This window comes from Hemitrygon akajei, chromosome 12 (genome assembly GCF_048418815.1).
Source record: "Hemitrygon akajei chromosome 12, sHemAka1.3, whole genome shotgun sequence".
Classification (NCBI taxonomy): Eukaryota; Metazoa; Chordata; class Chondrichthyes; order Myliobatiformes; family Dasyatidae; genus Hemitrygon; species Hemitrygon akajei.
Window position 1 is genome coordinate 32,206,235 of NC_133135.1, and position 144,179 is coordinate 32,350,413.

Consider the following 144,179-nt stretch of genomic DNA (forward strand, 5'->3'; position numbering starts at 1 on the left):
AATCCAAAAGTGATTGAGCTACACTGGCAAAAAAATGATCAGGGAAGAATTGATCAAACTGTGCTCTGCTGTGGTTATACCACACTTCTGAACGCTCAGAAGTAAAGAAGACATTGAAGGACACGAGACAGTTCAAAGAAGAATCCCATATTTAAGTCCTATCTAATTAGTTGTAATTCTAAAGAACATTGTATTTGACTCTGGGCTTGAGACCATCCATAATGAGTAATGTAAACTGTGACTTTTCTGTCTACATCAGAATGCTTTGGGTTTAACTAACATTCCAGCACAAAAAGTTAAATTTGCACATCAGGGCAGTATTAATGAGTGCTACATTGTAAGTGGTGTTATTTCCTGGTTGAGATATTAAATGAAGTTCCTGTTTGCCTATTATGGTGTTTGTAAAATATCCTGTGGTTCTTTATCAAAGTACAGTTATCCAAGGTGTCCTGGGACTAATGTTTATTTCTCAATAATTTTATTTCTAAAAACCAGATTATTTGATGATTATGATGTTGCCCTTTATGGGAGCACTCCATGCTCAAGTGACCATGAAATTACTCAAAATGATCTCATTGGCTTTAATGCACTTGCTGTATTAGTAGAGAAGCATGTAAGGTGAAGAAATGCATGCCCTTATTTTGCTACAGGAACAACTATACAATTATGTTGGAGTGCTGTAAATCAAGACTGGGAGGGCCACAGTAGCGTAGTGGTTGGGACAATGCTTTACAATAGAGGTAACCAGGGTTCAAATCCTGCTGCTGTCCTTAAGGAGTTTGTATGTTCTCCCCAGGACCGCGTGGGTTTCCTCAGGGTGCTCCAGTTTCCTCCCGCAGTGCAAAGACATACCGGTTGGTAGGTTAATTATTCATTGTAAATTGTCCCATGATTAGGCTAGGATTAAATTGGGGGATTGGTGAGTGGTATGGCTCGAAGGGCCTACTTTGCGCTGTATCTCAATAAATGCACAGATTTACTATGATTTCTTCGTATATTTGTGTTATGTTGTTCGTGACTCTTTAAAAAAAGTAAGGCCACTTTATAATTCAAATTTCGTTTGCTAACATCTGTGTCATCAAAATTGGCAAAGCAGAAGAGTGTAAGCAAAGGTCAAAGCATAGATTAACTTGCACAGTTCATCACATTGTGCAACAGCTGGCTATGGAAAGATGCTGATCTTTTGACACCAGAGTCATTGAATTTTGTAGTGTAGAGATTGGCTCTATGCCCTCCTACACCCACACTTTGTGGGAGCAGGCCAAAAACTAATCTTATTGTCAAAATATCAGTTTGGCCACTGTTCCTTGGTCAAGTAACTCACTGTGGTCACTTCCACACTCCAAACCAACCCCCCCCCCCCCCCCCCCAGATCTAAAGATGAATGTTAATCTCCAAAAAGCTGGTGGGTTGGAGTCAGAAGGAAAATGGCTAAAATTGTAAACACACCTTGCCTCTACAGTGTGGCAACCAATTGTATACCACTGTACCCCAATTTGTAAATATTACATTGGGGCCAGACAGACATTCTCTTTTATGTTTAACTGGCTGCAGTTCACTTAGAAAATCTGGCAGCTCAGTTGCACTAACGCCTGATTTGGATGTGTCCCAACACTACTAATGTGTAAGTAGTCCTTCATCACAGTGCTCCTTTCAGAAATCTCCTATGCCTCCATCGTTAAAGCTTACTTCCTTGAAAAATACTTATCAGGCACTTACCCTACCTCCCTCAAAATAACAATTCCCTCCATCTATTGTCCCTCTTGTGCTGAGACCTCCACCATTCCATCACTCAAGAATGAAGACTCCTTACTCACAATTGTATTGTACACCAGAATGCTCCCGCCAGGCTGGCGGCTGAGCTTATTCTGCTCAGGGACCTTGTTTTAAAAAATTGTGTCCTGTGGGATTAAAACGTAACCTTGGAAATCAGAATCTGCCCCTTCCTGTGTCCAGGTTCTCCATGATTCCCCTTATTGACAATTAATTAATGAACTCTTGCCATCATGTTCCCAGCAAGAAGACAGAAACCTTTTTAATCTTCTACAATGACGTAAAAAAATTCCCAATATCCAATGTCTCACTTTATAGCCTTGGGATTCTGTCCTAGCATTATTTTTTTTATGACCATCATGTTATTCTGGTAATGAAGGGAGATAATGCAGACCAAGGGAACCAGAAACACAATATTATCTTGCAAACTGAGATACCTCTACAGAATGCAGTTCAGTTGGAGAATAAATCAGCCATGATGGAATGGCAGAGTGGGCTTGATGGACCAAACAGCTTACGCTCTTATGCCAGAATATTTAAGTGCCTCTCAATGGACAGGCATAGAATGAGGAGGGAGGGAGAGGGAGAGAGAGAGAGAGAGAGATATGCTACCCCAGCTTGGTATATAAATGATACCTAAACTATTGTACATTGATGAAGTTGTAATGAGTTTACCTCTAGCATGTGTAACAATGCTAAACTCTAACCATTGCGGAGCATGTAAGGACAGTATCATAAGAAGACCAGGTTCTCTCCCTTGGATGTGAAATATTGATCAAATAAATGCAATTCTGTTTTAGCTGAGAATATATCTCTGCAAGTAAATCTTTGCTTCAGCATTGGTAATGGACAATAGTTTCACATCCTTGATATTTCATCAAAAAAAACTCAATGCTAAATCAATGATGACTGGGAAGAAGTTGTTTTAACACTTTATCTCTTGGCTTCTATTGCTCCTGATAAAATTATATTTCTGTTTAGCATTTACTTTGTTTTTATACACCCATGCTAGTGTGAAAAGGGTTAAAGTTCTGCAACTGAAAAATATAAAATAATGCGAACTTTGGATATAACTGTTTCGTCATCAATGGAAGCATTAATTAATTTCCTACTTTGGTCCTTGCTATTGATAGAGAATGAACAGAGAGGGATTATTATATCTAAGGGCAAAGTTGAGAGGAAAATTGCTAAATGAAAATTGAGACTTCATTTTTCCCGAGTCCCTGTAAAACATGTATTATCAATAATTCTTTCTGTGCTAATCAGGCTGAAGATTTTCAATTTTATGAAACTGGTTAGAATTTTCATTTTCACCTTCTTCAAAGGCAGTTCCTTGGGGTTGAGGAAGATTTGATTCATTCCAGTTCTATGGATCCTGAGGTGGCTGATGGGTTAATGTAGGACCGGCAGACTCTTGTCATAGGTGGTTCAGGAGGTGCTTTGACAGACCAGTGTATGGGTAGTTCAGGAGGTGATGTGTTTCTTCTGCCATTTATGAAGCGGATTTGTGTGTGTTCCTGACTAATCCTCAGCAGAGTCAATATTAGACACTCTTTGGGTTGTTAGCTTAGGTTAGGTGAAGATTGCCTAGGATGTAGTCCATCTGGTCCAGGTGACTTATCCACCTTAAGACCTTTGAGTTTGCCTAGCACTTTTCCCTTTGTAATAGCAATGGCACTCTCTCCTGCTCCCTGGCACCCACGAAACTCTGGCATACAGCTAATGTCTTCTACAGTAAAGACTGAAGCAAAGTACTTAGTAAGTTCATCTGCTATTTCTTTGTCCCCCATTACTATCTCACCAGCATCATTTTCCAGTGGTTAAATCTCAGCTCTCACCTTTTTACTCTTTATATAACTGAAAGACATTTGGTATTGTGCTTTATATAATCGGCTGGATTTCCTTCATATTTCATCTTTCCCTTTCTTTTTGCTTTTTAGTTGCCTTTTGTTGGATTTTAAAAGCTCCCCAATCATCCCACTCAACTTCCCACTCACTTTTGCTACCTTATATGCCCTTTCCTTGGCTTTTATGCAGTCCTTAACTTCTCTTGTCAGCCAGTTGCCTCGCCCTGCCATTTGAGAACTTGTTCTTCAGAGGGACATATCTATCCTGCGCCTTGTGAACTATTCCTAGAAACTTCAGCCACCTCTGCTCTGCCGTCATCCCCACCAGTAATCCATCTGGGCAAGCTCCTCTCTCATGCCTCTGTAATTTCCTTTATTCCATTGTGATACTGATACATGTGATTCATGTTACTCCCTCTCAAATTGCAGTATGAATTCAATCATATTATGATATCTGCCTCTTAAGGGTTCCTTTACATAAAGCTTCCCAATAAAATCTGGGTTATTACACAACACTCAATCTAAGGTAGCCTTTCCCTGAGTAGGCTCAAGCACAAGCTGCTCTAAAAAACTATCTCATAGGCATTCAACAAATTCCCTCTCTTACAATCTGACACCAACCTGATTTTCCCATTGCCCTTGCATATTGAAGTCCTCCATTACAATTGTGACATTACCCTTATTACATGCCCTTTCCTGCTCCCTTTCTAATCTCAACCCTACATCTTGGCTAATATTTGGAGGCCTATATATGATTCCCATAATGTTTTTTTTTACCCTTACAGTTTCTTAACTCCACCGACAAAGATTTGGCATTCTCTGACCCTACGTCACCTCTTTCTAAAGATGTAATTCCATCTCTTACCAGTAAAGTCACACCACCACCTTTTCTCGGCTTTTATGCAGCCCTTAACTTACCTTGTCAGCCACAGTTGCCTAGCCCTGCCATCCTGCCTGTCTTTTTGATACGAAGTATATCCTTTGATGTTAAAAGCTCAACTACGACCTTTTTTTCAACCATGACTCAGTGATGCCCACAATGCAGATATCCCATCCTGCAAAAACTCATTTCAGGGAGGTAGCACCACCATTTCAGGGAGGTAGCACCCCCGCCCTCCACAACCCCATATTTTGCCACCCCCCAGTCAACCTCCCAAGGGTGTATATAATCGTTTGTTTATAGATTTTCTCTAATCTGTAAACCAAGTTGGGTATATGCAGAAAATGTAACATTAAAATTTGTACTTATATTATCATGGAGTCTTTTTTTTATTCTATTACAACTTTAAGCAAGTCTACAGGGAGTTTGGCCTCATCACGTAGGACATCAATAGAGTAGCTCCTTAGCAGCTAGCCAGCTAGTTTAAATAACGTCAGCTATGCTAATGAACGAATAACACCTGTTAAACTCACCTCAATACGTCTTTTACAGTCATATAACCCATCATGGGCAATAGAAAAGTCACTGTTGCAAACAGTGCAGCGAGCAACACTGTCATTATTTTCAACCCCTATTAGGCAGGGGTACACTTTAGTGTAGTCCGGGGTGAAGTACATTTTATATTTTCTTTTTTTGGAACACTCTGCCATGGCGCAGCAGGACTCTAAACTGAACTAATGGACAATGAAAGAGAGAGAGAGGTCGACTGTGAAGCCTGCCCACAGAGAAAACTGATAGGTCTACCTAGCATGAAGAGAGACCAATCAGGGTGCTCCCTCTCACTCTTGCTCACCCTCTCAAAAAAATTGATTTCCTGGATATTGTATATAATTTGTGGACATCAGGGAGCCGCTATCAATATGAGACTCCCGGAACTTCTGGGAAAGGTGGGATGTCTGACAATGTCATACTGACCAATCTCTAATTGCACTATGAGTTTGTCCATCTTATTCCAGATACAATGTGTATTTAAATAAAACACCCTCAATTTGCATTCTTCACCCTTTTGAATTTTGCCTCTGTGCTACTACTTACATCTTTGTTCTGCAGCAGTTGTACCCAATCATTGGCTGGTTCTTCTTTATATTCATGTCACATATTACATCCCCCCCCCCCCGCCCCCAGGTCACTGAGTCCTGGGGTTGGAGGTCTGTATTTGCCTGGAGTTTGAAGCCTTGAGTTCAAAGTCTGGGGTTGGCGAGTCCTGGGGTCAATGCTGGAGACTGAAGACCGAAGTTGGTGAGTCTGGAAACCGAGGCCCAAAGATTGAAGTCTTAAGTCAATCAGTCTGGAAGACAAGGTTTTATATCTGCAAGTCTAGGCCATCATCTACGAGTATGAGAATCTGCAGTCGAGGACTTGTGGTGGTCTGTCTCTAAGTGTGCGTGGGTGGGATGGAGGAAAGGAGCTTGTTTTGGTGCTGTTTTGCCAAACACCAGCATTCAGTCCTCCAGCAGTGGCGGGATCTCCCTGTGGCCACACACTTCAATTCCACAGACCACTCCCACTCCGATATGTCTGTCCATGGCCTCCTCTACCGTCAAGATGAGGCCACACGCAGGTTGATGGAGCAATACCTTATCTCCCGCCTAGGTAGCCTCCTACCTGCCGGCATGAACATCCAACTCACAGACCTCCGCTGATACCCCTGCCCCCCCCCCCGCCCTTACCCCATCCCTACCTATAATTTTAGTCTGGTTCTCTTTCTCTCCCCTCAGTATAATCTCCCCCCAGCCCTACCTTTCTTTCTCTTTTATTTCCCATAATTCTCCACCTTCTCCCTAGCCCATTTCCTTTCAGCTTATCACTTCCCAGCTCTCTACTTCATCCCTCCCCCCACTTCCTATCCCCCCTCGACCATCCCATGTTACTTCACTCCTGATGAAGGGTTTCAGCCCGAAACATCATCACTACCTCCTTCCATAGATGCTGTCTGGCTTGCTGAGTTCTGCCAGCATTTTGTGTTTTTATTTATTTCCAGCATCTGCAGATTCACTCGTGTTGCCGTTGTTTTGGTGTTGTTGCTTTTGTTGTTCTGTTGAACATAATGGGCATGCTTTGTTGGCGCTCGAATCTGTGGTGACACTTGTGGGTTGCCCCAGCACCTTCATAGGTTGTTTTGGTCATTAACACAAATGACACATTTCACTGTACGTTTTGATATACATGTGATAAATACATGAATCTGAATCTGAACTGTCAGCTTTCTAAAGCAGCCAAGCACATTCCTATGTAAAGTAATTATTGGAAGACTGTTGTACAAATCAGATCGCACTAGGCAAAGTAAGTTTTCTTTTGCAGTTGAGAAAAAAAGTATCAGGAAAAAATAGTAGTGGAACTATTACATAGGCATTGCTGACCTAAAGCAATGTTTCAGTGTATTACTCATTTCATCAATGAGAATGATTTACAGCTGCACAAGCAAGTGCCTAGAGGGTTCTATTTGAATGTCATAAATATTATTCCTTGAAGATCACATTTTAGAATTGAGACCTTCTAGCTGAAGAAATACCAATTAAAGACAGCAAATTGCTACTTGAGTAAGCCACGACCAATTTAAAACAGTGCTTCAGGGTTTAGTTTAATTCCTTCAGAGGCTAAAGTAGAGCTAATTCCTGTACTGTCTCGGTTTCTGTTACTTGGATTGTAGACTTAGTTAAATAAGTGAAACTGGCCACTTTTTAAAAACAGCTGACTTTGACCTTAACAACGTGGCGCCGGCGGCGGAGGGGCCACTTGACCTTTCCGGTATGGCGACGCTGTGATGGCTTGTGGGTGTCGTCGGTACCGCAGTGCTGTGGGACATAGAAGATGGCGGAACTTCTAGCAGTCGGAGTTTTCAGGTAAGTGACAAGTCGATCTTCTTGTCGAGTCCGGGCTGAGTTTGTGTGCGAGCGTCTGCCGTGGGGCAAGGGGGAGCGAGGGAGTCGATGTGTCCCCAGCGGCCGGCTCCATGACAACCGCTCGCCGGCTCATCTCGGCTCTGAAAAATGGTTGTGCATTTTCCGCCGGCTGTTAACTTGGCGCTTCTTCCCCGGGACCAGGTTTTTGGAAGGACGCGATGTTTGCAGACAGCTCTCTTATGGTGATTGTGCTGAGTCAGTGTCCAATTCTTAAGGCTGTACGAGTCATGAGAGTGTGTACAGAGGCAGTGGGGGCATTCACTGCAGCCCAGACCTCATTAATTTGCAATTGATTTATTGTTTTGTAGGAAGGAGGGAGAAAAACTATATTCCTCCCTTTACTGACTGACGTGGCAAGAGCCCCTGTGTTCTCTCATACTATTTATACTCTGATGCCAACGGTCAATTCAGTTATAGGACGTAGTTAATTCGTATCAGTGCTCTCAGTAGGAAAATGCATGCGTAAGTCTCTTGCATCAGTGTGACCAATTGCATAATTAGTGCTTTAACATCCGGTTCGTTTGATCATGGTTGAAGCAGTGTCCCTAAAATAAAGTTATCATCAATTAAAGCCTGCTGCAGTCAGTTACTCAGAATGCTGCATTTCAGACTTTAGAGACCGTTCACCTGGTAGTAAAGCTGCCAGTTATTATAATCTACTTCTGCAATTTAAATTATAAGTATATAATTCTCACACCTTTGGAATCATTTAAGTTTTATTACTGATACAAGCTCCAAGGTGCCTGAAGCATCTTATCAGACCTTGAGAGGAAAGGGGAAGGTGGCTTGAAGAAGATGCTTTGCAGATATATTTCTGCTGTCTGGTATGATTTTTAAAAAAACAAAAATAAAATTTGAACTTTGCTGTTTGTATTGAAACAGAATATCAGAGAATCTATCAAAAATACTTCTGAATGAATCTAAATTATTATTTTAAAAGTAACTTATACAAGAGACCCTCATGCAAGATGTGGGAGATCTGGGAGACCTCTAGTCATCCTGATTGCTACATCTGTGAGAAGTCAATCTGGGTGCAGCACCTTACAGACTCTGTTAGGGAACTGGAGCTTCAGCTCATTTGGGAAAACGAGATGATAGATCAGAGCTATGGCGAGGTAGTCGTATCATATTGCAGGAGGTAGGTAGTTTTATGACTGTCTGGAGAGGGAAAGAGTAAGTGGATAGTGCACTGTACCCATCTGGCTGTTCCCTTCCATGATAGTTACAGCTCTTTGAATACTGTTGGGAGGGGAGGGGTTGTGGAATTACCTTCCATGGGAAAGCCACGGTGTTCAGGTCTCTGGTACTGAGTCTGGCTCCGTGGCTTTGAAGAAAAGGCATGAGAAGAGGGGGGAGCAGTGGTAATAGAGGATTTAATAGTTGAGGAACAGACAGGAGATTCTCTGGATGTGAAAGAGATTACTGGAAGGCATGTTGCCTCCCAGGTGCCAGGGTAAGGGATGTTTCAGACTGGGTTCCCAGCATTCCTAAGGAGGAGAGGAAGCAGGCTGGAGTTGTGGTACTTATTGGTACCAGCGACATGGGTAGGAAAAGGCATGAAGTCCTGAAGAGTGAATATAAAGGGGGGCTAGGTAAGCTGAAAAGCAGGATCTCAAGGGTAGTAATTTGTGGATCTCTAGATTCCCACACACCAGTGAGGGTAAGAGTAGGATAATTTATCAGGTGAATGTGTGTCCGAGGAATTGGTGTAGACACCAAGTTTCAGATTTGTCTATCACTGGGAGCTCTACCGGGGCAGGTTTGACCTATACAAAAGGGATGGGTTACACTTGAACTCGAGGAGGACTAATCAAATTTCACAATACATTTGTTATCAAAAGTACATACAGTCCTGATCAAATGTCTTGGGCACATATGGAAAAATTCTGTAAAGGGAAGATGCTTTCAAAAATAATGAAATGAAAGCTTTGTAAATATCAAAAATACTATAAAGAGCAATAAACAGTAAAAAAAAAACTAAATAGATCAATATTTGGTGTGACCACCCTCTGCCTTTTAAATCGTCAATTTTCTTAAGTTCTCTGTTGTGCAGTTTTGTAAGAAAATCAGCTGGTAGGTTGTTCCAAGCTTCTTCTGCAGACTTGGCTGTCTCTCTTGTTTCTGTCTCCAGGTAATCCCAGACAGCATCTAATGTTGAGATTAGGGCATCTGAAACCATATAAAAAACCTGTACCCAAGACCTTTGCACAGTACTGTCTGTCACCATATACAGCCCTAAGATTCATTTTATTGTGGGCATACACAGTAAAATGAGCACAATTGAATTAATGAAAGGCCACACCTAACAAGATGAACAAACAACAAATGTGCAAAAGATAACATTGTGTAAATATGAGAAGTTGAGATGAAGAGTCCTTGAAAGTGAAGTAGAATGAGTGAAGTTATCCCCTTTGGTTCAAGAGCTAATGGTTGAGGGGTAATAACTGTTCCAGAGCCTGGTGGCGTGGCTCCTGAGTCTCCTGTACCTTTTTTTTCCTGATAGCAGCCATGATAAGAGAGCATGACCTGCATGTCCTTGATGATGGATACGTCTTTCCTGTGACAGTGCTCTGAGTAGATGTGCTCAATGGTGTCTCTTTGAGGCAGGGAAAGGATGGTAGGTTGAATGAACCATGGTGGGCAACAGATGTGGAACATCTTGTCAAGAGGAAGTTAGAAGTAAGGATTAAACAGGGCCCTTGAGAGTTTCAAGGTAGGAGTTTAAGATGGGATTTAGGAGAGAGCTAGAAGCTCGCATGAGAAGGCCTTGGTATATGTGAAGAACAGGAGGGATGATTAGAGTGAGAGTAGGACAGATTAGGGATAGATAGATCAGAAGAGAAAATGTGTTCATGGTGTCAGAGGAGGTTGTTGGGGGGGGGGGGTCTTAATTAATACTTCAGTATTTGCCAGAGTGGGACATTAACGAATATAAGGAGTATCTGGCCTCCAAGTCCAAAGGGAAGTTACATACTTACTTGCAATGATCATTTGCCAGAAAAAGTGTAATTAAAGTATTTAGTTGCTATCCTTGTTTTATTATTCACCTGCCGGAAGTCACTTACACTGGAAATTTGCAGATGACATGAAGGTTGATGGTGTTGTGGTTGTTTAGAAGGTTGTCATAGGTTATAACAGGACATTGATGGGATGTAGAGCTGTGCTGAGAAGTGGTAGATGATATTCACTTGAAAAAGTGTGCAATTATAAATTTTGGATGGTCGAATTTGAAGACAGAATACAGGGTTAGTGGCAAGATTCTTAGCAGTGTTGAGAACAGAGGGTTCTTCCTTTCCATATCCATAGATCACTCAAGTGTGCTGTGCAAGTTGATAGGTTGGTTAAAAAGGTATATGATGTGTTGAACTTCATTAGTCAGGAGATTGAGTTCAAGTTCAAGAGTAATGTTGCAGCTCTATAAGTCTCTGGTTAGGCCATACTTGGAATATTGTGTTCATTTCTGGTCATCTCATTATAAGAAGAATGTGGAAGCTTTAGCGAGGGCACAGAGGAGATTTACCAGGATTAAAGAGCATGTCTTATGAGAATAAGTTGAGTGAGCTAGGGCTTTTCTCTTTGGAGTGAAGGATGGAGGTAACTTGATAGAAGTCTAGAAGGTGATAAAAGGCATAAATGGAGTGGACAGCCGGAGATTTTTCCCTAGAGTGGAAATGGCTAATACAAGGATGATTGAAGGAAAGTATAGGGGAGATATCAGAGGGAGAGATGGGTGGATGCGTGAAAGGTTCTGCCAGGGGTAGAGGCAGATACATTAGGGGCATTACAGAGACTTTTTAGATAAGCACATGGATGAAAGAAAGATGAAGTACTATGTGGGAGTGAAGGGTTAGGTTGATCTTCAAATAGATCATAGTCCTCCTTATCCATGGGTTCTGCATGCGCGGATTCAACCAACCGCGGATCGGGAAAACCCGGAAGTTCTCTCTCCAGCATTCGTTGTTTGAGTATATACAGACTATTTTTTTTCTTGTCATTATTCCCTAAACAATACAGTATAACAACTATTTACATAGCATTTACATTGTATTAGGTATTATAAGTAATCTAGAGATGACTTAAAAGTACAGGCAGTCCCCGGCTTATGAATGAGTTCCATTCCTGAGTCCGTCTTTAAGTTGGATTTGAAGTCGGAACAGGTACATCTGGTATTATTTAGCGTCAGTTAGTCAAATGTCTTTCTTAGTATGTATACATATTTTACCTTTCTATGCATATAAAACACTTAAGAAACATGCGTATTTCAATAATTAAACCACTGCGTTGCTCAATAATAATTGTAGCTTTCATTGGGGCAGGGCCTTTCACATGCTCCATTAAAATTGTCCCGATCATTGACCGACTGTAGCCTAATGCTTTTTCAATGACCGATGGCGTTTCACCTCTTTCCGATCGCTTTATTACTTCCACCTTATTTTCAATCATGATAGTGATTATTTTCATGAACAGAAACACTGCGGATTCAGAGCTATGTCGCCGGGTCCTAATGTCCACTGCACTGAACCACGTTAAATAAAGTCTGGGATTCCGTTGGGTCCTAAAGACCACTGCAATAAGACAGATTAAATAAGGGACTTGAGCAAACGAGATTTTTTGGTATCCACGGGGGGTCTCGGAACCAATCCCCGACTGTACAGTAAATGGTCAGTATAATGTGGTGGGCTGAAGTGTCTGTACTGTACTGTTCTATGTTCTAATGATGTTAAAGGGAGATAAAATTTCTTGCATAAAAATCCATGCAAGGGCACAGAACTAGGGAAGGCTTAATACAGTTTGGTGTTAGGCTGGGTTTTATAGGACTACAAAATGGATTACTATTTATCCAGTTTCAACCAGTCAATACTACATCGGCATGCACTCTTTCACTGTATCTGACACCATTTAATTGCCCAGAACAGTCTGAGGCTTGACATCTGATCTGAATTTTGATTGTTCATGATGCAAATTACTTTATACTGATATGAAACTCCAACTAGTTGAGAGATTAGCTTCAAAGAATCAAATTTAATTTCCTTTGGTTTTATGATTTCTATTGTTTTGGAACTTGTTGTTCAGTGTGTATAAATCTGTATTTATCATTGCTGTTTAGTAATTTAAAGAAGTTGTTATTTGTGACAGGATTATGCAAGATATGTCAAATGTAAAAAGAAAGGTGCAGAACAATGTTGAAAGTATCCTTTGTTGGATTAAAAAGTACTTAGAATTATTTTTGGTTTCCATTATTTATTGCCCAGTTCAATGCTTACAAGATTGGGTCTTTGGAATTGTGAATTTGTGAATTTACAGTATTTAAATCTTACATCTGTCCCACAACGTGAGGAAGTAAAAATCTTTGCATTATGACTTTGTTGCAATGCACAGACATGTGAATTTATAAGTCTAATGGGCTTCCAGAAAGAAGCTGTTCCGTATCCAGTTGGTCCTGGCTTTAATGCTGCAGTACCGTTTGACAGACGGAAGCAGCTGAAACAGTTTATGGTTGGGGTGATCGTCCAGGACTACTTTACAAACCTGCTGCTGAAAATATCCTCAATGGAGGGAAATTCACATCCACTGATGTGCTGGGCTGTCTGTAGCCACTCTCTGCAGTGCCCAGCGGTCAAGGTTGGTGCAGTTCCTGTACGAGGCGGTGATACAGCTAGTCAGGATGCTCTCGATGGTGCCCCTGTAGAAGGTCTTGAGGATTTGGGGGCTCATTCCGAACTTCTTCAGTCGCCTAAGGTGGAAAAGATGCTGTTGTGCTGTTTTTGCCACACAGCCAGTGTGTACAGTCCAGGTGAGATCTTCAGTGATGTGTATACTGAGGAACTTGAAACTGTCTCAGCTGCAGTCCCATTGATATTGCTTGGGTGAGCCTGTCTCCATTCCTCCTGTAATCTACGATCAGCTGTTTTGTTTTTTTTGGACATTGAGGGAGGGGTTGTTATCTTGGCACCACTGTGTCAAGGTATCAACCTCTCCTCTGCAGGCTGTCTTGTCACCGCTAAAACTAAGCGATCAATGTCATGTCATCTGCAAATTTGATCAGCAGATTGGAGCTGTGTATGGCACACAGTAGTGGGTGTAAAGGGAGTAGAGGAGAGGACTCAGGACACAACCCTGTGAGCAATACTTGAGATTTTCTGCTGGAAAATAGGGTGTTCCAGTTAGACTTGGCTTCCTTCGATGGTTGACAATCATGGGAACTGTTCAATTTGCATGAAATTTAATTGTGCTAGAATGACCTGTATTTGTATGAGCTTTAAATTACTATTTCACTGCAAATCTTCAGTTTGTCACTGATTTGAGGAATATACTGGACAAATACCTATTGACAGATTTATCTTCTTCTTAGGAAGTCCCTTGGGATCAAGGATGGTCTGGTTCTAAGATGGCTGATGATGCCACACTGGGAACCTTAATATTTTTTTTTCCCCACAGATGGGAGGGAGTAGCTAATGGGGTAGATAGATGGATAGTTTGGGAGATTGTGTGCTTCTTCTACACTTCTGCCATATTTTTGGGTATTCCCATCCAATGTTGCCAGTATCATCCCAAATGAAACTTCACCTCTTTTTTGAATGATTAAGGGTTACAAGTTCTCTGGAGTACATGGGAATGTTGTACTACTTCAAGGAAACTTTGAACATGCTTGAATCTTTCACTCTGTCCACCTGATAATTTTTTTTCATGACAGATCTCGCAATAAAATGTCTATTTTAGGAGCCTAGTGTTAAGCATGCGAATGACGCAGCCACTGCAACCACCAGCTGAGGCTAGCTAGAGTCTCTATGCTGGGATTGTCAGCCTGGGAGAGGATGCACGTGATGTTTCATTCATAACACCTGTGAATGTTGGAGGATTTTAGAGACAGTGTTAGTGGTATTTTTCCACAGTCTTAACATGCCTGCACTAGATAGTGCAGGTCTCAGAAGCAAGTATAAGGACATATTAATTTATCATGTGATTTTATTCTGAAAGCAGTTTTGATTGTTCTTTGCTGGTATGTTGTAACAGGAGGTCTAGAGCTGAAGAAAAGAGGCTGAAAACCAAGCAGGGATATAAATTGGCTGGCAAAAGTATAATACTGTCTGAACAATAGATTTGGTGTGTCTGAGTCAGAATATTTGACTGGCTTTCTCAGTATACGTTTATATAATTGTATTGTGGCCATCCTGGGAGCAGTCATTGTGTGAGTAGGCCAGTGTTAGTCCTTAGGCTTTGGCTCAGCAGTCTTCGCTGAGAGCAAATGAGGTGAATGTGAAACTCTTATTTCAGAGAGAAGGCACAAGTAAGATCAGATAAACTTTTTTTTTTACAGTCTGTAAATCCTTAGTCAGTATAGGCCGGATGGTTAAGGAGATGGAATGATCCACTCCTCAGATGTGGGATTTCAGGGTACCTGAATACATCTATAGGTATTGCACCCAACTTTAGCTCCTGACTGACAAGGTTAAGGAGCTGGAGCTGGATATATTCAGGACCACGTGGGAGGTGGAAAACCTCTTGGATGAAACATTTACTGAGGTGGTCATACACAGTGCAGTCTTCAGATAGTAGATGGGTGACCACCAAGGGGATTAAGGGAATAGGCAATTAGTGCAGGGTTCCCCTGGAGCCATTCCCCTCAGCAACAAGTATACCTCTTTGAGTACTGGTAGGGGAATGTCCTATCAGGGCATAGTAGCATCAGTCAGGCCAGTGGCACTGTGGCCAGCTCTGGGGCTAAGCAGGGAAGGGTAAAGTCAGGAAGTGCGATAATGATAGGAGACACAATAGTTAGGGGGAATGAACAGAAGATACTGTGGCCAAGAAAGAGACACCAGAATGGTGTGCGGCCTCCCAGGTGTAGGGGTCCAGAATGTCTCAGAGTGGCTGCAGAGTATTCCCAAGGCAGAGGGTGGGCAGCCGGATGTTGTGGTGCACATTGGTACTAATGACATGGGTAGAAAGTGAAAGTGGGGAAGAAATCCTGTGCAGAGAGTACAGGCAGTCTCTGGGTTACTTACGAGTTCCGTTCCTGAATCCGTCTTTAAGTCAGATTTGTACGTAAGTCGGAACAAGTACATCAAGTATTATTTAGCGTCAGTTAGTCAAACGTTTGTCTTGGTATGTAGTATATATTTTACCTTTCTATGCATATAAGACACTTAAGAAACGTATGTATTCCAATAATTAAACCATTGCATTGCTTAGTAATAATTGTAGCTTTCATCGGGGCAAGGCTTTTCACATGCTCCATTATTCTCACTTTATCCGTTATCCTTTAAAATTGTTCCCATCGTTGACCGACTGTAGCCTAACGCTTTTCCAATGACCGATGGCATTTCACCTCTTTCCCAACGCTTTATTATTTCCACTTTATTTTCAATCGTGATTGCTTCCCGTCAATGGAGCAGAAACATTGCAGGTGGCAGATCCGGACCTGCCCCGGCTCCCGAGGTCCGCTGGGTCCTAAGGACCACAGCACTGATTCCCCGTGAGACAGGTTAAATGAGACAAGTGGGGGATGTGCTGTGTTTGGGTAATTGATCCTGCACAATATTCTGCATCGGAATTTGAACTGGAGGTGGCAGTGTTTTTTTATGAGGTTGAGTTGCGAGCTCGACATCAACCCGGCATGGATGGTACAGGAGTCACTGGATCGATAATCAACCCGGCACGGGACCGGTCTGTCACTAAATCGAACTCGGGGAACCTCCGTTCTCTAGCCCGGTGTTGATCTGACTGCGCCACCAACCGACCGGAACGGGGGTGGGGCGGTGGGGGGTCAGGGTGAATCTTACTAAGAAAAATTTAAGCCAAATACAAAGTTAAACACTCAACACAGTGACAACGGCAATGACTTAAAATGGCGGACGGCATGGCGATCCGGCTTAAAATGGTGGACGGCGTTCTCCTTCCTCGGTTCGTAAGTACGAGTTGTCTGTAAGTCGGACATTCGTAACTCGGGGACTGCCTGAATAGTGTGTTGGGGAAGAGGCTGAAGAGCAGGATCTCCAAGGTAATAATCTCTGGATTACTCCCAGTACCATGTGCTAGTCAGGGGCAGAAATAGGATGAAAGTACGGATTAGTGAGTGGCTGAGGAACTGGTGCAGGACAAAAGGCTTCAGATCATTGGAACCTCTTCTAGGGCAGGGTTGACCTGTACACGAGGGACAGGTTGCACCTAAACTGGAGGGGGACCAATATCTTGGCTGAGACGTTCGCTAGTGTTACTCAGGAGGGTTTAAACCAGTTTAGCAGGGGACAGGAAGCAGACAGGATCAGGTCAGAAACTGGAGGGATGCAGGGGAAGATAGATGTCGGGACCAGTAGAAATGGGAAGGAGTAAAGTAATAGGTACAATGGGACAGATATTTTGAAGTGTGTATATTTTAATGATAGGAATATTATAAGTAAATGTGATGAACTTAGAACATGGCTCAGTTTATGGAATTTTGATGTTGTGTCCATTACAAAGGCTTGGCTGAGAGTGGGACAGGAATGGGTGCTTAATGTTCCAGGGTTTTCATGTTTTAGAAAAGATAGAGAGGGGAGGTAAAAAGGTAGTGGGGGGGCGGAGAAGAGGAAGAATTGCTTTACTAATCAGAGAAAATATAGCATCTGCACTCATAATGGAGGGCTTGTCCACTGAGTTTATATGGGTAGAAATCATAAATAGGAAGGATACAATCACGCTGATGGCTTTGTACTACAGCCCCTCCCAATAACCCTCCAGAATGCAGAACATTGAGAAGCAGATAAACAGGTAGATTAAAGAAGGGTGTTTAAAAAAAAAAATTAGGGTTGTTGTCATGGGGGAATTCAACTTCCCTAATATAACCTGGGACCTTCTTAGTGCAAATGGCTTAGATAGGGCAGAATTTGTCAGGTGCATTCTGGAGGGTCTCTTAAATCAATATGTGGGTAGTCCCAACAAGTGGAGAGGCTATACTGGATCTGGTGTTGGGTAATGATCCTGGCCAGGTGATGGACCTTTAGTGGGTGAACAGTTAGGGAGCAGTGATTGCAACTCCTTGCTTTTTAAGATAGCTATAGATTAAGTTAAGTGTGGACCTTGTGCGAGAGTATTAAACTGGAGCAGGGCAAATTGTGAGATCAAAGGGAGAGTTAACTGGGAACAGCTGTTTTTGAGCAAGTCCACATCCAATATGCGGAGGGTACTTGAAGACCGACTGCACAGGGTATAGGATGAGTATGTTTCAGTCAGAAGGGAGGACAAGGATGGCAAAAGTAAGAGAACTGTGGATGTTGAGGGAGGTGATGAATTTAGTCAAAAAGGAAAAGTATGTAAAGCTAGGGAGCTGGAATCAAACAGAGCCATGGAGGGTTATAAAGAAGCCAGAAAAGAACTCAAAGAGAAGTAGGAAAGCCAGGAGGGGGCTATGAAAAGTCCTTGGCAAGTAGGATTAAAGAGAATCCTAAAGTATTATATACATACATAAGGAACAAGAGGATATCTAGGGAGTGTGTGGGAACACTCAGGCTTAGATGGGTGGTGGGGCGGTGAAATATTTACTTGATGTAAGGGATGTGGCAAGGTCTTTACTGAGTACTTTACATCAGTACTTACTAAGTAGAAGATGTGGAGGACAGGGAGATCAGCGTTGCGAGTATTAACATACAAGAGCATTTTGAAGTAAAGGAAGAGGTTGTGTAGGGTTTCTTTAGAGCATTAAGGTAGATAAGTTCCCAGGGGATGATGGGATATACCCCAGGTTATTGAGAGAAGCAAATGAAGAGATTACTGGGCCCTTGACCAATATCTTTGTGTCCTCCCTAGCCACAGGTGAAGTCCCAGAGGACTGGCAAAGAAGGCTGTTTGAGAAGGGATAATCTTTTGACTTATGAGTCTTGTGTCAATGGCAGGGAAGTTACTGGAGAGAATTCTTAGAGATAGGATTTATGAGCATTTGGAAAACCATGGCCTAATTAGGAAGAGCCTGCATGGTTTTGTGTGGGGCAAGAATTGTCTTACTAACTTGATTGAGTGTTTTGATGAAGGTGATTGATTAAAATAGAGCTGTGGATGTTGTCCAAATGGATTTTATTGAAGTGTTTGACTAGGTCCCTCATGGAAGGCTCATCTAGAAGATTAAGCTCCATGGGATCCATGGCAAATTGGTTGTTTGAATTTAGAACTAGTTTGCCTATAGAAGTCAGAGGGTGCTGGTCGATGGGACCTTTTCCAGCAGGAGGTCTGTGATTAGTGGTGTTCCACAGGGATCTGTACTGGAGCCTCTACTGTTTGTGATGTATCTAATTGACTTGGGTTAAAATGCACATGGTAGGTTAGCAGGTTTGCAGATGATATGAAGATTGGTGTTGTGAATAGTGTAGAAGACTGACAAAGAGTACAGTGGGATATAGATCAGGTTCAGATATGGGTAGAGAAATGGCAGATGGACGTTAACCCGGCCAAATGTGAAGTGTTGCACCCTAGGAGGTTAAATCTAAACAGACAGTATGCTGGCTCCTTAAGTGTTGATGTGCAGGGGGATCTTGGGTCCCCAAGTCAAGAATGCCATACGCCTTCTTAACCACCCTATCAACCTGTTTAAAACTCTAGTTAGCCCGCATTGCACACAGTTCTGGTCACCCTATTATAGGAAGGATGTCGAGCCTTTGAAAAGGGTGCAGAAGAGCTTTACCAGGATGCTGCCTATATTAGAGGGCGTGTGCTATACTGAGAGTTTGAACTGACTTGAGGTGTTTTCTCTGAAGTGGCTGAAGGGAGATCTGAGGTTTACAATATTATGAGAGGCATAGATAGAGTAGATAGACAGTATCATTTTTTTTCCAGGGTTGAAATGTCTAATACCTGAGGGAGGAATTTGAAGTGAAAGGGGGTAATTTTAAAGGAGCTGTGCAAGGCAATTTTTTTTTACACAGAGAGTGGTGGGTACCTGGAATCTGCTGCCTGGGGATGGTGGTAAAGCAGATATGTTAGGGATTTTAAAGAAATGTTTAGATAAGCACATGAATGCGAGAGAAATGGATATTGTGTAGGCACAAGAGATTAGTTGGCCATTTGATTACTAATTTATTTGATTCGATACAACATTGTGGGCTGAAGAGCCTGTTCCTGGGCTGTACTGTTCTACATGAATGTTCTATATTGCATGTATCCCACTATTAGCTATATAATGTATCACTACTGATGTATTGCAGCAGTACTGCTGAGATGCGTTTCTTGTAAAATATGTTTTGCTCTGAATATTGAGTCTTGCAACAACAATGTTATAATTTTGCACAGTCAGTGCAGAGGAAATTAAAACGTGGATAAATCTTATTAACCTGGTTCTGTGTTCAAGCTTGCCTGGAATATATTATTTTTCAGATATATTGGCAGTTCATTTGACAGTGGGATGCCACAATTGAATCATACACTGCCTTGCTTGATGGGGCAGGTCTTTATTGGACACTGACCATGAAAGAGAATACTGACTATTTACTTATCTCCTCTCCCCTGTGATATTTTAGCTAACTCAGTGTATACATGCATCACGTAAATGCGTTCAACTAATGCTTTTTAATCCTTAAGCTCCTGTTTAGAGGAGCTGAGGAAACATTTCTGTAAATGAATGTTCCTGAGGGACAATATTGTATGAGGGTATATTATTTTTTTTTTGAATTGTTTGTAATTTTCAGTAAAATTAATTATAGATGTGCTTGAGTCATTTTCACTATAGTGATGGTGCAGTATGTACCTGACTGGATGGGTGAGTAGTTTGTGGAGATGTGCACTCCTTCCACCACTTGGGCAGGACTTTCTTTGTGTTCCCAACATATAATTTTGAGGTTGTCATTATCAACTTGAAAGCTCCTTCTCCACTTTAAGTGCAGGCAAATCAGAAGTTCCCAAGGACAATTGCACTTCAAGGAAACTTAGATCATTGTTTTGTAACTTTCTCTATTTGCTTGATTATCTCTTCCCATGATAGAGCTTGGAATAGTGTCCATTTTGGGAGTCTGGAGTCTGTTTTGTGAACATTGTGGCCTGTCTAATGTAGCCAACCAAGAGTAAATAGGTTAGAGATGTTAGTCCATGAAGGGTCAGAGCCGTCTCTATTTCCTGAGGAGACTGAGGTCCTTTAACATCTGCCGGACGATGCTGAGGATATTCTACGAGTCTGTGGTGGCCTGTGCTATCATGTTTGCTGTTGTGTGCTGGGGCAGCAGGCTGAGGGTAGCAGACACCAACAGAATCAACAAACTCATTTGTAAGGCCAGTGATGTTGTGGGGGTGGAACTGGACTCTCTGATGGTGGTGTCTGAAAAGAGGATGCTGTCCAAGTTGCATGTCATCTTGGACAATGACTCCCATCCACTCCATAATGTACTGGTTAGGCACAGGAGTACATTCAGCCGGAGACTCATTCCACCGAGATGTAACACTGAGCGTCATAGGAAGTCATTCCTACCTGTGGCCATCAAACTTTACAACTCCTCCCTCGGAGTGTCAGACACCCTGAGCCAATAGGCTGGTCCTGGACTTATTTCCACTGCATGATTAACTTATTATTTAATTATTTATGGTTTTATATTGCTATATTTCTTCACTATTCTTGGTTGGTGCGGCTGTAACAAAACCCAATTTCCCTCGGGATCAATAAAGTATGTCTGTCTGTCTGAATGCTGATATTGGTTTCATTAACCTTCAAGAGAATTTGGAAGATTTCTTTTCAGACAGCAGTGATATTTTTATACTGCCTTGAGATGCTTGTTCTTTGTAGATCAGCTCTGAGTAGCATATAGATAGATAGATAGATAGATACTTTATTCATCCCCATGGGGAAATTCAACTTTTTTTTCCAATGTCCCATACACTTGTTGTAGCAAAACTAATTACATACAATACTTAACTCAGTAAAAAATATGATATGCATCTAAATCACTATCTCAAAAAGCATTAATAATAGCTTTTAAAAAGTTCTTAAGTCCTGGCGGTAGAATTGTAAAGCCTAATGGCATTGGGGAGTATTGACCTCTTCATCCTGTCTGAGGAGCATTGCATCGATAGAAGGGTAGAGATCACTGCTGCCTGGTCTACCGTGAGCTTGAGCCATGTCTGAGACCTTGATCTTAAACTGGCCTCTTCCTGAATCTGATCAAGAATCATAAAGTTCTAAAACTTGTGATTTATCCTATTTGTATATATTTGCAGAGGAAATTGCATCATTTTGATATTGCAGAAAAAGCTGGAAATAAGATAGTTGCCCTTAGTGCAGGATATATTAAGTATTCTCTGTGATTATGCAATATGAAAGGAAAAACTAGTGAGAAACATGGAGAAATAATTGTTTGATGCATGTACAATGCTGAATTCCTAATCAAGTATGAATATTCACCTATTGGATAATGAAAATTGCTCTTGCCAATCATAGAGAGTACCTGGCTATTTGAAAGTTAATGTAGGTGATCTATGGTTCTGTTGCTTTTTTATGGCTCAGGCAATTATGACAGAGACTTGAAGCCATTAGTTGTCATGGTGGCTCAAGATCAATATCAATAAGATTGAATGTTTCATGTAAGCTTGCTTTGAAAATTATTATTTTTAACAATGCTTCATAACTTTTTTTAGGGAACCAACTTGTTTTTAGCTAAAAAAAATTACTATATAACTTTCAAAGGCAAATTGTACTAGAAAAGTACATGAAATCTAAATGTCCGATCAATGGGGGAAAAACACAGATACAATCTTATTGTGATTAAATCTACCTTTTTAAAATTAAATTGTGGTGACCCACTTTACAGCGCACTCGAACCGGGTGCTCACAAAATGGTGCGCGCCAGCAGAGAGGCCGGTCCCAAAAAGGGCGCCAAGCCTTCTTCACCAGCAAGGGGAAAAGCCCGCGCGCGGGAAGGTACTGTGAATACAGCATTCCCGCCCGGGGAGGGCGGAAACGGGAAGGCTTAAAAGCAAGGCCGCGAAGTTTGAATAAATCTTTTACGCAACTGCAACTCACCATCTGCATGTCGTTATTCCAGCGCTGTGTGTAGCACACCGCTACAAAATCTACTTTTTTTAAAAAAAGACATCAATTTTATTGTTACCTTTTGGTTCTCTTAATATTATTTCTGCTTGGAGAAAGTTCATTTTTGAAAAGAAAATTAGTGTAAATTCAAGTAAACCTGAAAGATTTCATAAATGGAATTAGTAATTAAAAATAATAATCAGCTGAATTCATTGTGTTTCCTGTAATACAGGCAGTCTTTGGGTTACGTACGAGTTCCGTTCCTGAGTCCATCTTTAAGTCGGATTTGTACGGAAGTCGGAACAAGTACATCCGGTATTATTTAATGTCAGTTAGTGAAACATTTGTCTTGGTATATAGTATATATTTTACCTTTCTATACATATAAAATACTTAAGAAATGTATGTATTCCAATAATTAAACCATTGAGTTGCTTAGTAATAATTGTAGCTTTCATTGGGGCAGCACCTTTCAAATGCTCCATTATTCTCACTTTATCCGTTATCCTTTAAAATTGTTCCGATCGCTGACAGACTGTAGCTTAACGCTTTTCCAATGACCGATGGCGTTTCACCTCTTTCCCAACGCTTTATTATTTCCACTTTATTTTCAATCGCGATCGCTTCCTGGCAATGGAACAAACAGAAACACTGTGGGCGGCGGCTCCCGAGCTTTGCTGGTTCCCGAGGTCTGCTGGGTCTTGAGGACCACTGCATTGAGACAGGCTAAATGGGACAAGTGGGGGCTGTGCTGGGTTTGGGTATTTGATCATCCACAATATTCCCCGTGGGGAATTTAAACTGGGGGTGGCAGTGTTTTTTTTTACGAGGTCGAGTTGCGAGTTTGACATCAACCCAGCAGGGATGGTACGGAGTCACTGGATCGACATCAACCAAGCACAGGAACAGTCTATCACTGGATTGAACTCGGGGGGAAACTCCGTTCTCCAGCCCGGCGCTGATCTCACTGCGCCACCAGCTGACCGGAATGGTTGGGGGGGGGGGGGGGGGGGGTCAGGGTGAATCTTACTAAGAAAAATTTAAACCAAATACAAAGTTAAACACTCAACACAGTGTCAATGGCAATGATTTAAAATGGCGGACGGCGTCGCGATCCAACTTAAAATGATGGACGGCATTCTCCTTCCTCGGTTCGTAAGTACGAGTTGTTCGTAACTCAAGGACTACCTGTTTCTGTTCTGTAATGGATTTATATAGTAGGAGTTCAGTGAAACTCTCTCACTACTCTCCCACTGTGATCCCTGCTGTGATCCACTCCAACTCGTCAACTACATCTTATCCAGACCCATTACTACAGCCATGTATCCTGAGTCCTGCTGAAGGGTTTCTGTCTGAAATGTCGATTGTACTTTTTTCCATAGATGCTGCCTGCCCTGCAGAGTTCCTCCAGCATTTTACTTGTGTTGCTCAGATTTCTAGTATCTGCAGATTTTCTCTTGTTTGTCTTTTGATTACATGACATTGTCACTTCTGTAAACTAACCTTTGTAAAATAGAACTGGTTAGTAAACAGGAATTATACATGCGGATTGGTATCAACTGATATTGTCTTATTTGTCCCAAAAATAGATATACAGTGCTGTACTTGAGCAGGTTAGATCAATAGTTCTCAGTCTTTTTCTACTCGTGGTCTACTTGTGACTTCCATTTATCTCTGTGGCCCCCATCCCCATAGTCTCCATTAATTGCTAAAGTTTTTATTTGGTTAACTGTACTAATTATTCTAGTATAATCAATATTTATGTTTTAACAGATTATAGATGTATGTTAAATATAATGTTACAGGTATGTAAAAAAAAGTTTAACTATTTCAAAACTCTGAATATGTTGCTTTATTAATAATATATACAGTGGCACGCAAAAGTTTGGGCACCCCAAGAGATTTGAGCTCTCATAACTTTTACCAAGGTCTCAGACTTTAATTAGCTTGTTTGGGCTATGGCTTGTTCACACTCATTGTTGGGAAAGGCCAGGTGATGCAAATGTCAAAGCTTTGTAAATACCCTGACTCCTCAAACCTTGTCCCAACAATCAGCAGCCATGGGCTCCTCTAAGCAGCTGCCTAGCACTCTGAAAATTAAAATAAATGATGCCCACAAAGCAGGAGAAGGCTATAAGAAGATAGCAAAGCGTTTTCAGGTAGCCGTTTCCTCAGTTCGTAATGTAATTAAGAAATGGTAGTTAACATGAACGGTGGAAGTCTAAGTTGAGGTCTGGAAGACCAAGAAAACTTTCTGAGAGAACTGCTCATAGGATTGCTAGAAAGGCAAATCAAAACCCCTGTTTGACTGCAAAAGACCTTCAAGAAGATTTAGCAGACTCTGAAGTGGTGGTGCACTGTTCTACTGTGCAGCGACACCTGCACAAATCTGACCTTCATGGAAGAGTCATCAGAAGAAAACCTTTCCTGCATCCTCACCACAAAATTCAGCGTCAGAAGTTTTCAAAGGAACATCTAAACAAGCCTGATGCATTTTGGAAACAAGTCCTGTGGACTGATGAAGTTAAAATAGAACTTTTTGGCTGCAATGAGCAAAGGTATGTTTGGAGGAAAAAGGGTGCAGAATTTCATGAAAAGAACACCTCTCCAACTGTTAAGCACAGGGGTGGATTGATCATGCTTTGGGCTTGTGTTGCAGCCAGTGGCATAGGGAACATTTCACTGCTAGAGGGAAGAATGAATTCAATTAAATACCAGCAAATTCTGGAAGCAAACATCACACCGTCTGTAAAGAAAGCTGAAGATGAAAAGAGGATGGCTTCTACAACAGGATAATGATCCTAAACACACCTCAAAATCCAGAATGGACTACCTTAAGAGGCGCAAGCTGAAGGTTTTGCCATGGCTTTCACAGTCCCCTGACCTAAGCATCTTCGAAAATCTGTGAATAGACCTCAAAAGAGCAATGCATTCAAGACGGCCCAAGAATCTCACAAAACTGGAAACCTTTTGCAAGGAAGAATGGGCAAAAATTCCCCAAACAAGAATTGAAAGACTCTTAGCTGGCTACAGAAAGCTTTTACAAGCTGTAATACTTGCCAAAGGGGTTGTTACTAAGTACTGATCATGCAGGCTGCCCAAACTTTTGCTTTGGGCCCTTTTCCTTTTTTGTTATTTTGGAACTGTAAAAGATGGGAATGAAAAAAAGTCATCTTGCTTAAAATATTAAAGAAATGTCTCATCTTTAACTTTATGCCTGTTGGAAATCAGGTCATCTTTTATTCAGCTATTCATGGTAACAGAAATTTTGACCGGGGTGCCCAAACTTTTGCATGCCACTGTATAATCTTCCAACTAGCAACAAAAAGCACAATATTATTGCTATGGCTTTGCAGCAGTCTTCACTGTGGAAGACACTAGCTGTGTGCCAGAGGTCCATGAGTGTTGGGGAGCAGCAGTGAGTGCCATTGCTATTCCAAAGTAGAAAGTTCTAGGCAGACTGAAAGGTCTTAAGGTGGCTAAGTCACCTGGACCAGATGGACTACATCCCAGAGTTCTGAGAGAGGTTGCTGAAGAGATAACATATGTATTGTCATGATCTTTCAAGAATCATTTGATTCTGGCATTGTCCTTGAGGACTGGAAGATTGCAAATGTCACTTCGCTCTTTAAGAAGGGAGGAAGGCAAAGAAGGTAAATTATAAGCCAGTTAGCTTAACTTCAGTTGTTGGGAGAGTGTTGGAGTCTATTATTAAGGATGAGGTTTCAGGGTACAGTCGACCCTCCTTATCCGCGGGGGATTGTTTCCGGGACCCCTCGCAGATACCAAAATTCGCGGATGCTCAAGTCCCTTATTTAACCTGTCTCAATGCAGATGACCTTAGGACCCAGCAGAACCCCAGACCTTATTTAACCTGTTTCAGTGCGGTGGATATTAGGGCCCAGCGGCAGAGATCTGAATGCACAGTGTTTCTGTTCACGAAAATAAACACAATCACAATTGAAAATAAAGTGGAAATAATAAAGCGATTGGAAAGAGGTGAAACACCATCGGTCATTGGAAAAGCGTTAGGCTACAGTCGGTCAACGATCGGACCAATTTTAAAGGATAAAGTGAGAAAGGCTCTGCCCCGATGAAAGCTACAATTATTACTAAGCAACGTAGTGGTTTAATTATTGGGTTTTGGGTTTTTGATCCTCCACATCAGCCCGGCACGGTGGAGAGCGCACTCGAAACCGGTCTGTCACTAGATCGCACTCCGGAACGGTTCCTGAACCCGGTGCTGAAAATGCGTTAATAAGTGTTTTATATGCATAGAAAGGTAAAATATATACTACATACTGAGACAAACGTTTGACTAGCTGACGCTAAATAATACTGGATATACCTGTTCCGACTTATAGTAAGAGAACTTATGATTTTTTTCAATCCCGATGCACGATATCCCACGCACATCCTCCCATATACTTTAAGTCATCTCTAGATTACTTATAATGCCTAATACAATGTAAATGCTATGTAAAATGGTTGTTATTCTGCATTGTTTAGGGAATAATGACAAGAAAAAAGTGTACATGCTCGAACAATAAGTGCTGGAAGAGCACTTCCGGGTTTTCGCGATTCGGGGTTGGTTGAATTCGCGCATGCGGAATCTGCGGATAAGGAGGGCTGATTGTACTTGGAGACTAATGAGAAAATTAGCCAAAGTCAGCATGGTTTCTGTGAAGGGAAGTCTTGCCTGACAATACTGTTAGAGTTGTTCAAGGAAGTAACAAGCAGGGTAGACAAAGGAGAGGCAGTGGAAGTCATTTACTTGGATTTTCAGAAGGCATTTGATAAGGTGCCACACTTGAGGCTGTTTAATAAGATAAAACCCTATAGTGTTACAGGAAAGATCTTGGCATAGGTAGAGCAATGGCTGACGGGCAGGAGGCAGCAACTGGGAATAAAGGGAGCCTTTTCTGATTGGCTGCCAGTGACTAGTGGTGTTCCTCAGGGGTCAGTATGGGGGCTGCTACTTTTCACATTGTTTGACAATGATTGGGATAATAGTCCTGATGTCTTTGTGGCAAAGTTTGCGGATAAAATGAAGATAGGTGGCGAGGTAGGTAGTGCTGAGGAAACCATGCGATTGTAGCAGGACTTAGACAAATTTGAAGAATGGGCAAAAAGTGCCAAATGGAATAGTGTTGAGAAATGTACGATTATGCATTTTGGTAAAAGGAACAGTAGTGTGGACTATTATCTAAATGGAAAGATGGTTCAACCATCAGAGGTTCAGAGGGACTTAGGAGTCCTTTTGCAAGACCCCCAGGAGGTTAATTTACAGGTCGAGTCTGTGGTAAAGAAGGCAAATGTGATGTTGGCATTTATTTCAAGAGGAATAGAATATAAAAGCAAGGAGATAATGCTGAGGCTCTATAAGACACCAATCAGGGTGCATTTGGAGTACTGTCAACAGTTTTGGGCCCAATGTCTCAGAAGGGAAGTGTTGCCATTGGAGAGTGTCTGGAGGAGGTTCACAAGGATGATTCTGGGAATGAAGGTGTTAACAAATGAGTAGAATTTAAAAGAATGTGTGAGGATCTCATTGAAACCTACTGAATGTTGAAAGGACCAGATAGGGTAGATGTGGAGAGGAGAAGATGTTTCCTATGAAGGGTGTATCCTGAACTAGAGGGCACAGCCTCAGAACTGAGAGGCGACCGTTTAGAAGAGGTAAGGAGGAATTTTTTTTTAGTCAGAGTGTAGTGAATCTGTGAAATGATCTGTCACAGACTGTGGTGGAGGCCAAGTCTGTGGGTATGTTTAAGGTGGATGTTGATAGTTTCCTGATTGGTCAGGGCATCAAACATATGGTGGGAAAGCAGGCATATGGGATTGAATGGGATCTAGAATCAGCGATGATAGAATGGCAGAGCATACTTGATAGGCTGATTGGCCTAATTCAGCTGCTATATCTTGCGGTTTTATGGATATCTTTCCTGTAGGTATGTGACCAAAGCTGCACACAATTTTGTTAGATCCTTGTGACTAATGCAAGCTAGTTAGTGAGTTTTTGAATGTTTGGTTTCAACTGGGTTAAAGATAATCAAAGATCACCTCTTTTCACAATGCCAAGACAGTTAAGAGCTTTTGTTAGCAGGTGAATGAGCATAACTAAAACCACATTCAACTAGATAAGAGGTGGGAAGTCCATTTAAAAAAAAACAACTTTGTTTTTGCCCAGAGCTGTGGAGAGAGCTAAGCTGTTTTGCTGCCTCAGTTGCATCATCCACCATATTTTCCCATTGATTTCATTCAGGGTTCCAATTAACTTACATACATTCATTTATTTTTTATTTATATATTTTAGTAATATTCATTAAAACTGTAAATTATCATGGCCCATTCAGAAACTCCTGTGGTCCCCAGTTATGTCTTTTCACTTGGAGCCCTCCAAAATCTAGCATGGCCCCCTGGGTGGGGGGGGGGGTGGTATATGGTTCATATTGAGAACCACTGGATCAGATCACAAAGTGAATAAAAAAACAGAAAATGCTGGAAATACTCAGCAAGTCAGGCAATATCTGTGGAAAGAGAAACAGTAAATGCGTGATCACGAGGAAGGGTCCTGAACACGAAGTGTTAGATCTGGGTGCTACAGCAGCATAGCAGTTGGTGGGATGTTATTACAGCTCGGGGCATTGGAATTTGGAGTTCAGTTCTGGTGTCCTCTGAACGTCCTCCCCGTGGAATGTGTGGGTTTTTTCTGTGCCCTCCAGTTTCATCCCACAGGCCAAAGATGTATCGGGTAGGTTAATTGGTAACTGTATATTGTCCCATGATTAGGCTAAGGTTCAATCAGGGTTGTTGGGGGTTGCTGGGTGGTGCAGCTCACAGGGTTGGAAGGGCCTGTGATCTGTATCTGTTTTTTAAAAAAAAGTTTCTCTTTTCACGGATTCCACCTGACTTGCTGAATATTTCCATCAATTTCTGTTTTTATTTCAGACTCCCTGCATCTGCAATTTTTGAATTTTTCACATTGTCTTGACTTAGTTATTAGAAAATATCCAAACTGAAGATCTGTAAATTAATAATAATGTAACAACATTTATTAATAAAACAACATAAAAGCTTTTCCTTCTTGCAACTCAACTGTCATTTGCTTCATTTCCATAATGCGATTAGCAATGAAAGTAGTAAAGGGTTAAGTATTTGGGAAGACTGGTTGAAATTTTATATCCTGTCTATTGCTGAATAATTTAATGAATCCATGTATCTTTTTTTAAAGAAAAACCTTTGTGTTTAATATTGTTTGAAACTGACTTAATAAGAGTTATTACATTTTATTGTTCCTAAATTAGGTTTGGCTATGTTGACCTTAAACCCTATTCTTAAATTGTTTCTTCTACCCATGTGATAATAAAGCTTTATGAATTTTGGGAAACATCTAATTAACTTGGTTATGATAGTTGTGTCATCAAGTAATCCTCTGTGTAAGTTCCCACATGAAGTTACAGTGCCTTGAAATCTTGATTGCAGCATGTGTTGAAGCACTTGTGCAAGGGGAACAAGAAAAGGAGTAAGTATAGCAGGATACTGCAACATTAAAATTAAAATAGTTTGCTCTTAAATTTACCAATTGATACCAATATTCATATCGTATGGAGGGAGGCTTAAGTTTTCATTCCTGTTCAAATCTATAGTATTTAAATCCATTGGAATTACATGTGAAGATATGGCTGGGCTTAGTACAAATTAAGCTATTAAAAATGTGGCAAAGCCCAGTGAGTGTTTGCAGTGAACAGGAAGCTTTCCACTTGCTGAACTCCATTCTGGACCATTGTGTTCTGAACATTGTGTCAAGTTGCCTGTTAATGAGCGTATTTATTCCTACAACATTATTGATGCCACTTTTTGGTGGAAGGGAAGTTATAGTATAACGCATGGGAATGTTGGAACACTAGACCCAAACGTACAAAATGAAAGAGCAAGAGATTTTGCCAGATCCTCAGTAACAACATTCTTTATTTTGCTTAAAAAGCGGATAAAAAAGCGACCACAGAAAAACCAATTCAACACACTATGGGAGTGTAGTAGTGCTGGAGTAGTAGATTACCTGACTATTGGGTATTACTGCTAATACTCAAACAGATGTCTTTTTCACTTTTCTATATGTTTCACAGAAGCAGGGTCTGAGGGTATTTTAATTCATCCTTGAATAGAGACCAAATTTGTTCCTTTCCTACACCACTTTCCTTCACCATCGTTGACCTCTATCTTTGGTCTCTCTGTTCCAAGTAAGCCTTCAAAGAGCACCACCTTCTTACTGGACATGTTACAATCACGTTGAGTTCCAACAATTTCAGATAATCTATTTCCAGTTTATATACAAGGCATTTTAATGAAAGGTCATTATTCTTGCAATGTTTTTTCTTCTTGGATGCTACCTGACCTATTGGTTGTTTCTAGTACTTTCTTTTGTGTTTTCCAGCAACAGTAGTTTTTTTTATCTCTTAGTCCAGGATGGACTCTTATCTCTTTGTTTTTGAAACAAATCACCTTTTATCACCTTTAGCCAACACCAGTGGCAATATTAATGTATTTCAATGTATACCTATCACAGACTTTGCCTCCCCTTTATCATTTAAGTCATATTAATAGAAACATAGAAAACTTACAGCACAATACAGGCCTTTAGGCCCACAAAGGTGTGCCGAACATGTCCCCAGCTTAGAACTACCTAGTCTTTACCCATAGCCCCTCTATTTTTCTAAGCTCCATGTCGCCATCCAGGAGTCTCTTAAAAGACGCTATCACTTTCGCCTCCACCACCATTCCATGCACTCGCCACTCTCTGTGTTTTTAAAAAGAACAACTTACCCCAGACATCTCCTCTGTACCTACTTCCAAGCACCTTAAAACTATGCCCTCTCGTTCTAGCCATTTCAGCCCCGGGCTGGGGAAAAGCCTCTGGCTATCCAGACGATCAGTGCCTCTCATTATCTTGTACATCTCTATCAGGTCACCTCTCATCCTCCGTCGCTCCAAGGAGAAAAGGCCCAGTTCACTCAACCTATTCTCCCCAATCCAGGCAACATCCTTGTAAGTCTCCTCTGCACCCTTTCTATGGTTGCCACGTAGAAATATTAAATTTCTATCTATGTTTCTGATGAAAAAGTCGTTGATCTAAAATGTTAACATCCTTGATAGGAGTTGCTTGACCTACTGAATGTTTCCGTCATCTTTTTCTTTCGTGAGATGATTCCCGGAAAGAGGGATTGCCTGATCAAGAGAAAATTAGCAAAATAAGTTTTTCACTGGAATTTGAAGATGAGAGGTGATTGGAATAAGACATTCAGAATGCTGAGATGAATTGGCAGGTTAGGTTGTTTTCTCATGCTGTAAAATCTGGAAGTAATCTTATGTTAAAGCATTGGTTGTTTAAAGATGAGGTATTTGTTTTCACAGATGGCTATAAATTGTTGAAATTCTGATTATCATAAGTCTCAGGCTGAGCATTCTGAGCCTCATAAGAGTATAATTGAGGTTGATGTTGACAGAAATCCAGGTACAAAAGGACTGGGTAGCAAGAAGTACCTAAGAAACAGGATCAGTTACTGAAATAAATGATGAGCACCTTCAGTGGTGATATATTTTCAATTTTTACTTTCTTGTGTTGTTATAACACAATGATGTAGTAGTATTTTATGTTTAAGTAATTGATGGCTACTTTGTTTCAGAGTTCACAATCTATCCTGACCCCTGTAAATGATTTGAAGAACAGCAGATGCTCTAATCATCAGACAACCAACTGTCCTGATGTAATGATCCAGAATTGTCAGAAAAGATCAGGTATCCAAAATATAAGTTACTTATTTTCTCATTTGATAGCACTTTTTACAATTGAACTGAAAAAAAGTGTGGCACATGCTGGAAATTAGAAGTAACATCGAAACCTTCTGGAAGCATTCGTTGGGTCACGTAGCATCCATGGAAAGGATGGAGTTAATTTTAATTTTCTGTTGCAAGATGCACGTAGAAGCAGGTGTGCAGGATTAAATCTGACAGCATTATGAGAAAACAGCCTGTAATTATGTTTCTCGCAGATAAATGGGTAGGCAGCAGGAGGCTGATGTTTTATGTCTTAATAAGTCATTGTTATTTGTACAGCATGGATACAAGATGCTTAACCTATCATGTCTGTACCTGACCAATTCTTCTCACATCATCCTCCATGCTAAGGGCAGTTTTTACAGTGATCTGTTGATCAACCTATCTGCAAATCTTTGGGATCTGGGAAGAAACTGGAGCAGCGGGGAAAACTCAGGCGATCACAGGGAGAAAAAACTCCATATAAACAGCACTGGAAGTCAGGATTGAACTTAGATTGTGGGTGCTGTTAGATGGCAGCTCTTCCACCAATGTCTCTGTACCATCCCATAAGGAAGCTAATATTATGTTGAAGATGCTGTGGGCAGCCACTTTTCCCAGGCTTTGGAAAATACAGTGGTTACAGCAAAAAGAAAGTACATACCTTTGGAACACACCTGTCCAAGCTCCCCTATCATCTGTTCCCTTCATCCCTTTCTCCTGAATGAAGTTTTTTGTATATATTTGAGGTGACAATAAACACCTAAGTTTAATGTATTATCTGAAAGATTGTTTTAATGAAGCTGTTACTCAATACTGCAGTGAAATGTGTCATGGGATTTTTCTACCATTTGGGTTATTATGCCTCCAAACTGCCACCTCACTGCCAAGGTCTTGTAAGTGCTATGAACTCTAGTTCTGAACTGTGTTCCCAATATTTTTTCCCCACCATCTGATTTGCATCCTTGCCTCATCCTCTGTTGGTCCATCCTTCAATGATGCTCCACCCTGTATTTGATCCCCTAATATTTTGCCTGTCCTTGCATTGAACCTTGCTTGTCTCTTTTAAGAAGGCATACGCACCATATTTATTGTCTGTTTACAAATACTTTTCTGTATTTTGGTTTGTGATAGAAATGATGTCAAGCCAACCAGTCAATATTGTTGATAGTGGCAAACGTAACAAGAAAAAGAAAAAAGCCAGAGCACTGGACAGCTTTACTGGGAAGTTTGAAGGTTAGTGACTTTGATGGCTTATTTTTTTTCAACAGAGAATGTATCACATGCCTCGACATTTGAGCACGCAAAAATTTGGTTGAAAATTTTGATATTTATGAGGATGAGACATCATTTCTATGCAGTTATTGACATCTGTGCATCATTCTTTTGGATGCTGCTGGAGAAACTGGCTCGTGTTACATTGTGTGCCATTCATTCTGCATATTCCTAACAGCAAGATTTAACCATGGCATAAGTTAAAAATCTCCACAAATAGTTCCCTGCCCCAGGAAGCAGGAGCTTATTTATTTATCTATCTACTGCAAGAAGTATTCACAACACTGCCCACCATCCTACCGCCATGCCTCAATCCATGCCCCTCCTCTGTTTTCTAATGAGGTCCTGACTCAATGACCTTATGCCTCACCTCCCCTAGACCCAGACCCACTCATTGTGTACCCATAATAATGCAAGATTGAAAATGTCCAAGGTCTATTCAGTGGGTCCAAATTTTTGACCTCAGATGCTACTGAATCTGTAACTAACAGGTCTGTTATGGTTATTTTGTACTATGTAATGGTTGATTATCTAATTTTTGGGCCAGTATTTCTTTTTATAATTCTAGGCAGTTGACTGGTTTTATACTGGTTCACTGCACATCCCTCAGCAGTGCTCAATATTATGTTAAAGTCTGCCATCTGGAAATGTCTGGATGTTTGAAGAGTGTTCTAATGTCATGGTACTGTAATGAAAATTGCTATTTTAACTTGGATATGCTGTCAGCTCGAAGAAAGTAGGATTTGTTGTTAAATTCCAATGTTTACTCTCCAACAGCTGACTTGATAGGTCAGGGTTTCATTTTGAAGCTATTCTTACCATGCACATAGTTTAGTGATGTCCTTGATGCATTGGATATTCTGTGTTGTAAATGATTTTTAAAGGTTATAGATAAATACCCTTTTTTACCTTGTGTGGCAATACACTGGCCATTCAGTTTCAACTTGGTATGCTTTACTTCTGTACCACTTCTGGTCTGTACTGAGAACCCAAGAGCATTTTTAACAGGATGTGAAATAGTATAAAGATCTTGAAATCTCAATAGATAACTCACATTATCTCAATCTCATTCATCAGATATCTAACTTAAAGAAAACTTGGTAAATTGGCTGAACATTGATAATCCATTGTTGTAATCACCTTGTTACTCAGTTAATTTTTTTTTACAATGATTGACCCCTAGAAGGAAAACATTGGATGAAGCCCTTTGTCCATGAAATGTTACCTTTTAAATTTTCCAGAAGTCATTTACTTTTACCTAAGTACATAATTATTTGCCGATGTCTACATCGCAAAAGTAACATTATAATAGAGACATTTGAATATCCTTGATATAAATTCTTCCTGATTTCTAATTTTGAATATTGTTTAATTTTCTTGCAAGCAACTACCTGCTGCCATATGTCATTGATTTTCTTGTAGGTATTATTCCATGGTTCCAATCCAGATCAATTACATATTCCAAAAAGTTTTCAAATTTCATTCAACTTTATTTTCAGAGATTTCCACCTCATTTAATTTTAAGTAAACAATTCTGAGTCATAAGGCATATAAGGAATATTGGATCTGGTTTTCTGTTATCTCTGTCACTTTTCCAAAATTTTACTATAATTTTATTAAATACTGGTAATTTAAAAAAATTGAAACGAAGTCAAAATAAAATTACTTAAATCCCATGCAATTGTTATGAGAGTTTTGCTTAATTACATTCTTCTCACTCATTTCTCTTTGCAGCTGCCACGCTGTAGCAATGTAAAACCACAAAACCATGGCATTTCAGACTGTTGTAGATTTCAGATGTCGTGTGAGTGTCTCTGAAAGATTATAGGGTTAACAAAGTTAATGAATAAGGTAATTTTGCTGTTAGTTTCTAACATGTTTACTTAGAAAGAGCAGTCTTCCATCATCCTTTCATTGCATTACTAAAGCTGATGGTATAATTGCATGCACGAAAAAGCCAAGGATTAGTAAATGTAAATTTTTTCTTTTTTTGAGAAGTCCAGACTGGTAGTGAATGCATTATATCACTGTTTGATCTAAGCTATGCCTTAATTTCCAATTGCTTGTGTATATTCAAATTAATTATTTTTGTCCATCAAGCATTCTGAGAAACACATCGTTTATGTTAACAACCAGGACAACCCAAGGATGTGCTGAAGGCAGCCAGAAGTGTCACCACACATTTGGGTGCTAACATAGCATGTCCACAATGTTCAGCAGAGCAACACAGAAAAACAAAGCAAAACACAACAAGCAGCTAAACAAGCCCTTTCCTCCCTCCCACCTATCCATACGCTCCAACCCCAGTAAATATATGTAAATACTTCTGACATTATTTGCATTGTTTCAGCATGATTTCCTTGCTGATGAACTGAAAATATTATAACCGTTCTGAAATAATTGTTTACTTTATCTTCCAAATGTATTGGAAGACTTGTACAGGCTGACTGATGAACTATTAGGAGAAGGAACTTATGCAAAAGTCCAAGGCTGTGTTAACCTGCATAGCGGAAGAGAATGTGCTGTTAAGGTAAGTTGAATTGTTTAATGTGGTGGTGTCAATGAGGTGTTGCTTTTGAAGTATGTCATATGTTGGAATTGGACTGTACTGAGTGGTTAGTTGATTATTTTAAACACATTATTTATGAATCAATGGAAGATTTATAACCTTACATTATTGTTTGTTGGTCTTATCCTGGAGTTTTATTGTGACATTAGGCCTGATTCAAAAGGGCCATGCTGAATTAATTTCTGAGGAAATTAAGAGCAAGAAAAAAAAAATGGGAACAGAACAAAGTGGCTAATAGTGTTGAGTTCAAGGATGCAGATACTGCTTGTTTGATGAGTTATATGAAGAGAATAAGGATAAACATTTAAAGCATGTAATTGGAAAGTTGGTTTAAGTTATTTTACTGTTTACTTTTGGGAAAATAACATTATTTCTTCTCTACAATGTGCCTACTATATTTTATCTGGGATACATGTCAGACTTAGATGTGGTAGTATAGTGATTAAATTACTGCAAGATGCCATGACTTGTAATTCCGAAATTTGAATTCAAAAGCCACCATGGGAGCTGAGGGATTTACATTTTGTTAATTGTATGAATCCAAATTAAAAAAAAAGCAGTCTAAGTAATGGTGCTTAAAGATTTATTAAGGTACTTAAAGGAAGAAAATTTGCCAGGCTCACTCAGTCTGGCTTTCCGATGACATAAGTTCTTAAGTGTCCACTGAAATTCTGTTTAAATGCTAACTATCAGTGATCCCCACCACATCTAAATAAAGGTGCTTTCAAAGTTGCCAAACCCATGAGCATACTAAGAAGCTTCTTGGAATAGTGATCTCGCAAAAAAAATCTTAGGATTTTATGTGGTTTTTGGCCTTCTCTGTATGGCTTTCTCCCACAGTATTGTACTGTAGAAATTTAGAATCCTCTGTGTAAAAGATCAATTTGTCCTTTCTGATCGGCCCTGTGCAGTATGTTAATCCTCTGTCCCTCTAGCTTGTCTATATCATTTTTGCATTTGATTTTATTATTCGATTGCCATGTTGATGTAATGAGTATAGTCATTACAGACAAAATTCCATTCAGGTGAAACATGTTAACAGTTAATAACTCACAGGTTAATAATACTAACTTTATTGATCCCCAGTGGGAAGTTATTTTGTTACATCAGCAACATTTAAAAATATACTTAGGAATAATAAATATAATCATGAATAAAGTACAGAATAATAATATACACAATAATTTGCAATGTGCACTACTGTGCAATAATGTACAAAATAATAAAACAGTCTGATGGGTGCTGTCCTGTCGCACAGATGAACTGTTGTATATGCTTACTGCATTTTGTAGGTAAGATTTTCTTTCTTTTTTCTTTTTAAATCTTTTTATTAATTTTAAGAAAAACATAGATGAAATATGAATACAAAGCGTTTGAGAGTACATAATTAATAGTTTAAATAGACAATCAGATATATAATAATCAATATACAAGGCCTCCCAAACTCATAGTATTTATGTAAAAGAAACCTAAAAAGAGAAAAAAAAACTAACCAACATGGGCCATTATATAATGTTAAATACATACAGTAGTGCCAATAACTCCGAACCTCCATCCAAATAATTAAGGATAATAAAAGTAAGGTTTAGGATAAGACCATCGTATGAAAATGTTGAATAAATGGTCTCCAAGTTTCTTCAAATTTAACTGAAGAATCAAAAACCACGCTTCTAATTTTTTCTAAACTCAAACAAGAGATAGTTTGAGAAAACCACTGAAATACAGTTGGAGGGTTAATTTCTTTCCAATTCAGTAAAATAGATCTTCTAGCCATTAATGTAACAAATGCAATCATTCGTTGAGATGAAGCGGATAGACGATTATTATCTATCATTGATAAACCGAAAATTGCAGTAAAAGGATGCGGTTGGAAATTGATATTTAAAACTCTTGAAATAATATTAAAAATATCTTTCCAATAATTTTGTAAACAAGGACAAGACCAGAACATATGAGTCAATGAAGCAACATCAGAATGACATCTGTCACAGGTTGAATTAACATGAGAATAAAATCGAGCAAGTTTATCTTTATCATGTGAGCTCTATGTACAACCTTAAATTGTATTAGGGCATGTTTAGCACAAATAGAGGACGAATTTACCAATGATAAAAAATTTTCCCATTGCTCAGTGGATATAGGACAATGCAATTCTTCTTGCCATTCCTTCTTAATTTTTTCTGATACATCTGGCTGTACACTCATAATCATATTAAAGATTTTCTGTAACGATCCTTGTGACAGCGGAGCTGAATGAGTCTGTTCGAAAGGGGGCTCCACTGCTTATTCAGTCAGTCATGGAGAGGATATGCCTGATTGTCCATAAGGGATAACAGTTTGTTTAGTGATCTCCTCCCTGCCACTAACTCAAAAGAGTCCAGGTTGTAGCCAAGGGTGGATCGAAGTTTTTTGATGAGTTTATTTAGTCTTTTTTTTAGTTGGGCATCTGTTAGTACCTAGGTTTATTTGGAAGTTTAGATCTCTCACTAGTGGAACACAAAGAGTTTAGTAGCCTAAGTTACACCAGTAGCTATTGTCTATTTAGCTATTGTGATTTCTCTAAGCTTGTGTTACGAACCCCGTAACTGGGTGACTTACCAGCAAAGATAGAGACGTCTGTTGAAGTCTGATGATACTATTTTTAACAGTATTTATTAGTAAAAATACACAAAAATAATATCAATGCAAATATACAGATAATATACGTCGTCAATACTAAACCCAAAAGTGCGGGTATAATAATAATCAATAAGAAATAAGCTCTATCGTTGTCTAGGGGATAATGTATTGTCCGATGGAAATATAAAGTTCACTGCAGTTCACACAAGCTGCCGTCTTTTGGTTGTCGCTGTGTTGCAATTATTGGAGAGAGAAGGAGAATGGGAACATTTACCGCTATGGGTTTTGCCAACCTTCCTTTATGATTTCGATCCGTCAGGTGTCTCGTTGTTGTGGCCTTTCAATTGTGACCTCTTCCGTGGCTAAACCGTTCTTCCGTGGTGAGCCCGCCACCCAGGCAAGGGAGGACACACACGAGTTCCCACCGGCTTTCGCTATAAAACGCTGTCACGGGATTTCTAGCATTTCTCCTGGTGCGTCTAAAAGGGTGTTCCCCAGACCCCTCTTTTATCCTTACTCACGGGGTCTCAGATGTCAATCAGGTTGGGATGATGCAATCCCTCAACCAGACCACTCTGGTTGTTCCCTGAGGGGTTTCAATGAATAGTACAGTACTCAATACACAATTCCTTCTCCAAGAGACAATGGCAGTAATCAGTGGTTCCGTTCCGCTTATGTCAGGAGACATTCCAAACCTTGTGTATTCTGCGTCTCTCTCCCTCATGAGTGTATCTCTTGCATTTCCTAGGTCTCAGACCCGAAATAATAGCGATCTTGCGATTCTCAAAAAGGAGGGGGCGACTTTGTACCCTCCACCTTAGCTGGAGTTGCTCCACCTTCGTAACACTTGTATCTCCCGATGTCATCTAGGCATGGGAATTATGACTTTTGATGAATTCATAATATCTTAATGTAATGGGGATATTCAATATCTAGGAGGATTAATCCTGTTCCAACATGAAGCAGTCCAAAGCAGTATATTTGTTTCTTTTACAATGCTTGGAACAGTTCAAAGTACACTGTGTCTTCCTTGCAGGTCATTGAGAAGAAGTCCGATTTGAGCCGAAGCAGGGTGTTCCGTGAAGTTGAGACTTTATATCAATGTCAGGGAAACCAGTAAGTTTCAAATCCGTCTACAGGAGAACTACAAAGGGCCTGATTTACAACCTTGACAATCGTAATGACAATCTTATGAAATGTTAGCAGATAGTTTGGTTTTACATAATATTGTTAAAAGTTAAGAAAACAAATTGGGAATTAAGAACCATTTTAAATATGTGGCCTGTTAATAATGGTTTGCCATGGGAATGGATGATGGGCCTCTGCTATTTTGGTAGTGCAGGTGAGTTTGCTGATTAACGAAAGCAAGAAAATTAACATGTTGCTACAGATTGAAAAATGATTCAAGCTCACAGGTTGAAAGATGAATAACTATTAGCAAGCTGAAAACAAAGAAGAGTGTCAATAGTATTTAGAAACAAATGACAAGAAATATCATCAAAGTAAGTTTCTGAAAATGATTGGCTTATGAGCCTCTGACAGCCTGAGGCTGGAGAGTGTAGAACTCAGCAGGTGGCAGCTTTAGTTCCAGAATAAGCAGTTTTGGCTCCAGTATAAACAATTTAGGAGAAATTTCTTCACTTACTTTTGAATCTTTGTAATCTTCTACCCCTGGAGTTTCTGATTGCTTAGTCAGCGAAAGTGTATTCAAGGCTGAACTTGATGCTTTTTTGTATACTAAAGGAATATGGGTATAATAGTTATATGAACAACAGATTTAGGTTGAATACAGTACAAAGAACCATACTTAACAGCAACAGTCTGTTCCTCAAATCCTCAGAGTCTTCTGAGTAACATTGGCATATGTCTCTTTTCCTCCTGCTGTGTCCTGTTGGCAGCAATTTTTTTCCCTTGTTTTTCAATTATATTCCCATCTATCTCCCTGGTTCAGTCTTGCTCTTTGATACATGATTTATCTTTGATCTGGCAATTTATCCATAATAATCAATTTTCTGCACAATATTACCCTGGTCCATGTGGGGGGGGGGGGGGAATGTTTTATTTATTACTAAAGTTGATCCTGAAGATTGAACCATGTCTTATTATCTCTGTTCTATCTCACAGACTGTTATTCCTTCAATGCTCATGTCTCTTGCTTTAAGAACAGTGGTCCTTTGGCTATTTCAACCCATCCTTAGTTCCAACATGATCAATATTTTGGCCTTAATTTTTTCACATCCTGTCCATTGTAGGCAGGCCAGTTGACATTTTCTACAGTAATATATGTTCTGTCCCAGCATATCTGTTCTAGCTGACAACAGTCAGAAGTTAGTGGCCTGATTCTGTAAATAGCAAGTTCTAGAAAATCATTTTGTAGGACATTCTGTGTAGTGAATACTAATTTTGATTTATTTGATTATGTATAATCAAATGTGGCTGTTGACTTTATACCATTTTAATATTAGTTCATACTGTATGGTAAAAGTCCAGTAATCTAACACCATCAGGACTTTAGTGCCAAAATGGCAGATTTTCAGGATTATTAGATAATACTCAGAATCAGATTTATTATCACTGGCATGTGACGTGAAATTTGTTAACTTAGAAGCAGCAGTTCAATGCAATACATAATCTAGCAGAGATTAAAAAATTTAAAAAAAAGTAAATCAATTGTATGTTGAATAAATTTTTTAAATGTGCAAAATCAGAAATATTGTATATATTTTTTAAAAGTGAGGTAGTGTCCAAAGATTCAATGAACATTTATGAATCGGATAGCAGAGGGGAAGAAGCTGTTCCTGAATCGCTGAGTGTGTGCCTTCAGGCTTCTGTACCTCCTACCTAATGGTAACAGTGAGAAAAGGGCATGCCCTGGGTGCTGGAGGGTGCCTATTAATACACATATGATTTACTTTTTTAAAATGGACCCTATAGCATAATATGTTTTGCAGTACCAGGTGAGTTTAAACAAAATGCTAAAACCTAATCCTGGTGAACTTAAAGGACCAGGTCTCTAAGTATACAAAGCATCTGGGAGTGTGGTGGCACTGCGCTAGCTGCCAAACCATTGGGATTTCTGATCTATGGGATAGTGGATTACTGGAGTTTTACTTATTCATTACTTTAATGTTAACAATCTTTACAGCATCTTTCATTACTGCAACAGTATCACAACATTTAGATACACTGGCAACCGTAGGTGTTTAGGGTTAAATGTATTTATTTAACCTACCTTTTATAAACATACAGTTGCACTAAAGAGATGCTGAGGTGATTTGCATGAACATTGGAAAGTTTGTGGTAAATTGAGAGGCTGAGGGAAACTATGGCAGTGTATAAAGTTACTATATGTGGAGCCTAGATAGAATAAATAATAAAGGTGCATTTCTTTAAGCAAAGGGGCAAAAACCCTTTTGTACGTGAATTTAAAATTAAAGCATCAGCTGCTCAGTACTGTAACTTCAGCAACACTTTTCTGTCTCCGATAATGTTATTTTGATTTAACAATTATTGGAATGATATAATGACATTTCCCTTTTTAATTATTAGTGCACTATACTACCCTTGCAACTTGATACAGTATTGTAAAATTTATATCATTTTAAATTTTAAGTATACTATAATATGAAGTGTGGCTGTGCAACCCTTACACAGTGATAACATGACTACCTATGCCTTTCCATGTGGCCTTGCAGACCACTATCGCCAATTAGCGAATGGGTCACAGGATCAGTCTTTAGTTTGTCCTGTCTTAAGACCTTCAACTTTCCAAGTCACTCTGATATTTGAAAGCTGATATTTGAAATAGTTAAAAATGACTTCAAAATAGTTTTTAGTTGAAAGCACATGAAGCTACATGATTATTTAAAACCATAAATGGAAATGAAGGGATTAAAAAAAAGAAAATCTGACCTAAGCTGCATTTTTTTAAAAACTGAATGAGGCCTTGCTAGATTCACCTGCTGTGGCAGAGTGAAACTAGGGGCTGGGGACATGGGAGTGAATTTTTTTTCTTCTATACTAAGGTCTTTTGGAATTTAAATTTATTTCCCACTTTTTATAGGAATATTTTAGAGCTGTTCGAATTTTTTGAGGATGAAGCACATTTTTACCTGGTGTTTGAAAAAATGCGTGGAGGTAGGTCAGTTACTTTTCCAGGAAAATAGTGTACAGTGAAATGTTATTGATGGATAAATTAATAGATCTCACAGCAGGGCAAAAGCTAATGTGTACCATTTGCTCAACTTTATGTTTGTGGACCTCCTTGGAAGGAAAAGTTAAACACAAAGTAGTGTTTGATGATTTTTTCTAGAGGAATAGAGAGGGCCATTCTTTTTTGCCCTTATTTCATTTATTTGTTTGATGGATATCGAGGTTGCAAGGCAATATTGAAAAAACAGTAAGAAATGTTCTTATTGACCAATGCCTTTCCTTGGGGGGGAAAAACTATAAAACTTTTTTGTATTCTTTCCACACTGTACTTTAAAATAATTGTATTTGTAGACTTTCATAATACTTCTGTCACAACAGGGAATAGCTCACAGTGTGGAAGATGTGGTCTGACCAGCTTTTTGTATGTCTGCTGCATAACTTGTAACTTTTTGTGTTACAGTCCTTCAGATCAGAATTTCATTAGCCATTTTGATGATTTTTTTGGATCTGTCTATTTCACTTTAATAAAGGTACATTATCTTTTTAGGCTCCACCTCTATTTTTATCATTTGGAGAATATTCTGGTCTATCATTGGACTCCATTTTGCATAGTTTCGCTCTTTTTCTTAATCACTTTGTAATTTACTGTTTCTGTATTCACATTATGCTGCTGGTCTTTAATAAATCTGGTTGAATATTTTTAGCTGTGACGCTGATTCCTATAGGACACCACTAACATGATCTATTTTTTTCTAACTTGACCAGCTGAACATTTTCTGTCATTTCGTCCTCAATTAACTCTGATACTGATTTAATAATTTTTATAATAATTTTCAGGTCCACACATGAGCATGTTGCCATGAACAGTAGCAGACAGCAGATAGACAAACAGCTTACAAGAGAAGAGGGAGCTGCAAGAACTTATTCAGCTGTAGTAGTTCTAGTATGTGAGTGCTAAGGACAAGGCTGAAGTAGTTCCAACCATGCTCAGCTAGAAAGGCTGCTCCTTCTTTGCTTCAGGCTAAGATCTCCAACAATACAAAAGCCGTCTTAGCTAATTTAGTTGTCTCATTGAGACATCTGGAAATGAATGAATACAGTAAGTCTATGGGACCTGACACTTGTATAAAATCAGAATTGACTTTATCATCATATGCACAAATGCTTATATGTGCAAGTGAAACCTACAGCAATGTCATTGACACAGGGCATATAAGCAGCATTCACAAGAAAAACATAAATTAATATTTTTTGTACAAGAAAGATCACAATTGGATCTGACAAAAATTCCATAGTGCAGTCATTCAACTGGTCATAGTATTGCTGAACTCTCATGATAGGATTGTGCTGGCTGATTAAAGAACCAGATGATTCTAAGTACTAAAAATCTCCATTCAGAACCAGGCCTAGGCCAAAGAATTCCAGTACAGTTGAAACAGTAGCATCTATAATTAATTGCCCACTTGTGTTTGTGGGTGAGAAGAAAGGACAAATCCTTCCAATTTAGTTAATTATTGCCAGATCAATCTAGATTAAATATCAAAAAAGTGATGGGCGTTGCCAAGAAATATTTATTGAATCAATAATCTAGCCACCAATACCTCACTATTTAAGAGAGAAGGGAGAAAGGAAAGTGAGGACTCAGAGCAGATGGCTTAATGCCAGTAGGATAGAAAATGGCAAGCTTTATAATAAAGCATATGATAACAGGAGAGTGGGAAATCAACAGAATTTGGCAAAGTCAGCATAAATTTATGGAAGCAAAGTAGTAATTGACAAATTGACTAGAATTTTTTTGAGGATTTAACTATTAGAACAGACAAGGGAAAGCCAGAAGATCTGACAAAGTTGCATCTTTTGAAAAGGCCTTTAAAAGGTCATTCTGCAAGATTGAAGTACATGGGATTGAGGGTGGTATTTTAGCCTGTAATGAAAATTTGGTTGAAAGACTGGTATAAATAGTTCTTCATTGTGTTGCTAGACAGTAACGGGGGAATGGCAGGGATTAATGCTTTGGCTTCAGCTAGACACAATATTAGTAACTTGAAGGAACCAAATATACTTTCAAGTTCACTAATTATGCAGAACTAGTTGGGATTGTGTGTAATGAACAAGGCACAACGAGACTTTAAAGTGATACAGATGAGTTGAATGATTGGGCAAATATGTAACAGTGCGGTATAAGATAGATAAATGTTATGTGAAAAGAGAAGTGCAGAGAATATTATTTAAGTGATATTTTAGGAAATGTTGACGCACAAAGAGACAGGTACCATTATACACCTCTCATGGTAAGTAAACTTCCAGGTTATAGAAGCATTTAATAAAGCAATTGGTATGTTGGCATTTATTACAATAACATTTGAGTACAGGAAGATATTTCCCCTGGCTTGGGTATTTGAAATGGGGTCTTGTAGGGTAAGACATTGAGGAACAAATTGAAGAGAAAATTCTTCATGAAGAGAATGGTGAGTCCATAGTATTCTTTACCGTAGAGAGATGTAGAGATCAAGTTGCTTAATAAATGTAAGAAAAGGATAGATAATTAGAAATGAAAAGTATTAAGTGGTGTGGGGGAAGGGTGCAGATACTGTATGAAGATGAGAGAAACAGCTATGACCCAGTTGAATGAGAGAGCAGCATTGAATAGCCTAATCTCTCATTCAAATTCAACGAGAGAGCAGTACTACTTGGCCTACTACCACTGAATGTTCTGTTCACTGATGCCTACTTTGGGCTGTGCTAGGACTTTTAGAGAATTCCAGAAGTGAAATAAAAGTGACTTCCTTTGATAATCAAGGTAGAATTTCAGTCTGTGATATCATGAAACCCTAGTAAAATTGTAGGCAACAGGCATCATGGGGGGAAAACTGTCCAATGCTTGGGATTATACTTTGCACAAAATGAGGATAATTTAGGTTGTTGGAAGTCTGTCATCCCCGGCCTTGGACTCTTCTTCAATCACCTTTGGGAAGTCTCAGAAATGGGGTTCTTTGTTGAATGAATATTGTCCAATTTTAATTGTAAATTCTCAGCAAATGAGAAAAGCCACACTTGCAGGGAGCAAGACCAAGAGTGCATTGAGGCATGGGCATATAAGCAAAGTTAATGGCACAAAAGTGTCAGTAACCATTTCCAACAAGAACGAGTCCTTGAAATTTAGTGCTATTACCAGCACTGAGTCCTCTACCTTCAGCTTCCATGGAGAAATACTGTGGCTATAGTGAGATTCATCTTCTGACAACCCAAGGCACTTGCACTGTTATTTAAAACAACAGTTAAGATCATGATTAAATAATCTACACATACCTGGATGACTAATACTGAAAACACTGAAGAAACTCAAAATTTTCCAGGTTAAGAACAGCTCACTGAAATGGTATTTTTAAAGTTTGTTTCTTCCACCACTGACTTGCAGTGGTTGTAGTACGTATCACCTACAAGTTGACCTTGTGCTACTTCCATAAGATGATCTTGAGAGAACCAACCAACCCTGTAACCAAGAGAAAATGAAAGGAACCCAAGATGAAGGCTTCAGACAAAAGGGAATACCGCCATCTGCTGGTTCCATTCCCAGGTTGCACACAGTCCTAAGTTACAAATGTGTCCTGGTGGAAATACCTTCACCAAAAAGAGTGCAGAGGTTAAGATGGTAGCTCTTCACTGTAACCTTGGCAATAAGAGATGTACAATAAAGGCTGGTCTTGTTTTTCCACCTGTCACCCTGAAGCCTCTTTTGAAATCTCTTTAAATCTGGGCTCTCTAGTACTTGACCACTCTATTAGACCATAAGGTATAGGAGCAGATTTAGGCCATTTGATCCATGGAGTCTTCTCTGCCATTTCATCATGGCTGATCCAATTTTCCTCTCAACCTTAATCTTCTGCCTTCTCTCCATATCCCTTCATACCCTGACCAATCAAGAATCTATCAACCTGTGCCTTAAATATACATTAAGACTTGGTCTCCATAGCTGCCTGTGACAACGAATTCCACAGATTCACCACACTCTGGCTAAGGAAATTCCTCCTCATCTCTATTCTAAAAGAATGCCCCTCTATTCTGTGGCTGTGTTGTCTGGTCTTAGACTCTCCCATCATAGGAAATATCCTCTTCACACATGCTTTCTCAAGGCCTTTCACCATTCGATTGGTTTCAATGAAGTTACCCCTCATTTTTCTGAATTTTAATGAATACAGGTCCAGAGCCTTCAGGCACTCTTCATATGACAAGTCATTCAACCCTGGAATCATTTTTGTGAACCTCCTTTGAACCGTCCCCAGTTTCAGCCAATCCTTTCAAAGATAAGGGGGTCAAAACTGCTCACAGTACTCCAAGTGATGCCCTATCAGTGCTTTATAAAGTTTCAACATTATATCTTCGCTTTTAGATTTTAGTCTTCTTGAAATGAATGCTAACATTGCATTTGCCGCTTTCCCCACAGACTTAAGTTGCAAATTAACCTTCAGGGAATCCTGCACAAGGACTCCCAAGTCACTTTGCAGCTCAGTTTTTTGTATTTTCTCTCTGTTTCTTCTACCAGATGTTCATGACCATACACTTCCCAGCACTGTATTCCATCTGCCATTTCTTTGCCAGTTCTTCTAATCTGTCCAAGTCCTTCTGTAGCCTCTCTACTTCCTCAATCTTCACCAATCCACAAATCTTCATATCACCTTTAAACTTTGCAATAAAACCATCAATTCCATCATCCAAATCATTGACATGTAGTGTAAAAAGAAATGATCCCAACCCAGACCCCTGTGGGACACACTAGTCACCAGCAGCCTACTAGAAAAGGCTCAATTTATTCTCACTCTTTGCCATCAGCGACTGCTTTATCCATGCTAGAATCTTTCTTGTGATAGCATGGCTTATACTTGTTAACAGCATCATGTGTGGCACCTTGTCAAAGGCCTTCTGAAAATCCAAGTACTCAACCTCAACTGACTCTCCGTTATTTATCCTTGTTATTTATGAAAAGAATTCCAACAGATTTGTCAGGCAGGATTTTTCTAAGACCTCATTCTTAATAATTGACTCCAATATCTTACCCACCACTGAGGTCAGACTAACTGGCCTATAGTTTCCTTTCTTCTGCCACTTCCTTCTTGAAGAGTGGACTGACATTTTCAATTTTCTAGTCCTCTGGAACCATTCCAGAATCTATTAATTCTTGAAAGATCATTACTAGTGCCTCCACGATCTCTTCAGCCAGTTCTTTCAGAATGCTGGGGTGTACACAGTCTGGTCCAGGTGACTTATCTACCTTCAGACTTTTCAGTTTCTCAAGAGCTTTCTGTCTAGTTGTGGTAACTTCACACACTTCATGACCCCTGACACCTGGAATGTCCGCCATACTGCTAGTGTGTTCCACAGTAAAGACTGATGCAAAATACTCATTCAATTATCTGCCATTTCGTCGTCCCCATTATTACCCCTCTAGCATCGTTTTCCAGCTGTCCAATATCCACTCTCATCTCTCTTTTACACTTTATTTATCTGAAGAAACATTTAGTATCCTCTTTAATATTATTGGCTAGCTTACTACCGTCTTCCATCTTTACTTTTTGTAGTTGCCTTCTGTTAGTTTTTAAAAGCTTCCTGATCCTCTAACTTCCCACTAATTTTTACTCTATTATACGCCCTCTGTTTGGCTTTTATGTTGGCAGCGGTGGTGTGCTGAATAAAAAAAATGTTATTTTATAATTCAAGGACTTTTCATTAGAAAGTAATGCCTTGGGAGTTGAAATTAATTTTTCCAGCCACTTGAACTCATTTTACAATATATTTACAACATAATTAGTCAAAAGTTACATTAGGTTTAACAAAATCACTTGAAGATGGTGAATGATTTTCAGTTATGTCAATCATTCTTTCAAACTCTGGTTTAGACAGTGAGCAGTGCATCAAACCTTACATTCTATCTGGAACAAATTACTGTCTATATATGGATGATTATCAAGCAAATATTCTAATAGCAGAAATATTTGCTTAGGAACAGGTTTGACTCTTATTAATTGGCACACTTTCTTTACTCATCTAAGCACATAAATAGTAGGTACATCTCTCCTTAATATTTGTTCAACATTATGTACAACTTCAGATTCTCTAGACCAATGTTAGTCATTTGTAAAGTTTGTGGAGTATGGCTCCCAATTGTCATGCCATGGGCAGGTGTACTGATGGAGCATGACTGGAATAGAGTCAAGTGGGTGGATGAAGCATTACCTTCAACAGGGCCAGGGAGGATCTATATTGATGCAATTATTAAAAAGGCATGGCATCAGTTATACTTCATTAGGAGTTTGAGGCGCTTTGGAATGTGGAAGGAAATCAGAGCACCTGGAGGAAACACATGCAATGTGGGGACAGTGTACAGACTCCTTAAAGATGGTGCTGGTATTGAACTCCGAATTCCAATGCTCTGAGCTGTAATAGCACTGTGTTAACCACTAAGCTACTGTGGCATCCTGACGTAATGTTATAAATTAGCTTTCGCATAGTTCTCTTGTTTACATAAAATCAGATGCTTTTTTTTTGCTTATGGGCACTTATCTCCTTAGAAAATTGTACTCATTGCTTTCTCCCTCCTAATTTTATAGAAGGTTTCAGGAGATGCATAGAAAGCTCTGGTATTAAATTAGCCAACATCTACAACTTAACCACATCAAATTTAGGTTACACGTGTGTGGAGAAAAGTAATCATATAATTTCTGGGTAATTTTGGGCTTTAGGTGATGTTGCTGCAATTTGGTATTGTTGCCCATGTCATCAAGCAGATGCTTCATTACAGGAATGTTTGGTATTATTGAACATATTCAGTAGTCCTCTCATCAGATTTGTATTTTTCGTAATTACTGTAATTTATCATTTCTTCCAGTAATAGCTTGTGACAGTAACAGACCTGTTCCTAAGCAAGTATTTCTGCTATTGTATTAAAATATTTGCTTGATAAACATCTATATATAATAAATCATTTGTTCCAGGTAGAATGTAAGGTTTGATGCATGGCTCTGTCTAAACCAGAGCTTGAAAAATAATAGACATAACTGAAAGTCGTTCACCATCTTCTCGAGTGATTTTGCTAAATCTAATGTAACTTTTGACTAATCCTGTTGTAAATATATTGTGAAATGAATATACTGTGGTGCTAGAAAGTTTGTGAAGCTTGTAGAATTTTCTCTATTTCTGCGGATGTATGATCTAAAATGTGATCAGATCTTCATGCAAGTCCAAAAACTAGATAGAGAACCCAATTAAATAAATAATACAAAAACATTCTTGTTTATTTATTTATTGAGAAAAATGATCCAATATTACATGTATTTGTTAGAAAAAGTATGTGAACCTCTGGGGTAATGTCTCCTACAAAGCGATTTGGAGTTGGGTATTCAAATCAATGAAATGAGATTGGAGGTGTGGGATGTAGACACACAAAGTCAGGTTACTGACAGAACCTGCTCTTCTCAAGAAAGATCTGTTTCAGATTCAGATTATTGTCATTTAGAAACCACAAATGCAATGCAGTTTTAAAAAATGAGACAACGTTCCTCCAGAATGATATCACAAAAGCATATGACAAAATGGACTACACTAGAAAATCCACGTAACGTTTGGCAATGTCCAATCCAGAGTCCGGAGAGGCTGCTGCATATTAATATCGCGCTACCCTCTTAGCGCGTTCCCCGGAAAGGAGCTCCAAATCCACCAGCCAAACGACCAAAAACTAAAGCTACAAGACCTGCGCAAAACCACATAGTTACAACATATAGTTACAACAGTGCAAATAATAGCATAATTGATTAAAAAAAACAAACCATGGGCACAGTAAAAATAGTCCAAAGATGTTAAAAGACTATCGGTTCAAAAGAAATCACCACACAGTTTCCACAAGTCCCCAGGGTCCCGACAGACTCGCCATCCCACGCCGGCAGCAGAAGGGAATACCCCCGCTATGGACTTCCACGGCGCCGCTCGACTCAGCCTCGCAGACGCAGCACACGACGAAAGCTCCGTCGAAACCAGCCTCGCAGATGCAGCACACACCGAAAGCGACCTGACCGCAGTGGACTCCGAGTCCGTCAACCATCCCCTCTGGCACAGCTTCTCTGAGCACCATCCTCTGCCAAGCGTATTAAGATGGCCCCGCCAACAGCCATCGGCAACGCGACCCCGAGGACTGGGGGCCTGTTCTTCCCAGCAGAGTCCCGGACCTCACAGCAGCAGCAGCAACGAAGAAGGTCTTCCTGGAGATTTCCCGATGTTCCTCTGTGCTCCCACATCTGTTTTCAATCAATTATGATTGCGCACGGCACCCCACTTCACAAATAACAGATAATCAGCTCCGACCCTTGTGCACCATTCCTTGATCAAAACAGAAGAATAAGAATTGTAGAAATGCATGAAGCTGGAAAAAGCTACAAAGGCATTTCTAAAGGCCTGAGTGTTTATTAGTCCATTGTAGGAGAAATTGTGTACAAATGGGGGAAACCTGGTACTATTGCTATCTCCCTAGGAGTGGGCAGCCTACAAAGATCATACCAAGAGCACAGCATGCAATGCTGAAGGAAGTGGAAAAAGAGCGCAAGGGTAAAAGCAAAAGACTTGCAGAAATCTCTAGAACTTGCTAAATTCTCTGTTCATGTGTCCATTATAAGAAAAACACTGAACAAGAAGGGTGTTCATGAAAGGACACCATGGAAGAACCCACTGCTCTCCAAAAATAAAAACATTGCTGCACGTCTCAAATTTGCAAAAGACTACCTGGATGTTCTACAACACTTTGGAAACAATGTTCTGTAGACAGTGGAGACAAAATTTGGACTTTTTGTCAGAAATCCACACTGCTATGATTGGAGGATAAAGGGCACTGCACACCAACACCTAAGCCTCACCCCAACTGTGAAGCATGGTGGAAGGAGCATCATGGTTTGGGGCTGCTTTGCTGCCTCAGGGCCTGACAGCAATTGTTGAGGGAACAATGAATTCAGAGTTGTATTGAGACACTTTTCAGGAGAATGTCTGGGTAGCGGTCCGTCACCTGAAGCTTAATAGAAGTTGAATAATGCAACAAGACAATGATCTGAAAGACTAGAGTAGATCACGAATCAATGTTCTGATCTTAATCCTACAGAAATGTTGTGGAAGGACTTGAAGCAAGCAGTTCATGCAAGGAAGCCCACCAACATCCTGGAGTTGAAGCAGTTTTGTAAGGAGGAATGATGTAAAATTCCTCCAAGTCATTGTGCAGGACTGATCAGCAGTTACTGGAAATATTTGGTGTAAGTTATTGCTGTACAAGGGCGTCACACCAGTTACTGAAAGCAAAGGTTCACATACTTTTTCCAACAAATAATGTAACAATGAATTACTTTTCTCAATAAATAAATGAACGAGTATAATGTTTTTGTGTTATTAATTGGGTTCTCTTTATCTAGTTTTAGGACATGTGAAGATCTGATTACATTTTAGGCCATATTTCTGCAGAAATAGAGAAAATTCTAGAGAGTTCACAGACTTCCAAGCACCACTGAAAAGGAGTTCAAGTGCTGTAAAAATTTAATTTTAACTCCTAAGGCATTATTTTCTAATGAATAGCCCTTGCGTTATAAAATACATTTTTCATTCAGCACACCACCATTGCAAAGCATTTGAATGAAATCAGTTAAGTTCAGAAGCAAGAGGTGTGGTGGTAAAGTGAGAGTTGTGTAGGTGGTTTAATTATTACTGACAATCAGTAAGTGATTGACTGCCAAGAATTGGTAGTGAGTTTGGCTCTGGCAGTTGGTAAGCAATGGGTTAGTAGTGTTTGGTTGCTAGGGATCAGTGTGGAAGGATAGTGCGAATATAACGTGAGTAGGTTCTGCTCCTTGGAATTGGGGGCTGAAATTTGGACTTGAGAAGTTAGTATTCCACACAATTAAAACTAAAGTGTATCTTAGAGTAATGTAAACAAAATGCTGGGGGAACTCAGCAGGTCAGGCAACATCTATGGAGAGGAATAAAGAGCTGATGTTTTGGGCCAAGTCCCTTCATCATTTGAAAGTTCGGTTGATTGCCCGAGCTTGGCAAAACGTTTGGAGACATTTTGGCTCCAATCGAGAAGCCATCGTCAGTGCGCAGTTGAGGGTCCTGTCTGCTCAGAATGATGGTTTATATACTCCCCCCGTGGTCCAAATGGATATTGATTAGATGTTGCAATCTGCTTGGTTGGCTGGTTCGAAACACTGAACGGTTTAGCAGTAAAAGATTCTGATTAGCTAGCTTCAAGGGAAGTCAGTTGGAAGCATTTGCTTTGCTGTCCATATCCCAAGATTACTGGTGATTTGTTGATTGTTGACGTCGTCGTTTCTCTTTTTTCATTGATGAATCCTTATACAGTAAACCACGTTTCGAGAAATTCTCATTCTTTTTTGTTCTTGCTTGAGACAGGACTCTGGCTGTTGTCCAGTCGAAATGGTGTTCTCCTTCATTTTCATGTGCTGATACTAGTGAGAGTAGGTCGTGCCTTTTGCACAGACCTCCCTTGAAGCTAGCCAATCAGAATCTTTTACTGCTAAACTTCAGTGTTTTGAACCAGCCAACCAAATCAGTGTGTCTAATCAATATCCACTCGGAACCTGGAGGAGTATGTAAGCTGGCATTCTGAGGAGACAGGACCCTCAGCTGCACACTGATGATGGCTTCTCAATTGGAGCTGAAACATCTGCAAGCATCTTGCCAAGCTCGGCGATCAACCAAACTTCCAAATACCCAACCTGATCTACTAATATTCCATGATATTTCAAGCCCTCCATCATCTCAGCCCGAAACAACATCGGCTCTTTATTCCTTTCCATAAATGCTACCTGACTTGCTGAGTTCCTCCAGAACTTTGTGTGTGTTGCTCTGGATTTCCAGCATCTGTATGATCTCTTGTATTTATAAAGCGTATCCTATTTAGTTTTTTTTTGAAAAGTGGCATTCATCAAAATTAACCTTTAAAAATAATCTTTGGCTTCTAGGCTCCATCCTAACACACATTCAAAGAAGAAAGCACTTTAATGAAAGAGAAGCAAGTATTGTTGTGAAAGAGATCGCAGCTGCCTTGGATTTTCTGCATAACAAAGGTAAAGAACTGCCATTTTGTTAGGGAGATGCCAGTATTAAACTAGAGATGCACTAATTTTTGGAATCCAAGCCTTCAGAACTATAGCCATGACATTTGCTAGCCCCCAGGTCTTTACTATGTTCAGTGCTCTTTCCTGTTTCTGGATATCACAAGGATAGAATCAAATTGGCTGAAGATTAGCTTCCATGATGGCTTGACCTCATTATGAAGCTGAACCGAATGATCAGCTTGGTGTCTCTGGTTGATCATTTGTTGCAAATTCATCATCCTTGCCGTTGGCCTTAGCATAGTGTATTCTATCATTTGAGAAGAAGGGAATGTCCTTGGAGCCTCATCCTCCTTTTAGCTGTTTAACTAACCATTACCATTCACAGGTAGTTGCGTTAGGACAACAGAGCTTTGATCTGATCCATTGATTGTGGTATCTCTAGTTGCTGCTTGTCATTTTTGTTGGAGTCAGAACACACACAAGGAAAGATGGTTGTGGTTATAGTAGCTCAGTCAATACAGCCCCAGGATATCACTGCATGAGTTCTTCAGACAACTCTTCATACCTTCAGTGCCTTCATCAATCACTTAAATAAGCTCAAAGGTGTAGCTGTTCATGAATTTGTGCATGATCCAGTTCCAATTGCTCCCTCTGACCAAATGAAGTGGTTCATGGTTGCAGTGTCCCAAGATCCTTAAAGTTTCAAAGTACATTTATTATCAAAGAATGTATAAATTATATAACCTGAGATTACAGGCAGCCACAAAGCGAGAAACCCGAAAGAACCCAATTAATTAAAAAAAAGACCAACACCTGATGTGCAGAGAAATGGGAAAAAAACACAAATCATACAAGCAATAAATCCTGATAACAGTTGAGGAAAGAGAAAATGTTGTATTGAATTAGTAAACTCTCCTTTAAAATTTGATTTTGTAACTGGAATCATTTGTTTGTTAACCATAATGCTTCCATGTAACTTATCATCTTGCCAACACTTGAGTTTGAGTGTTATACCCACTTTCTGTCTGAAACAGAGTCCAATAGCTGAGGTACCATACAGCTTATTACAATCTGTGTGACGTCTGTAACAAGTTAAATTCTTTTGCTTCTGTGTTTTATGGAATATCTAGAGGCACCACATCTCCAGTATTCAATGGACATTAAAAGCTCAACATCTGAAAAGAGTCATAAAGCATTGAAACAGATCCTTCAGATAAACATTCTGGCCATCAGCACGTTTTTACATGAATCTTATGCTAATCCAGTTTTATTCTCCCCTCACCCCCAGTGTGATATTCAGGCTCATTGGTTATAAAAGGAAATCATCAGAGACAAAACAAGGTGAGCTAACTTGGCCTAAGACATGATCATAGATCTCTAAGAGAAGTGAGAGAAACTTAGAATTCTTGCAGCAGAGAAGGAAGCCATTACTTCAAGAACAAGTAACATTCACACAATGGAAGTGCCATGCAATAACTTTATGTTCTAAGAATGTTATCATTACTCAGAATATTGCTTTTGGGGTGACCAGTAAACAAACCTTATAAATACTATAGCTATGAGAGCGTTATCCTTGTAATAGATGGGTATCTGTGTGGCCAGTCGTATCTCTTGATAGCCTTTTCACTGCCTACAAGGTTACAAAGTGTGATAAAACAATCTACATTCCTGGATTAATGCAATTTCAGCAATGGACTAATCAGCCTGCTTGATTGGTACTCCATCCACAACCCTAAACATCATTCCCTCCTTTGCTCATAAGGCAGCTACAGTGTATGCCATCTAAAAGTACTCCGTAGTTACACACCTTTGCTCCTCTCACAACACCTCCTACACTACAGTCTCTAAAATCAAGAAGGAAAAATACACTAATGGTGACAAATATTTTTCCCCTGGAGAGTTATTTAAAATATATAATGCTGCAGTAAAATTCAAAATATTGATGTTTGACTGTAACAATACAGACTGATCGGTTTACTATAGTCTCACGTGCCTAAGGTACAATGAAAAGTTTGTCATGCGCACTGTTCATACAGATCAGTCCATTACAATCGTGTATTGAGTTAGTACAAGGTAAAACAACAACAGAGTGCCAGAACAAAGTGTAACAACTACAGAGAAAGTGCAGTGCAGGTAGACAATATGGTTTAAGATTACAACAAGGTAGATTACGAGGTCAAGAACCCATTTTATTTTGTATCTTCTTTCCCATGCCAGAAGAGAGCATGTCTGGAGTGGGTGGGGACTCCGATTATGCTGGCCGCTTTACTGAAGCAGCGAGAGGTGTAGACCACGTCCATGGAGGGGAGGTTGAGCTGTCTCCATCACTCTCCACAATTTCTTATGATCATGGATAGAGCAGTTACCACACCAAGCTGTGATGTATCTGGATATGATGCTTTTTTGGTGAGGGTCAAAGGGGACATGCTAGATTTCTCATCCTCTCAAGGAAGTTGAAGCACCCATGAGCTGTCTTGGCTGTGGAGTTAATGTTGTGGGACCAGGACAGGCGATTGATTGGTGATGTTCGCTCCAAAGAATTTGTGTGCTGAAGGAGAATACAACATAAGTTTGATCATAATAATGCAGATAGATTGATCATTTAAAATATCCTGCGCAGATTGGAAGGTTATGATCAGATCATTTCAGATTTCACTCTTGCAGCAGTGAAATATGTCATGCAGTGTAAAATCTAGTATTTTTAACGGGGTTCCTTAGACTGGGTTTCTCTTATGTAATTCACTTTTTACTATTCTTGTGAAGGTATAGCACACAGAGATCTGAAGCCAGAGAACATCCTTTGTGAATTTGCAGAAAAGGTAAAATGTCTGTTGTACCCTTTTTTAATCTATATGGCATTGCATTGTTCTGGCTATGTTAATTATTTTTTGCATCACTAAGAGCTTCTGGAAGTCTGAGCCAGCTGCTTACAATCTGAAATGTGTCAATAATCCCCTTGTTGTTCATTTTTACTACTGAGATCTGCTGGAGATATGGTTAGTTTTTTTAAAAATGCAATAAAAGATCAGTATAATGGGGTATATCAAATGAAGCAGATCACCTTAAAGAAAAACGAAACTAATGGCAGGAAAATTGCAGCATTGCCAGATGATGATTGACTTTATGAAAATAATTTCAAAACAAACTAAAACATTGTATCACACCCTCCTAGGGGTATTGGATTAAATGAAATGATAAAATGAACCCATTTTTAAATTATTTTGTAAAACAGTTACATTCAGCAATGGTGGGCATCAGTACAGTATTATGTTGCAATGATTTAAAACAAGCAGACCTTTGCGTGAATGGTTAGGTGAATGTCATGACATTTTGGAGTTGTGTAGCACTTTTAAATGTCATTCAAAATAAATCCAACATGATTTTTCTTATATCATTGTGTAAATAAATCATGTACAGAATTTGATACCTCAAGAGACTTCAGATCGGAATCTGAAACAGTCTTGAAGCAGGATCTCGACTCAAATATCGACCAGTATTTGTCTCCGTAAATGTTGCTTGACATAGATACATAGAAAACATTAAAAAACCTACAGCACAATACAGGCCCTTCAGCCCACAAAGTTGTGTTGAACATGCCCCTGCCTTAGAAATTACTAGGCTTGCCCATAGCCCTCTGTTTTTCTAAGCTACATCCTGAGCCCCTCCAGCAGTTTGTATTCTTATGTATATTCTGTGCCGTCTTCATTTTTGACATCCTTTTTGTTCAGAAGCCAGCGTAAATGCAGGTGGGTAAGAACATGCAAACATGAATCGATTCACAATTTTATGATGTGACTGTGACGCATCTAAAAGCCAGATTTTCTTTTTGTGTTCTAGGAGGAACCAAAATAATAATTTTTCTATTAATCATTTTCCTTAACCATTTAATAGCATCAGTGAAAGGCTAAGCTCTTAATCAAGTTTCTGGCTTAGAGTGGGAAGAGCAGGAGTTTGAGGCAGATTCCTAGCCTGACTAGAGCTCAGGACTTATTTTAGTACTGATTCTTTTAGCACCCTCATTTCTAGGTACACATCCTGAGAAATGTGAGAGATCTCCTGTCATATCTCTTTCTCGTGGGATGTCTTCTTCATCTGGAATTTTCATCTTTCAGTCATTTGGAGTCATATAGTAATACAGCATTGGCCCTTTGGTCCAATGTCCGTGTTGGCCCTGGTACCCCCAAGCTAGCCCATTTGGCTTGTTTGGCTCATATATCTCTCAACACTTCCATCCCTGTACTTAATCAAGTGTCATTAATGTTGCTATTGCACCTACCACAACTGTTTTCTCTGGCAGTTCATTCCATATATACACAACCTTTTGCATAAAGAAGTTGCCCCTCTAGTCCCTTTTAAATCTTTCATCTTTTGCCTTAAACCTACGCTCTCTAGTTTTTAATTCCCCTTCCATGACATTCACCCCTTCTCTACCTCTTACAATCTTGTGCATGTCTAATGTCACCCCTCAATCTCCTGTGTTCCAAGTAGTAACATTCCAGCCTCCTCAACCTCTCTCTGTGTCTATAACTCAGGCCCTTGAGTCCTGCACTCTCTCTAGTTCAATGATGTCTGTCCTTTATTAGTTAACTTCTGGACTGCTGTTTGAACTTAACATATTATTCTCAACTTCTGCTGAGAGCTATGCCATTTTGGGAATGTTAAATAATAAACTGTCATACTATCTCTTTTTCTTTCCACACCTACAGATAAGCCCAGTGAAAATTTGTGATTTTGATCTTGGTAGTGGAGTGAAGCTAAGCAGTGCCTGTACTCCTATAACCACTCCTGAGTTGATGACTCCGGTTCGTAACTATAATTACACTTTCTACTTTTAATCTCTACATTATTTTCCTGTAATTTTGTTTGAATTTCAGCGTAGGTATTTCATTGTTATTTCAACAGTGATAATGACTCATTCTCCGTAATCCATTCAAGGACAAGACGTGCAAGGTTTTTTTTGAATGAGACTATATAATTACACTTTATTTCAAATGCTTCCTTGCTAAAGTTCTCAAGACACAGCTTTGAAATGGTGGAAATCTGTGTTAAGTATGCACTGTTATGTTAAATGGATTGTCCAGTGACTAAGATGGATGAGTCTACCATTAAGCAGAGAATGTAACTAAGCTAGCTGTTAGAAATGAAGTGTGGGCAAAACTTTATGGTGAAAAATAATAGTGTCAGTGGCTTCAAATGAAGAGTAAATCAGACAGTAGCTTTCGGTAGGCCCGTACGTGGAAATCAAATAGTTGTTACCTGACTTCACTTCTCGGAGGGAAAATTTGCTTGCAGTTATAGTATTGAAGGTGGATATGTAGTTAATAAACAGTCTAATGTAGGTGTTTTTACTGTCTAGATGTTCCAGAGATGAATGTTGGGCCAGGGAGCTGGCACCTGTCATAGACCTATTTCGGTGGTAGGCCAATTGCAGTGGGATAAGGTTAACTGGGAAGCTGGAGTGACCAGCTCTTGAAGCACTTTATAATGGTGGATCTCACAACCACTGGGTGGTAGTTATTAAGGCACATTACTTGTTTATCTTAGGTAGCGGAATGTTAGTGGTCTTCTAAAAGCACGTGGGAACCTCAGATTCAAGCAGGGGCAAGTTACAAATGACTACAAATACTCCCGCCAGCTGATCTGCAGGGGAACTAAGGACGTGGCCAGGGACACCATCTTTGTCAGATGCTTTCCACAGATTCTCTCTCCGGAAGACATATCTTGCATCTGTAATGGTGACTGTGGGTTTAACTCTGTTGGAGGCTTGTGGTGTGGGTGGTGGAGAGGCGGGTGAGACCATAAGATATAGGTACAGAATTAGACCATTCAGCCCATTAAGCCTGCTCCACCATTCCATCATGGCTGATTTATTATCCCTCTCAACCCCATTTTTCTGCCTTATCCTTGTAACCTTTGATACCCTGAGTAGTCAGGAACCTATCAACTACTGGTTTAAATATACTCAATGACTTGGCTTCCACAGACATCTGTGGCAAACAGTTCCACAAGTTCATTACCATTTAGTTAAAGAAATTCTTCATTATCTCTATTCTAAATAGAAGTCCCTCCAGTCTGAGGCTCTGCCACCTGGTCCTAGACTCCCCTAATATGGGAGATGCCTGTTCCACATCCAAGTTATCTAGTCCTTCAATACTTACAATATTCTATAGGTTTTAATGAGGTTCTCTCCCCCACCCCATTCTTCCAAACTCCAGCAAATACAGGCTCAGAGCCATTAAATGCTCTTGTATGTTAACCCTTTTATTCCTGGAATCACTCTTGTAAGCTTCCTTTGGACCCTCTCCAATTCCAGTACTTTTTTTTTTAGATAAAAGGCCCAAAATGGCTCACAATACTTAAAGTCCAGTCTGACCCATGCCTTATAATGCATTATAAAAGATAACACAATATTAAAATATTATAAATACCCAAGATAGCTTATATACATTGACTGTATGTCCATAAAGTATTGCTAGTCTCTACATAAGGTAAGTGATGGGAAATAATAAAGTAGTGATGGAGTTAGTGGGTGGAGGTGTTGATCAGCCTTACTGCTTGAGGAAAGTGACTGTTTTTGAGTCTGGTGATCCTGGCATAGATGCTACATATCCTCCTCCCTGATGGGATTGGGACAAACAGTCCATGAGCAGGGGTTGTGGGTTGCTTCATGATGTTACTGGCCCTTTTTTTGGCACCTTTCTGAATATACAGTGCCTATAAAAAGTATTCACCCACCTCCCCCCCCCCCCCCCCCCCCACTCCCCGGACGCTCTCAAGTTTAATTGTTTTACAGCATTGAAACACAGTAGATTTATTTGACTTGTATTGATTCTGATCAACAGGAAAAAAACTATTTCATGTCAAAGAGAAAACAGATCTCTACAAAGTGATCTAAATTAATTACAAATATAAAACACAAAATAATTGATTGCATAAATGCTTCACCCCCTCCCCTTTAATATGATACACCAAATTATCACTGGTACAGCCAATTAGTTACAGAAGTCACATAATTAAATGGCGATCACCTGTGTGCAGTCATGATGTTTCAATTGATTGTAGTAAAAATACACCTGTATCTGGAAGGTCCAACTGCTGGTGAGTCAGTATCCTGGCAAAAACTACACTATGAAGACAAAAGAACACTCCAAGCAACTCCACAAAAAGGTTATTGAAAAGCACGTCAGGAGATGGTTACAAGAAAATTTCCAAGTCACTGAATATCCCTTGGAGTACAGTTAGATTAATAATCAAGAAATGGAAAGAATATGGCACAGCTGTAAATCTGCCTAGAGCAGGCCATCCTGAAAAACTGAGTGACCGTGTAAGAAGAGGACTAGTGAGGGAGGCCACCAAGAGACCTATGACAACTCTGGTGGAGTCACAAGCTTCAGTGGCTGAGGTGGGAGGGACTGCACATACAACTGTTGCCAGGGTGCTTCACCAGTTGCAGCTTTATGAGAGAGTGGCAAACAGAAAACCACTGTTAGAAAAAAAAACTCATCTGAAGTCTCAGCTAGGGTTTGCCAGAAGGCATGTGGGAGACTCTGACATCAGCTGGTAGAAGATTCCATGGTCTGATAAAACCAAAATTGAGCTTTTTAGCCATCAGACTAAACGCTGTGTTTGGTGTAAGCCAAACATCACACATCATCAAAACCATACCATCCCTACCCTGAAGCAAGGTGGTGGCTGCATTATACTGTGGGGATGCTTCACTGCAGCAGACCCTGGAAGATTTGTGAAGGTCGAGGGTAAATTGAATGCAGCAAAAAGCAGGGAAATCCTGGAGGAAAACCTGATACAATCTGCAAGAGAACCACAATTTGGGATACTATGTTTTCCAGCAAGACTTGAGCATAAAGCCAAAGCTACACAGGAATGGCTTTAAAAAAAACAAAGTTAATGTCCTGTCATGGCCAAGTCAGAGTCCAGACCTCAATCCAATTGAGAATTTGTGGCTGGACTTGAAAAGGGCTGTTCATTCACAATCCCCATGCAATCTGATAGAGCTTGCACACATTCCATTTGTAAAGAAGAACTGGGAAAAATCGGAGTGTCGAGATGTGCAAAGCTGATAGAGAGATATCCACTCAGATTCAAGGCTGTAATTGCTGCCAAAGGTGCATCTACTAAATGCTGACTTGAAGGGGGTGGATAATTAATTATGTAATCAAATATTTTGTGTTTAATGATTGTAATAAATTTAGACCAATTTGTAGAAATTTCTTTTCACTTTGACATGAAGAAGTCTTTTCTGTTGATCAGTGTCAAAAAAGCCAAATTAAATCCATTGTGATTCAATGTTGTAAACCAATAAAACATGAAAACCTCCAAGCGGGTGTCGGGGGGGGGGGGGGGGATGAATACTTTGTCCTTGATGGTGAGTAGGCTGGTGCCAGCGATGCATTGGGCAGTTGAGCCTTCCTGTCCACTGCTGTGGCTTTTCCACAGCTTGTTGTGATGCTCCCTAATTTGCATCTGTAGAATGATGGGAATCTGGATGTGCAAAATCCAGCTCTCTTCAACCTCCTCACAAAGTAGAGCCATTGGTGAGCTCTCTTGACTGTGTAGGATGTGTTCTAGGCCCATGGTATTACGAGAAAGATACTAACATGAATAGAAAATTGGCAGAATGGCAGGAGGCAAAGAGTGGGAATAAAGGGGGTCTTTCCTGATAGGCTGCCGATGATTAGTGGTGTTCTGCAGGGGTCAGTGTTGGGACTGCCACTTTTCATGTTATATGATATGAATATACTGTAGGTGGAGGGGCAGGTAGTGTTAAGGAAGTTGGGAGTCTGCAGAGGGACTTGCAGATTGGGAGTATGGGCAAAGTAGCAACAGGTGGAAAATAGTAGGGAAGTGTATAGTCAAGCACTTTGGTATAAGGAATACAAGTGTAGACCATTCTCCAAATAGGGAGAAAATTCAAAACTCAAGAGGTGTAAGGGGACTTGAGAGTCCTTGTGCATAATTCTATAAAGGATACCTTGCAGGTCGAGTCAGTGGCAAGGAAGGGCAATGGAATGTTAGCATTTATTTTGAGAAGACTAGAATGTAATGACTGCACAGCCAAACACCCAAGCAATCACATCAAGTTCACCAATGACATGCCGATGAACTCACTCCCCTGTATCCCTCCCCCGACACATCCTACACAGCTTCAAGCAGCTTCATGCACAGCAGATTGTCAAAGGGCTTCTGAAAATCCAAGTATGAGCTTAGGGCATTGATCAGCATGTGGAAGTATGCCATTATAGCCATTAGTGAGAATTGGTTGCAGGAGGGGCAAGACTGGCAGCTCATTGTTCTGGAGTTCTGTTATTTTAGATGTGATAGAGTGGGAGAGATTAAAGGAGGGCGTGGCATTACTGGTCAGGGAAGGTATCTTGCAGTGCTCTGACAGGACAGATTGGAGAGCTCATCTACTGAGGCTTTATGGGTAGAACTGAGGAATAAGAATGGGATTGCCATGTTAATGGAATTGTATAATAGATCATCAGTCCATTGGACTTAGAGCAAATTTGTAAAGCGTTTGCAGTCTGTTCCAAGAAACTTAGGGTTGTGATAATAATAAGGTTGTGATTTTAACTTTCCACATGTTGATTGAGAATCCCATACTATAAAAGGGCTAGGTGGGATAGAGTTTGTCAAATGTGTTCTAGAAAGTTTCCTTAATCAGTGCACAGAGGTCGCACTAGAGACAGTTTGATGCTACTTCTATTAGGGAATGATACAGGGCAGGTGACAGAAGTTTGTGTAGGGGAACACTTTGTATCTAGTGATCATAATGCCGTTAGTTTCAAGTTTATTATGGAGTAGGATGGATTAATATTCTAAATTGGCAAAAGGTCAATTTTGATAATATCAGAAAGGATCTGGAAAGTGTGAATTGGAACATGTTATTTTCTGGGAAAGGTTTACTTGGTAAGTGGAAAGCCTTCAAAAGTGAAATTTTGAGAGTACAAAGTTTGTATGTTCCTGTTAGAATAAAATACAAGGATAACAGGATTAAGGAACCATGGTTTTCGAGAGATATTGAGGCCCTGGTTAAGAAAAAGGAGGTGCATAAGAAGGTAGGAACAAATGAGGTGCTTGAGGAGTATAAGAAATGCAAGAGAACACTTAAAAGGAAATCAGGAGGACTAAAAGAAAGCATGAGGTTGCTCTAGCACAGAAGGTGAAGGAGAATTCCAAGGGCTTCTACAGATACATTAAGATCAAAAGGATAGCATGGGACAGAATTGGTTCCCTGGAAGATCAGAATGTTCATGGACCATATACAGATTATAGAAGAGGATATAGTGTTTGCTGTCTTGATGCAGGGTCTTTTTCTGTGCTGTGGTATTCTATGACTCTTAAGAGTCAATGTTTGCAATGCAGTGGCATTTGGTAAATAGTTATAAAGTTCATTGAAACAGGGCTGTTTTTTTCTTTCTGTAAAAAAATGCCCTATGGTGCTGAATCATGTGTGATTGAATTATAATCGCCAAACCTGGGAGAAATTATTTTCCTTTGAATTCTATACAACTCTGTTAAAATACTGTTTTTGCAAATACAGTTTACTAGATATTTTGTAAAGTATTGAACAAAATCATCTGCATGATATGTGTTGAATAAAAAAAATCCCATGCGGTCTACAGTTTAAAACACTGAAAACAGTAATATGGTTTAGAGTTAATCAAACCAAGGCTTATTTTGTGTGATAACTTAAAAATAAATGCTTAATTATTTTGGCATTTAATTTCTAATGACTATACTAATATCTCCAGTGTGGTTCTGTGGAATACATGGCTCCTGAAGTGGTAGAGATGTTTACAGAGGAAGCATCATTTTATGATAAGCGTTGTGATCTGTGGAGTCTTGGAGTAATTCTGTACATCCTGCTGAGTGGAAACCCACCCTTTGTGGGGAATTGTGGAACAGACTGTGGCTGGGACAGGGGAGAGGCCTGTAGAGCTTGTAAGGTAAGACGGATATTAAATCTGCAAGTGATAATTTGTCATATTAGTCAGGAGAATGGCATAATTGTTGAAGAGAAAATTATTGATGAATCTGAAGTATGTCATTACAAGAAAATGGGGCAGTGTCTGATATGAGTATTCTTATTTGAATTCAATGGTGCAGATATCACAGGTTTCCAGTAAGCACCTCCCAGTCAGATTGATATCACACTTTAACTGGAGTATTTTGTTTCCCTGGAGCTGACTGAATAGTCTTTCATCCCCCGAATCTCCTTACTCTGTATACACTAAGGGCTTTTCCTCTCCTACATTTTGCGTACAGGATAAGTTGCAACATTGTCTTGCTCTCTGTTTTTTGTTGATTTGCTCACAGCTGCTAAGTCTCCTTTCATCTCATAATGAGTCTTTATTTTAACAAGTTCACAATGACCTGTATCTCCCATCATGTTTTTCACTAATTTGCAACCAGTAATGCTTCCATAGAGTTCATATATAAACACAAAATATTTCTTGGTGTAAGTTCATGAGCTTACCACTTTGATTTTCACAGATTTTCCTCACCGGGATTTTAATTGTTAATTTTTTAATCCATCAGTGTTGGTATTTATTTGGAGTTTTACCATACACTGAAGCAATGAGAAAGCGGAGTATTCTAAAAAGCAGATGAGAAAATATATTAAACTAAATTCTCTAAAAGTTAAGAAAATCTGAACAATAATACCAGAAATCATAACAGTATCGGTAAAGCTAAAATACTAAAATCAATCTGAGATTGAATACTTTGATGGTAAACAGTCCTCTTGGGCATTTAAGTCTTAAGATATGACCAAGTTCTTTCTACGAAACTGGAAACTTAGTACATTTGCAAAGCATTTCTGTAACACCCAAGAGTATCTGGCTGTACATCAATTATATAGTTGTAACTTGAGTCAAAAATGTTTTATCAGGTTAAAATACATTATTAAAAAGTAATTAATAGTTAATAAATTAGTGGTCATAAAGAAATTCACAGTTTATAGTTTATCAGGATTCTGTTTTCCCAGTTACATTTATTCTCTTGCTTGCAATTTATGTGGTAAGTATACTGTAATTTAATAAATGTTATTTGCAGGGTATTACTAATATGTGGTGAAGGAATAATCAATGCAATGATGCCAGCATGATCTGCTACAGTCTGTAAATATATGCAATGAATATAATGGAGTGATGAAAGATGCAATAAAACTATGAATATTTTGCTGACCACGGAACACTGCTAATGTAAACCATGTCCTTAATTAGAAGCGATAGAGATTCTTTTCATTTCTCCATCATTCTTGGTAAAAATTTTGATTGTCGCTCCAGTCACATGTTCAACATACCTTGCTTTCTATAAATGTAACCCTCAGGTTCGGCCAGCATGCGTTTGGCCTGGTCAAACTGAGAAATCTCGTTTGTGTGGATGCTGCGTGATGCGTTGCCCAATTACAAATCCGTACTGCGAAATATCAGACAGTACACCAGATGCAATTAAATGACTTAACTTTATAAATCTTAATCTGACTATAGGGTTAGTAAAGAAAATAAAAAGAAAAAGGGCCCATTTTAATGAAACAGTCTAAGCCACACGTTGGAGCTCACGGTTCCGTCCATTCGTTCCCTGTCGACTTTCTCTGAGCGGTGCCAGCCGTGAAACTTAGTGAAACTTTACAGCACGTTCCATAAGGATGACAAGCGAGCATACTCTTATCACTTCCCTCTCCTTTCTCTTGGATGTGTTATTTAAGCAGAATGCTTATGTAGTTCATCCAATTGATCTTTTTTTTTTTGCTTATATGCTTAAATGTTGGTGGTTTGTGTCCAATTTTTAGTAGATTATGCCTTTGCTTTTACTAATGTTGCTGATGATGAAAGTCCCTGCACGGGTTGCTAGGAATTGAGCAAAGAAGGATCGATTTCCCCCCCCCCCCCCCCCACCAGCTGTTCAACCCACATCCTTTGCCACCCAACTGCAAGCTCTCACCCCACCATTTCCTCCCCCCCAGAATTTCTTCCAGACACTTCTCTAACCTGGTCTTAGAAGGAAGTTATCATAATTTGTAGTAGGAGCTGCTTATTTTCTGAAACTATCACCCAAACATTATTAATTGAGCAATTGGGAGATTGTTTGTTTGGCTGTCAGTATATGTTGCCAATATGTATTATCATGAATGCCTCTTGCCAACAGAACATGCTGTTTGAGAGTATACAGGAAGGTAAATATGACTTCCCAGAAAAGGACTGGGCACACGTTTCCAATGGTGCTAAGGATTTGATTTGTAAGTTGTTGGTACGTGATGCAAAGGACAGACTCAGTGCTGCACAAGTTCTTCAACATTCATGGGTCCAGGGGGTAAGTATGTTTGAATAAAATGGGTTATTTGATATAATTGCATACTGCCCTGAACTGAATATATTTGTTCATAAAAACGTGTCAGAGGATTTTAATTGGTTTAATTGTGAGTTTTGGTAATATCACATTTAAATATCCCAATTAAAGCCTAGTCAGTTAGTAACCATGACCCAACTTTCACATTTACAGTTTCACAATGTGCTATATCCTGCATTATTTCAATATGTAGGCCAAAATTTGCTGTTGGAATATTTCTTGTCATAGAAATTACAGTTTCAAAATTATTCCATAACTGATAACAATTAGTCAAATTGCAATCTTTTTATCCACACTTTTCAGTTTAAGGCACCTCAAATTTTCTGTTATTGATAAGATAATGCTAATAAAGATACCATTATATTATTCCAAAGCTGAGCAAATTCAAGATCCTAGTCTTTGGACGAATAGTCTCCCTCAGTCAACATTATTGGAACAGATAATTTACTATTTCCAAAAGCTTGCAGAATATTTTGGTTGCTATCTGTCCTATATCACTGATAGCTAATGGCTGTATATCACTTTGACGTGTTCTGAGGTTGTGAGAGGCACTATATAAATTCTATTTATCCCAATTTAGCCACTCCTATTGTGAAACAGGAAGGAGTTTTGCCATTTAAAAAGTGTGTGCTTTTTTTCCTTCACAGATCATAAATCATCATTTCATTAACAACTGAAGCACTTGTTGCATCAGGGAACATAAGCATCTTTTGCCTCTTAAATAGATCAGAGATCTTAAAACAATCAAATTGCTGCTCTTGATTGTAGTGATCACCAAGTTAATCACTGCAACTCTGTTTTGCTGGACTTGATCCAAAGTTTAACATAATTTGAGAAACTACTTCAGATGTATATCTCTCATTATTCTGCATAAAAATAAACCAAAACCAATATTTTGTTTTTAAAATATTCCCTTGCATTCAATTTTGCCAAAATTTTGCATTCCTTTTGTTCCAAATGTTATTTCTTCTTAAGTTATTTTAAGGAAATCTTTTTGAAATTAAAATCAATTAATTGTCATGCTGTTAATTTTCTCTTTCATTGTAGAATGCCCCAGAAAGGCGTCTGCCCACACCACAGCTTCTGCAGAGGCAAGTAGTATTCTATTCTTTCATATTAACTCAGATAGGAATTACCTCATGATTCTTTGCACACTTTCCATCACATGAATCCACATCATCTGGCATACACATTGTGAAATGTCTGTCCCAGAATGTGAATGAGACAGACATCCAAGTGTGAAATAACCAGAGCACTCATTTGGTGTAATGTTCTCTAATTTAGTTTATGAATGCCTAACTTATAGACTACATACATACGTTGGAGCATTTAGGAGACCAGCATGATATGTTTGCTGGCCCCTGTGGGGTTGCAAGTGTCTTCTGCTAGGTGGGAATAGAATAGGACATTTATGTGTTTCTTCTCTCCCCTCCACCATTCCAGACCCCAGTCCATACCATCCCCTAACCCGAGTCACACAATCAGGAACTGGGTTGAGCGGAGCTGAGACTGCTAACTCACCGAGCTAGCCAGGTCACTTTGTAACTGTTTTGCTCAGTCTCCTGTCACAGCTGGTTCTCTCCCAGGAACTATTGTTTATTTATGACTCGCAAATAGTCTGATTTATGAACAGTTCTCAGGAATGAAACCTTTTTCTAACCCAAAGTTCTATATTTTATTAAGATATAATAAGGAGTTAATCCTCACTCGTATTATTTCATGGCAAGCATTAAAGCAGCTTTCCGATCTACTTGAATGAGATAGAATTTTGACAAGGGTCGGTAAATTGGTTTATTATTGTCACATAATCCAAGTGACCGTGGAAAAAATTAGTTTTGCATGTTGTCCTTGATCACCTTAACAGTCCATTGAGGTAATACAAGGTAATAATGCAGAATAAAGTGTTTGGGTTGCATAGAAAGTGCAGTGCATGTAGACAATGAAGTTCAAAGCCATAACAACATCAATTGAGGGTTATGTAAGTCACCCAGCAGATGGAGTATCTGGGCATTTTGGGACATTTTGGTGGGCTTCAATCATTGTGAGCACTTGTTTGTGGCAGAGATGGTGAGGATTTTAAAATGAACCCAGGACTTTGTGTGACTTTTCAGTGGGCTACAATCGTAACAATCTATTAAGCACTTGGCTTAGGAGAAGAAGAGTGCAGTAGTGATTGGGATTTCATAGAAGAGCAAGCAGGAGATTATTTGGATGTGAAAGAGACACCCAGATGATATATTGCCTTGCATGTGCCAGGGTCAGGAATGTCTTGGATCAAGTCCACAGCATTATTAAGGGGGAGGGTGGTAGTCATGGCACAAATTGGTACCAAAGACATAGAAGAAAGTGAGGTGTTAGTGGAGCAGCCATTGTGTGAGTGGGTCAGTGGTAGAGTGGTCAGGCTTTGGCTCAACAGACTTGGGCATGAAGAGGCGAAGTTTCAAAGTAAATTTCTAGTAAGTTTTTTCTCTTTCTCTGACTGCTAGTACATAGCTGATGCAGTGAGATAACTTCTTTGTATGAGATGTGGGAACTCTAGGAGACTTCCTCTGGACCCGGAGAAGGCAACTAAAAAATCCATCGATAGAGAAAAGATGAAATACGATGGTAAGGTCACCAATAATATAATAGAGGATAGAAAAAGTTTTTTTAGATATGTAAAGAGTAAAAGAGAGGCGAGAGTGGATATTGGACCACTGCAGAATGATATTGGAGAGGCAGAAAAGGTGGGCGAATTTAGTAAGTATTTTGCTTCAGTCTTCACTATGGAAGACACTAGCAGTATGCTAGAAATTTGAGTGTGTCGGGGGGCATAAGTGAGTATAATTGCTATTACTAAGCAGAAGTTGCTTGGGAGGCCAAAATGTCTGAAGGTAGATAAGTCACTTGGACCAAATGGACTACACCTCATGGTTCTGAAAGGGGTAGCTGAATAGATCGTGGAGGCATTAGTAATGATCTTTAAAGAATCACTAGATTCTGTTATGGTTCCGAACGAATGGAGCATTGCAAATATCATTCCACTCTTTAAGAAGTGGGGGGGGGGGGGCAGAAGAAAATGGAATTGTTAATTAAGGATAAGGTTTCAGGGTACTTGAAGGCACGTGATAAAATAGGCCAAAGTCAATGTGGTTTCCTTAAGGACAAATCTTGCCTGACAAATCTGTGTGAATTCTTTTAAGGAAATAACAGGCAGCATTGACAAAGGAGAGTCAGAGAATGGTGTTTACTTGGATTTTCAGGAAGCCTTTGACAAGGTGTCACACGTGAGGCTGTTTAACAAGATAAGAACCCATGGTATTACAGGAAAGATAATAGCATAGGTAGAAGGTTGGCTGACTGGCGGGAGGCAACAATTGGGAATAAATGGGGCCTGTTCTGGTTGACTACCAGTGACTAATAGTGTCCCATAGGGGTTGATGTTGGGACTGTTTCTTTTCACATTATAGTTAAATGATTTGAATGACAGATTTGATGGCTTTGTGGCCATGATTGTGGATGATACAAAGGTAGATAAAGGGGCATGTAGTGTTGAGGAAGCAGGGAATCTGCAGAAGTATTTCTAATTAGGAGAATGGGCAAAGTGGCAGATGGAATATAATGTAGGGAAGTGTATGGTCATGCACTCTTGATAGAAGGAATAAAGACTCATTTAGAGAGGACTGAAATATAAAAGCAAGGAAATAATACTGAGGCTTTATAAGGCTTTGGTCAGACTGCACATTGGAGTATTGTGAGCAGCTCTCGGCCCCCATCTAAGAAGAGATGTGCTCATATTGAAGAGGGTCCAGAGGAAGTTCACAAGAACTATGAGGAACATTTGGTGGCTCTGGGACTGTACTCACTGGAGCTTAGAAGAATGAAAGGGGTGGGGGGGAAGATTTCATTGTTAATGTATTGAACATTGGAAGACCTAGATAGAGTGAACGTAGAGAGGATGTTTCCTGTCGTGGGGGAGTCTTGGACTCAGAAGAATGGGACATTCATTTAGAATAGAGCTGAGGAGGAATTTCTTTAGCCAGAGTGTGGTGAATCTGTGGATTTCATTGCCACAGATGGCTGGAGAGGCCAAATCATTGAGTATATTTAAAGCGGAGATTGACAGGTTCTTGATTAGTAAGGGTTTCAAAGGTTATGGGGAGATGGCAGGAGAGTGAGACTGAGAGGGATAATAAATCAGCCATAATGAAATGGCGGAGCAGATTCATTGTGCTGACTGGCCTAATTCTGCTTCTGTGTCTTATGGTCTTGATTATCATGTACATCATGTTTCAAGCATTTTCAACTAATTTTTTCACTATACTAATACCATATACACCCTCAGTGGCCACTTTATTAGGTACACCTGTATACCTGTTCGTTAATGCAAATGTCTAATCCTCTAGTCATGTAGTAGCAACTCAGTGCTTAAAAGCATGCAGGCATGGTCAAGAGGTTCAGTTGTTACTCAGATCAAACATCAGAATGAGAAGAAAAGTGATCTTAGTGATTTTGACTGTGGAATTATTTTAGATGTTTAACACAGTGGTTTGATTATCTCAGAAACTGCTGATCTGAGGTCTTTGTAGAGTTTACAGAGAATGGTGTGAAAAACAAAACATCCACTAAATAGCTGTTCTGTGGGTGAAAATGCCTTGCTAATGAGAGATGTCAGAGGAGAATGCCCCGACTGGTTCAAGCTAACAGGAAAGCGATAGCAAGTCAAATAACCATGTGTTACAACAGGGGTGTGTGAAAGAGAATCTCAGAATGCAGAATACGTCGAATCTTAGGCTACATCCACACTACACCGGATAATTTTGAAAACGCTGGTTTCGCATAAAAACGATAGGCGTCCACACTATGCGTTCTTGAAAATATCTCTATCCACATTGAAACGGAGATTTCGGTGAATCTCTTCTTACTGGGCATGCGCAGGACACATCTACCGAAAACAAGCGACATGTTTGGTGTCGAATCTTGCTGTAAAAGTGCGCGATTGTGTAGTTACAGACTAGAAAAACTTAAAACGACGGACAGCTGTTGGCTCTCGCGCAGGAGAACTTAAAAAGTAAAATAAAACAAATACTGGAGCGTACGGAGGCAACCGACAGGGAATTCACGGACAGATTGACCCGGCTGACGGCGAACATTGAAAAACTGACTAACTCTGTTGCATTAATAAAGCACCTTGTTAAATGTATAAAGCATGTCTGCATCAGTGTTATCTTGTATTTCCATACAATGTTACATTAGGCTGTTACACAACTATTGTCAGAAGTATTTGCATAAATAGGTAAACCACCTTCATACAAGCAAGGACAGAAAACAGGGCGAAGTGAGTATACTTATTTATTCAGTAAGTTATGGGTCAAAGTATCTGGTGACTACATTTCAAACTCTTCTGGCTTCAGTCTCATTGCCATCTGTTCTGAAATTGTTAGGTTGCGTTCAAGAAAACAATGAAATAGCACGCTGCTGCCTGACAGCGTTTTCAGAAGTCTCCAGTTACCCCGTCCACCCTGATCTGCCCGAGCAGCATTTTCAAAAATATCCAGCCTGGAAAGCGTTTCTGAAAAGCTCTGGTTTCGGGGGATGAAATGCCGTTTTAGTGTGGGCGGAGGGTAAAAATGAAGAGAAAAAGCTTCGGTTATGTATTTATCCGGTGTAGTGTGGACGTAGCCTTAAAGTGGATGGGCTACAGTTGTAGAAGACCACACTGAGTTTCACTCTTATACCTAATAAAGTGGTCACTGAGTGTATGTACTTTCTATGTTTGTCTCACATTTTCCCCTGTATGCTGTAGTTTGTACTAATTTTAATTAGTTTTGTGTTTTCTGAGCTCCCTTATCTAATTTTACATTCATATTTTGCTTAAAAGTTATATGAAATAAGTTAATAGTTAACTATTTTGTCAGCCTTAGTTAAGATGGTCATCCTGTTAGGAATGTTTTCAGTGCACTGGCATCTCCCTTATGAGAGATGCCAGTGAGTCTGGGGAGACAGATAAGTGGGTAACAGTCAGGAGAGGGAAGGGCAGGAGTCAGAGGCTAGAGAGCACCACTGTGGCTGTACCCCTTGACAATAAGTACTCCTGCTTGAGTACTGTTGGGGGCGGGGGGGGGTGCGGGTGGATGATCTACCTGGGGAAGCAACAGTGGCTGCGCCTCTGGCACAGAGTCTGACCATGTGGCTCAGAAGGGTAGGGAAAAGAAGAGGAAGGCAGTAGTGATAGGGGACTCCATAGTTAGGGGGTTGGACAAGTGATTCTGTGAGTCCTGGAAAGAAGCACAGATGGTAGTTTTCCTCCCAGGTGCCAGGGGCTGGGATGTTTCTGATCACATCCAAGATATCCTGAAATGGGAAAGAGAACAGCCAGAGGTTGTGGTACATATTGGTACCAATGACATAGACAGGAAAAGGGAGGAGGTCCTGAAAGCAAACTACAGGGAGTTAGGAAGGAAGTTGAGAAGCAGGACTGCAAAGGTAGTGATCTCAGGATTCCTGCTTGTGCCATGCGACAGTGAGTATAGAAATAGAGTGAGGTGGAGGCCAAATGCGTGGCTGAGGGATTGGAGTTGGGGGCAGGGATTCAGATTTCTGGATCATTGGGACCTCTTTTGGGGCAGGAGTGACGTACAAAAAAGGACTTGAATCCTAGGGGGACTAATATACTGGCGGGGAGGTTTGCTAAGGTATTGGGGAGAGTTTAAACTAGAATTGCTGGGGGGTGGGAACCAAACTGAAGAGACGGAGGAAGAGGCCGTTGGCTCACAAATAGAGAGAGCTTGGAGACTGAGAGGGAGGATAGACAGATGATCAAAAAGGGACGCGTTTAGACCGATGGTTTGAGATGTGTCTATTTTAATGCAAGGAGTATTAGGAACTAAGCAGATGAGCTTTAAGTGTGGAGCAGTACTTGGAGCTATGATGTTGTGGCAATTACAGAGACTTGGATAGCTCGGGGGCAGGAATGGTTACTTCAAGCGCCAGGCTTTAGATGTTTCAGAAAGGACAGGGAGGGAGCTAAAAGAGATGGGGGCGTGGCACTGCTGATCAGAGATAGTGCCATGGCTGCAGAAAAGGAGGAAGACCTGGAGGGATTGTCTACAGAGTCTCTGTGGGTGGAAGTTAGGAACAGGAAGGGGTCAATAACTCTACTGGTTTTTTTTATATAGACCACCCAATAGTAACAGGGACATTGAGGAGCAGCTAGGGAGACAGATTCTGGAAAGGTGTAATAATAACAGGGTTATCGTGGGAGATTTTAATTTCCCAAAGGTCGACTGGCATGTCCCTAGAGCGAGGGGGTTAGATGGGGTGGAGTTTGTTAGGTGTGTTCAAGAAGATTTCTCGACACAATATGTAGATAAGCCTACAAGAGGAGAGACTATACTTGATTTGGTAATGGGGCATGAACCTGGTCAGGTGTCAGATCTCTCAGTGGGAGACCATTTTGGAGATAGTGATCATAATTCTATCTCCTTTACAATAGCATTGGAGAGAGATAGCAACAGACAAGTTTGGAAAGCATTTAATTGGAGTAAAGGGAAATATGAGGCTATCAGACAGGAACTTGGAAGCATAAATTGGAAACATGTTCTCAGGGAAATGTACAGAAGAAATGTGACATATGTTCTGGGGATATTTGCGTGGAGTTCTGCACAGGTACATTCCAATGAGACTGAAACGATGGTAGGGTACAGGAACCATGGTGTGCAAAGGCTGTTGTAAATCTAGTCAAGAAGAAAAGAAGAGCTTATGAAAGGTTCAAAAAGCTAGGTAATGACAGAGCCAGAAGATTATAAGGCTTGCAGGAAGGAGCTTGGGAAAGAAATTAGGAGAGCCAGAAGAGGCCATGAGAAGGGCTTGATGGACAGGATTAAGGGAAACCCCAAGGCATTCTACAAGTATGTTGAGAGCAAGAGGATAGGATACGAAAGAATAGGGCCAATCAAGTGTGACAGTGGAAAAGTGTGTATGGAACCGGAGGAGATACCAGAGGTACGTAATGAATACCTTGCTTCAGTATTCACTACGGAAAAGGATCTTGACAATTGCAGGGATGGCACAGTGGACTGAAAAGCTTGAGCATGTAGATATTAAGAAAGAGGATGTGCAGGAGCTATTGGAAAGCATCAAGTTGGATAAGTCACTGGGACCAGACGAGATCTACCCCAGGCTACTGTGGGAGGCACGGGAGGAGATTGCTGAGCCTCTGGCGATGATCTTTGCATCATCAATAGGGATGGGAGAGGTTCCGGAGGATTGGAGGGTTGCGGATGTTGTTCCATTATTCAAGAAAGGAAGTAGAGATAGCCCAGGAAATTATAGGCCAGTGAGTCTTACTTCAATGGTTGGTAAGTTGATGGAGAAGATCCTGAAAGGCAGGATTTATGAACATTTGGAGAGGCATAATATGATTAGGAATAGTCAGCATGGCTTTGTCAAGGGCAGGTCGTGCCTTACAAGCCTGATTGAATTTTTTGAGGATGTGACTAAACACATTGATGAAGATAGAGCAGTAGATGTAGTGTATATGGTTTTCAGCAAGGCATTTGACAAGGTACCCCATGCAAGACTTATTGAAAAAATAAGGGGGCATGGGATCCAAGAGGAAATTGCTTTGTGGATCCAGAACTGGCTTGCCCACAGATGGGAAAGAGTTGTTGTAGACAGGTCATATTCTGCATGGAGGTTGGTCATCAGTGGTGTACCTCAGGGATCTGTTCTGGCACCCCTACTCTTCGTAAGTTTTATAAATGATCTGAATGAAGAAGTGGAGGGATGTGTTAGTAAATTTACTGATGACACAAAGGTTGGAGGTGTTGTGGGTAGTGTGGAGGGCTGTCAGAGGTTGCAGTGGGACATTGATAAGATGCAAAAATGGGCTGAGAAGTTGCAGAGGGACCCAAATAAGTATGAGGTGGTTCATTTTGGTAGGTCAAATATGATGACAGAATATAGACTTGGCAGTGTGGAGGATCAGAGGGATCTTGGGGTCCGAATCCATAGGACACTCAAAGCTGTTGCGCAGATTGACTGTGTGTTTAAGAAACCCTGTGGTGTATTGGCCTTCATCAATTGTAGGATTAAGTTTAGGAGCTGAGAGGTAATTTTGCAGCTATTTAGAACCCTGGTCAGACCCCACTTAGAGTATTGTGCTCAGTTCTGGTTGCCTCACTGCAGGAAGGATGTGGAAACCATAGAAAAGGCTGCGGAGGAGATTTACAAGGATGTTGCCTGGATTGGGGAGCATGACTTATGAGAATCATTTTGTATATAAACGATTTATGTATGGTCTCTCAAACATTAAAATGTATATTATTTGCTGATGATACAACTATATTTTGTAGTGGGGAACATCTGAAACAACTTCTGGATACAGTGGAGAAAGAACTAAAAATTATAAAGAAATGGTTTGATACTAACAAGTTATCACTGAATCTAAGTAAAACTAAATTCATAATATTTGGAAACCGTGTACCAAATTCATATAGTAAATTCAGAATAAGTGATGTTGAAATTGATAAGGTATCGGAAACAACATTTTTAGTAGTGGTAATAGATAGTAAATTAAGCTGGAAACCAGAAATAAATTATGTCAAAGCAAAAATGTCAAAATCTATTGCAATACTGTACAAAGCGCAAGATTTCTTAAATCAGGAATCTTTGTATATGTTATACTGTTCACTTGTAGTCCCATACATGACTTACTGTATAGAGGTATGGGGAAATGCATACAAAACAAATACAAATTCAATTTTTCTACTCCAAAAGAAAGTTATACAAATTGTAAATAAAGACAAGTTATTATTAGCCAACCAATCCAGTATTTATTCAACCATACACTTCAAAATTCAGAGATTTCATAGATTTTAAAATGATACAAATTATGTATAAAGTAAAAAATGGACAGCTATCACAAAGTATCCAAAGGTTGTTTAAAATGAGAGAAAGTCAACGTGATTTGAGAGGAACATGTATATTTCAAATATAAAGGATTGGAACAAATGTAAAAAATCATTGTATTTCAGTCAGAGGGGTGAATCTGTGGAACAGTTGTAGTAAGAATTTAAAAATATGCACTACACTTAACAATTTTAAAAATTATTTAATGAACAAATATAAAATACATGATTTAAAATGAATGGGAGTAATGTAAATAATGATATTTGGAATTGGATTTTGTGTTAAAAGATTATGAAATTTTTGTTTTTGCTGTGATGATTGATACCAAATATGTGGTTGTATAAGTAAGAGGGGTAAGCGTAATAAGCTGTAGCTTCAGCCTACACTCTTTCGGTCTGTTTTAAAGAATATCTATGTTTTTTGTTGTGATTTTGTCCCATGAAATCATCGTTGTAAATGATGCTTTTTGTTATATTTGTAGTGACCGAAATAAATTAATTTCATTCATTTATTCATTCATTCTGAATAGGTTGAGTGAACTCGGCCTTTTTTCCTTGCAGTGATGGAGGATGAGAGGTGACCTGATAGAGGTGTATAAGATGATGAGAGGCATTGATCGTGTGGATAGTCAGAAGCTTTTTCCCAGAGCTGAAATGGCTAGCATGAGAGGGCACAGTTTTTTAAGGTGCTGGGAAGTAGGTACAGAGGAGATATCAGGGTTAAGTTCTTTATGCAGAGAGTGGTGAGTGCGTGGAATTGGCTGCCGGTGACGTCGTGGAGGCGGATGCGATAGGGTCTTTTAAGAAATTCCTGGACGGGTACATGGAGCTCAGAAAAATAGAGGGCTATGGGTAACCCTAGGTACTTTCTCAGATAAGGATATGTTCGGCACAGCCTTGTGGGCCGAAGGGCCTGTATTGTTTCTGTACGTTTTCTATGTTGTAAATTAGCACTTCCCTTTTTAATTATCAACAGAGCTGTGCAAATTTTCTTCCAGGAAAATGAGCATTTTGAGATTGGAGATATTTTTGTTTGTGGGCTCTTTTAGCCATTTCTTATTTTTACATGGATTTTCTTTGTGAGGCAAAAGGCTGTTGTTTTTACTTTTCCTTATGTAGGGTTATCCAAGCACAGTGTCTCATTATTTCCAAGGAAATCAGGAATGGATAACAAATGCAGTCTTAATGAATTAATAAATATTTTTTTTAAGTATTAGAAATATAATGATCTTTTCATTTTTGCTTAGTCTTCACTTCAAATTTGTTTTCATCTCTTATGGAACTTGCATCTTTGATGCCGTCATCACTGAAATAGATTTCTGATTTTCTGATTCCACGTGGCTTTAAACAAATGATTGTTGTGATAGAACAATTTTTCTAACTTGTCATTTATATAGTAATACCCTTTATTGAATTAGTAAACCTTTTGAGAAGTGTTTTAAATTCACATTATGCAGTTTTAGCAGTATGGCTCACTAATTTATATATTTAAGTGATTTTTTTTTGTTCCCAGGAACAACAGTACAAAGGACCTGACTCATTTTGCTGCTGAAGCTATCGCCTTCAACAGACAGCTGTCACAGCAGGATGAGGAGATGCAGGGAGAGCAGGAAGCCATCATCAAGACTGTTTGTTCCATGCGACTTACTCCTCCCTCCAGTTCCAGGCTTGCTAAACGAAGGGCCAAGACACAGGCCGCAAAATCTCCCCAACAGCAGTTATCCACTTCGGGAATGAGTGTCAATGATGGTGCTTCATGATTTATGTTTTATCTAAAGTCGAGCTGCCATGGCATCATATCCCTAGTTCAGGAATCAAACCATGCTTACATTACTATGGGATTTGCACAGGGTTTGTTACACTTGAACCATGAAAATATTTATTTACTGAAAACTAAATAATGCTGCTTAGTCTGGGGCACTCTGCAGTTAATTTTAATATTTTTGTACAAGGCACCCTTATTTGATTATTTTTTTAAACTGCATGCAAATTGTTGAGAGGAGTTTATATTTATTTTTTCTTAAGCATTATTTAAAAATATTTTATATCTTAAAATTGCCTAATATATGTAGATATAGATGCCAGTTCAGAAAGGAGGAGATAATTCTTGAAGTTAGTGTGAAGTACATACATCATCAAAAAGAGGAGTAACTCTTCAGGTTAATATGAATTACATATCTGTATAGTTGCAGCTCATCTGATTTGATTAAACAAAACACTGTATAGGTTAAAATGCCTAAAGATGTGATTACAGCCTTAACTGTGAGGAGCTGAAGTATCGCTGAGATAGCACAGAGCTTTACTGAGATCTTATTTTGAGTAATGTGTGCAGTTTCGGTCTCCATTTCCAAAAGAAGGGTATGCAAGCCTTTTTTTCTGCTGTGTGGATTTGTGATGTTGATTTTCAGGACAAAGGGATTGACCTATGAAAAGAGATCTAATAAACTTGCCCTATCTGGGAGGATGTGGAAGAAAGGGAGGTGGTCTAAGTTAAGACATACTAGATTATGAGAGTATACAATGTTGAAGCAGTAGAGGCCAGACAAAGTGTGCAGAATCGCAGACCGATCAGTCGGCCATCAATGATAGAATATTTCTTCAAGTAGATGGTTGGAAATCTTTAAAATTCTCTACCTCTTGAAGCTCTACATGATCAGCCTTTAGTGTATTTTCAAGGCTGAAATCAGTAGAATTTTAGACAAGGGAATCAAGAGGTATTGACAATGGGTAGCAAAGTTTACTTGAAACGTGATCTTATTGAATAGACCAAGATACTTCTACTTGTGTTCTCAGGAATTCCTGATGCCTTTTTTTTTATCCCATTCCTTGTGAATCTCATATCAACATTTGTAGAATATAAGCCAATAACTTCCTATTTTGTGACAACCCTGACACACTTGACTGGTCTGATGAACAAAAAAGGATATTTTTAACAAAATATTTGCAGGGCTTCATACTTTGAACCTCCTGCAACTGGTTATTTATATAATAATATATTGATTTCAAACATGGCAATTAACTATAACTATTTCTACGGCTTGGCTTATGGAGACTTGTTTTAAAATGTAACCAAATGTGCTTTTCTAATGCAATATAACTTTGGGTGAAAATTTTAAACAATAAAGAAATTCATACTGATTTAAAGGGAACAGTTCTCATTCCTGCTTTTAGTTATATTCTCTTTTAAACATTAATCAATGAACTAAGTAGATTTGGAGAATAGATTTTTTTTTAACTATCATATACCTAGAACAAAGTTTTGACAAACATGAAGATCTCCTGTAGATATTCCTGGAAAAATGCATCCTACGCATTAGACATTCTGACCAGAAATGCTTGGACAAATTTCCTGAACTGAATGATTCTGAAAGGAAACCTAGATTTTTGAAATCTGCTCTAAGAAACGTCATTTTTTTAAAAAATGAGTAATGCTGCACAATCCTCTCTCAGCATTTACCCCTTCATAAGCCAGAGTTAATTTCCTATTAAAGCAACATCAAAATTCATATTTGACTCAGCTATGGTTGCACATCTATGTTTCATAATTCTTCATTTCTCTCTCCATGAATTTTCTGTTGAAGCCTCTGGGCCACTGGGATGAATTTGCAGCACATGCTTCACCAACGTGGTGTGAGGCAATGTGCCAGGAATAGAATAAGAGGGAAGCAGGACACTTCATTTACCTCAATAACCAAACCTTTACGTCTAGTTTGCTTTTACTACACAAACCTGATGGCTTGTGTACAACTTTTTTTCGAGTAGTAGATATGAAAACTGCTGAAATATTTTTGGCATATAATCAAATAATAGATCAAAGTAAGTTTATTTTCAATGTACATGTATGACACCATATACAACTTTGAGATTCATTTTCTTGTGGGCGTACTCAATAAATCCATAATAGAATAATAACCATAAAGAATCATTAAAAGACCATACCAACTTGGGCATTTAACCAGTGGGTGAAAGAAAACAAGCCGTGCAAATACAAAAGAAAGAGATGATAATAAATAAACAATAAATATCCACCTGCTTCAAGCAGTCTTCACTTATAACAGTGCCTGAGAAGAACTTGGGTAACCAACCTCCATGATTATCATCCAATAGCACTTACATCCACAGTGATAAAGTGCTTTGAGAGGTTGGTGATGAAACATAGCAACTCCTGGCCGAGAAGTGACTTGGACCTGTTCTAATTTACCCACTGGACCAACTGACCACAGCAGATGCCATCTTATTGGCTCTTCACTCAACCTTGGAACATCTGGACAGCAAAGATGCATACAGCAGGAGGCTCCTTATTGACTACAGCTCAGCATTCAATACCATCAGCCCCTTAAAACCATCAAGAAGCTCCAAGGCCTTGGCCTCAAAACCTCCTTGTGTAATTGGATCCTGAATATTCTAACTTGCAGACCCCAGTCAGTTAGGATTGGCAACCAGATCTCCTCCACAATTTCCTTCAGCACAGGTACACCACAGGGATGAGTGCTTAGACCCCTGCTCTACTTGCTTTACACTTGTGTGTATCTAAGCACATCTCCAATGCCATATTCAAGTTTACCGATGATACTACTGTTGTAGGCCGAATCAAAAGTGGCGACTAATAGAGTTAATTGCATGGTGTAACTGCATTTGAGTATGTTTGAGAAAGGACTCATTGCAATATACACAATTTCATTTCATGTAAATCTTCCCAACCATTGTAATTTCAATTTTCATGGCAAGCCTCACTTGAGAATGTTGAAATAAATAAGTTTTACTGAAGCAGTGCCATTGTGATATGTGTGATTAGGTCTGTGTTGATGTTCAAGGAGTATGATTGTTCCAGCTGAAGCAGTGTAAGATAGGGTTCCATGTGTTAAAGTTTGGATTGGCAAAAGCATCTCCTCCACAATCTCCATCCTCCCAGGTGAATCACAAGGCTGTGTGCTTGGCCCTTGATCTACTTGCTGTATACCATTGACTGTGAGGCTAAGCACAGCTCCAATGCCATACTTAAGTTTGTTGTCGACACCACTGTTGTTGATCGAATTAAGGTGGTGACGAATCACCCATAGGAGGCAGAGTGAAATTCTGTCATGAGTGGCGCCACAACAACAACCATTCACTCAATCTCAGCAAGAAAAGGAGCTGATTATTGACTAGGAAGAGGAAACCAGAGGTCCATGAGCCAGTCCTTACTGAGGCATCAGAGGTGGAGATGGTCAGCAACTTTAAATTCCTCAGTGTTACCATTTCTAAGGATCTGTTCTGGGCCCAGCATGTAAGTGCCATTACAAAGGAAGCATGGCAGCATTTCTACTTCCTTAGAAGTTAGCGAAGATTTGGCATGACATCTAAAAGTTCGACAAACTAGTGTAGATGTGTGGTGGAGAGTATATTGACTGGTTGCATCATGGCCTAGTATGGAAACTCGAATGCCCGTGAATGGAAAGCCCTACAAAAAGCAGTGGTTAAAGCCTAGTCCACAGTGAGTAAAGCCCTCCCCATTGAGCATACCTACATGGATTGCCATAGCAGGAAAGCCGCACCCATTATCTAGGAATCCCACCATCCAGACCATGCTCTCTTCTTGCTGCTGCCATCAGAAGATACAGGAGCCTCAGGATACACCACCAGTTTCAGGAACAGTTATTAACTCTCAAACATCAAGCACTTGAATTGGGTTAACGTCACTGAACTTCACTCGTCCCATCACTGAACTGTTTCACTTTCAAGGACTTTTCATCTCATGTTTTCGATAGATATTGCTTATTTATTATTTTTGTTCTTTTTTTTGTATTTGCACTGTTTGTTGTCTTTTGCACATTGGTTGCTTGTCTGTCCTTTTGGGTGCAGTCTTTCATTGCTTGTATTGTGTCTCTTGTAGTTACTGTATATGTGCAAGAAAACAAATCTCAGGGTTGTATAGAGTGACATGTACTTTGATAATAAATTTACTTTGAACTTTGAACCATGATTAGTTTGTCAGGTCATGGAATTATGACATTCCTTCTGTGTGCAGGGTGACTCACTGAAGAGTTCAGCTGATACCTACTAACTCTCCTTTTGTCTGATCCTGGTGACTTTATGATAATCCCTGGTTTGGGGCACATGCCTTCTCTGCACCTCTGTAGTCTGCAGATTCGCCCACCTTAAACTACTCAGATTTGTTGGATCCTGTACCTTCCATTTGATTAAATTCAGCAAAATTGAAGACAATGTTAGTTACCTAATACTTAGATTTCTCACAGCCAGTGTTCCCTAGGAAAGTGAATAGAGGCATTGATCCTGAAGCAGGTCATACCATGGTTTTTGGGATTTGCTGCAACTTTGGTTATAATAGGCACACTTGCTGCTAGAGTAGGGATTCCCAGCCATTTTTATGCCATGGACCAATACCATTAAGCAAAATGGTCCATGGACCCCAGGATGGGAACCCTTGTGCTAGAGAGAGAAACTTCCTGTAATAGTACAGATAAAAAGAGAATGAGGCTGGAACATTAAAGGGCACAGCACTGTTTTAGTCCTATTCTCATCTCCAAAGCTTGAGAAAGAAAGATCTGAAATTTTGGAAGGATGAAATTTTCTATCACTGTGTCACATCCAAACTCATTTATTGCATATTTTGCTATAAATGCCATCTAGAGAACTGGGACAATTACTAGTGCAGTGTGGTACCTAAAGGCCAGGAAGGAAGCTTATATATCCAGTCAAGCCTTGATGCCTAATATGATTGGTTTGCTAAGATGTAATTGGTTTCACCTTTTCATTTTTATGACCAGTTTGATAGAATGATCGTATTGACCCGACATCCAACGATGAATTATTTTGCTCATGTAAATCACAATTGTCTGCATTTCAGACATTCTGTTTATAAACTTGGAAACAGACCCTTTAGCCCATAATTTAACTACCGTAGATTCCGGATTATAAGCCGCTACTTTTTTCCCACATTTTGAACAGCTTTGAACTCTGCGGCCTATAATCCAGAGTGGCTAATACATGGTTTTTTTTCATGCCGCCTCGTAAACATTTTGCCTCGTAACAGTAGACCAATAAAATTGATGAGTAGTTCACAGAGGTCCAATGAAATTGTACGATAAATCAAGCGCACTTTCACAATTAAATTATTGTAAATCAGTCATTTGTACTCACCCTCATCAACATGGAAAATACTCGAAGAAAAGCAAGACCCGAGCGCGTCAGACCCGATTAGACCCGATCGCGTTACGCAAGCGCGTCAGACCCGATTAGACCCGATCGCGTTACGCAAGCGCGTCAGACCCGAGCGAAAACGCTGCTTTTAAGTTAAAGTCGATCAATAACTTTTCCTGGTAGGCTGCAGTATATATATTTTTACCAGTCGCTAGGAGATATTGGAATGTTGTTCGTGCTGTTCAGTAAAAAAGTATATGCAACGTAATTTGTGTTACCGATACGTATGTATATTTAAAAGTAGCGGTGCGGCCTAAAATCCGGTGCGGCCTTTACAATTAAAAAATTGATTTTATTTCTAAAATTAGAGCCTGCGGCTTTTAATCAGGTGCGCTCTGTAGTCCGGAATCTACGGTAATCCATTTAACTGCACTTGATTCAGATGAGTGCAGATACTTTGTGTCCTCCCTGTAGCTGTTTAAAGTGCTTTAAACTGCTGGGAAAAGATTGATGAGAATGGATAGCAACTTGAGATAGGAAGGTGAGTATTGTAAGGTTGAGGTAATAGATTTAGAATTTAGGCCAATGAGTTAATAGCCCCTTTCAGTTTGTGCCATTTAGCATTCTCCATTTATCCCTTCCATAATTCTGATTAAACTTTAGAAAATGCTTTCTAATTTAGTACAGCTTTGAGGGATGTGTGCCCTGCCACTTTATAGCTAACGTAAGCAACATTATCAGCTGACTTCTACATACTAATATAAAGCTTTGAGAGCTCATGAATCTTTTGAAACTGCCTTAAATCCGTAGCACTTAGAATCAGCAGATCAAAGACAGTATTAGTCAAAGCCAAATGAGAAAACCTGCATCTCGTTTTTATAGTGTCCAATTTTTAAGGTTAGATGCAGAACTCTTCTAGGCAAAAATAGCATTACAATGCACCAGTGACTTTACTTCATGAGGAGCTCGAGGAAATGTGGTATGCATAACAAAGAATAATGCAACACAGGAAATGACCCACTAGCCCACAATGTTGTGCTGACCTAATATAAATAGTAATCAAATGCCAAACTAATCTAATCCCTTTTGCCTACAGAATGTCCATATCTTTCCATTTCATGTACATTCATGCGCCTCTCTAAGGGCTTCTTGAAGCCACTATCATATTTGCTGCCACTTTCACCCCTGGCAGTGTAATCTAGGCATACACCACTCCGTGCTTAAAGTACTTTCTCCACACATCTCCTTTGAACCTTAAATGCCTGCCCTCTGGTATGAGACATTTCAACCCCAGGAGAAAGACACCGGCTGTCTACTCTGTCTATGTATGGATGAAAGAGAAATGCAGGGCTATGTGAGAGGGAAGGGTTAGATTGATCTTGGAGCAGGTTAAAGGCTGATCACATCGTGGGGCAAAGGGCTTGTACTGTTTTATATGTCTCAACATCTTATAAACTTTTAATAGATTTCCACCATTCAAGAGAAAACAGTCTAAGATTTGCCCAACTTCTACTTATCATACCTGTCTGCTGATCCAGGCAGAATCCTGGCAAACCTCTTCTGCACATTTTTCAAAGCCTCGACGTCCCTCCTGGGTGACCAGAACTGAATGCAATACTCCAGAAGTGGCCTGAAGAAAGTTTTATAAAGCTACATCATAATCTCCAACTCTTGAATTTAATTCCTCAAGCAATAAAGCCAAGTGTGTTATATGCCGCCTTAACCAACTCTCAAACATCAGGCTCTTGAACCAGTAGAGGAGAACTTAACCTTACTCATCCCAACACTGAATTGTTCCCACAACCTATGGACTCACTTCCAAGAACTCTTTGTCTCGTATTATAGATATTTATTTGTCCTGCACCCAGACACCCTGCTTCCTCAAAACTACCTGTACCTCCACCTATCTTCGTATCATCTGCAAACTTAGCCACAAAGCCATCAAAAATCATTGCAATACTGTTTATAACTTGAAAAAAAGTGGTCCTAACCTGTGGAACATCACTGGTCACTGGCAGCCAACCAGAAAAGACCTGCTTTATTCTCACTCTTTGTCTCCTGCCAGTCAACCAATTTTCTATCCACAATACCATGAGCTCTTAATTTGTTAAGTAGCCTCATGTGGGGCACCTTGTCAAAAGCAAATAAGTAACATCAACTGACACTCCTTTGTCTACCTGGCTTGTTAGTTCATCAACGTATATGAACAGATTTGTCAGACAAGATTTCCCCTTAAGGAAAATGCTGACTTTGGCCTATGTCTTCATGTGCCTCCAATTACCTCAAGCAATGATAGACTCCAACATCTTTGCAACCACTGGAGGTAGCCTCACTGACCTCTAATTTCTTCTGTCTCCCTTCCTTCTTAAAGAATGGAGTAACATTTGCAATTTTCCAGTCCTCTGGAACCATTTCAGAATCCAGTGATTCTTTAAAGATCATTACTAATGACTCCATAATCTCCTCAGCTACCTTTCTGAACCCCGAGATGCAGACCATCCAGTCCAGGTGACTTATCTACCTTTAGGCTTTTCAGCTTCTCAAGGCACCTTCTCCTTAATAATAGCAATTTCACTCACCTCTGCCATTGACACTCACATTTCTGGCCTATTGGTATTGTCTTCCACAGTGAAGACTGATGCAATCTAACTATTAAGTTTGTCTGCCATTCCTTTGTCCTCCATTACTGCCACTCCAGCATCATTTTCCAGTAGTCTGATATCCTCTCTCATCTCCTTATTACTCTTCATATATCTGAAAAAAAATTGATATCCTCTTTAATATTATTGACTAGTTTAAATCCATATTTCTTTTCTTTCTTTATGCCTTTTTAGTTGCCTTAAGTTGGTTTTTAAATGCTTCCTAATCCTCTAACTTCCCATTAATTTTTGCTTTTATGCTGTTTTTGACTTACGTTGTCATCCACAGTTGCCTCATCTTCCCTTTAGAAAACTTCTTCATCTTTCCTGCATCTTCTAAATTGCTCCCAGAAACTCCAGCCATTGCTGTTCTGCCATCATTCCTGCTCGCGTCTCCTTCCAATCGATTTTAGTGGTCTCCTCTCTCATGCCTCAGTAATTCCCTTTACTCCACAGTAGTACTAATACCCAACTTTAGCTTCTCCCTCTCAAACTGCAGGATGAATTCTAATATATTATGATCACTGTCTTCTAAGGGTCCCTTTAACTTAAGCTGCCTAATCAAGTCTGACTCATTGCATAAAACACAATCCAGAGTTGCGGTTCCCTCATGGGTTCAACCACAAACTGCTCTAAAAATCCATCTCATAGGCAATCTACAAATATCCCCTCTTGGCATCCAGCACTAATCTGATTTTCTCCAATCCTCCAGCGTACTGAAATCCCCCATGAATGTTGCAAAATGTCCTTTTCTATCTCCCATTGTAATTTATAGCCCACATTCTGGTTACTGTTCACAGGCCCGAATATAACTCCCAACAGATCTTTTTTACCCTTTTAGTTTCTTAACTCTACTCACAATGATTCTGCATCTTCCAATCCTATGTCACCTTTTTCTAAGGATTTGATTTATTTTTTTCCCAACAGAAACACCCCGTCCCTTTGCCTACCTGCCTGTCCTTTCAATCCAGTGTGTATCTTTGGATGTTAAGCTCCCAACTATGATTTTCATTCAGTCATGACTCAGTGCTGCACACAGTGCCATACCTGACAACCTCCAACTGTGCTATAAGATCATCTACCTTATTCCGTATATTGTGCGCATTCAAGTATAACACCTTCAGTTCTGTATTCATCACCCTTCAATTTTGGTGCCCGTTACTCTTCAACTCATCCCACTGACTGTTATTTTGCCCTGTCACCTACCTGTCCTTCCTCACAGTCTCAATACACACTCCATCTATTTGTGCCATATACCAACTGCCCCATTCTCAGCCTTATCACGCTGGTTCCCATCCCTTTGCCAAATTAATTTAAACCCTTCCCAACAGCTTAAGCAAACCTACCTGCAAAGATACTTGCCCCATCGGGTTCTGGTGTAACCTATCCTTTTTCTACAGGTCTTACCTTCCCCAGAAGAAATCCTAATGATCCAGAAATCTGAAACCTTGCCCTCTACACCAATTCTTCAGCCATACATTCATCTGCCAACTCATCCTATTCTTACCAACACTAGCACATGGCACCGACAGCAATCTAGAGATTACTAATCTGGAAGTCAGTTTCTTCAGGTCCCCCTCCCTTTTCCTACCTATGTTGTTGGTACCAATATCTACCACGACTTCTAGCTGTTCACCCAACCTCTTCTGAATGCTGCAGACCCGACCCGAGATATCCCTGACTCCGATACCTGGGTAGCAATATACCACCCGGGCACCTTTTTCATGTCCACAGAATTAGCTGTCTTTTCCTCTACTTATGGAATTCCCTAACACTACTGTAGTCCTCTTCTCCCCTTTTCCTTCTGAGCCACAGAGACAGACTCTGGCAGAGATCAGGTCTGCGGCTTCCTGCTGGTAGGTTGCTCTCCACCCCTAAGTTCATCCAAAGTGGTATATTATTGAGGGGACTGGCCAATGGCGACTCTGAATGGCTGCCTATTCCATTTCCTCCTCCTGCCTCCAGCATCTTGGTTTAAAGCTCAAATTTCAGAGAGAATGTATTGTCAACGTTCATATATATCACCATATACAACCCTGAGATTAATTTATTGTGGGCATACTTAATAAATAGAATAATAACCATAATAGAATCAATGAAAGACCACACCAACTTGGGCATTCAACCTGTGTGCAAAAGACAACAAACTGTGCAAATACAGAAAGAAAGAAATATTAAATAAATAAGCAATAAATATTGAGAACATGAGATGAAGGGTCCTTGAGAGTGAATCCATAGGTTGTGGGAAAATTTCAATGATGGAGCAAGTGAAACTGAGTAAGATCATTCCCTTTGGTTCAAGAGACTGATGGCTGGAGGGTAATAACTGTTCTTGAACCTGGTGGTGTGAGTCCCGATGCTCCTGACCTTCCTCCTCATGGCAAGAGGAGAGCATGACCTGAGTGGTGGAGGTCCCAGATGATGAGTGTTGGTTTCATGCAACAACACTCCATGTAGATGTGCTCAAAGATGGGAGGGCTGTACCCTTAATGGACAGGCCACTATTTTTATAGGATATTTTATTCAAGGTTGTTGGTATTTCTATACCAGGCTGTGTTGCAACCAGTCAATATACTCTTCACTACACATCTGTAGAAGTTTGTCAACGTTTTAGATGTCATGCTGAATCCTTGCAAACTCCTGAGGAAGTAGAGGTGTTACGGTGCTTTCTTTCTAATTCCTTGGTGTTATTATTTTGGAGGACTTTACTGGGTGGGCCCAGTACAGGTCCTCCAATATAATAACACCAAGGAATTTAAAGTTGCTGACACTCTACCGATGAGGACTGTCTCATGAACCTCTGGTTTCCACCTCCTGGAGACAATTATCAGCTCCTTGATCATGCTGACATTGAGTAAGAAGTTGTTGTTGAGGCACCACTCAGCCAGATTTTCAGTCTCCCTCCTATATGCTAATTCATCACCACCTTAGATTCAGTCAACAGCAGTGGTGTCATCAGCAAACTTAAATATGGCTCTGGAACTGTGCTTAGTCACACAGTCGTAAGTATAAAGTGAGTAAATCAGGGGAATAACCACACAGCCTTGTGGTGCACCGTTGTTGGTAGAGATCATGGAGGAGATGTTATTGCCAATCCAAACTGAATGGGATCTACAATGAGGAAATTAAGGATCCAATTACTCAATGAGTTTTGAGGCCAAGGCCTTGGAACCTCTTGATAGTTTTGAGGGGATGATGGTATTGAATGTTGAGCTGCAGTCAATTAAGAACATCCTGATGTGTTCAGCTTTGCTATCCAGATGTTCCAAGGCTGAGTGGCATCTGCTGTGGACCTGTTGCTCTGGTAGGCAAATTGAAGTGGATCAGTCACTTCTCACTGTGGATAGTTATTGAGGGAGGTAAAAACGTTCTTCTTGGGCACCAGTATAACTTACATTTGGTATCTCAGACAGTCAAAGTGAGAATTTAACAATCTCAGTGACAATCCAGCCAGTTGATCAACACAAGTTTTTAGTAGTTGGCCACTCTGGGCGGGTGATTACCTCCCTGTAGCTCCTATCTTCACCTCCTCCTTTCCCCATACGACTGAAGATCATCCAGCTGCATCTCCAGTTCCTTAACATGGTCTCTCAGCAACTGTAGCTCAGTGGACTTGGTGCAGGTGGAGTTATCATGGAGACTGGACGTCTCATACGAGGAGCATTCCACTAACTCTGGATCTATTCTTAGTGCACTAACTATGTCAAGTCAAGTCAAGTCAATTTTTTTCTCATTTAACTATATACAGTGCCTATAAAAAGTATTCACACCATCTTGAAAGTTTTCATGTTTTATTGTTTTACAACATTGAATCACAATCGATTTAATTTGGTTTTTTGACATTGATCAACAGAAAAAAAAGGCTCTTTCATGTTAAAGTGAAAATAGGTCTCTATAAAGTGATCTAAATTAATTACGAATACAAGGCACAAACTAATTGAGACCGAAGTAATTTCATGTTAAAGTGAAAACAGGTCTCTATAAAGTGATCTAAATTAATTACAAATACAAAACACAAAGTAATTGAAACAAAATAATAAGCATTCACCCCCTTCAAGTCAGTATTTAGTAGATGCACCTTTGCAATTACAGCCTTGAGTTTGTGTGCATAGGTCTTTATCAGCCTTTCACATCTAGACTCTGCAATTTTCCACATTCTTCTTTACAAAAGTAATCAAGCTCTGTCAGATTGCATGAGAGTCATGGGTGAACAGCCCATTTCAAGTCAAACCACAAATTCTCAATTGGATTGAGGTCTGCACTCTGACTTGGTCACTTCAGGACATTAACTTTGTTGTTTTTAAGCCATTCCTATGTAGCTCTGGCTTTATGCTTGGGGTCATTGTCCTGCTGGAAAATAAATCTTCTCCTAAGTCCCAGTTCTCTTGCAGACTGCATCAGGTTTTCCTCCAGGATTTCTCTGTATTTCGCTACTTTATTTTACCCTCCACCTTCAGAAGCCTTCCAGGGCCTGTTGCAGTGAAGCAACCCCGCAGCACGATGCAGTCACCACTATGTTTCAAGGTAGGGATAGTGTGTTTTTGATGATGTGTGGTGCTTGGCTTATGCCAAATATAGCATTTAGTCTGATGGCCAAAAAGTCCAATTTTCGTTTCATCAGACCATAGAACCTTCTTCCAGCTAACTTCAGAATCTTCCACATGCCTTCTGGCAAACTGTAGGCAAGATTTTACGTGAGTTTTTTTTTCCAACAGTGGCTTTCTTGTTACCACTCTCCCATGAAGCTGCAACTGGCAGGACAGCGAATATACTTCATTAGGAGTTTGAAGAGATTTGCTATGTCAACAAAAACACTCAAAAACTTCTATAGATGTACCATGGAGAGCATTCTGACAGGCTGCATCACTGTCTGGGATAGAGGGGAGGGCTACAGTACAGGACTGAAAGAAGATGCAGAGGTTTGTAAATCTGGACAGCTCCATCTTAGGAACTAGCCTACAAGGTACCCAGAACATCTTCAGGGAGCGGTGTCTCAGAAAGGCAGTGTCCATTATTAAGGACCCCCAGCACCCAGGGCATGCCCTTTTCTCACTGTTACCATCAGGGATTCAGGAACAGCTTCTTCCCTTTTGCCATCTGATTCCTAAATAGACATTGAACCCGTGGACACTACCTCACTTTTTTAATATATATTATTTCTGTTTTTGCATGATTTTTAATCTGTTCAATATACATATATTGGAATTTATTTATTTATTTCTATGTTATGTATTGCTTTAAGCTGCTGCTACTAAGTCAACAAATTTCATGACACAATTCTATCTCCTATACCATAGCGTTGGAGAGGGATAGGAACAGACTAGTTAGGAAAGTGTTTAATTGGAGTAAGGGGAAATATGAAGCGACCAGGCAGGAACTTGAAAGCATAAATTAGGAACAGATGTTCTCAGAGAAATGTACAGAAGAAATGTGGCAAATGTTCAGGGGATATTTGCGTGGAGTTCTGCATAGGTACATCCTAATGAGACAGGGAAAGGGATGGTAGGGTACAGGAACCATGGTGTACAAAGGCTGTTGAAAATCTAGTCAAGAAGAAAAGAAAAGCTTACAAAAGTTTCAAAAAACTAGGTAATGACAGAGGTCTAAAAGATTATAAGGTGAGCAGGAAGCAGTTTAAGAATGAAATTAGGAGAGCCAGAAGGGGCCATGAGAAGGCCTTAGTGGACAGGATTAAGGAAAACCCCAAGGCATTCTACAAGTTAGTGAAGAGCAAGAGGACAAGATGTGAGAGAATAAGACCAATCAAGTGTGACAGTGGAAAAGTGTGTATGGAACTGGAGGAGATAGCAGAGATACTTAATGAGTACTTTGCTTCAGTATTCACTACGGAAAAGGATCTTGACGATTGTGGGGATAACATACAGTGGACTGAAAAGCTTGAGCATATAGATATTAAGAAAGAGGATGTGCTGGAGCTTTTGGAAAGAAACAAGTTGGATAAGTCACCAGGACCAGATGACATGTACCCCAGGCTACTATGGGAGGTGAGGGAGGAGATTGCTGAACCTCTGGTAATGATCTTTGTAACATCAATGGGGATGGGAGAGGATTGGAGGATTGCAGATGTTGTTCCATTATTTAAGAATGGGAGTAGAGATAGCCCAGGAAATTGTAGACCAGTGAATCTTACTTCAGTGGTTGGTAAGTTAATGGAAAAGATCCTGAGAGGCAGGATTTATGAACATTTGGAGAGGCATAATATGATTAGGAATATCAGCATGGCTTTGTCAAAGGCAGGTTGTGCCTTATGAGCCTGATTGAATTTGTTGAGGATGTGACTATACACATTGGTGGAGGTAAAGCATGCACCCCTCATACAAACTCTTCTCCCTCCTGCCGTCTGGGAAAAGGCACCAAAGCATTCGGGCTCTCACGACCAGACTACGTAACAGTTTCTTCCCCCAAACTATCAGACTCCTCAATACCCAGAGCCTGGACTGACACCTTACTGCCCTATTGTCCTGTTCATTATTTATTGTAATGTCTGCACTGTTCTGTGCACTTTATGCAGTCCTGGGTAGGTCTGTAGTCTAGTGTAGTTTTTTTTTCTGTGTTGTTTTTTACGTAGTTCAGCCTAGTTTTTGTACTGTCTCATGTAACACCATGGTCCCAGAAAAACGTCTCATTTTTACTATGTACTGGTCAAAATGACAATAAAAAGTGATTTGACTTGACTTGACTTGAGATGTAGTGTACAGTATATGGATTTCAGCAAGGCATTTGATAAGATACTCCATGCAAGGCTTATTGAGAAAGTAAGGAGGCATGAGATCCAAGGGGACATTGCTTTGTGGATCCAGAATTGACTTGCCCACAGAAGGCAAAGAGTCGTTGTAGATGAGTCATATTCTGCATGGAGGTTGGTAACCAGTGGTGTGCCTCAGTGATCTGTTCTGGGACTGTTCTTCATGATTTTTATAAATGACCTGGATGAGGAAGTGGAGGGATGGGTTAGTAAATTTGCTGATGACACAAATGTTGGGGTTGTTGTGGACAGTGTGGAGGGTTGTCAGAGGTTACAGCGAGACATTGATAGAATGCAAAACTGGGCTGAGAAGTAGCAGATGAAGTCTAACACAGATAAGTGTGAGGTGGTTCATTTTGGTAGGTCAAATATGATGGCAGAATATAGTATTAATATTAAGACTCTTGGCAGTGTGGAGAATCAGAGGGATCTTGGGGACCGACTCTATAGGACACTCAAAGCTGCTGCACAAATTGGCTCTGTGGTTAAGAAGGCATATGGTGCATTGGCCTTCATCAATTGTGGGATTGAGTTTAGGGGCCGAGAGGTAATGTTACAGCTATATAAGACCCAGGTCAGACCCCACTTGGAGTACTGTGCTCAGTTCTGGTTGCCTCACTACAGGAAGGATGTGGACGCCATAGAAAGGGTGCAGAGGAGATTTACAAGGATGTTGCCTGGATTTGGGGAGCATGCCTTATGAGAATAGGTTGAGAGAACTCAGCCTTTTCTCTTTGGAGCGGCAGAGGATGCGAGGTGACCTGACAGAGGTGTATAAGATGATGAGAGGCATTGATCATGTCGATAGTCAAAGGCTTTTTCCCAGGGCTGAAATGGCTAGCATGAGAGGACACAGTTTTAAGGTGTTTGGAAGTAGGTACAGAGGAGATGTCAGGGGTAAGTTTTTTACGCAGAGAGAGGTGAGTGTGTGGAAAGGGCTACTGGCGATGGTGGAGGAGGGTACGATAGGGTCTTTTAAGAGACTCCTGGATAGGTACATGGAGCTTAAAAAAATAGAGGGCTATGGGTAACCCTGGGTAATTTTTAAGGTAAGGACATGTTCATCGCAGCTTTGTGGGCTGAAGGGCCTGTATTGTGCTGTACATTTTCTATGTTTCTATGTTCCTGTGCTGGTGATTATAAACCTGATTCTGATTCTGATTATTGTCAAGCACCCGGGCAACAGTTTTTGTATGCACAGTCTCTCCCATCTCAGCCACTGAAGCTTGTAACTCCTCCAGATTTGTCATAGGTCTCTTGGTGGCCTCCCTCACTAGTCCCCTTCTTGCACAGTCACTCAGTTATTGAGGACGGCCTGCTCTAGGCAAATTTACAGATATGCCAGATCCTTTCTATTTCTTGGTGATTGACTTAAGAGATATTCAGTGACTTGGAAATGTTCTTCTATCCATCTCCTGACTTGTGCTTTTCAGTAACATTTTCACAAAGTTGCTTGGAGTGTTCTTTTGTCTTCATGGTGTAGTTTTTGCCAGGAAACTGACTCACCAGCAGTTGGACCTTCCAGATACAGGTGTATTTTTACAACAATCAGTTGAAACACTTTGACTGCACACAGGTCTCCAAAAACAGATCTCCATTTAACTAATTATGTGACTTCTAAAAACAATTGGCTGCACCAGTGATGATTTAGTGTGTCATATTACAGGAGGGAGGGTGGGGGTGAATACTTATGCAATCATGTTTTATGTTTTATATTTGTAATTAATTTAGATCACCTTGTGGAGATCTGTTTTCAATTTGACATGAAAGAGTTTTTTCTGTTGATCATTGTCAAAACGCCAAATTAAATCCACTCTGATTCAATGTTGTAAAACAATAAACATGAAAACCTTCAAGGAGGGGTGAATACTTTTTATAGGCACTGTTTATGTGTACTGAGAAATGAGACAACATTTCTCCATCCTAGGTTGTAAAGCACAGTAGTATACATAAAACACACACACAATAACTTAGAAAAGTAAGAATTAAATCTACAAATGAATTGCACATAGATAATCAATGTACAGTACATACATTAAGTATTGTAGGGTACAGTACAAATTATTCAGTAATACTTCTATTGTGTTGTGATAGGGAGTTCAGAAGCCTAATTGTCTGAGGGAAGAAAATGTTTCCTATCCTGACCGTTCTTGCTTTTATGCATCGGAGTCTCCCGCCTGATGGTAGAAAGTCAAAGAGGATGCTGGATCCATGATAATACTAAGGGCCCTCAAATGCAGTTCTCCAGATAAATGTCCCTGATGGATGGTCCGGAGACCCCTATAATCCTCTCAGCCATTCCTGCAGTCCTTTGTAGGGACTTCAGATCCGATGCTCAGCTACTCCCATACGAGATGGAGATGCAGCTGGTCAGGGTGTTCTCAATGTGCCCCTGTAAAATTCAGTTAAGATTGGTGGGGGTCTCAATCTGCTCAGGAAGTGGAGGCACCTCTGTGCCTTGTTATTCAAGGAGGTGTTATTGAGGGATCAGTGTACCAACAGGGAAAAAAAACCAACTTACTAAAAACTAATTTGTTTTTCTCCCACATCCCTCTAAACTTTTCCTATCCATGTACCTGTCACTTGTCTTTTAAATTTTGCAGCTTGGTACACATACCCACTACCTTGTGTGAAAAACTTGTCTCTCAGGTTCTCATTTCACCCCTCAATCTATGTGTTCTAGTCTTAGACACCCCTATCCTGAGAAAAAGTGTGTCCGCCCACTTTGTCTATGGCTCTTGTGATTTTATATATACCTCTATACAATCATTCCTCAGCCTTCTCACCCTAAAGTAAACAGTCCCAGCTTATTCAGTATCACTTTATAATTTAAGCCCTCAATCCTGGCAACATCCTTGTGAATCTTTACTACACCATCTGCAGCTTAATAGAATTGTTCCCATAGAGTGACAAATAAAACTTTAGTGCTTTCACTAAAGTCTTGTATAACTGTAACACGCTGTCTCAACTCTTATACCCAGTGCCCAGTCCATTAAATGCTGATATGCCACATGCCTTCACTGTCCTCTGTTGTGATTTTCAGGAAAATATGTTTAAACTTCAGATTTCAGATTCAGATTTATTTATCACGTGTACATGTTAACGTACAGAGAAATGCATTGTTTTCATTAACAACCTAAGTGTTGTCACCCATTCCAGCGCCATTGAAGCATGCCCGTTATGCTTGGCAGAACAACACAGAACACAGCATCCCACCAATTTTGGCGTCATCCACAAACTTACCAATCATGCCACTTCCATCCAGACCGTAAGTTCTCATCCAAACTATACGTATATCATATGACAAAGAACAGAACACACCACTGGTCAGAGGTGTCCAATCTGAAAATCAACTCTCCACTACCACCTTCTGACTCCTTCCACCAAGCGAATTTTGTATTAACTTGCAATCTCATCTTGGATCCCATGTGATCTAACCTTCTGGACCATACAGAATCCTGTCAATTGTCTTGCTGATATCTTTTGTTATAAGTAACTCCACAGTTGGCTCCCGACCTGCAGAGTGTTTCCAGCATTTCCTTTTCATTTTTAATAAAATGAAGAGCTCAGTGATGCGAGAGTTGTTTCAAAACGCATTTAAAATTTCTCTTTTAACTTTTAAAACCTCAGGGCGCCAAATGTGATTCTGAGCCAGAGGAATATTTTGAAGTTTATTTGTTTTTGTCATTTTGGATATTGCAGCAGCCAATGTGTACACAGCAAGGTCTCATTATCTTCAACAGCATAAACAATGAAATACTGGAGAGAATGGGGTTGCCAGAACTTGCTTCTTTTCATATTGTTCCATTGGATCTTTCCCTTCCTTATGAGAGTGAGAGTACAGTACTCTGGAAGATGAGCTGAAGTAATGCATACAATTGGTTGCCTCTTTATTACAGACCCCCTGTACTTAAAGAAGCCACTGAGTGTATGTTTGTGATCTTCTGCTGCTGTAGCCCACCCACTTCAAGGTTCAACGTGTTGTGCATTCAGAGTTGCTCTTCAGCCCACCACTCTTGTAACATGTGGTCATTTGAGTTACTGCCACCTTCCTGTCAGCTTGAACCAGATTAGCCGTTCTCCTCTGACCTCCCTCATTAATGAGGCAGTTTTGTGCACAGAACTGCTCATTTGGATGTTTTTTTTTTGTTTTTGGCACCATTCTCTGTAAGCTCTAGTGACTATTGTGTGAAACTCCCAGGAGATCAGCAATTTCTGAGATACTCAAACCACCCCATCTAGCACCAACAATCATTCCATTGTCAAAGTCACTTAGATCACGTTTCTTCTCCATTCTGATGGAGTTTCAACAACAACTGAACCTCTTGACCATATTTGCAAGCTTTTATGCAATGAGTTGCTGCTGCATGTTTGGCAGATTTGATATTTGCATTAACAAGCAGGCGTGCAGGTGTTAATTAAGTGGCCATTGGGTGAAAAATCCTTTAAAGCATGGGATTGAGATTGACAGTCAAGCAGTTCACTTCTTACGTGTCTCCAAGCTCAAGGGGTGAAAAGTCAGTGTTCAATTGTATATAATGCACATTGGAGGGCACAGCAAAGCACAAGCAGTGTTCAACTTAGCATAAGCAGTTTAATTGTTTTCTTAATGCATTGCACTGTAAAGCCATGCAAAACAATAAACTTCAGGGAATATGTCAGGTATAATAAATCTGATTCTGATTCTGATGCTGTCGGGTATTTCATAGTGTTATTTCTAATTTTGCTTTATTTATTCATCTTTCTGTATCTCAGGACCATAGTGAAGCCAGCATTTATCTTTCATCTTTAATTATCCTCAGGAAGGTGGTGCTGAACTGTGCTTTTCAAATGATACAGTCCTGAAACAGTTGTGTCTGGAGTTTGGGATTTAGATCATCTGATAATCAAAGTGAACCAATATACTTTCAAGTTGGGACACTTGGAAGGGCAGTTGAATATGGTGGTGCTGTTTGTAAACCCTTTGCCTCCCAGTTGCTACTTGACCCTTTGAGTTTTCAAACTATTTATTGCTCCACATTCCAGTATCTTCAGCCTCTTGTTCCCATGAGTGGTGTTCCCATGTGCCTGAATCCCTTATCCTTCTCAGTAGTGAAAGGCATAGCTTTGGGACGTATTGTCGGTGTACTCAGAAGAACTACAGTTTTGTGTAAAAGTCTTAGGCACCCTAGATTTTTTAATATAGTTTCAGATGGCATGCCCTCCATACAGCCTAGATCTCAACATTCATTCAGGCTCTCTGGGATCACTTTGAGAAGCCAAAGCAAATAGGACAGCCAAAGTCTGCAGAAGAGCTGTGGCAAGATACCTAGACCAACCTACTAGTCATTTTTTAAATAAAACTGCATGATAGTGGATCGAAGAAAATTGATGCAGTTTTAAAAGCAAAGGATAGTCACACCAAATATTGATCCAATTTTTACTTTTTACTGCTCTTTATAGTTTTTTTGATATTTGAAAAACTTTCATTTCATTAATTTTACAAGCATCTTCGCTTTATGGGGTTTTGTTTTACATTAGCCTAAGACTTCTGCACAGTACTGTAGCTGAAGTACATTGTGTAGATGGTACAGATTTCATCCATTGTTGTACCTAGCTCGGAAGTTTTCCTCTCAAAGCCCATTGACCTTAGTTTTGCCAGGGCTTCTTGATGTCACATTTTATCCCATTCTGTTTCAAGGACAAGCACAGTCAATCTCACCTCAGCTCTGGAATCCAGGTATTTGGACCAAAGCTGTGATGAGGGCTGGATCTGTGTAGTCTTGGTGAAATGTAATCTGGGCCATAGTGATCAGATTACTGGAGGTAAGTGCTGCTTTAGAGCATCATTTTAGATAACATCCATCATTCTGTTAATGACCGAGAGTAGATAATTGCATGGTAAATAGCTCTGTTGGCTTCATCAAGACAAACCTAGGCAATTTTCCACATTTTTTAATGAACAGCAATAGATGTGCAGTCATTCCTCAGACAATGTTTGCATGCTTAACCCAAGACTTCAGCAATACCATTCATTAACCACTGAATATTCTTCATGGTAAAAATATGGTAGAATGCCTTTGAGTTTATTAGTTTATCAGACTTCTGCATGGATAATATTTTAAATTAGTGGAATTGTACTTATTTTACCTCCTTTCTCCCCATGGACATTTACAGGAGATTGGTGAAATGTTCCAAAAGGCATACCACTGTGTTTATTTGCAGGACTACACCATCTTTCCCCAATAGACTGCTATGTTGATTGCTATGGTAACCCATTACTATGGCAACCAATTGCAGTAACTGTCTGTTCTTTAAACACTGTGCAAATCACACAATAAATGAACCTGGAGTTGTTATTTGAGCCAACCAAAGCTCAAACGATAAAAATATAGCCTTTAAACCGTCGAATAGATCTCCAGTCAGTATTTTCAAAAATTCAATCAAAATAGGGAGGTATTTGCTCATTCATCAGTCATCTCTCCACAGTTCAATCTAAAATTGTAAGATGGAGAAATAATTATATTTTCCAGACAAAATATTTTCTGATGTTTTTAATGAAGGAAAATAAAATAAATTAGATAGGGGAGGTCTGGAACTGACAGGTAAATGTATCACACAGTGGGCCTTGATATTTCTACATATCTTCTTGATACAGTACATTGCTTGGTCCATTGACAATTTAATTTATCCAATGACCTCTTCTGTAAAATTGCATAGAAAATGAATGAGGAATGAAGATTAGAATTCATAGGAGGCAGTGACAGGGTCTTCCAGTTAAACTCTACAAATATGTTAGCTGCTGGATTATAGTTTTGATTCATTAGACATGATACAATTAATTATGAAGAACTGTAAAAGATATTTGAGATAAATAAAATCAGACAGATGGCAGGAAACATCTTTCCAATGTCTTTTCTCTCAGGGATTTATTGAGATGAATGGTAACGTGGATATAAATTTCATTCAAGAACATAGGAATTAGATGCTAAAGTGTATTATTTGGTTCTTCAGGCTAGATTCACCATTCAATAAGATCATTAATTTACCTCAGCACTGTGCTCATATCCCTTGATTCTTTCAGTACCTAACAGTCCTGAATATATTCTGTGACTGAGTCTTTAAAGCACTGTTGGGTGGAGATTTCCAGAGATTAACTATCTATTGGTGGCCTAGAAAGTCATAGCACAGGAATCAACTCTATCTCACCACATACATGTCTATCTATACTCAGCATTGATTTCAGACCCAGGAAGTTACATGGCATTAGTTCAAACATGGGCAAAGGAAACACTGTCTAATTGCCATCAACTGTCCTTTCTCAGCCTTCTTATCACTATCTCGATGGAATCAGTATAAGAATCAGCATCACAAACACAACAGATTCTGCAGATCCAGACAACGTGCTGGAGGAGCTCAGCAGGTCAGACAGCATCGAGGGAAGTGAATAAACAATCAATGTTTCAGGTCAAGGCAACTTCATCAGCATTGTAAAATAATGAGGTGGAAGCCAGAATAAGGTGGTGAGGGAAGGGGAAGGGCTACAAGCTAAGTGATGGGTGAAACCAGCTGGTCGGTGAGGGTGGAGGATGCTGGGAGATGATAGCTGGAAAAGGTAAAAGGCTGGGGAAGAAGGAATCTGATACGAGAGCAGAGTGGACCATGGGAGAAAGGAAAAGAGGAGGGACATCAGGGGGAGGTGATAGGCAGGTAAAGAGAAGAGAAGAGGCAAGAGTGGTGCCAAAGTGTGGAATGGAAATGGAAGGAAGGAGGAGGGGAAAAATCAAAGAAGCTGGAGAAATTGATGCTCATACCATCAGATTGTCCCGCTTGGTGGTGCAATACTATTGGCGTCAGACTCTGGAGCGAAGGTTCCTGAGTTCGAATCCAAGTCGGGTTGAGTGTTGAGCTAGCAACTTGACCTCGTAAAACAAGAATGGCTTGCTACGGAAACACCTTCATGATGGTGCCCTGATAACTCCAATGCTGAGTTAAGGGCTATTCTTCACTTCTTCTACCATCAGGTTGAAGGCTACCCAGATGGAATATGAGGTGTTGTTCCTCCAACCTGAGATGGCCTCATCAAGGCAGTAGAGGAGGCCATGGACCAACGTGTAAGAATGGAAATGGAGATTGAAGTTAAAGTGGTTGGACACTGGGAAATCTTGCTTTTTGCGCATGAAGCAAAATCTATGTTCGGTCCCACCAATGTAGAGGAGGTTGCATCAGGAGCACCAGATACATTAGACGACCCCCACAAATTCACAGATGAAACTTTGCCTCACCTGGAAGGACTTTTTGGGGCCCTGAATGGAGATGGGAAGAGAGGTGAATGGGCAGGAGTAGCACATCTGTGTGCAGGGATAAGAATTTAGAGGGAAATTAGTGGAGAGGGATGAATGAACAATGGAATCAGAGAGGGAGTGATGCTTTTGGAAAGTGGAGGTGGGGAGGAGGTAAATGTGTATTTGGTGACAGGGTTACTTTGAAAATAGTGGAAGTTGTGAGATGCTAAAGCCTTTGGGGTGGTAGATGAGGACAAGAGAAACTCTATTCCCTGTTAAGGTGGTGGGAAGAGGGGGTGAGGGTAGATGCCTGGAAAATGGAGGAGATGCAGGTGAGGGCACCACCAATGGTGAAGTTAGGGAGACCCCATTCTTTGAAGTAGGAGGGCATCTCTAATGTCTTGGAAAGAAAACTTTCATCCTGGGAACAGATGTGGCGGAGATAAAGGAACTAAGAAGGAGGTGGTGTGGAAAGGGATATAATCAAGATAGCCATGGGAGTCAGTAGGTTTATAAATGAAATCGGTAGACATTTTGTCTCCACAGATAAAGACAGAGAGATTGAGAAAGTGGAGTGAGGTCTCAGAAATACGCCAAGTGAATTTGAGGGCAATGTGGAAATTGAAGGCAAAGTTGATGAAATTGACAAGTGTAGCACAAAAAGATTCGAGGAGCATTACCAGCAAAGGTTTGGAACATGGACTGTTCCACATAGTTATTGAAAAGGCAAGCACAGCTGGGGCCCACGTAGGTGCTCATGGCTACACCACTAAACTGGAAATAATGGGAAGAGTTGAAAAAGAAGTTGTTGAGTGTGAGGACCAGTTCTGCCAGATGAAGAAGGTGGTGGTGGAGGGGAATTGGTCAGGTCTGCTGTCAGGAAAGAAGCAGTGAGTTTTAAGGCCTTCTTGATGGAGTACATAATGTATAGTGACTGGACATCCATAGTGAAAATGAGGCAGTCAGGGAGTGGGAGTTGAAAGTTGTTGAAGAGATCGAGCATATGTGAAGTGTCGTGGATGTAGGCGGTAAGCATTGAACCTGGGGGGATAAAATGGAATTGAGATACGTGAACATGAGTTCAGAGGGGCAGAAACAGACAAAAATTATGGGCCTACCTGACAGTCGATCTTGGGCAGAATCAGAATCAGGCTTAATATCACTTACATTTGTTACAAACTGTTTTGCTTTACAGCAGCAGTCCAGTGCAATACATTAAAACAAACTATTAATTACAATAAGAGCTATATATAGAGGGGAAGAAGCTGTTCCTAAAACATTGAAAGTGTGTTTTCAAGCTCCTGTACCTCTTCCCTGATGGTAGCAATGAGAATTGAATTGACTTTATTACTTACATCCTTCATAGACATGAGGAGTAAAAATATCTACGCTATGTCTATGTCTAAACGTGAAATGTGCAATTATAGTAGTTTATAATAAATAACAACAGGATAGTCAATATAACATAGGAATACAGTTGCATCAGCATGAATTGAGTAGTCTGATGGCCTGATGGAAGAAGCTGTCCCGGAGCCTGTTGGTCCTGGCTATTATGCTGCAGTACTGTTTCCCGGATGGTAGCAGCTGGAACAGTTTGTGGTTGGGGTGACTCAGGTCTCCAATGATCCTTTGGGCCCTTTATACACACCTGTCTTTGTAAATGTCCTGAATAGAGGAAATTCACATCTGCAGATGCGCTGGGCTGTCTGCACCACTCTCTGCAGAGTCCTGCGATTGAGGGAAGTACAGTTCCCATACTAGGCAGTGATGCAGCCAGTCAGGATGCTCTCAATTGTGCCCCTATAGAAAGTTGTTGGGATTTGGGGGCCCATACCAAAGTTCTTCAGCTGTCTGAGGTGAAAGAGGCGCTATTGTGCCTTTTTCACTACACAGCTGGTATGTGCAGACCACGTAAGATCCTTGGTGATGTTTATGCCGGGGAACTTAAAGCTGTTCACTCTCTAGACCCCAGCTCCATTTATGTCTATAGGAGTTAGCCTGTCTCCATTCCTCCTGTAGTCCACAAGCAGCTGATAGGGCACATCTTTGATCAGCGACCAATCCAGGCATCTGAAGTTTTGAGAGGACGGGATTTCACTCAGGTCCACTGCCCAAATAAAAAAACCAGCGGCGGGTCTCTACGGTGAAAGAGCTTTGACCACCGAGCAATCCATGTTTGGGATTGATAAGCAAGAGCAAATTAAAGTAAGGCAGGGGTAAGTGCAGTGGACATCATCTGAGTGGACAGAGTCAGAGTGGTGAAATTGAGGTTTCAGCTCTTTGAGACTTCAGTCAGAGAAAGCAAAAGAAAAGAAAAGCTCAAGGTTAAGAAAGGAAACTATAAGCCAATTAGTCTGGGCTCAGTGTTTGAGAAGATGTTGGAGTCAATTATTAAGGATGTGGTTTCCTGGTACTTGGAGGCACATGATAACAGAGGCCATAATCTGCATGGTTTCCTCGAGGGAAAATATTGTCCGACAAATCTGTTGGAATTATTTTAAGAAATAACAAGCAGGATAGACAAAGGAGAATCAGTTGTTGTTGTGAACTTGGACTTTCAGAAGGCCTTTGACAGGTGCCACACATAAAGCTGCTTAACAAGCTACGAGCCCATGATTTTACTGGAAAGATTCTAGCATGGATAAAGCAGTGGCTTATTGGCAGGAGGCAAAGTGTGGGAAAAATGGGAACCTTTTCTGGTTGGCTGCTGGTGACTAGTGGTGATTCACGGGGGTTGGTGTTGGAACCAATTCTTTTTTCATTATATTTCAATGATTTGGATGATGGAATTGATGGCTCTGTTGTAAAGTTTGCAGATGATATGAAGATGGGTGAAGGAGCAGGTAATTTTGGGGAAGTAGAGAGGCTACAGAAGGACAGACAGATTTGGAGAATGGGCAAGGAAATGGCAGATGGAAGACAGTGTTGGAAGTGTATGGTCATGCACTTTGGTAGAAGAAATGAAAGGGTTGACTAGTTTCTAAATAGAGAGAAAATACACAAAAAAAACGAGGCACAAAGGGACTTGGAAGTCTAGTGCAGGATTCCATAAATATTAGTTTGCAGATTGAGTCTGTGGTGAGGCAGGAAAACGTGATGTTAGTATTAATTTCAAGAGGACTAGAATATAAAAGCAAGCAAGAATGTAATGTTGATCCTTTATAAAGCACTGGTGAGGCCTCACTTGGAGTATTATGAGCAGTTTTGGTCCCCTTACCTTAGAAAGGTTGTGCTGAAACTAGAGAGGGTTCAAAGGAAGTTCACAAAAATAATTTGAGAACTGGATGGCTTGTCATATGAAGAACCTTTGATGGTTCTGGGCCTGTATTCACTGGAATTCAGAAGAATGAGGGGTCAGCTCATTGAAGCTAATCGAATGGTGAAAGGCCTTTTTTGAGTAGACGTGGAGAGGATGTCTCCTATGATGGGAGGGTCTAAGATCTGAGGACACAACCTCAGAATTGAGGGGTATCCTTTTAGAATGGAGATGAGGAAGAATTTTTTTAGCCAGAGAGTGGTGAATCCGTGGGATTCTTTGCCACAGGCAGCTGTGGAGGCCAAATCTTTATGTATATTTAAGGCAGAGGTTGATAGATTCTTGATTGATTATGACATGAAGGGATACAGGGAGAAGGTAGGAGATTGAGGCTGAGAGGGATATTGGATCAGCCATGATGAAATGGCAGAGCAGACTCAATGGGCCAAATGGCCTAATTCTGCTCTGAAATTTTATGGTCTCATGGTCTTACATCCTGGGTGATGGAGGTCCTTAATGATGGATGCCAGCTTTTTGAAGCATCACCTTTTGAAGATGTCCTTGATGTTGGAGAGTCAAGTCCTGAAGATGGAGCTGGCTGAGTTTGCAATCCTCTGTAGCTTTTTCTAGTCCTGTGCAATGGTCTTCTCCATACCAGATGGTGATGCAACCAGTTGGAGTACTCTCCACGGTTCATCTGTAGAAATTTGCTGGAGTCTTTGTGACATACCAAATCTTTTCAAACTCCCAATGATATATAGTAGCAAGCATGCCTCCTTTATAATTGCATTAAAATGTGGAGCCCAGGATAGATCATCAGAGATGTTGACACCCAGGAGCTTGAAACAGCTCAAGATTTCCAGTGCTGATCCCTCAATGAGGACTGGTGTGTGTTCCCTCAATTTCCCCTTCCTGAAGTCTACAATCAATTCCTTGGTCTTACTGACATTAATTTCGAGGTTGTTGTTGCAACATCACTCAACCAGCCGATCTATCTTCAGGTCATGAAACATACTACAGGGGGAGTAATGAGGTGGAACGGAAAGAAGGTGTGATAGCCTCATTAATAAAGGAAGCAGCCCTTGTGAACTTTGTCACTACTAAATTCTTTTTGCCTAGCAACAAAAAGTAACATTTCTTAATTAATTCATAATGCTTCTCATCTCACCTTTAGTGATATTCAGGCCTCCAAAATGTGGCCTGTTGATAAACACATGAGATTCTGCAGATGCTGGAAATCTGGAGTAATCCACACACAAAATGCAGCAGCATCTATAGAAATGAAAGCATCCAGTCCTGATGAATGGTCTTGAACCGAAATATCAACTGTATATTCCTCTACATAGCTGCCATCTGAGATGCTCAGTTCCTCCACATTTTATGTGTTAACCTCTTTATAGTGTGGAGTATAACTGTGGATATATCTAGACACACAATAGTGGTGTCTTGTTATTGATTCTTTAGTGTTAAGCCTGAAAGCTGTGTTACTACACAACAGCAAGGCCCATCCTTCAATAGCTATTGGCTATGCAGTACACATGAAAGACAAACTACCGGAATCTGGAAATCTTGTTGAAATGCGTACAGTATGGTAGCTACAAATGGAACATCTGTGGTGATCTGAAAGTAGTAGTACTGCTACTAGAATGCAGATCAGATATACCTTGTACTGTTGTTTCATTTGCGAATGAGACAGCATGCAAAAGAATCTCATTACATTAAAAATGATCGGCCACTCTGTGAACAGTGGTTCTAGGGCAGAAGTTTGTGGCACATAAGCCACTTATAGACCGAACAATCTTATGAAATGTTACTTTATGTGCTGGACAAAAAGAATTTAGTAGTGGCAAAGTTGCAAATAAATTTATAATCACAGGAGATGCTTCCTTTGTTAATATGGCTACCACATGTTCTTTCCCTACCACCTCATTACTCCCCTATTGCCTCCTCTTCATATAAAACTTGGACTTAAGAAAAATTTTATGAAAATGATGAACAAGGAAGGTGAAGATCTTTGATATTTGAGCCAGATATTTCCCGGTTTAACTGATACTGAGATTAAGGAAGACATTTTTGTTGGTCCACTAATCAAACAGGTCATCAATGTCAGGCAATTTGACGATCTTCTAGTGAGACTGGAGGGGACTTAAGGATGTTGTTGAAAATACTCTTGGAGACAACAGAGCACAAAACCGCATGCAGCTGGTTGTTAACATTCTCCAAGTATACAGAACATTCCATTTAGACTTCTTCCCTGTGAATCTTGACATTGTCAGTGACAAGCTTGGTGAAAGGCTTCACCAGGCCGTTGCGGTCATGGAGAAACCGTATCAGGGCAACTGGAATCCATCAATGCTGGCTGATTATTGTCAGACACTTAAGCAAGAGGTCTTAGTCACTGAGTACAAATGAAAATCATCAACAAAACATTTTTAGCTTAGTTTAACTATTGAAAATGGTCAGCACCATTATGCAATTAAGCGGATTATAATTTCTTGTTTCTCCAAATTCCTATATGATACGAGTAGTCTGAAGAGATATTTGTTTTCACCTTCAAGCAATCTACCATAACCACAAAAATATTTCATAGGAAGCAGCACTTTCAAAAAAACTTGCTGTCCAGTGGTATGGGAGATCTTGTTCTACATGTTGACTGGAGGAAACGAACTGGCAGAGGTATTCACTGTCCTGATGAAGGATATCGGCCCAAAACATTGACTGTTTACTGTTTTCCATAAAGGCTGCCTGGCCCGCTGAGTTCCTCCAGCATTTTGTGTGTGTGTGGCAAGAGTATTGTTGAAGAAGAATTTGTGGAATGCATTTGAGATAGCTTCATAGAACAGGATATTATGGAATCTACCCAGGAACAGGCTATTTTATATCTGGTCATGAGGGAGGATTACTCGATCTTGTGGTTAAAGATTACCTAGGAGGTAATGACCATATGATAGATTTCCAGATTCAGTTTGATGGTATGCACCATAGGACCACATTGACTGTCTTCAGCTGGAATAAGGGCAATGATTATGATGTTGAAGGTGGACTAGGAAAAGAACAGTTCAGCAGCAGTGTTTGTGACAGACAGCTGATCCATAATGGTCAGCAGGAATTTATTCCAAGTAGAACAAGAGATTCCATGAGAAAAAAGGCACTATCTATGATTAACAAAGGAAGTCTAGAATTATGTTCAGTAGGCATGCAAAGTGACAAGGGTGAGTATTGAGCCAGGACACTGGGAAGTTCTTAGGATCCAGCAGCAAAAAACAAAAAAATCTCTTAAAAGAGAGAAACTGCTTTTGAAGGGAAACTTGCAAGTGATATCGAAACAAACAGCAAGAGTTTCTATGTATCTATAAATGGGAAGAAGGCAGCTAATGTTGATGTAGCTACTAAGTATATTTATAAAGTATATATGTAGACATATTGATGCACCTATAAAGAAGGCAAGACAGTGGCTATATTTCATTAGGAGTTTGAGAAAATTTGCTATGTCACCTGAAGCACTCGAAAATGACAGATATACCGTGGAGAGCATTCAGACAGGCTGTATCACTGTCTGGTGTGAGGGGGTGGGGGGTACTACTGCCCAGGATTGAAAGAAGCCACAGAAAGTTGTAAAATTAGTCAGCTCCGTCATGGGTACTAACCTCCAAGACATCTTCAATGAGCGGAGCCTCAGAAAGGCGGTGTCCATTAAGGACCGGCATCACCCAGGGCATGCCCTCTTCTCAGGAATGAGGTACTCTAGCCTGAAGGCACATGCTCCACGATTCAGGAACAGCTTCTTCCCCTCTGTCATCTCATTTCTAAAAGGACAATGAGCCCATGAACACACCTCACCTTTTATTGATTATTATTTTTGTTTTTGCACTATTTTTAATTTAACTATGAAATATGATGAAATATATATACTTCATGAAATTCATTTTTTTCTATATTCATCATGAATTGCATTGTATTGCTGCTTCTAAGTTAACAAATGTCACAACATATGCAGGTGATATTAAACCTGATTCTGATGTGGTGGTCTCTAAGGTTGGTGCGGTACCAAACAGTCTCTGTCGGTGGATTATGAACTTCCTGATAGGAAGGAAGCAGTCCATAAGGCTGGGCTTCTACTTGTCAGATCCAATGTCTGTAAGCACAGACTCTCCCCAGGGCTGTGCCTTTTCTCCTCTCCTGTTCACACTTTATACAACCGACTGTACCTCCACAGACAAATCCATTAAAATCCTAAAGTTTGCAGATGTCATGACTGTAGTTAGTCTCATCTCAAATAACGATGTGACCTGCTATCAAACAGAGGTAGACCATCTTACAGCATGGTGTGCACACAACAACTTGTAGCTTGATGCTATCAAGACAGTGGAAATAACTATTGATCCCTGCTGACAACACCCTACCTGCATCCCCCTTGGCAATGAATGATCAGGCTGTGTCTGTGGTTTCCTGGGGGCTAACATTACCAATATATTGGAGTGGGACAAGTATGTTACACTCATCACTAGGAAAGCTCAGCAGAGATTGTTTATCTATGTCAGCTTAGGAAAATTAATATGTCAGAGTGTAACCTGATGAAATTTTACTCAACTATCATTGAGAGTGTTGTGAAATACATCTTACCATCATCTGTATATATAAAGAAGAAGAATCATCAACTGCAAATTCACATTTATATAAAATAAAATTGGAAGGAAACTATATAGAATAATTCAAATTAAATGATAATGTTTGGCAAAAGAGCCCCATCTTCTCTCAAAATCAAATCGAGGATCAAAAGTTCTACTTCCAATTTTTTCCAAACTAAGACATAACATTACTTGAGAAAACCATTGAATTAATGTAGGGACAGAGGAATCTTTCCATTTCAATAAAATAGCCCTTCATGCCAGCAATGTAACAAATGCAATTACATGTTGGTCTGAAGATGAAATACCCTGAAGACGTATTGTTCCGGGAGTTGATTCCTAATGGGTTTTTTCCCTCTTTTTTCTTTTTCCTTTTCTAGTAGTTAGTGGGGTTTTTTTTTTGTTAGTTGGGGTTCGCTTTTTTCCTTCTTTAAAGAAATTTTTTTTTCATTATCATATATTATTCTTTTTTGATAAGTTTTTTTCAGCTTTATTAATTGTATATGATACAAAACTTGTTGAAGTTTTGTATCATTTTATAGCCGTAGAAGATTATGTATCAATAAAAAGATTTTAAAAATAAGAGTGTTGTGAAGGCCTCTATCATCATTTGGTTTCCTGTTGCCTGCTTTCTCCCAAAGTCCAGGTTGTAGCAAGTGGGCCACGCAGCAGAGAAGATCATTGGCTGCCAGCTACCAACATTAAAAAACCTGTCCATCGCCAGAGCAAAGAAAAGAACTGGAAAAATTACTGTGGACTCCACCCACCCTAGCAGTCACCTATTTGGAATATTGCCATCAGGGTGATGCTACAGGTCCATCACCACCAGTACCAGATGCACCATCTTCAAGGCTTCTCAACAAAACTCACTCAGGTGTAATACCCAAACTGTGTCTGCACAAAGTTCATCGTTCACAGTAAATTTATTATCAAAGTACATACAGTCGGCCCTCCTTATCCGTGAGGGATTGGTTCTGGGACCTCCCGTGGATACCAAAAAACGTGGATGCTCAAGTCCCTTATATAAAATGGCATAGTATTTGCATACAACCTACGCACATCCTCCCGTATACTTTAAATCATCTCTAGATTACTTATAATACCTAGTACAATGTAAATGCTATGTAAATAGTTGTTACACTGTCTTGTTTAAGGAATGTTGACAAGAAAAAAAAACTGTACATATTCCTCTCACTCACAACACAAGCAGTGAATGAACGAGACGTGAGGCGAACAATGATCAAACAACGAGTAAAACTCGTAATACCTGTACAGTAGTTGTTATGCTGTCTTGTTCAGGGAATAAGGATGCTTTGCAGGAGGCTGACTAATACTGAAGTCAGGAACTGTGGAGGTTGAGGGCTGAGGATCTTCAAGCGTTGAATGTCGAGACTTCAGAATTGCAGAATTGCAACTCCTCTGGGAATGCTGCTGTGGCCTCGACATTAGCCAACGCCAATTCTCCCGTGATCTTTACGTTCTTGAGACTGTAGCACTTCACATAACCAGCCAGCCATTCCTTACTAACCTTAAACTCTTTTCTCTCGTTCTCATCAACCCCGTCACAGTAGTGCTCATAGAGACTAAGCTTTTACATGTATAATTTGACCATCGACAGGGATATGCTTCTGTGACATGCCCTCTAGCCACACACTTAATGCTTTCTCAGTCTTCGCAAGCACTTTATCACGAACCAGAGAGACCATTTTTGCTGTTGTAGGGGCAGCACTAACACTTCCATGAATTTCAGCTTCTTTCTGATTTATTGTGCGAATGATCGATTTGTTCTTACCGACCTTACGGCCCACTTCGGAAAGCGACATGCCACCTTTCAAAAGATCAAATATTTCTACTTTGTCGGCAAGAGATAGCACTTTACACTCCCTCTTAGCCTTTGAGGAATTGCTTTGACCACCTAATTGCGTTTTAGGAGCCATTTTTTCACAGGAACAAAGTAGTGAACAAATGAGACGCGAGGCGAACAAGGCTCGAACAACAAGTGCTGGAAGAATGCTTCGGGGTTTTCTTGATTCGCGGTTGGCTGAATTCGCTCATGAAGAACTCGCGGATAAGGAGGGCCGACTGTATATGCCATCATATACAACCTTGAGAATCATTTACTTGAGGGCATATTCTATAAATCCAATAGCCATAATAGAATCAATGAAAGACTGCGCCAACAGGGCAGACAATTAGTGTGCAAAAGACAACAAACTGCAAATACAAAAAGAAAGAAGGAAAAAAAAGAAAATAATAACAAATAAGTAAGCAATAAATATTCAGAACATGACACGAAGTGCCCTTGAAAGTGAGTCCATAGATTGTGGAAACTGTTCAGTGATGGAGCAAGTAAAATTGAGTGAATGTATCCCCTCTGGTTCAACAGTCTGATAGTTGAGAGGTAATAACTGTCCGTTAACCTGGTGGTGTGAGTCCTGAAGCTCCTGTACCTTATCTCTTATGATAAGAAGAACGTATGACCGAGTGCCGGGGGTCCCTGATGATAGATTACTACTTCCCTACAACAACACTCCATGTAGATGTTCTCAATGGAGGGGAGGGCTTTACCCGTGATGGACCGCGCCATATCCATTACTTTTGGAGGATTTTCCATTCAAGGGCATTGGTGTTTCCATACCCGGCCGTGATGCAGCCAGATAATATACTCTCCACCATACATTTATAGAAGTCAGTCAAATTTACAGATGTCATGCTGAATCTTCACAAGCTCCTAAGGAAGTAGAGGCACTGCTGTGCTTTTTTTTCTGTAATTGCACTTACATTTTGGGTCCAGAACAGGTCCTCTGAAATGATAACACCGAGGGATTTAAAGTGACTGACCCTGTCCACCTCAGATCCTTTGATGAGGACTGGGTCATGGACCTCCATTTTCCTCTTTCTGAAAGCAGTAATCAGCTCCTTGGTCTTGCTGACATTAAGTGAGATGTTGCTGTGGTACCACTCAGCCAGACTTTCAATCTCCCTCCTACATGCTGATTCATCACCACCTTACGACAGTGGTATCGTCAGCAAACTTAAATATGGCATTGGAGCTGTGCTTAGCCATGCAGTCTAAGCATAAAGAGAGTAGAACAGGGGCTAAGCACACAGCCTTGTGGTGCACCTGCACTGATGGAGATTGTGGAGGAGATGTTGTTGCCAATGACAACATCGTTACCTGCTATCTTTGTTCCATTGATAATTACTCAGTCCATTCATATGTTCACTTTATTTCTGTTTGATTATTGAATTTGTGCATGTGACTTGTGCTAATTGTTGATTATGCATGGCTCCTTGCACTATGGTCTTGTAAATTGTTTGCTATTGTATTGAAGAGTCATAGAGCCAGAGGAAAGTACAACACAGAAAGAGGCCCTTTGGCCAACCTAGTCCTTGTCAAACCATTTAAACTGGTGGTGGTGGTGGTGGTGGTGGGCGTGCGTGCGTGCGAGCGTGCGTGCGTGTGTGTGTGTGTGTGTGTGTGTGTTTGTGTGTGTTGGCACTGTGGCTGTGGAGTACCTTTTGTTTTCCCGGGCTTCCTGATTGTTGTGCACCTGAATCTCATCTAACCTGCAGCATACATACCCCAGCTTTCCATCCACTCATCACCAGATCGTTGCTTCAGCCAGTGTGGTAGTTCACGTTCTAGGCCGCTTAGAATTGTGTATTCTAAGTCTTGTTTCCGCGCTGTTGTTTGCCTGCGGTCGCTCTGTCTCTCTGTGTTAACAGGAGCATTGCTTGCCGCCTGCCTTCCCATTCATTCCCCTGCCCACCATTCTCCTCCAGCCACGCTCACACCCTTGTCTGTATCCCCGCTCTGCCTCGTCCTGCCGCCCGCCTACACTTTCCGCTGGCTCAGTGGTTAAAGGCCGCACTCTCACCGCAGTGACCTGGGTTTGATCCCCAGTCAAGCCTCGCTGACTTCCCTGCTTTCCTCTGACGAATCCTCACTCCTCTGCCTGCAACCATTAAGAAACACTCTTCAGATTACTCTACCTCCGTGTCAGGGTCCTGCGTTTGGGTTCACCCGTTCACCGCAACATGCATTCAATACTCCAAACTAGGCCTCACCAATGTCTTAAAGAACTTCAACATAACATCCCATCTCCTGTACTCAATAGATTGATTTCTGAAGGCCAATGTGCCAAAAGCTTTCCCTACAACCCTATTTACCTCCGATGCCACTTGCAGTGAATTATGGACCTGAAACATTGACTCTATTACTGGAAGAACCTCCTCAGTGACGAGACTTACTGTATGTTACTCCAATACAGCTTAACCTCTGGCACAGAGAGGGAACAATGAAAACTGCAGTTTTATTCTTGTGGCTAAATAATTGTGTTTATTTTAAAATTTAAAACATAAGTTAAACGTTTTATTGCATTAGTTTTCTCTCTCTTTTGGCTTAGAGTCTTATTTTCCCTCTCTTATTTTTTTCATCTGTATTACATCTATTTCCAACCTAATCCATTTACTGCTAGCCCACTGTTTCATTCCTTTTCCTTTTAACGTATTCCATAGATGAAAAAGAATAAAGACATGAGGAGCCAAGATGGCGGTGCGACACAGCTTGCAGCAGCCACTCTGGTTTGGAGCTCCTTTCCGAGGAACGCGCAAAGACGGTAGCGCGATATTAATACGCAGCAGCCTCTCCGGACTCTGGATTGGGGATTGCCAAACGTTATGTGGATTTTCTGGTGTAGTCTGTTTTGTCATGTGCTTTTGTGATATCATTCTGGAGGAACGTTGTCTCATTTTTTAACTGCATTGCATTTGTGGTTTCTAAATGACGATAAACTGAATCTGAATCTGAATCTGAATAGATCTATTGCTTCCCTAAGACACCCAGTGTCTCATTGGTCACTCCTCAAGGTCCTGTTCCTCTCTCATTTACCATACTAAAGGATTTTGAACAAGTAATGAGAATTTATAGCCTAAAGGGAGATGAAATCAAATGGTATTGGAAATCTGAAATAGAGAAAGTTATGAAGAATTTCAGGGACCCTTCACCTCTGTTAACTCTGCCTCTCTTTTCACGATGCTGCATGACCTGCTAAGTATTTCCTGTGTTTTCAGTTTTTATATCTAAAGCAATATATCATAAGATAGCCTGCTCCAGCAAATTCTGGAATAATCTATATGCAGTATATTGATGCATTCAATTTCCATTCCTATTTAGTTTGCAACAATGTTTCAAAAGAATTTTATTTTCTAAGGGATTTTCTGCTGGTCAATGTTATGACTGAATGAACGACACGGAGACTGGAGCCGCATATATGAAAGCTCTTTATTCAGCATGACAAACAGACATTCGGGAGGGATCTCTGGAGAATCTCACTGAACTCCAAACTGCATTGAGGTTTTATACTCTTTAAACACAAAGATGACAGCTGAGATTAAATGCAGTGCCAATAGTTATAATTATGTACATAGATTACTTCAGCATTTTGTGTGTAGGCAAGTGTTTTGTAGAATTACATATTAACAATGGAAGCATATCTCAACTGATAAGACAATTTTGAATATTCACACACCTGTAGATGGTCTGAAAGCTTCTGAACAGAAAACACTGGGCACTCACAATATAATTTGTTTATCACAAAGCTGAGGGATAGCTCCCTGAGTCTACAAACACTCAGGCATTGAATGAATGAATAAATATGCCTTTAACTGTGTGTTGAATGACAGGACAGCAACCTTTTAACTTCTTTAATGGTACACTGATAATTTTACTTGGGGTCAATGAATATAAATATCCATCTTCAGTTCTTCTCTGCGTAATTTAATCTAGTGTAAAACCAGAATGTTCCATGTTCAATGGCTGGTTTAAATATCCTTATATTATTGATGTGTGTTATATAGGAACAGGTTTCTTTTGGAGAATGGTTCTCATTTATATTAATGGCTGACTACCACATAATCCCTGATTAAAATTACATTCAATTCCCAAACAGCCAGTGTACACTCAATTGCCACTGTATTAGGTACACCTGTACATCTGCTTGTTAATGCAAATATCTATTCAGCCAATTAGGTGGCAGCAACTCAATGCATAAAAGCCTGCCATCTTGGTCAAGTGGTTCAATTGTCGCTTGGACCAAACATCAGAATGAGGAAGAGATGTGCTCAAAGTGACTTTGACTGGAATGATTTGTTGGTGCCAGATGGGGTGCTTTGAGTATCTCAGAAACTGCAGATCTCATGTGATTTCTACACACAACTCTCTAGAGTTTACAGAGAATGGTGTAGAAAAAATCCAGTGAACAGCAGTTCTGTGGGTGAAAACTTGTGAATGAGAGAAGTCAGAGGAGAATGGACTGACTGGTTCAAGCTGACAGGAAGGTGACTCTAACTCAGATAACCATGTGTCACAACAGTGCTGTGCAGAACACACAACATACTAAACCTTGTAGTGGATGGGCTACATCAGTAGAAGACCATGAACATATACTCAGTGACCACTTTTTCAGGTACCTCCTGTTGGAGTATGTAACACTCCATTGGAGTATGTTTCCAATTTTGGAACAAATACATGAATTATTTCAGGTGGATGGGGCTCATCTGCCATGGTTGACTGCTCATCTAGGAGAAGGAAAACTCTGAACTCAAATCTCCACTGACTTGGTGCTATAACTACACATGGGGAAGGCTTCGTGAGTAAACCCCAAAGAAAAATTTGGAGCCAGATTCCCTAAAGCAGTCTTACGTTGTGTTCAGACAGACAGACAGACATATTTTATTGATCCTGAGGGAATTGGGTTTCGTTACAGCCGCACCAACCAAGAATAGTGAAGAAATATAGCAATATAAAACTATAAATAATTAACTAATTGTCCGATGCTGACTGACAACTCCTGAAATGCTGCTGGTGCCAAACTCTATCAGTCACTGCCATTCATTTGGTTTCCTCAGCTGCGTGGAGAGAAGAAGCCTTCTGCATGGGCTACATTGATATATATATATATATCTCAATTATTCTGCATGAACATTATGTAAAGTATTAACATGGCTCTCCAATGTACACATCTTATGCACAGCGTGTAATTGTCAAGTATTAATCTTTAAAATGTTGATATTAAATATTTACAGCCATAATGCAGCAACTATTGGATATAAATAACTTCTGCGGTTACATGCTCACATTCCAAAATGCTTTTCAGCTAGTGAAGTATAGTCAGTGATTAAGGTAGAAAAATGCCAGTTCCAATTGAAAGAAGCTCCATAGTCTTCTTAGAGATAAATGGTGAAATTGTTTCAGTGATGTACAAAAGTAAAACTCCTCAACAGGCAATCATATGAAGTACTCTGATCTTTGGTGATGGATGCTAATTTTCTATGACAACGTTTCATGTAGATATGCTCAATGGTTGAGAGGGCTTCACTTGTGATGTACTGGGCTGAATCCACTATCTGAGGAAGTAGAGGCACTGTTGTGCTTTCTTCGCAATTACATTTATATGATGTATCCAGGACAGGAGCTTTGAGATAGTGACACCCAGGAATTTAAAGTTACTGACCCTCTCCATCTCTGATCCTCCAGTGACTACTGGCTTATGGGCCTCTGGTTTCCCTCACCTGAAGTCTACAATCAGTTCCTTCGTCTGCCTACTCTTGCTGTTAAAATGGCTTTGAAATGGCAAATTGATTGGAGAGAATAGCTTGGATATTAGTGGTTAAGTGTCTTGAATTAATTCAGTACACTCTGCCCTTGATCATGAGATAGGCTAGCTACCTCTCTTCCCAAATGCCATCAATAAGGTATCTCATTCTTGTACTTCCTTCTCATAATCTTCATCAATGAGCCAACCATCAGTTCACCATCATATTGAGGTCAGTGAACAGAGTTTTTTGAAGTTCAATGTAAATTTATTATCAAAGTACATATACACTCGGTGGCCACCTTGTTATGTACATGTGCAGGCACACCTGTTCATTAATACAAACATCTAATCAGTCAATTATGTGGCAGCAACTCAGTGCATAAAATTATGCAGACATGAACAAGAGGTTCACTTATTGTAAAGAACAAACATCAGAATGGGGAAGAAATGTGATCTAAGTGACTTGGTGGCTGGAACAATTGTTGGTGCCAGATGGGGTGGTTTGAGTATCTCAGAAACCTCTGACCTCCTGGGATTTTCACACATAATATTCTCCAGTGTGTACAGAGAATGGTGCGAGAACAAAAAAACCTAGTGAGTAGCAATTGTTTGGGCAGAAGTCAGCAGTGAATGGCCAGATGGGTTCAAGCCGACAGGACAGTGACAGTAATTCAAATAACCATATCCTACAACAGTGGTGTTCAGAAGAACATCTCTAAATGCACAACACTTCAAATCTTGAAGTGGAGGGGTACAGCAGCAGAAGACCACAAACTTACACTCAGTGGTCACTTTATGTGGTCAGAAGTGTGGAACTAGCTGCCAGCACAAGTGGTGCATTCCAGTTGAATTTCAATGTTTAAGAAAAGTTTGGATAGGTACATGGATAGTAGAGGTATGGAGGGCTATGGTCCCAGTGCAGGTCGATGGGAGTAGGCTGCTTAAATAGTTTCAGCATGGATTAGATGGGCTGAAGGACCTGCTTCTGTTGTACTTCTCTACGACTCTATTAGGCATGGAAGATATCTAATAAAGTGGCCAATGAGTGTATGTCACCATACAATATGTTGAGATTTATTTTCTTGCAGGTATTCACACTAAAACAAAGAAATACAATATAATCAATTAAAAACTGCACACAAATACTGAAAACCAACCAACGTGCAAAAGAAGACAAACTATATAAATAATAATAAATTAACAAACAAACAGAAAAACACATAGTTAGATAAATAAATAAATAATTCTGAAAACATGGGTTGCAGAGTCCTTGAAAGCTGGTCCGTAGGTTGTGTTATCAGATCAGTGTTGATGCAGGAAACCTCTCTCCATTTTTCAAATGTTATTACTTTTGGGAAAAAATAACCTATGCAATTCTTTTTCATTGAGGCATAAAATAAGGTCAATGTTTTGCTCCAGGCTAAGTTTACACCTTCCCTGATATTGTTAACGTAAAGCTAAGTATTAACATGATGACTATCTTTCTTCGGCAATGAAAGGTAATTTAGCTAATTATTCATAGATGTTTGCTCCAGGAGCAAGCCTCCTCAGGGTATATGAAACATCTGGATCTACAGCTACAATTACAGCTGGACCGTGGAGAGCATTCTGACAGGCTGCTCCTATGGATATACTGTGGCGAGCATCACGGTCGGGTATGGAGGGGAGGGGTGGGGCACGCTAGTGCACAGGATCGAAAGAAGCTACGGAAAGTTGTAAAATGAGTCAGCTCCATCATGGGTACTAACTCTGTAGTATACAAGACATCGTCAAGGAGTGGTACCTCAGAAAGGCGGCGTCTATTATTAAGGACCCTCATCACCCAGGACATGCCCTCTTCTCATTGTTACCATCAGAAAGGAGCTAGGGAAGCTTAAAGGCACACACTCAGCGATTCAGGAACAGCAGCTTCCCCTCTGCCATCTGATTCCTAAATGGACATTGATCCAATGAGCAATGCCTCACCTTTTTTCCTGTTTTTGCACCATTTTCAATTTAACAAGTTGATATATATTTACTGTTATTTATTTATTTCTATATTTATCATGTCTTGCGTTGTACTGCTGCCGCTAAAGTTAACAAATTTCATGACATATGCTGATGAATTTAAACCTGATTCTGATTCTGGATTACAGGTTAAATTCAAAATGATGCGATCAATTAAAGTTAAGTGAAAACATACAGGGACAAATAGCAAGGACGTTAAAGCACTGGAGAGAAGGAAGAGCACGAGCTGGGAATCTGTATGTACAACGCATTTTACAGGGTGGGCAGGAAGCTCTCAAAATTTTAAATGATGCTACAACTTACATACAGTGACACCTCAGGTTGCACAAGGCAGCATTTTAGATGTATGGATATTTAAATGGCCAATTATTATCATAAAATAATATGCCTTCTAAATCTGGCCTAGGCTGGGTACAAGGAAATCTGAGGCAGATGGTTAAAATGACAGGAAGGTAGAGAAATTCATTGGCACTAGTGACCATGGGCAAAGTGGGTCAACATCTAAAAACATCGGGAAAAAGCTGTTCTTGAGTCTGGTTGTCCAGGCTTTCAAGATGCTGTACCTTCTCCCAGAAGGGAGAAAAGGAATTGGTGCTGTTGATATTACTATTGCCCTTCCTGAAGCATTGCAGGGTGAAGATGGATTGGATGGAAGGAAGTGGTGAGCCTGTGGTGGAGAGGGCACTGTTCATCACTCTCTGCAGGTTGTATTGGTCCCGAGCAGAGCAGCTGTTATACCAGGCCAAAATGCACCCTATCAGGATACCTTCCATGGCACATGTGTAGATGTTCAATACAGTCCTGTAGAAAAGCCGAACTTTTTCATATGCTTAAGAATGTACATGTACTGATAAGAGATCCTGATCACAGAATTCGTATGGAGAGACCTGATGAGGTTGCTAGTAATATGGAATTTTAAGAAGCTGTTGACCATCTCTACAGCGGGTTAGTTGGTAAGGACAGAGTGGTGATAAGCAGCTCCACCTTCCACATACCTGTTGCCCCTACCACAACTCCCTTAGCTCAAGCAACAGCCTTTCCTCTTATGCTTACATTATGCTGCATGGCAATTACATCTTCCTGACCTCAATTTGCAAGCGGAAACAACCAGATGGATTTCTAGAGTGTCGCCATTTAACCCAGGAAACAAAGAAACCAATTCTGCTGACAGATTATCCCTTATGTAGATAGCGCAGAGGGGCAATGGCTTTGTTTTCGATAGAGCACGAATTGTTACTCTGAGAGAGATATACAAGGCAATTTAACATTTTTACTTCAGAGAGACTTATTCCTCATAGCCATGACGCCTCTTACCTGAAGCATGTCAAGTTTCTGCCAGACGGAGTAACATATATAAATAAAAAAATTCAGTACGCCAGGAGCTTTTATCAATGTTGTCACACTCTTTCAACTCAAGCAACTGCATATGCTTCTTCATTTTTAAAATATGGATATTTAGCATGAGAATAAGACACGGCACACACTTTATCCTCTGAGAAACTGCTAAGTGGTAAAACGTAGGATATTCAAGATTCTCCAAAGCCTACTTGCAAGCTGTAACAAAGTTTAATGGCAGAATTATGGGCAAAGAAGACTATTCTTCACGACTGCAGGAGAAGCTTTATTCACACATCCAAACTAAACGTCTGAAGGCATTGCAGCTGCAGGAGTTCACTCCCCATGTGGTGTGTTAGCACTATGTAAAGTCAATTGAAGTGGGGAGTGCAGACAAACAACTGTGGATAATTTTACTTTCAATTTATTACTTTCTTGTGAATGTTACTATGTATCTGTGATACTGCTCCGAGTAAGGTTTTCATTTCTCCTGTGCATATGGACTTGTGTGTATGATAGAAAACTTGATTATAACTTTGACTATTCTTACTACTTTAACATCTGCTAATAAACGTGATTTACCTTGGCAGGCATTCTCTTAAAAGGCATCAAAGACTGTATAAACCTTCTGAAAAATATTATTAGGAGTGTCTCCAGAGTTCCAAGGGACTGAGGCAAAACAGAAGCTTGTAGGCTCTGAGGCACATTCATGAGCATCTTCATTTTAAATGGTCTTCTGAGAATGTACAAGAAATTCTACTGTCTGTGAGCTAACACAATACTGTTATCCAGTCCCTGCGGACTGATGTTTAGAAAGTTACTCGGTTATTTGAAGGGGAGCCAAACTTCCACTAAGGTCAAAACTCCTCTGAAGAATGTACAATTCAAGCTCTGAAGATTTAAGTCTCCATGATTAGTTCTGACTGGGGTCACTATCTGGGAAAGAATCTATGTAAGATTCCAATAGAGAATCACTTTGCAGCCCCACTGATGGCAGAAGCAGTTATACATCATTAGGAGTTTGAAGAGATTTGTTCTGTCACCAAAGACTAGAAAATTCCTACAGCGATATTGTGAAACGCTGTCTGACTGATTGCATCACTGTCTGGGGCGGAATCTCTAATGCACCCGATCCAAAAAAGCTGCGGATGGTTGTAGACTCCATCAGCTCCATCAAGGGCACTGGCCTCCCCACCATCGAGGACATCTTCAAATGGCAGGGCATCAAGAAGGTGGTATCCATCATTAAGGATACTCACCGTCTGGGACATGCCCTTTTCTCATTACTGCCATCAGGAATATTTAGGAACTGCTTGTTACCCTCCAACATTTTGCCCTCTTTTTTGCACTATTTAGTTACCTAACCATATATCTATTTGGTTATTTATCTATCTATCATATTTCTTATTGTAATTTATAGTTTTTACATATTGCACTATTCTGCTGTCACAAAACAAATTTCATGACACAAACCTGACAAGTAACCTGATTCTGATACCCTGACAGATGGGTCAGGACAGCAGTCAACACAGATCAATACTTTGTGTCTGAGGGACGGTAACTAATTGGACCAATCAACTGGTTATCACTGTGAATGGGTATACCAGTCACCATAACAAACAGGGTGACTGTGGTTACTGAGTCATGTTCAGAATTTAATTAGAGCACTGAAGAATCCGAATCAGATTCAGGTTTAATATCACCGGCATATGTTGTGAAATTTGTTGTCTTTGTGGCAGCAGTACATTACAATACGTAATAATAAATGATAGAAAGTATATATTTATACATCCAAAATAATAGAAATAAAAAAAAGGCAGTGTTCATGGGTTCAGTGCCCTTTCAGAAATTGGATGGCTGAGGGGAAGAAGCTGTTCCTGAATTAATAAGTATGTGCCTTCAGGCTTCTTGATGGCAGCAATGAGAACAAGGCATGACCTGGGTACTGTTGGTCCTTAATGATGGATGTCGCCTTTTTGAGGCATTGCTCCTTGACGATGTCCTGGATACCTTGGAGTGTCCACGATGGAGCTGACTAATTTTACAACTCTCTGCAACTTACTTCAATCCTGTGCAAGTAGCATTATACCAGACTTTGATGGAGCTAGTAGAATACTCTCCATGGTATGCCTGTAGAAATTTGCTAGTCTTTGGTGACGTACCAAATCTCCTCAAGCTCCAAATGAATTGTAACTGCTGTCATGCCTTCTTTGTAGCTGCAACAATATGTTCAGTCCAGGATACATCCTCAGAGATATTGACACCCAGGAACTTGAAATTGCTCACTCTTTCCACTTTTGATCCCTCTATGAGGACTGGAGTGTGCTCCCTCATCTTATCTTTTCGGAAGTCCACAATCAGTTCTTCGGTCTTATTGACGTTGAGTGCCAGGTTGTTGCTGTGAAACCACTCAACCAACTGGTATATTTCACTCCTGAATGCCCTCTTGTTACCATCTAAAATTCTGCCAACAATAATCGTCTCATCATCAAATTTAAGATGGCATTTATTATGTGCCTAACCACACAATCATGAGTGTGGAGAGAGTAGAACAGTAGGCAGGAACCTGTTATAGTAGTTGACAAATCCTAAAAAAGACTGCCACGGTGACATGTTCTTTTGTCTTGGGGTCTGCTGTTTTTGTTTCAGATTTGTTGCTCCATTCATTGTCAGTATTATTCCTTTCCTTGGTCCATGTTTTGTTCTGATGGGTGCCAAATGCACAAATGTGATTTCAGAAATCTATTTTTTGGTGCTGAATGATGGGTTCCTCATGAGTTTCTCACAAAAACATAGAAATCACTCTTCAGCAAATATCAATTTCCTGACGAAGGGTCTCGGCCCGAAATGTCGACAGTGCTTCTCCTTATAGATGCTTATAGGTGCTGCCTGGCCTGCTGTGTTCCACCAGCATTTTGTGTGTGTTGTATCAATTTGCTTTATTTGAATGCACTGGTTTTGGGACAAGACAGCATTGTATCAATTCTTTAGAAGAAGCTAGGCTTTTAGCCAAGCCACTACAGTGCAAGTGAAATATAAACCCAGGAATTAAAGGGTTTCCATATGAGGAACATCTGGCAGCTTTTGGGCTATATTCCCTGGAGTTCAGGAGAATGAGGGGGGAGGATCTCATAGAAACATTCTGAATGTTAAAAGGCCTGAACAGACCAGATATGGTGAAGTTATTTCCCATGGTAGGGAGTCTAGGACAAGGGGGCACAACTTCAGGATTGAAGGACGTCTATTTAGAACAGAGATGCGGAGAAATTACTTTAGTCAGAGGTTGGTAAATCTGTGGAATTTGTTGCCATGAGCAGCTGTGGAGGCCAAGTCATTGGGTGCATTTAAGGCAGAGATAGATAGGTTCTTGATTAGCCAGGGCATCAAAGGGTATGGAATGAAAGCAGGGGAGTGGGGTTGACTGGAAGTATTGGATCAGCCCCTGATTGAATACTGAAGCAGACTCGATGGGCCAAATGGACTACTTCTGCTCCTATAGTGTTATGGTCTTATATGAGTGAGGGAGAATAGTCCAGATATATTGTGTTCACAATGCCCAAGACAAATTGTTTTGGTTAATGACTGCCTAATCAATTGATTTCCTTTCAGTCTAGAACAGGCGTTTCCAAGCTGGTGTCAATAGACCCCTTGGTTAATGGTTTGGGTCCATGGCATAAAAAATATTGGGAACCCTTGATGTAGAATGATATAAAGCAGATTTATTCACCAGGAATCTGGGTCACCAATGTGTTTTGGCAGGATCACACACTTTGTCCAAATATGGGTTAAACAACAGGATTCCAGAGTGAAATGCGATTGATTTTCCTTGACATCAAAGCAGAATTTGATTCAGCATAGCATGAAAAAGCATTTCAGTAAATAGTATTTAGTGGGATTCAAGGGAAAAACTCTGCACCGGTTGGAGTCAGATTTCACAAAACATCTCTTGTAAGTCAATTAACCCCAGGACATAGATAGATAGATAAATAGATAGATAGATACTTTATTCATCCCCATGGGGAAATTCAACATTTTTTCCAATGTCCCATACACTTATTGTAGCAAAAACTAATTACATACAATACTTAACTCAGTAAAAATATGATATGCATCTAAAATCACCCTCTCAAAAAGCATTAATAATAGCTTTTAAAAAGTTCTTAAGTAGTTTACTTAAATACATTGAGTCTTAACCCCGGCACTTTAACATATCTTACTCCTGGCGGTTGAATTGTAAAGCCGAATGGCATTGGGGAGTATTGATCTCTTCATCCTGTCTGAGGCGCATTGCATCGATAGCAACCTGTCGCTGAAACTGCTTCTCTGTCTCTGGATGGTGCTATGTAGAGGATGTTCAGAGTTTTCCATAATTGACATCACATCACATCACAGCAATAGTTCCAAGAGGTAAAGTTGCAGCTATATAGGACCCTGGTCAGACCCCACTTGGAGTACTGTGTTCAGTTCTGGTCACTTCACTACAGGAAAGATGTGGAAGCCATAGATAGGGTGCAGAGGAGATTTACAAGGATGTTGCCTGAATTGGGGAGCATGCCTCATGAGAATAGGTTGAGTGAACTCAGCCTTTTCTCCTTGGAGCGAAGGATGATGTGAGATGACCTGATAGAGGTGTACAAGATGATGAGAGGCATTGATTGTATGGATAGTCAGGGGTTTTTTCCCAGAGCTGAAATGGTTACCACAAGAGGACACAGGTTTAAGGTGCTGGGGAGTAGGTACAGAGGAGATGTCAGGGGTAAATTTTTTTTACTCATAGAGTGGTGAGTGCGTGGAATGGGCTACCAGCAGCGGTGGTGGAGGCGGATGCCATAGACCATAGATCCATTGAACATTTAGCACAGAAACAGGCCCTTCGGCCCTTCTTGGCTGTGCTGAACCATTTTTCTGCCTAGTCCCACCTACTTGAACCTGGACCATATCCCTCCATACCCCTCTCATCCATGATGCAATAGGGTCTTTTAAGAGGGTTTTAGGTAGGTACATGGAGCTTAGTAAAATAGAGGGGTATAGGTAAGCCGTAATTTCTAAGGTAGGGACATGTTCGGCACAACTTTGTGGGCTGAAGGGCCTGTATGGTGCTGCAGGTTTTCTATGTTACTATGTTTCTATGTTTCCTCAAGACCATGCTCCAGACCCAGCCAAAGTCAGCTGTTTCATCAACAATATTTCTCCTGTCAAATAGTCAGATGAGAAATGTTCACTGTTGTTTAAAACTATTTGTAACCCCTTAGTTATGGAAGCAATTTACATCTGCATCTATGTGGCATTAGATAATATTTAACACTCAGATACCTGCCAATGGAAATTTCCAACAACAGGGAGTCTAATCATCTACCTCTGACTTTAACTAGCTTTACCATCAGCAATATGACAGTGATCAAGTACTAGTCTGGATAATCCACCTAGCTATTGTGACTACAAAATTGTATCAGCATCTGGGGGAAATAGCTCACCTCCTGACACTGCAAACCTTGTCCAACAACAAATTCCCTTTCTCCAGCTCTCAGCCACTTGTACTCAGGTCTCACCGACACCAATTTAACAGATAAGCTTCCAGCACTTTGCTTCTTTGAATTTATTTATTCAATAAAATTAAACCTCAGAGAGCTTATCAAGCAATTGCATAATTTAGGCGAGATGGTAGAAGCGCACATGAATTGCCATGACAGATTGTACTTTCTATGAAAACTTGTTTTCCATCTGCATCATCTGAGACCTGAATGAATAATGGCTGTGGCTAATTCCATTGATTAATAGTCCTTCCTTCACTGGAGAGTCAAGATATGAGACACAACAGCACTGTCTGTTCAAAAAAATAAACACGTTAACACTTCCATTAAAAGCAGACAGAGAAACATCTTGTAAATACATTAAGCATTCATCTGCTAAAATCACTGGCACCATTCCAGGCTTTCGTATTTTGCAACCTGAGACCAGTGTTCAGTGAAGAGTATGATGTTTGTTGGTTGTTCAGATGGCAACTGTGGATTCACAGTAACAGAAAATATCCCATCTACCAACCCCGATCAGTGCTATTTTCAATATCAAAGTTAGGGCAGCTTCTTTAAAGGAAAGAAATGTATTTATTCTGTACAAATCAGCTCTAAATAGTGAATACAGTAATTGCACTGATGCAGACTATTGGTATCTCATAGAACACAAAACAGTACAAGCCCTTTGACCCACAATGTTCGGACAACCCTTTAACTTACTCTAAAATCAATCTAACCCTCTCCTCCCACATAGTGCTCCATTTTACTTCCCTCCCTGTGCCTATCTAAGAGTTTCGTAAATGCCCCTAAAGTACCTTCCTCTACCACCACCCCCTGTGAGCGCTTTCCAACCACCACTCTCTACATAAAAAACCTACCTCTGATGTCCCCCCCCCCCCCACCCACCCCTACTTTCCTCCAAGCATCTTTAGATTAGATTTCTGACCTGGGATAATGTCTCTGGATGTCCACCCTATCTACGGCTCTTATCATCTTGTACACCTCTATCTTAGAAACATAGAAAACTTACAGCACAATACAGGCCCTTAGGCCCACAAAGTTGTGCTGAAATATCCCTCCCTACTAGGGTTACCTATAGCCCTCTATTTTTCTAAGCTCCATGTACCTATCCAAAAGTTTCTTAAAAGACCCTATCGTATCCACCTCCACCACCATTGCCGATAGCCCATTCCATGCACTCACCACTCTCTGCGTACAGAACTTACCCCTGACATCTCCTCTTGTGGCAGCCATTTCAGCCCTGGGAAAAAGCCTCTGATTATCCACACGATCAATGCCTCTCATCTTATACACTTCTATCAGGTCAGCTCTCATCCTCTGTCACTCCAAGGAGAAAAGGCCAAGTTCACTTAACCTGTTTTCATAAGGCATACTCCCCAATCCAGGCAACAGCCTTGTAAATCTCCTTTGCACCCTTTCTATGGCTTCCACATCCTTCCTGTAGTGAGGCGACCAGAAATGAGCACAGTACAACAAGTGGGGTCTGACCAGGGTCCTATACAGCTGCAACATTACCTCTCGGCTCCTAAACTCGATTGATGAAGGCCAATACACCGTATGCTTTCTTAGCCACAGAGTCAACCTGCGCAGCTGCTTTTAGCGTCCTATGGATTCGGATCCCAAGTTCCCTCTGATCCTCCACACTGCAAAGAGCTTACCATTAATACTATATTCTGCCATCATATTTGACCTACCAAAATGAACCACCTCACACTTATCTGGGTTGAACTCCATCTGGCACTTCTCAGCCCGGTTTTGCATCCTATCAATGACTCGCTGTAACCTCTGACAGCCCTCCACACTATCCACAACACCTCCTACCTTTGTGTCATCAGCAAACTTACTAACTCATCCCTCCACTTCCTCATCCAGGTCATTTATAAAAATCACGAAGAGTGAGTATATGACTCGTCTACAACCACTCTTTGCCTTCTGTGGGCAAGCCAGTTCTGAATCCACAAAGCAATGTCCCCTTGGATCCCATTCCTCCTTACTTTCTCAAGTAAGTTCTCTGTTATAACAGATATAACAGAGTTATATAAAGTTATATAAAGTTCTCAAATGCTATGCTGAAATCCATATACACTACATGCACTGCTGTTCCTTCATCAATGTGTTTAGGCACATCCTCAAAAAATACATTCAGGCTCGAAAGGCATGACCTGCCCTTGACAAAGCCATTTTGACTATTCCTAATCATATTATATCTCTCCAAATGTTCATAAATCCTGCTTCTCATGATCTTCTCCATCTCCATCAAGTCACATCTTATCCTTTGATCCAAAGAGAAAAGCTGTAGTTCGCTCAACCTTTCTTCAAAAGATGTGCTCTCTAATCCAGGCAGCATCCTGGTAAATCTCCTCTGCACCTTTCTAAAGCTTCCACATCCTTCCCATAATGAGGGGACCAGAACTGAACATTATTATCCAAGTGTGATCTTAACAGAGTTATATAAAGTTGCAACACTATATTGCCATTCTTTAATTCAATCCCCCAAATAAAGAAGGCCAACACATAATATACCTCTTAACCACCCTATCAACGTGCACCAGCTTTGAGGCATCTGCGGGCGTGGACCTCATGATCCCTGTGTTCCTGATATTAACTCTATACTGCTTCAAATTCTACCTTCTAAACTGAATCACTTCACACTTCTCCAGATCGATTTCCATCTGCTACTTCTCAGCCCAGCTCTACATCCTATCAATGTCCTAGAGTAACCTCCAATAATCTTCTAAACTATTTACAATATGACCAACCTTTGTGTCTTCTTCAAATTTACTAAACCACTTCCTCATCCAAGCCATTTATAAAAATCACAAAGAGTAGGGGTCCAGAACAGATCCCTGTTTTTCCCCCCCAAAAATACTTTATTCAGGAATATTACAAAATAAAGAAAAAAAATTGTTAAATCTGAGTCCTTATACAATAAAGAAAGTTATTTACAATAAATCATGCTTTGGCTGTCTGTTCCTATTCAAATTACAGATGTTTACAATAAACCATTCATTGACTCTCAAACTTTAGGCAAGAATTAACAATAAAATAAAAATTATTAATAATAAACATCCAGGCATTGACTCTTATTCCTTTACCAAAGTTCCTTTACGGTCTATACATTTCCAGCCACTCCTGGGGGCACCATGTTGACTCATCTATCCGCACCGCTGATGAGGGGTATTCTCCTCACCACCCGAACCCTCCCACTCCTGCGGGTGATGAACCTTAAACTGTGGTCCTTCTCCAACGGGCCTTCGCGGTGGCTGCACCAAGCCTGAGTGCATCCCTCGGCACGTATTCTTACAGGCGAGATTGTGCCAGCCGGCAGCACTCAGCCATGGACATCTCCACGTGCTGGTAGACCATCAAGTTTTGGGCTGACCAAAGAGCGTCCTTCACCGAGTTGATGATCTGCCAGCAGCACCGGATGTTTGTCTCCGTGTGCGTCCCCGGGAACATCCCGTAAATCAGGGAGTCCTCAGTTATGCAGCTGCTGGGGATGAAACTTGACACCATCCCCTGTGGATCACCACTGACCTCCAGGCAAATGTGCTCCACCTGCTACCATTCGTTACCTCCTGTGGGCAAACCAATCATGAATGGGATTGTTCAGAGCTTTACAACTGGGGCATTGTTAGCTCATTCAAGATTGTGCTTCTTTTATTGTTCTTTGGAATGTGGGCATTACCCAAAAAGCAAGCTTTTACTCTTGCGGCCCTTTAGCAGTAGGTGGAGAGGTCTCTGCTTGGACAGCACTACCTAGGTAATGAAAACACTCCCAATACATGATGATGGTGCTGCAAGTGGAGATGAGAATTCTGTGTGATGGGGAAAGCAACTTGGTGTCAATAGTAAACATAAACACAAGAGATTCTGCAGATGCTGGGAATCCAGAGCAACACACACTGCATGAACATCCATTTCTCCTATTTCTGGTAATTTCTCCCCCTCCCTCTCTCTCTCTTTTTCCATTCTTCCATTTGGCTCCCCTTTTACAGTTTCATTTCTCCTCACCTCCTTCGCTTTCTCCCATGGTCCACTCTTTTCTCCTATTAGATACCTTCTTCAACCCTCTACCTTTTCACCTATCACCTCCCAGCTTCACACTTCATCCCCACTCTCCTCCATCCACCTACCTTCCTCTTCACCTGGGTTCTTTCACCTATCACCTTCTAGTTTATATTCCTTCTCCTTCCTCCTCCCCCCACCTTATTCTGACTTCTTCCCCCTTCCTTTCCAGGCCTGATAAAGGGTCTTAGCCTGAAATGTTGATTCTTTCTTCCTTTTCATAGATGCTACCTTAATTACGTACACTTTACAGTATTAGTTCACACCGCAGCTAAGGTGTCAATGGCTGAGCTGAAAACATTCCTTATTTATGCAATTCAGGAGATACCAACTAAGAATGTTGTTTTGTCCTGGGGGATGACAAACTTGTTGAATATCTTATTACCTCACAGATCTAAACAAGTGAAGCTAATTACATTACACTCCCAGATTGTTACCTTGTAGCTGGTGAAGTGTCTTTAGGAGGAACTCATTACAAATGCCCAATATCTCTGTAGTCAATTAGACATGGTGTTACATGGCCTTTTCAGTCATGTTTCTAGTCAATTGTGACCAATTCACGTAATTAAGCCAGTTTCAAGTCCTGAGCAATTAGGATTTCTGTCCAGCAATAGGGCCTAAGGGTTTTATGTAGTTACGTTACGTTTGTACTTAACTATTAATCTCATGACATGGACTAATAATATAAAGAAATCACCAAATCCCATAGTTGGAAAATTTAAATTCAAGATTCAAAGATTCAAAGTACATTTATTATCAAAGAATATAACCTTGAGATTTGTTTGTTCCCAGGTTGCCACAAAGCAAGAAACCTGAAAGAACCCAATTAAAGAAAAAAACTAAAAGACCAACACCTGATGTGCAAAAGGAAGAAAATAAACACAAATCAGGCAAACAATTGAAGTGAACAACAACATTCCGAACCAAATTGAGTCCTCAGATCCAAACCCCAGTGCAGCCTGGAGTAGGGCCAATTATTGATTAAATAATTCGAGTTAAGTGTTCGAGCTATAGTTAATTCAAGCTATTCATAAAATAGCTTAATTATAAATGCATCTGCTATGGCTTTGAATAAGCCATATGGAGATTGGAACTGTAGATGTTAAAGGTCTTTCTTCAGCACAAGCAAATATTCGGGAGAAATAACTTAATTAAACTCCACTGGCCCAGTTAGGTTTCCGATCAATGCTCTCACCTAGAACGTTGATGGTGTAGGACTCAACATTGTTAATACCATTGAATATCAGGAATTGGTGCTTTCTGGTTGGAGATGGCCATTGCCTGGCAAGCTTTTGATACAGACATTACTTGCCACATCAGCCCATGTTGGGTGTTGCTTTGGTCTTGTGTTCACCCACTGACCCCTTCATTTGCTGAGAAATTGTGAATATAATATTGTCCAATCAACAGTGAACATCCCCTCTTGTGTCATCAAGATGGAAATAAAGTCTGATGAAATAGTTTAAGAAGATTGGACTGAGGAAACTGTCCTCATGGTTCCTGCAGCAATATCTTGAGGCTATGATAAATAATATCCAACAACCATAAATCTTCCTTTCTATGAGGTAGGATTCCAGCCTCTGGAATATTTTCTCTTTGATGTCCATTGACTATAGTTTTACAACAACTCCATGATGCTGCACTCTTAGCAAATGTTGCTTTCATCTCAAGGACAATCATTTGTCACGCCTGAAAGATAGTTCTTTTTTTCCAAAGCTGTGATGAAGTCTGAGTATTGGGTGAGTAAGTGAGGACATCTTCTATCTAATTGTTGATGATTAATAGTTATGATTTGAGACTGGAATTAGGAGTTATTCATTTGTATTTGTTGGATTGTGCACTGATTACCGGTATATTTGTGCTGAATCTTATGGTTCAGTAACTTAGTTAAAGGAACAAAGAATGCAGAACCAGTCTGGGAATCTACATGCACTGTGTGCTTAGGTAACCATCATCAGAGTGTGGATTAGATTTGACAGGCAATGTAGATAAATCCCCAGCTCACTGAACTTTTCCCCTAACCAAGAAAACTTCTTTCTTATTTTGTGAGAGTAGCTAAGAGCTTTGAATCACAAATCTCACTTTTCACCACATTCAAGTTCAAGTGTTCCTATGCTAGTTTGTGCAGGAAGGCTGTATCTGGCATGTACATCAACACAGTTCATTCATAGAGCACACCACCACAGAAAGAGGCACTTCAGCCTATCTAGTCTGTGCTGAACTATTAATCTGCCCGGTCCCATTGATCAGTACTCGGACCAGGGCCCTCCATTCACCTCCCATGCATGGACCTATCCAAGTTTCTCTTAAATATTGAAATCGAACCCACATCCACCACTTGTGCTGGCAGCACGTTTCACACTCCCACCACCCTCTCTGTAAAGAAATCCCCTCTCTTGTTCCCCTTAAACATTTATTCCATCTACTCATGAAGACTTAATCTAGAAAAACTCAGCATGAGTGCATGCAAATATGACAAGAGTGCTGTTAAAGCACAGTGACTGATTACATGACATGATTTTCCTTGTTAGAACACAATAGCGCAACTCATTGCCTTTATTCACTCTTCCATACCATAGAATGTAGCAATTAATGTGCTTGCCAAGTTGATTTATAGGATATGATCTAGAAGCAAGCTTTATCTCTGATATACCACATCACCAGTTGCTCCAATAATGTACTTATTTTCAGGTGCAAACTTGCAATTGCACAGAGACGATATCTTACTGTTGAGGGTATATATGTATATGTTTACCACCCATCGCCACCCTCCTCCCATGCAGATGCTTCTTAAATATACTTTTCTCTGACCCCATCTCTCATTTCACTCTCATCCTTTGTCATCCTCTCTGATCCTCCACTTTGTTTGTTTCTTTTTAATTGGGGACATCATCTCTCTCATTCCTCATTAAACCCCTTTATCTTTTAAGTACCTCCATTCAATCTCCCCTTCGCAGTTATGCATATACCTAAAAATCCGTGCTCATTTGAATTTTGGCAAAATACACTGATACAAAAAATACTAGAAAAACATCAGACCAAAAAAATATTGACCTAGTACAAATTGTCTGAGGCCAAGATGTCTGCAAACTTTGGCAATAAAAGAGAAAAATTGAAGGTCAAAGAGAAACAACAGCAAATAAAGAGGTATTTCTAATTAGGAAGGTAATTTTAATTATCAATAAAATTGTAATGATTTAATTGAACCAGGCAGCAGCCTAATTTTACTAATCACTAAGCTTAACCATGATCATTTTTCATCTCTTTGTGGTTTCTTCAGACAATCAATAAACATTTAATTGGTTACAATCCATGTACCTGAATATGATCATCTGCTTTTAATTCATGAGCTCAGGAGTCTGTGTTAATACTGAACTTTAATGCTGCTGTCTCAATTTAACTTATGGAATAGTATGCAAAAGCCATAAGACAAGCAGTTGAACAACAAGTCCTGAACAATTTTGCGAGAATTGCAGTTCATTCATTTTGTATAAGTAGCATTGCTTTCAAGATGAAGGTTTGTTCTTGCATTTTGTAGACCCGCAGTGAATTTCTGGTCCTGAATTTCATTATCTTGGTGGTATTACAAAGTAATTTACTTGTAGGGTGCACTGCCAACTTTATCCTTTGAAAATGTGTTTCCATGGAAGCTGTTCCTGTGAAACTTAGAATTAGCAGGAGCAATAAAATATTAATGGTTTTATTCCATTGACCTTCACTCAATGGCCAGTTTATTAGGTCTTCTGCTGCTGTAGCCCATCCACTTCAAGGTTCAACGTGTTGTCCATTCAGAGATGTTCTTCTGCACACCACTGTTGTAATGCGTGGTGTTGCTATTTGAGTTACTGTCATCTTCAAGTCAACTTGAAACAGTCTGGCTATTCTCCTCTGACCTCTTCCATTTACAAAGTGCTTTTGCCTGCAGAATTACAGCTCACTGGATGTTTCTTTCTTTTTTCTCAGTAAACTCTGGAGCAGCGGTTCCCAACCTGGGGTCCATGAACTACTTGTTTAATGGTTTTGGTCCATGGCATAAAAAAAGGTCGGGACTCTGCTCGAGACTGTTGCGCATGAAAGTCCCAGGAGATCAGCAGTTTCTGAGATACTCAAACCAGCCAATAATTCCACAATCAAAGTCACTTACTGTAGGTGACATTTCTTCCCCATTCTGATGATCGGTCTGAGCAACAACTGAACCTCTTGACCATGTCTGCATGATTTTGTGTATTGAGTTGCTGCTACATGGTTGGCTGATTAGATATTTACATTAATGAGCAGGTGTACAGGTGTATCTAATAAAGTGGCCACTGAATGTATATCTCACACATACATCCATTTCCTGGTTTAGAATGTCACCAGATGAAACATAAAAGTTTCTCTTTAATATTTTATAGACAGGTTGTGCTTGAGAGAATGAGAGTAGTAATTTTTAAACAAAGGAGCATTTTACCAGAGAGAATTAATGTCTAAAGATGGATACACTGGGTTATGAAGAAAACTGCAAAATGTCTGTAACATTTCTGCTTCTAAGGGAAATGGAATGATGGACAGGCATCCAATCTACTCATAGGAATTGGGCTGGTTATTTAAATGATTAAATTAAGGCTTCAGAAGCAACATACTACAGGTACTGGAATCCAACTTAAAGAAATAAAAAAAGTACAGAAACTATTGAACAGATCAACCAAATTATTATTTTTGCACAATTGGCCTCTTATCAGAATCGGTCATTGAAATATAACATTAACTGTCTTTCCCTCTCCATAGACTCTGCTTCACATGTTGATTATTTCTAGCACTTTCTCTTATTTCTTAATATTTAAATTATGGTGCACGCCTTCTTTTAAGGATGAGCCTGTTATTACCAAAATCCAACAGATTTTGCCAGTCCTTGGAAATTGACAAGATTTCAGTCCAAGAGATAAGAACCCGTCATCCATAAGGAACAACAAACTCACTGGAAAACAGTGTCCTCCAATCTGTCTGCTTTCTTTCCAGACCACCAGAGCTTCCTACCATCATTTACATTCCTACTGACCATTATCTGCTAACAGCCAATCGGCATCTGTTAACTTCTTCTCTGATTCCATCAAACCAAATCCCAGGAATTAGAGACCCCTTGTCTTTAGCAGTTCAACTTCCTATCCTGCTCAAAATGCTCTGTCCTGAATACCGTCACCCACAATCTGGACTTCAGCCAATCCCCTTGTTGTCCAGTCACCTCTGAGAGTCCGTGTGTTCTGAGCCTTTCGTTTCTGAACCATTCAGTTCCTGCCTGAATAAGACTTCTCATCTGAAAGCCCTCTAGCTTAATCTACTTTTGAGGGGAAGGCATAATTTTAAAGAACCCTGTGATTCAATTGCGAACAAATATTCTGTTTGTTATGTTACTGAACTGATTCAGGGGAAGTTTTATTTTTAAACAACCGAAATGCAATGTATTCTCGTTGCCAGTCTGTGTAGTTTCAGAGACATAATGGATTACATAGATGCAGATGTTTAGGCATAAATGCTTTTTACAGTTCATTGCATTTTATAGTGTGTTCATAAGCATGAGCATCTTGTTGACTGTATCCATGTGTATTTTATGCCAGAATCTTGATTAGAGCAGGCGTGACCCGTACAATAAGGATGGGTTGCACTTGAATCCAAGGGAGACCAATATCCTGGCAGGGAGGTTTGCTAAGGCTACTGGGGAGAGTTTAAACTAGAATTGCTGGGGAGTGGGAGCCAAACTGAAGAGATGGAGGAAGGGGCGGCTGGCTCACAAATAGAGAAAGCTTGTAGGCAGTGTGAGAGGAGGATAGGCAGGTGATAGAGAAGGGATGCACTCAGACTAATGGTTTGAGATGTGTCTTTTTTAATGCAAGGAGTATCATGAACAAAGCAGGTGAGCTTAGAGCATGAATCAGTACTTGGAGCTATGATGTTGTCGCCATTACAGAGACTTGGATGACTCAGGGGCAGGAATGGCTACTTAGAGTGCCAAGCTTTAGATGTTTCAGAAAGGACAGGGAGGGAGACAAAAGAGGTGGGGGTGTGGCACTGCAGATCAGAGATAGTGTCACGGCTGCAGAAAAGAAGGAAGTTATGGAGGGATTGTCTATTGAATCTCTGTGGGTTGAAATTAGGAACAGGAAGGGGTCAATAACTCTACTGGGTGTTTTTTATAGACCACCCAAGAGTAACAGGGATATCCAGGAGCAAACATGGTGATAGATTCTGGAATGGTGCAATAATAACAGGGTTGTCGTGATGGGAGATTTTAATTTCCCCTATTTTGATTGGCATCTCGCTAGACCAATGGGTTCAGATGGGGAGGAGTTTGTTAGGTGTGTTCAGCAAGGTTTTCTGACACAACATGTAGATAAGCCTACAAGAGGAGAGGCTGTATTTGATCTGGTATTGGGAAATTAACCTGGTCAGATGTCAGGTCTCTCTGTGGGAGAGCATTTTGGAGATAGTGATCACAATTCTATCTCCTTTACCATAGCATTGGAGAGGGAGAGGAGCAGACAAGTCAGGAAAACGTTTAATTGGAGTAAGGGGAAATATGAAGCTATCGAGCAGGAACTTGGAAGCATAAATTGGAAGCAGATATTCTCAAGGAAATGTACGGCAGAAATGTGGCATATGTTCAGGGGATATTTGTGTGATGCTCTGCATAGGTACATTCCAATGAGACAGGGAAAGGGATGGTAGGGTACAGGAACCATGGTGTACAAAAGCTATAGAAAACCGAGTCAAGAAGAAAAGAAGAGCTTACAAAAGGTTCAAAAAGCTAGGCAATGATAAAGATCTAGAAAATTATAAGGCTAGCAGGAGGAGCTTAAGAATGAAATTTGGAGAGCCAGAAAGGGCCATAAGCAGGATTAAGGAAAACCCCAAGGCATTCTACAAGTATGTGAAGAGTAAGAGGATAAGACATGAGACAATAGGACCTAAAGTTTGACAGTGGAAAAGTGTGTATGGAACCGGAGGAGGCAGCAGGGGTACTTAATGAATACTTTGCTTTAATATTTACTATGGAAAAGGACCTTGGTGATTGTAGGGATGACTTACAATGGACTGAAAAGCTTGAGCATATACACATTAACAAAGAGGATGTGCTGGAGCTTTTGGAAAGCATCAAGTTGGATAAGTAACCAGGACTGAACGAGATAGATAGATAGATAGATAGATAGATAGATACTTTATTCATCCCCATGGGGAAATTCAACATTTTTTCCAATGTCCCATACACTTGTTGTAGCAAAAACTCATTACATACAATACTTAACTCAGTAATAATATGATATGCATCTAAATCACTAACTCAAAAAGCATTAATAATAGCTTTAAAAAAAAAAAGTTCTTAAGTCCTGACAGTTGAATTGTAAAGCCTAATGGCATTGGGGAGTATTGACCTCTTCATCCTGTCTGAGGAGCATTGCATCGACAGTAACCTGTCGCTGAAACTGCTTCTCTGTCTCTGGATGGTGCTATGTAGAGGATGTTCAGGGTTTTCCATAATTGACCGTAGCCTACTCAGCGCCCTTCGCTCAGCTACCGATGTTAAACTCTCCAGTACTTTGCCCACGACAGAGCCCGCCTTCCTTATCAGCTTATTAAGACGTGAGGCGTCCTTCTTCTTAATGCTTCCTCCCCAACACGCCACCACAAAGAAGAGGGCGCTCTCAACAACTGACCTATAGAACATCATCAGCATCTCACTGCAGACATTGAATGACGCCAACCTTCTAAGGAAGTACAGTCGACTCTGTGCCTTCCTGCACAAGGCATCTGTGTTGGCAGTCCAGTCTAGCTTCTCGTCCAACTGTACTCCCAGATACTTGTAGGTCTTAACCTGCTCCACACATTCTCCATTAATGATCACTGGCTCCATATGAGGCCTAGATCTCCTAAAGTCCACCACCATCTCCTTGGTCTTGGTGACATTGAGACGCAGGTAGTTTGAGTTGCACCATATCACAAAGTCCTGTATCAGTTTCCTATACTCCTCCTCCTGTCCATTCCTGACACACCCCACTATGGCCGTGTCATATACCTCAGGCTACTGTGGGAAGTGAGGGAGGAGATTGCTGTGCCTCTGGCAATCATCTTTGTGTCATCAATGGGGACGGGAGAAGTTCTGGAGGATTGAAGGGTTGCAGATGTTGTTCCCTTATTCAAAAAAGGGAATAGAGATAGCCCAGGAAATTATAGACCAGTGAGTCTTAATTCAGTGGTTGGTAAGTTGATGGAGAAGATCCTGAGATGCAGGATTTATGAACATTTGGAGAGGCTTAATATGATTAGGAATAGTCAGCATGTCTTTGCCAAAGGCAGGTCATGCCTTACGAGCCTGATTGAATTTTTTGTGGATGTGACTAAACACATTGATGAAGGAAGGGCAGTAGATGTAGTGTATATGGATTTCAGCCAGGCATTTGATAAGTTACCCCATGCAAGGCTTATTGAGAAAGTAAGGAGGCATGGGATCCAAGGGGATATTGCTTTGTGGATCCAGAACTGGCTTGCCCACAGAAAGCTAAGAGTGGTTGTAGACGGGTCATATTCTGCATGGAGGTCGGTCACCAGTGGTGTGCCTCAGGGATCTGTTCTGGGACCCCTACTCTTCGTGATTTTTATAAATGACCTGGATGAGGAAGTGGAGGGATGGGTTAGTAAATTTGCTGATGACACAAAGGTTGGAGGTGTTGTGGATAGTATAGAGGGCTGTCAGAGATTACAGCAGGATATCGATAGGATGCAAAACTGGGCTGAGAAGTGGTCGATGGACTTCAACACAGATAAGTGTGAGGTGGTTCATTTTGGTAGGTCAAATATGATGGCAGAATATAGTATTAATGGTAAAACTCTTGGCAGTGTGGAGGATCAGAGGGATCTTGGGATCCAAGTCCATAGGACATTCAAAGTTGCTGCACAGGTTGACTCTGTGGTTAAGAAGGTGTATAGTGTATTGGCCTTCATCAACAATGGGAATGAGTTCAAGAACCGAGAGGTAATGTTACAGCTATATAGGACCCTGGTCAGACCCCACTTGGAATACTGTGCTTCTGGTCACCTCACTACAAGGAGGATGTGGAAACTATAGAAAGGGTGCAGAGGAGATTTACAAGGATATTGCCTGGATTGGGGAGCATGCCTTACGAGAATAGGTTGAGTGAACTCGGCCTTTTCTCCTTGGAATTATGGAAGATGAGAGGTGACATGATAGAGGTGTATAAGATGATGAGACGCATTGATTGTGTGGATAGTCAGAGGCTTTTCCCAGGGCTGAAATGGCTAACATGAGAGGGCACAGTTTTAAGGTGCTTGTAAGTAGGTGCAGAGGAAATGTCAAGGCAAAGTTTTTTTATGCAGAGTGTTTAGTGCGTGGAATGGGCTACCAGCGACAGTGCTGGAGGCAGATACAATAGGGTCTTTTAAGAGACTCTTGGATAGGCACATGGAGCTTGGAAAATTAGAGGGCTATGGGTAACCCTGGGTAATTTCTAAAGTAAGTACATGTTCGGCACAGCAGTATGGACTGAAGGGCCTGTATTGTGCGGTAGATTTTCTATGTTTCTATATTCTATGTAGAAAGTAAAGTCAGCTGGTGTGCTCGTGTGCAGCAATATAACATTGTTGTAGACATTTAGTTTCCAGCTTCAAGCCTTAACATGTAAATAATTTATGTGAGCTGCCTTGCAAAGAAACTACCATCTGCATATTTTTTGTAGTTTAATGCCTTTATGAAGACATTACAAATTAGACAAAAAGAATTTTATTTTTCTTCGGTATATTTGAAGATCATTGAAATTTTGGCTTTGCAAATTTTGGATGGCTTTTTGCCACCAATTATTTTCTTTCTTTTCCTGAAACCACTCTTATGGAATCTCATTTACCTACGGTTTCTGTGTGAACTGTTGAGAAAACACAGTAGCAATGGACAGCAGTGTTGATTTATCACTGGACTGTTGCCTGTTCTAAGTGTAATTGTTAACTAGGAAGAGCATGACAAAGCTTTGTGAAGCTTGGTGTTTATGACCGTATGGGATACACTGTAGAGTACCGGTTAGCAAAGAGCTTTATGGCAACAACTATCAGAAGTTTGGGTTCAATTCTTGCCATTTTCTGCAATGATATGTTACATTCTCCCTGTGACCACGTGCTCTGGTTTCTACCCACATTCCAAAGACATGTAGGCTAGGGTTAGTATGTTTTGGGCATGCTATGTTGGCATGGTGACCCTTGTGGGCGGCCCCCAGTACATCCTCTGACAACGTTAGTTGTTGACACAAACAACTCATATTCACTGCATATGTCAATTTTTTTATGTCCATATGACAAATAAAGCTACTCTTTCAATCTTTAAAATCTTTAAATCTTTACAATATGTTAAATGAATGGACAGGTTCTTTAAAGGGAACAAAATCCTGGAAGCTGCAAGAGGAGGTAGATATCATCAGGGCTTATGAGATGCAAGATCAAATATGAAATGCCTTTTGTAAAGGTATTATACAGAAACTTATGAAAGAATTAATGAATAATGGTCATGCACTTTGGTAGTAGAGATACATGTGCCAACTATTTTCTAAATGGGGAGAAAATCCAGGAATCTGAGATGTGGAAAGTCGTGGGGGTTTCTGTGCAGAACACCCTGAAGGTTAACTTGCAGGTTGGGTCGGTGGTGAGGAAGGCAAATGCCATGCTAGCATTCATTGAATAAACGATACATTCATTTCAAGAGGCAAATGCCATGCTAGCATTCACTGTATCGAGTCTGTTGTTACAAAATGCACTGAAACAACTTACTTGATCTATTTTTTTTCTTCTGATAAGATGGCGGCGCGCTCAGATGCAGCAGCCACTCCGGGTCCAATCAAAGGTGTGTTTGTTTTGTCTTGTATGTCTTTTTTATGATCGTAAGTCACTGCTTGATACTAAGAACATCAAGTACTGCGGAAATTTCCCATCAGCAAGTTGCTTGATAGCGATGGAGCTGTACTGTTGTTATGTTGTTGCCTGGACTTCTTGCGTACCATTGTGCTGAGATGATACGCAATCTAACAAACCGAGTGAGTGATGAGATGAGGGGAAACTTCTTCACACAGTGAGTGGTGAATCTGTGGAATTCTCTGCCACAGGAAACAGTTGAGGCCAGTTCATTGGCTATATTTAAGAGGAAGTTAGATATGGCCCTTGTGGCTAAAGGGATCAGGGGGTATGGAGAGAAAGCAGGTACAGGGTTCTGAGTTGGATGATCAGCCATGATCATACAGAATGGCGGTGCAGGCTCAAAGGGCCAAATGGCCTACTCCTGCACCTATTTTCTAAGTTTCTATGTTTCTATAAGTACATGGATAGGAGAGATTTAGAGGGCCAGTGGCCAAGTAAGGGGAGATGGGACCAGCTCCCTGGCAATGCAGTCAGCATGGACAAGTTGACTCTATAACTCTAAATTTAAACTGTTGGCAAGTTGTCATTGCAGCCCTCTGATGATTAGGATCGACTCTATGATCAGTGGTGCTTTTGTGTCAATGTCATTTAGATCTTTTCCTGAGACCTTCTATGCCCTGCTGATGAATGGTGCACTGTAATGTATAATCGCCAGAAATCCTAGCATAGTGCAGGAGCTCTCTGACATACCTCTTGTTTCCTTGTTTTGGGTGCAACATTTTAGGAGTGGCATGATAAGTTGCAAGACAAGTCAGATTGAGCTTATTGTCATATGCACAATTACAGTGAGGTACAACAAACAAAAGCTTGTAACAGCATCTCAGGAATATAGATTAAGACAACAAACAGAACATAAATTACACACAACAGTAAAGAAATGACTGCAAAACAAGACACCAGTGCACAATAAAAACACAATTAGAGATAAGTCCATTGTAGTGCAAGAAATGTTCTGTAGTGCTCCATTGCTAAAGTACAATTAGGGCTGTGCAGGTTGATTGAAGAGCCTGTAGGAATGTAGCTGTTCCAAGTGGGAGTACTATGGAGGTAGCTTTTGCCACAAATATCAGTGCTTTATGCTAACAGACTTGCTCTCTGTCTCCGTTCCGACTCCTGATGTTGTAGTATTTGTTATGGCCATGAAGCCATTGAATAAACTCAAAGTCAAAGTAAATTTTATTATCAAAGCACATATATCACCATTTACAACTGTGAGATTCATTTTCCTATAAGCATACTCAGCAAATCTATGGAACAATCTATAGAATCATAATATTAACATTTATCACAACAATGTCAATGTATATTTTAAGAAAACAATCTTGCCTGAAACTTGCTGGAGGTCCCAGTTGAGTAGTGGTTATTATATCATAGTTCCATGGTCAGGGACATTGAAAAAGTGTACACTGAACTGGAAAGCATCAGGTGAATGTATAATGTGATCTAAGGTTGCATAACAACAACAATGCTGGAAATAATGTTGGCAGATAAGAAAAAACGAATCAGGAAAAATTGTAATTAAATGATTGCAACTTATGCTTATCAGTCTGTGTAGGATTGAGACATGACTTGTTGGTAATTTCTAAGAGAGAAAGAGGTCACATTTTAAATAATATACACACAAACCTTGAAATGGGATAGATTAATTTTCAACTTGAGCATAGGTATAAATGTAACCAGTAAGAAAGAAGCTAGATGAACCCTAGAGTGGTAAGGTAATACTTATTCAATGTAAAACTTTTATAAGGACCCAGTCTCCCACATTGCTGTTGATCCAAGCCAAGTGTACAACATGCTGCTGAACATACTTAAAGTAAATTTCTGTTTTTGATTTGGTTTGGTATGGATTTGAACTGAGAAGTGAATGAACGGTGTTAGTCTCAACCAGTTCTACTGCCTACGGGTGTCGTGCTCAGCCATTTCAATCGTGGCGGGCTGCATTATTTTGGGAGTCTCCAGTTATTGTGGGGCTGATGCAGTGGGTGGCATCTTTCTCGGTGCAGGTGCATTAGGTAGGTACAATTAATTTCACTCTGGTTCTATTGTTCTTTCAAAAGCTTGGCACCAATGTTAATACTCTCTTCTACTATTAGACCTTATGTTAAATATACTTTGGTTTATGTTTAAATGGAGGAGATGTGCCGTGGCAATGTTCAATCTTCTCACGCTATTGACAGGATAGAGTAGCAGTCAGCACTGCACTCTACAGTGCCAGTGATCACTGGTTGGGGTTCACTTCCCACTGCAGACTGTAAGGAGTTTGTATGTTCTCCTTTTGATTGTGTGGGTTTCCTCCCACTTTCCAAAGCCGAATGGGTTAGGGTTAGGGTTTGTAAGTTGTGGGCATGCTTTGTTGGCACCAGAACGGTGGCAACACTTGCAGGCTGCCCCTAGCACATTCTCAGACTGTGCCAGTCATTGACACAAAACAACATATTACACTGCAAACATGGGGAAATCTGCAGATGCTGGAAATTCAAACAACAACACACACAAAATGCTGGTGGAACACAGCAGGCCGGGCAGCATCTATAGGGAGAAGCGCTGTCGACGTTTCGGGCCGAGACCCTTCGTCAGGACTAACTGAAAGGAAAGATAGTAAGAGATTTGAAAGTCGTGGGGGGAGGGGGAAATGTGAAATGATAGGAGAAGACCAGAGTGGGTGGGATGAAGCTAAGAGCTGGAAAGGTGATTGGCGAAAGTGATACAGAGCTGGAAAAGGGAAAGGATCATGGGATGGGAGGCCTCAGGAGAAAGAAA

The 144,179-nt window shown here is 40.2% G+C and overlaps 1 protein-coding gene across 3 annotated transcripts; it reads left to right on the forward strand.

Annotated features, from left to right (window-relative positions):
* Window positions 1-7,289: 7,289 nt before the first annotated feature.
* On the forward strand, window positions 7,290-80,381 carry LOC140736852 (MAP kinase-interacting serine/threonine-protein kinase 1-like). Of its 3 annotated transcripts, XM_073062847.1 has the most exons (14): window positions 7,365-7,403; window positions 29,929-29,968; window positions 32,130-32,241; window positions 33,394-33,495; window positions 35,967-36,064; window positions 39,759-39,838; window positions 42,786-42,859; window positions 53,881-53,985; window positions 56,740-56,795; window positions 58,683-58,778; window positions 64,749-64,943; window positions 67,147-67,311; window positions 68,395-68,438; window positions 78,751-80,381. In XM_073062847.1, the coding sequence occupies exons 3-14, from the start codon at window positions 32,214-32,216 to the stop codon at window positions 78,995-78,997; spliced, it is 1,290 nt and encodes a 429-aa protein (XP_072918948.1). In that variant the 5' UTR covers window positions 7,365-7,403; window positions 29,929-29,968; window positions 32,130-32,213; the 3' UTR covers window positions 78,998-80,381. The 3 variants fall into 3 exon arrangements, with proteins under 3 accessions (XP_072918947.1, XP_072918948.1, XP_072918946.1); XM_073062846.1 differs by lacking the exon at window positions 29,929-29,968 and having other exon boundaries at window positions 7,290-7,403; XM_073062845.1 differs by lacking the exons at window positions 7,365-7,403; window positions 29,929-29,968 and adding an exon at window positions 31,685-31,769.
* Window positions 80,382-144,179: the final 63,798 nt, after the last annotated feature.

What these genes read in the sequence shown, in the direction of transcription:
- LOC140736852 (XM_073062845.1), top strand. An exon ending in GAATTGTCAGAAAAGATCAG is followed by an intron (nt 32,242 to 33,393) that starts GTATCCAAAATA and finishes GGTTTGTGATAG; the next exon opens with AAATGATGTCAAGCCAACCA. An exon ending in TTTGTGAATTTGCAGAAAAG is followed by an intron (nt 56,796 to 58,682) that starts GTAAAATGTCTG and finishes CCACACCTACAG; the next exon opens with ATAAGCCCAGTGAAAATTTG.